The sequence below is a fragment of the Copadichromis virginalis genome, linkage group LG3 (assembly GCF_057382275.1).
Source record: "Copadichromis virginalis isolate Kocher_CV1m ecotype Utaka linkage group LG3, C_Virginalis_male_GT1.1, whole genome shotgun sequence".
NCBI lineage: Eukaryota > Metazoa > Chordata > Actinopteri > Cichliformes > Cichlidae > Copadichromis > Copadichromis virginalis.
In genome coordinates this window covers 53,170,036-53,274,243 of record NC_140620.1, presented here as the reverse complement: position 1 = coordinate 53,274,243, position 104,208 = coordinate 53,170,036, and the positions used below count along the sequence as shown (strand labels likewise).

The 104,208-nt window shown below is 40.2% G+C and overlaps 7 protein-coding genes and 2 long non-coding RNA genes across 10 annotated transcripts; 1 reads left to right on the top strand and 8 right to left on the bottom strand.

Moving 5' to 3' along the window:
• Positions 1 to 11,954: 11,954 nt before the first annotated feature.
• LOC146715270 (uncharacterized) lies at positions 11,955 to 13,851 on the bottom strand. The gene is made up of 6 exons (XM_085441039.1): positions 13,793 to 13,851; positions 13,586 to 13,642; positions 13,092 to 13,133; positions 12,888 to 12,995; positions 12,737 to 12,771; positions 11,955 to 12,476 (listed from the first exon to the last, which is right to left on the bottom strand). Exons 1-6 carry the CDS (start codon positions 13,839 to 13,841, stop codon positions 12,375 to 12,377), a joined length of 393 nt encoding a protein of 130 aa, XP_085297165.1. The 5' UTR covers positions 13,842 to 13,851; the 3' UTR covers positions 11,955 to 12,374.
• A 17,684-nt stretch (positions 13,852 to 31,535) lies between these two features.
• On the bottom strand, positions 31,536 to 33,282 carry LOC146715269 (uncharacterized). The gene is made up of 6 exons (XM_085451678.1): positions 33,215 to 33,282; positions 32,725 to 33,063; positions 32,508 to 32,549; positions 32,303 to 32,410; positions 32,165 to 32,199; positions 31,536 to 31,894 (listed from the first exon to the last, which is right to left on the bottom strand). The coding sequence occupies exons 1-6, from the start codon at positions 33,261 to 33,263 to the stop codon at positions 31,793 to 31,795; spliced, it is 675 nt and encodes a 224-aa protein (XP_085307804.1). The 5' UTR covers positions 33,264 to 33,282; the 3' UTR covers positions 31,536 to 31,792.
• An 8,501-nt stretch (positions 33,283 to 41,783) lies between these two features.
• On the bottom strand, positions 41,784 to 50,419 carry LOC146715266 (uncharacterized). The gene is made up of 6 exons (XM_085441029.1): positions 50,401 to 50,419; positions 49,380 to 49,727; positions 43,117 to 43,158; positions 42,918 to 43,019; positions 42,739 to 42,776; positions 41,784 to 42,638 (listed from the first exon to the last, which is right to left on the bottom strand). Exons 1-6 carry the CDS (start codon positions 50,417 to 50,419, stop codon positions 42,528 to 42,530), a joined length of 660 nt encoding a protein of 219 aa, XP_085297155.1. The 3' UTR covers positions 41,784 to 42,527.
• On the top strand, positions 43,235 to 48,532 carry LOC146715268 (uncharacterized). Of its 2 annotated transcripts, none has more exons than XR_014918939.1 (2): positions 43,235 to 43,957; positions 47,647 to 48,532. It is a non-coding gene; the product is annotated as an uncharacterized LOC146715268 (long non-coding RNA). The 2 variants fall into 2 exon arrangements; XR_014918938.1 differs by having other exon boundaries at positions 43,235 to 44,678.
• Positions 46,800 to 49,263, bottom strand: LOC146715267 (uncharacterized). The gene is made up of 2 exons (XR_014918940.1): positions 47,949 to 49,263; positions 46,800 to 47,903 (listed from the first exon to the last, which is right to left on the bottom strand). It is a non-coding gene; the product is annotated as an uncharacterized LOC146715267 (long non-coding RNA).
• An 11,871-nt stretch (positions 50,420 to 62,290) lies between the features above and the next one.
• On the bottom strand, positions 62,291 to 72,543 carry LOC146715265 (uncharacterized). Its single transcript, XM_085451677.1, has 6 exons — positions 72,408 to 72,543; positions 71,936 to 72,280; positions 71,812 to 71,853; positions 63,121 to 63,231; positions 62,962 to 63,035; positions 62,291 to 62,567 (listed from the first exon to the last, which is right to left on the bottom strand). The coding sequence occupies exons 1-6, from the start codon at positions 72,451 to 72,453 to the stop codon at positions 62,448 to 62,450; spliced, it is 738 nt and encodes a 245-aa protein (XP_085307803.1). The 5' UTR covers positions 72,454 to 72,543; the 3' UTR covers positions 62,291 to 62,447.
• Positions 72,544 to 80,609: 8,066 nt separating this feature from the next.
• Positions 80,610 to 83,257, bottom strand: LOC146715264 (uncharacterized). Its single transcript, XM_085451676.1, has 6 exons — positions 83,199 to 83,257; positions 82,665 to 83,009; positions 82,538 to 82,573; positions 82,309 to 82,416; positions 82,205 to 82,227; positions 80,610 to 81,068 (listed from the first exon to the last, which is right to left on the bottom strand). Exons 1-6 carry the CDS (start codon positions 83,242 to 83,244, stop codon positions 80,946 to 80,948), a joined length of 681 nt encoding a protein of 226 aa, XP_085307802.1. The 5' UTR covers positions 83,245 to 83,257; the 3' UTR covers positions 80,610 to 80,945.
• Positions 83,258 to 88,408: 5,151 nt separating this feature from the next.
• On the bottom strand, positions 88,409 to 90,633 carry LOC146715263 (uncharacterized). Its single transcript, XM_085441017.1, has 5 exons — positions 90,603 to 90,633; positions 88,952 to 89,356; positions 88,798 to 88,836; positions 88,578 to 88,688; positions 88,409 to 88,467 (listed from the first exon to the last, which is right to left on the bottom strand). The coding sequence occupies exons 1-5, from the start codon at positions 90,631 to 90,633 to the stop codon at positions 88,409 to 88,411; spliced, it is 645 nt and encodes a 214-aa protein (XP_085297143.1).
• A 960-nt stretch (positions 90,634 to 91,593) lies between these two features.
• LOC146715262 (uncharacterized) lies at positions 91,594 to 93,222 on the bottom strand. The gene is made up of 6 exons (XM_085451675.1): positions 93,167 to 93,222; positions 92,697 to 93,041; positions 92,538 to 92,576; positions 92,308 to 92,415; positions 92,171 to 92,193; positions 91,594 to 91,785 (listed from the first exon to the last, which is right to left on the bottom strand). Exons 1-6 carry the CDS (start codon positions 93,213 to 93,215, stop codon positions 91,654 to 91,656), a joined length of 696 nt encoding a protein of 231 aa, XP_085307801.1. The 5' UTR covers positions 93,216 to 93,222; the 3' UTR covers positions 91,594 to 91,653.
• Between the last annotated feature and the right edge of the window lie 10,986 nt (positions 93,223 to 104,208).

The following is a 104,208-nucleotide window of genomic DNA, read 5'->3' as shown; positions in this document are numbered from 1 at the left end:
AGCTCCTTGATCCTCTTCTGGCATTTCTCACCTTCCAATTGAAAGATGGAATGCAGAGGGATTCTGTCCTCCAATGTCTTCTGTTGATTTTCACATAATTCCTTCACTTCTTTTTCTAAATCTTGACACTGACGAGCAATCTCTTTTGAAGAAGTCCCTTCAGTCATTTTAATGGCTTTCTTCAATTCCTGTATTTGCTCCTTCAGTGGCTTGTATCTCTTTCCCCCACCAGGGGTCGCCTTTTCCTCTTCAGCCATTTTGCTTTTTGACCTCACTTACCAAAATGGCCGGTCTTAGGCTCCTCCCTTTGGGGTTGCCTCGCTGTATTTCCCTTTCGGCAGTCAGAGTCTCGCAAGCTGGTCAAGCCGAACTTCCGCTAGGCTGCAGCCTGAGAGAGAGAGACCGCCCACAGACACACCTACACTCACACACACACTCTCTAATCCTCCTTTCAAGCTAAAAGCTTCACAAACGTCTAATACAACAGTTTTAAGCACGCAAAGCCAGCGAAAATTCACTCTCACATTCACTTCCCTAACAACTACAAAGTTTTCACATACAAAAAATAATCCAGACAATCTACCATGCACCGTTTTCCCTCCTTATACGAGAGACTCAACCAACCTTTAAAAGACTTTATATACACAACATCAAATGAAGCACAGATCTCTGCCTTTTCCAGGTAGAGAAGGAAATACAACCCAACTAAAAAATCTCCCAGCAATCACACAAAGTTCTCAAATTTTGTCAAGATATTTATCCCCGCACTCCTACCTTACGGGAGTTTTACACAAGGGATCATTACTCATGGAATTCCATTAAACCATAGTCACATTAGGAAATCACAAACACAAGACTACAAGGTTTAGTTTATTTAATATACTGAAATCTTTTAACCACACTTCTGAGACCCACTTTCACCTAACAAAAAGAAGCTCAGAAGCACTGAAATGGAGAAATAGGGAGATGAAACCAAGGCCGCAGCCGTACACACACTCCGCTCGTACTCGCGCGCGTGTGCCCGCTACCGCACAGCACCACACAACCCCTCCTTTCTCCTAAGGAGAAATACACACACACTCTCATCTTCTCTAACAGCGAGAGAAGAGAAAGGCGTTTTCGTTTTTTCACACTCTGGATCCACACAGAAGAATTTCAACAACACAAGACAGTTTATACAATTTACACTTTTAAATTCACACACACGGGTAATTTATATTCAATATACACACGGGCCCGTATAAACATAAACACACCGCATGCCAGAACCACTTATCTCGTTTATTTCTCTAGCGGTGTTCCTATACTTTAGACTGATTTAAAAGCATCTATAGCCCAGGGCCGCGCCCTTGCTGGTCAATTAACGTTTCAAGTACGCCGCCTTGAAAACGGTCAGATTACTAAATTCTAATTAATTTATAACCGTTTCCCGCAGCTGGAAAGGAGCTCCACCTCTGGCGCTAGTATCAAACCCAGCAGCTGCGCTCTTAAGGGACCGCGTCCCCCGTCCTAACAACCTTTAATTGTTTTAAAAGCCTCACTGTGGGCACTTTGCCCCCCCAGTTTAATTATCTGAAGCCCAAAACCGCGTTTTTGCTACCCAATTAAAACCAAATTTTCCCTACACTACCAGGTGATCGGCTGGCATCCAACCACCCCACATCAGTTTTCACACACTGTCACACCTTGACTCAAAATTCACCCCCAAAATAAACAGCAATGAATTTAGTCAGACTAATATGCCCTATTTTAAAACTAATTACTCAAGATCACTATGGACCAACGCCAGAAGCCTATACTGAGTGAATATTATTTAATTCAATTTAGTTTTAACTTCCAATATAGCGCCTTTGGATAAACATCAACAGGTGGCACTACTCACCTTTCTTATTCCGCCTGGCGTCACTCAGATAAGCTGCTGGCCTTCGCCCCTTTGTCACCTCAACGACGAGCTGCGGGTCCCACTCCTCCCCAACCGGGTTTTCGGCACCAGGAATTGTTATGGTTCGTTCGATTTAGGGAAGAGAAGAAAGCAAGCCCAGGCCGAAGTAGGTGTCAAAAAATAGTGATCTTTATTACACACTTTGCGCAGTCAGTGTGGGAAAGACAATTTGCAATACAATCCTTCGTCGACTGGACCGTCCCGTCTCCTTATATTGCCATCATGACATCACAGTTGGATCTTTACTGGAAATGATAACAATTGCCCTCCTCTTTAAAACCTTGTCCTTATATAGACATCAACTGCTACTCTTAAGAGAAAAACAAGTGTGTATTACATTGTGCATTTTGTGAAAGTGTATCTATCAGAAAAACTGTCCTCAGACGACCCTCCTATTATTACTAAGTGTGTATGTGAACGTGCGTGTGTTATATAAGTGCGTGCATGTGGTTACAGGCCGGCGTACGTGCAGAACTGAACGCAGACGGGCCTGGGCCCAACAGGACTGGTGGGTCTGAGCGGTGTGACTGCACTAAAGTGCAACAACTTAAGCAGATAACAAGAATGATACAGAACCTCAATAAACAGTCAGTGTGCATTAATATTTGCTCAGAATAACACAGATATAATTAAAAGATTATTCTGTCCACTGATTCAACAATGGTAAATGATTAATCAATGATAACTGATTATAAGAATACAAAATAAAATATCTCCTGATCACAAGACCAAACATTAACATTCTTTCTCTCTTACGGCGCCTAAGTTATGACCTCGGCAGTTGTTTCTCTGCTTTCTGTAAGGTGGGGGTGTGGAATGTGGTCTGTCTATCTCCCCTGTCTTAGACACAGAATCTCCTGCTTACAACCTTCTCTTCATGATTCAACAATTAAGCATGTAATACATTCACAGCAGATCAAGGATACAGAGTGATGCACACTTATCTAATAAACTAATAAGTGAATATGTTCTGTTAACTCAAAAGTATAATGAGAACTAAACTACATACAGCTCACACACTCTATATTAAAGGGTATAATATGATCTACAGCAGTATCATACTTCAACTACTTTGATTACAGATATAAGGTAACATATGATAACAGAATAATATCACAATTCCCCCTTTGATCTCTTTTCTTCAAAGAGATCACTTACAACATACACTCCAGCATTGCAAGGTCCAGTTCTTCTTGGTCCTGAGGCCCTCTGTCCCCTTTAACGGGTGGACCATCTGTGGGATGACCTCTGTGTTCACGCAGTTCAGATGCAAGCAAAGTTAGACTTACGACCATAACAGCAGTTACAGATGACACTCCCATCACTCCCCAATTCTCCCACAGCTTTATTTTGGTGCTTCAGTTTTGCACCCCCTTTTTAATGCCACCTTATACCTTTCAAACGTACTTAGACTAGAACCTCTGTCTAAGGAGCTTTTAACCTTTATTTTTATTGCTGCAGCTACCAGTGTCTTCCAGTTGGGTGATTCTCAGCTTCTTTCTTCGACCTCCGGGGTTAGACCACCCTTTAGTCATTGCACAGTTCTGGGGATTATTCTGCCCCGATTTCAAACAAAGATCTGTGTGTTTTGGGGTCACCGCCGTGTCCCCCTTTTTGCCAAGAGCCTCTTGAACCTCGTTGGTCTGGTGTTCCTGGTTTTCTCCAGCCCCTTCATGGTTATTGCTGTGTTTGTGGGATCCATCTTCTCCAGGAGCCCAAACGCCATGACACTTGACCTCAGTTGCTGTCTCGGCAGTCCCTACATCTGCCTCTGCTGTGAAGGGTCCTCACATCTCCGTGTCCCCGTCTGGTGTCTCTTCCTTTCTCTGCAAGAGACAGAAAACCAAAACACCTCTCTCCCTAGCCTTGATAATCTAATATTGTTATCCATTGTTCTTCTAATGATTCAAATTTGGTTTAAAATATTATGTTCAGGACTCTCTGACCCAGGGATTTATTCTAATCATAATCTATGTGTGTGTAAAAGAAATCAAAAATTAGTGAACCCTTTCTAAGTCTAACACATTATAAGCTTAAGTTTTACCATGGCTAAATTATTAAACACACAAATAAAGTCATAAAATGTTCATAAAACCATTGTTTGATGTTCGGACTCAACTCCCCCCTTTTTGACACACTCCCATGTGTCAATTCATTGGAGCTAGACAATTAAAAGAGAAGGTTAGTGACATCATATCTCAGAAAGTATCAGAAATTCTTCTCTCGAGTACCGTTGCTCCAGCCTTGTCATCCCTGAGGATCTTCAATCCCGGAAATTTCCCTTCTCCTCATGTAATAAAGTCTATCATCCTTCCATGGCCTGGTAACTGGTCTATCCAGAGCTGTAACATTTTGAAATGTACATACAACAAGCCAAACCACACCTTGGTCACACCAACCCTTTTCTGCCCTGAGGATGTCCAACGCCATCTTAGTCTGGACCAGGGTTGTAATAGTTTTGCAATTTTCATTAGTTTTTATTTTTATTTAGCTTCGACTTCAGATTTTCAATTTTATATCAGTTTTAATCAGTTTTTACCAATTGTTTGCTAGTTTCAATAATTAAGTGTAGCAAAATCCCAGTCCCATCATATCAGTCATGCTCTTGTGCTTATCCTCGGGTATTGTGACTATTAACTCTTGCAGCACCGGGTGCTCCTAATTTTGGTTCAAGTGAATTTATAAACTTTGTGAAGGGAATTGACTCCTCTGCACACTGGAATAAACATAATCAACATGATCCACATTTTACTGCGTGTTATTTCACCATCTTATTGATTCAAATGCTCCATCCTTATGTGGTTTGCGACATTATGTTTATCCACTCTGTCTCTAAATGTTTGAAGAATCTTCAAGTTTGGGGTCAAATTTTAAGAATTTGACCATAAGTGAAAGTTATGGTGTCATCACCCCCTTCAGGGCTTACCTTTCCCAGTTTTGATGATATTCCTCCCTATTCTTTGCAAATACCCCCTGTTGGTGGCGAGAAACTGTTGGTGTGGTCAAGTGGGTGCTATAGAAACAAAAGCTCAGGACAGAACAGTTATCAGTCATGTACTTCATACAAAATTAGCATATATTGAATTTCATATTGATCCTCTGAGCATAATGGTACATTTCAATTTGAATTTATCCAAACTAAACACAATAGGTTTTCTTTCTTTACTTTGCTCTTGTTCTTTTGCAGTCCCACATCCTATCACATGTCCCTGTCGATTATATTCTACTTTTAATAACTTACTATTTCAAGCGAGAACCTAAATCACGTGGACCAATGTTTTTTATTGCATAACTCTATTCGGAATGTGGCAAGTCATTCATAGGTATTGTTAAAGTTTTGGCGATTTTCCTCTATAAAATTTAATTGACTTTTTACAGTGGCCTGCTAAGGTTAATAGTAACATATTCCAGTCATGAGTGATATCAATAGTTTTTCTCCACTGTAGCATTTGGCATTCCCAATAATATCACATGATACCTTAATCAAAACACAGCTAATATAGCACACATCATGAGTTACTGATGCAAACATCAGTAACTCAGAATTAGCAACCAAAGTGTTAAGTCTGCAGTTCATACTTATGTGAAGCTACAGTCTCCTCCTCCAGTCTCTCTTATCCTCCTGCTCCTGAAAAAACAAAACAAAGCGAAGCATCCACCCTTCTCTTGTCCGCTGGGTGAATTGTTTATTGGCATTTACTAGTCCTAAAGTGGGTGCAGTCATTGTCTCAGTATCAAGTCAGTCAAAGCTTTTAGTCGTCAGTCCATCACAGTCCATTCACATGCATTCATCCACACACATTCATACCAGATTTTGCTGATAACGGAGTCTCCCGCGCAACCTATTCGAGCCTCCATCACCAGCAAGATGACGTCATCATTTTAAAAGGAAAACAATTCTTTGTTCTTTTGTTCTGGATTGACTCGCTGCAATCCTTTTAGACTCAGGACTTCTCATGTGATCAGTGTCCCATATAAGTGAATTTCTCCCAAGCCAATTACAATCATGGAGAAACACACTTTGCAACTGTTTTTGTAAGAATATTTCATAGCGCTTTAAATTTCAATCTTTCAGGCCTGGTTTAAAGAGCTGATTGTTAAATCATGAACTCACAAAATATCACCATATCACCACCGGTGGATCACACCTCTCAGATGTTTTTTTTTTCCTCAGTGCACTGTAACAAAAACGAAAACAGACATAACCAACAAAATACTACTAAAATAACACAAACTAGGGCCCGTTGCAGACATGTCCAAGCATAAAACTATCCCTCTCTCGCTTACGAGAAAGAACACAAGCCAAAGCTCACTGATAACATCAAGCTAGCGCTAAGCAAAGCCACAAAATCAACCAGAAATTCACAGGAACGTTTTGCTTCCTGCCGGGACAATATTGTGTGGGAATGAGAAGCTCAGGTGCCGTAACACCTTTTGTTCCTCCTTGAATTAAATCTCAATCACAGAAAATGCCGTACTCCATTCATCATTTTTCACTCTGTGCCACTGTTCCTCATCAGGGCTGTGTGAAGCACAGCAAAGAATTCAGTCAAGGCCTTGAGCCATAAACAGACAACACGCACAGACATTGTTTTCATAACCAAACCGTTTTCGACCTTATTCCTTAACTCTACATAAATGCCCTCTAGGTGACATATAACACATTCTAAATAATCAATGGTAATCAATGGCTCCTCATAAAAATTATGTATTGGGATGTTTGTGTGCAGCATTTTGCATATCAGCATAAGCAAAGCATTCTTCATTGCATCAGCGTATGTGTGTGTGCGTGTGGATCACTCTTCATTGCACAAGCGTGTGCATGTGTATGTGTGAATCAACATTCCAATTTGTGCATGTGTGTGTGTGTGTGTGTGTGTGTGTGTGTGTGTGTGTTTCTCTTCATTCTGAGTCAGTGCATGTAGATGTGTGTGTTTGTGTGGGTGTTTGTGTTCATCACTTTCCTGTTCTGGTGTTCTGGGTAAACCACAGCCTGAAGCGTGCCCTGGGGTCCTGCCCTCCTCCTTTTCAGTTTGTTTGCGACCATTGCTGCTGCTGCTGCTCAAAGTTCAGTCTGTCCTGGTTCTGACCCCAATCAGGGCAGTCCTTTCTCCAGTGTCCATGCTCACCGCAGGTGAAACCTGCATCTTCTCCTGTGTTTTTTGTCCATTCTGAGGTGCCTTCTGACCTCAGTTACTCCTCCTGTCCCGGTCACGCCCTTTTTGCTGCCCGGTCCTCCGTGTTGGTCCATCACTGTGTAAATGCAGAGTTATCAAGGTCAGCATTCTTTTGCTCGGCCTTACTTTTCCTTCGGGCTTGGCGGGCGTCTCGTCACAGCTCTGTCAGCTGACGCAGTCTGGGAATTTTCCCCCATGTAGTGAAACGGGCCTTAGATTTAGTGCTCTCCGTCTCTGCTGCATGAGATCACATTCCTGCAGCACTGTTGACATTTTCAGGTCGTTGTTGTGGGTCCAGCTGTTGCAGCATTTGGTCAGGGTCACGTATGGGGGAGAGCAGGAGTCCAGTCAGCCTCGGCTTTCAGGGCCGGCAAAGCAGCCTGTAATTAAATATATATAGAGAAAAACAAAAAACAAAAACAGACAAAAAACAAAAGCAAACGAACAGGAAAATGATGTTGTGTTGGCTGTATTACAACGAGAGGGGAGAAACACCGGGACCAGGCCCTGTGTCAGCCTTCTCTCCCCCTTTTTTTTGTTTTTTCTCTCCCGATATAATCAACTGCTAACCCACCAAGTTGACAGGACAACATGCACCTTGCTAAAATTCTTAAGATCATGTTTAAAAGCCCAAAAAGAAATTTTGTTTCATTCAGTAATCACTTGAATCAATCAATCAGCAGAAAACATGTCACAATTTGAATCTTTTAACCCCTAAATTTGTCATGTCTTCACTGGTTGGTCAGACCAGTGTCTTTTTCTTTGAAGTTAAATTGTTGTCCTGCAACCCAGAGAGTTTATTTGTCAGTAATGTATTTATCCTTTAACAACAGATGTATGTTAAGTTTCGCTGCTTTAGCCTTGCTGGAAAATCTTCACGTGTTCTTGAGTGTAAGCTGTTTCTTCATTGCGTGTGTGTGCATTTGTAGGCAGGCAGGTTAATTTTATCTTTTTCTCAAACTAGGCGTTACCTTAAAAGGAGCCTTTCTCTCAGATTTCTCTGCTTGTGTGTGTTTTTGTTTCACCTTTTTGTTGTGATGCTCCGGACGCCTTCCCAACCTCCACAAGTCCGTTGGCCCCAATTTTATGTGTTAAAACTTCTCTTAATTTCTCCTCTAATTCTCTCCTCGCTGCTGTCTTTTTCACAGCTGCTGATTCGTGCTGGGTGTGGCTCCCATTACTTATAATTTTGCTTCGGCCGCTGTGCTTGTGGGGGCAGTTGGTCCAGGTCCGCAGCTTCCTGTATTAACACACTAAGAGATTTATTTAATTTCATTTTCATCACTGTTAAACAGATAAGCAGGCAACACGCCTACCTTGACAGCGTAAACTGTACGCCAGTCTCCCAACACATTCCTCTCTCTACTCCTCCATAATTCTCCACTACACACCTCTTACTATCTCTCTTTTTTATTTTTTATTTTTTATTACACCACAGAGTAATACACCCAATTATGCCCGTCTATCTCTATGTGGCTCCAAATGCCCTCTTTATTTAATTTCACACTCGTCAGGGGACAGGCACACAACAATTTTAACCACTGAAACGAGGAATTCAACCTTTTTATATTTCTTTACTAATCTAGACTCAACCTTTGTTCGCAAAATGTGTCTTGTTCTAGTCCAGAATAAATGTGAACCCGTGATTACACTGCGGTTCCAGTGTTATTCTGTAGCTATGCGGGAGTCCTCAGTTCCCAAGTTGCCACCTTGGCATCCAGACGCCGCTGGGCCTGGCCGCGCGTCCACGACCAGGAGGGTCGCCACACCTTGAACAAAATTATTTCCACAGGTACACTAGGCATCAACCTTTGATCCTAAAATGTGTCTTTGCTCTAGCGTCCTCCTAATCAAACACATCAACCGTCACTGTCACTGTGTTCAGACTTCACAAACAGAAACACACTCAGCACGCGCCTCACACACAGCCAGAGCACGCGTTACACACACAGCACGTTACACCATCAGTGAGACACACAGAGAGCGCCTCTCATCAGCAGAAATTTGCACAGAAACCTCTGAGCTCAACTGTTAGACTCTTCTGAAGCACAACAACCATAGACCAAAATACCCCTTTCTCTGCGCTTATGGCCGCCACAACGGGGCAAAATCGCATCATAAAAGTGATGCCTGCGTCCCCTGAAGTTATACTGATACCATAAACCAGGTTTTGCTCTTGGCAAGTAAAATTTTACTTTGTTTTATGACCGCAGCCCTTAAGACTCGACTGACGCCATAAACCACCGTCAAACCTCTCTTCAATGTACTGAAACCAGCACCAACCACTACTGCACTTCACGGCCGTACCACCGGAACACGGCCGTATCATAAACCAAACCTACGGACGTGTTTCGCTTTCGCGTTGCCAGTGTTTAACCGCACCGTGAGCCAGCATCTGCTTTTCCTTAAATCAACTTCTATTTCATAGCCGGCAAGAGCCAGGACTTAACCGACACCATAAACAAACTTCAAAACCTCGACTTCAATGTACTGAACTAATGGCCGCGTCTCCAGAAGAAATTCTAATGTATTATTGCTACAGAAGCCAGTCTTAGACAAAATTGAATGTGGAAGGTAAAGTGGCTGCAACTAGTCCAACGTAGTATGTTATTAGTATCTCGGTAGAAGCAGTTTACTGCAACTAGTCCAACGTAGTATGTTATTAGTATCTCGGTAGAAGCAGTTTATTTAACACACTGGAATTCAGCCTCAACTTATGTTGTTAGTATCTTGCGCCAAAAACCAGACACCGACAAATTTACTGTGAAAATACGTGTAACTCAGCGAACAGATTAATTTGGAAAGCCCAATATGCACATTTGGTATTTCTAATACAACAGGCTGTGCTTACCTTTTTATATTTTGACCGGTCCTCTGTTCACCTCGCCTCACGATCTCACCAAAGGCCAAATCTGCACCTCCTCAGCACACCAAAGATCCGGGTCACACGGCACCAAGTTGTTGAAATCTCCCAATTCTTTGAATCTTTGGGCTGAAGGAAGGACAATACTCGGTGTATTTATGCTCAATCAACAATCATTTATTTCCATACAATTCAACACTTAAGAGCATAAGGACCATCATGATGGGGAGACATGCCTGAAGAGGGTCACAGCAAGTCTCAAAATGGTGACGGGTTGCTCAGCTTTTTATAGTCTCTAGTGGCCCCCATCTAGTCGTAAAAGACCAAACATTAACATTCTTTCTCTCTTACGGCGCCTAAGTTATGACCTCGGCAGTTGTTTCTCTGCTTTCTGTAAGGTGGGGGTGTGGAATGTGGTCTGTCTATCTCCCCTGTCTTAGACACAGAGTCTCCTGCTTACAACCTTCTCTTCATGATTCAACAATTAAGCATGTAATACATTCACAGCAGATCAAGGATACAGAGTGATGCACACTTATCTAATAAACTAATAAGTGAATATGTTCTGTTAACTCAAAAGTATAATGAGAACTAAACTACATACAGCTCACACACTCTATATTAAAGGGTATAATATGATCTACAGCAGTATCATACTTCAACTACTTTGATTACAGATATAAGGTAACATATGATAACAGAATAATATCACACCCTCAAAGAGGGACAAAAGGACCCCCCGTGAAAACGGGTGTGTGCCACAATCAGCCAGGGTTTCGGGTGAGCTCATTGTGAAACCTGGCCCCACCCTATATCATGTGATTTCCTGACTGTATAAAATGATATATTATCCAGTGTCACTAAGTCGCCCTTACCTTTAAACATAACCTCATTTCTTACTCTTCTGCCAAGTATCCTTGGCCGAGTTGCTCTGTGTGTGTATATGTATGAATATATATGAATGTTAGATAGAAAGCACTTACCTGGAGGAAGCTTATAAAAAGTGCTTTTATGAATGTGCGAATGAGGCAAGTTGTACAAAGCACTTCGAGTTCTCAGAGTAGAAAAGCGCTTTAGAAGAACCAGGCCATTTACCATTCCTGAGTAAAATTATCTCACACTTTTTTCTCTCCCTGGAAACACAGCAGCTGTACCTTTTGCTAGCATATGGAAATGACACAGATATACAGTCTGAAACAAGCAGAAGCAACAAACAGTTTACTTTCAACTAACCAAAAGATGCATGAACAGTTCCTGAACAGCACTAGAGAATTTCTACATTTGAGAGGAATTCATGACAAGAAGTTACTGAAGCTTAAGGAGAGTAAAGTTGTTATAAAGATGAAACACTTCATAATGAATGATTATTGGAAAGCAATGACCACTAATGAACACTTCAGAATTGTGCTGTTAAACTTTTATAAGATTTTTGGAGCATGTTTACAAATGTATTTATATTACCAGAAATGATGAGAATTAATAATACAGCACATACAAATGTACAATTACAGTAGCATCGTTTCTTCACTGCAGAGTTAGATTTTTTTTTTTTTTTTTTTATCAAGAGTTGCTGCACTATATAATTAATATGATACAGCAGCATTTCCATTTACACAGCGAGTCCATCTGGTGGCAGCATAGATCATATCTGACTCGATCTCTCTTCTTTTTGCTTTTGGTCAAAATATGCTGCAGTGACATTTTGACCAAAAGCGAAAAGAAGAGCGATGTTCAATTTTTTATGATTGGTAATACAATAAGTCAAATAAGTCAACTGAACCCATCACTAATTTATTGATCTTGAGGCTAATTTTTGGTAAACAAAAACAGAAGCTGCCAGAAGTCTTGCTAAGTCACCACCAACAAGGACAAGCTGAGACAACTCAGCAGATTTTTATCTGCATAGATAGCAAGGTTTCAACCAGAGGAAATGTTTCATATAAGTGTGTAGTCAGCAGTAAAAACAGGTCTTTTGCAGGAAGAGGAAGTATAATCTTGCATTGTTTTGTCTGTTGATCAAGACATATAATAGCATAAGATAATACATACAGTATCCAGTCACAGTTATATCCATGTTCCACATGAATGTAGTCTTTATTTTTCAAGAACATTTATAGTCAGCAAGTATCGACTGTTTCTGTTCAGGTTGTGTGCAGATTTTTGCAAATTTCCATTTGATTAAAAATCACGTCACGTCTTTGTTTGGCTACATACACTTTGATGGATGAAGTAATAACTCAGAATTAACAGGAAAACATACAAATATTCAGTTAACATACAAATATTGGTTCACCACAGCAAAGTTGTTGTTTTTTTTTTTTTTAACAAAAGTTTTCCATTTCCACACTAAGTCATGATGACATCATCAGTCAGTTCAAGTCGCCTGCTGATTCTATCTGGTGGAAGCATAGATCACATTCGGCTCGATCTCTCTTCTTTTTGGTTTTGGTCGAACTGTCACTGCAGCATAGTTCACCTCATCAGATCCATGATTCTGTGAAAAGCACATTTATTATGAGTATTATATACATATTAATTATAATTATAGACAAATATAAGCAATAACAGTGAAGTGTTTATGTTACATTTCTAAAGGAAAGAAGACAATTAGTCAACAGCTACTTGGAAAATACAAACCAAAAATCTTATTTCTTCCTGTATACGATATGTAATTGGCACTGTAATGGTGTACAATAACATTTTGTTCAAATGCTGACAATCAGAGCATAAAAGTACATTTTTAGATTGACTCACCGTGCTGTGGTCCGGATACTTTTCTTCTTTATTTGCTAATCCATGAATAAAACAACATAGTATTACTCTATTTCAAAAAGCAATTATAAATTTAAGAAGATCAATAAAAAGTAAAGATTATGAGAGAGATTGTGTAGCTGTTAAAAAGTACCCGTCTGAAGTTTCATGTTTTGAACAGCCAGAACAGTGATGACCATTAAGAGGAAAGCAGACAGAACACCCAGGGTGACACTCGTCAGCTTTGCTACTTCATGAGCCTCTAATACAAAAAAAAGGTAAAAAGTGACACGGCTGAAATTTATTTCACATTCATGTGTTTTTAATCATCTGCGCAATAAAAGAAATGTTGACTTACGTTGAGAGATGCAGTCCATGTCATCCTGATGCTCATAGGTGCCTATTAAAAAAGCCTTGATTTTATTAGTCCTCATTTCTATAATAATCTTAATATAGAACCACCATATACACAGGGTGTTCACAATAATTACACTGTACATGCAATATAAACAGAAAGAGTAATAACCGAAGAATGAGGAGGCAAAGACTTTACAATAATCTTACCTCCAACCTTTAATTGCATGACGCTTAAATTTAGACGTCCTTCTGAGAAATATCCACAGAAATACAGCGCAGAGTCAGACACATCCACTTGTTTGATTTTGAGGAAGAGAACAGAGGTGTTTTTTGTCATTTCAAATTTTCCAGTTTGAAATTCAGTATTGTACTTAACAATGCTAGCCACTGGCTTAACAGCAATAGAGTTGACTGTGGTTCCGTTGACCAGTCTGAACCAGAAAGTCGTAACGTCATATGTGAAATTCTTGGTGCACTGCAGAGTGACAGTTTTACCTGCCTGCACCTCTGAGGTCTGAAACTCAGAACCTGAGGCAGCAATCCAGCATGAAACTGTGGAAACAATGAGATGTTTAATTACTTCAAAAGAACATGAGGCTAAACCTGTAAAGTTACTAATAAGCAAATGTGTTTAAATTATTACAGGTTAAAATGCAGTGCTAGATTAACTAATGATGTCAAAGAGTAATAGAGCAAACTTACAGAAACAAGAAAGAGCTAAAGCTGTTATCACGTTCATCATCCTGCACATGACTGCTGCCCTGCAATGTCCGCAGATGGTGTGTTCACCAGGAAGGGTGCTCTCAGTGTGATAAATGTGATAGAGGTGGGAGTTTTGTGTTGCTTTCAAAGCTAAATGCATTTAGGTCATAGAGTCATGACACACGTGTTTAGTCATAAAGTGTTATTTCAAGGTTTTATTATGTCTTTATTTTAAAAAAGAAGAAGAAGAGTGATGTTTCAGTTTTCTCAGTTTTAAAAACATGCATTATTAAAAACCTGGCTATTGTTACAATGCTGATAGTGTCAGGGTTTGCTGTTTGGCTGGCAAAGACTGGACCCAAATGAAGGACTGAGAACACAAAGGGTTTAATAAAAGGAAGGAGTTTTATTGTTGTAAAGTTAGAAACCATAGCTAAACACAAAAGCAATAAGCAGAGGAAAGCAGGGAACATAGCTGGAAGCAATCAAACTAACAGAATATTAGGAAGAAAAACTGAACACAGAATGAGAGCCTGTCAAAAATAAAACAGGAAACACATGGAGACGCAAACCAAAACACACAGGCGACACGAAGACAACCAGATCACAAAAGGGAACAGATTAAATGAAGAAGACACTAAGAACTAGAAAAACATGATTAAAGTAGGAAGAACAAGAAAATATCAAATGAGAACTAAAGAATGTAGAAACACTGGGTCACGGACTGGGAACCATTAAAGTCACAGTCAAAGAGTCCTTGAGTTAAGATAAGTCAACACTTTTATGACAACAAAAGCTGTTATATGACAAAGTTGGGTTTCAACTTCCATTTGACTTAAAACTTCATAGGCCATAGTACTTTTATTATTTTAATTTTTTAAAAGAATGCATTAAATAATAATCAAATAATGCCACCTACAAAGGACAGAAGGTCACTGAAAAAACTGGTTCTCCATCATAGACAACCCATCACACCCAGTCCACTGTGGTCTGAAACGTACAACCTAATACAGAAATCCAGCCTGAAACAGTGGAAAGATGTTTCAAATGAACATGATGCAAAATCTGTTGTAAATTTACTTTACAGCTACCACCTCCATGCTTAACAGCTAGTACAGAGTTTAAAAGACTCACCAGTCCTCTAAACATACCTCAGTTTTTGTCTTATCTGCCCATAAGACCTTTCTCCAGAAAGCATTTATTATTTATTCTTCTGATAATTCATTAGCCACTAAAAATACACATATATATAAAAAACTTATTAAAAAAATGAACATGCTTTCCTCTCCAACATCCCACCCCCACCAACCATCTCCCTTTAAAGAGAGCCAAGTCCACCACAGTGTCACAGTCTGGCAGAGACAGACTATGTATTGTGAAGAGTGGACCCAAAATGTAGACATGAAGGAACTTGGACCAAAACTTGAGTATCAACAAAAAGCAAGCCATTTAATATGGCTGATAAAAAAGTACAAAAACAAAAGGTAGATGCACACAAGAAAGAACCTAACTAGGACCAAACTGGGAAAACTAAATGCTAAACACAAAAAGAACAAAACCTTGAACATTGCAAAAACCCTAAACATGGAAAATCCTGGAAACATGGAACAACAGACGACAGAAACACACAGACTAAATACACAAAGGGTGATTAGGGGAAGTGGAAACACACAGGGAAACAGCTGACACTAATCTGATATAAGGAGACAAAGGAAGCAAAGCTGACTGCACTGAATTTCTAAATTATTTTATAGATAAAATCTCATTGTTAAGGGCCACACATTCTTTGGTAGTAAATCAAGCCCCAGCTTCTGAATGTTCAACGGTTTTCCAACAGTTCGAACCTGTGTCATTTTTGACTTTAAAGGAAATAATTAATAATCTGAGAAGCTCAAATTCTTTGCACGACATTATTCCCTCTCGTATCATTAAGGATGCATTGAATACAATCGGGTCTTGTATTTTATTTCTAATGAACTTCTCACTGTCATCTGGCTATGTTCCGACTGTCTTTAAACATGCAGTCGTGCAACCTGTCATCAAGAAAAGTTCCCTTGATCGTAACATTCTAGCTAATTACAGGCCGATTTCTAAACTTCCTTTTATGTCAAAAGTCTTAGAGAAAATAGTGCTTCGGCAACTACAGACCTATTTAGAGAGCAACGGTATAAGTGATAAATTTCAGTCTGGATTTAGACCGCGTCACAGCACCGAAACTGCCCTACTAAGAGTCTTTAATGACCTTCTCTTAATTGCTGACTCTGGGCGCTCTGCGGTCTTAGTACTATTGGATTTGACCTCAGCCTTTGATACGGTTGATCATGATATCCTTTTGGCAAGACTGGAACATGTAGTAGGCCTCAAAGGAAATGTTTTATCTTGGTTTAAATCATATTTTTCTGAGAGGTCGTTCTCCGTCTCGATGGGAAAATATTCCTCTTCTTCTGCCCGTTTCCGCTGTGGTGTGCCCCAGGGCTCGGTACTGGGTCCTGTGTTGTTTTCTCTGTATATGTTGCCCTTGAGCTCCATTTTTGAAAAACACAATGTCTCTTTTCACTGTTACGCCGATGATATTCAAATCTACCTTCACCTGACTGGGGATGCTTTATCCTCACCACATCCTCTGTTTGATTGTCTGAGTGATGTCAAGGACTGGTTATCACGTAACTTTCTTACTTTAAATGGAAAGAAGACAGAAATTATTGTTTTTGACCCAAATATGCCTCTGGGACAATTGACTGACACATTTGGGCCTATTGCTAACTACCTTACTGATACTGCCAGGAATCTTGGAGTTTTCATGGATAGTTCCTTCAAACTTGACAAACAGGTCTCTAATGTGGTAAAAACTAGCTTTCATCAACTACGCCTAATCTCTAAGGCTAAACCCTACATACCACACAAAGATATGGAGAAACTCATCCATGCTTTCATTATGTCAAGACTGGACTATTGTAACTCTCTCTACTTGGGTCTACAATCTTCTCTTCTGCAGCGTCTGCAGCTTGTCCAGAATGCTGCAGCACGTCTCTTGACCGGCACTAGAAAGTTTGACTCTATCACCCCTGTTCTGAAAAATTTACACTGGCTTCCTATCAGATATCGAATTGATTTTAAAATTCTATTGTTTACTTATAAAATTTTGAACAATATGGCACCTGACTACTTAGCTGATCTCCTCTGTCTGTACAGCCCTCAGAGAGCACTAAGATCATCGGGCCAACTGCTCTTGGTGCAACCTAGGTCTCGGCTGAAGACCAGAGGAGACCGTGCCTTTGCCGTTGCTGCACCTAGGCTATGGAATACTCTCCCTCTACATATTCGCGCGTCAGATTCCATTCAGTCTTTTAAATCACGTTTAAAAACGTATTTGTTTGATCTAGCATTTAAGGCAAATTAGGGTAATTTACATCTGGCTCTGTATTTAGATTATGTAACTATCTTATATTTTATATATTTGTAATTTATATTTTATTGTGATTTTATTTGTACCGCGATTTTAATGGAAAGCACTTTGGTGTACTTCGGTCTTAAAAATGTGCTATATAAATAAATTTTGATTGATTGATTTGATTGATTGAACTAGGACAGACTTTCAAAATAAAACAGGAAACATGAGACGCAGACATATAAACTTGACAACATAAGACATGCAGCTTGAACACATAAAGGGCAAAGGGAGACTAAAACACAGGGGTAGAAGACACAAGGGTAATCGAAATAAACAAATGAGCTTAGATAAAGATGAATGTAGATAAAGAACTTAAAAATAAACCATAAACATCAAAAGACCCAGGATCGTGACACACAGTGAAATCCAAAAAAAGCTGGCCCAAATGGTGGCCACATTGCAGGACCAGTGTCATGCCACCAGTGGTTGGAACTCCAAGACCATCTTGAGCACGGTGAGCGGAGGTTTGAGAATCTGGCAGCGCTTGGCTGCTGGAGGTGTCACGATCCGCAGTGGCAGGCCGAGTGGAGAGTGTGTGGAGGACTCAGGTGCAGACACAGGCGAAGACACGAAGCTGAGTTCAAACGAAAAGCGAGCCTTTATTTTGGCTGATGCCATGGGGGTCAAACAAGGCAGAAGCACAGTGATGAAACTAAACTGGGAAGCTGGTACTATGATGCCACAGAAAACTATGACTACAAACATGGTGGGTGAGAACACAGACGACACGACACAGAGTGCATGAAACACAGAGACTAAATACACATAAGGGATGATCAGGGGAAGTGGCCACACATGGGAGCACAGCTGACACACATGAACCTAAAGACAAGACAGGAGAAGTGAAACTAAATACCCTGACATTGAATACAGACTTTCAAAGTAAAACAGGAAACATGAGGATTAGACATGACATGAACTAAACATAACCACGCAGACATGACGCATGAACCAGGGAGACTGAGTACAGGGGGAGATGACATAAACAACTAAGAAACAAAGGACTAAACAAAGAACTAAACATCTGAAACTAGATGAACTAAACTAGGGCACAAATGAATACAAAAGATACATAAAACTCAAACACTGGGTCGCTCGACCCAGGACCATGACAGGAGGCGCCTGCTAGAGATGGAGGAGGAGCTGCGCGAGGGGCTGCTCCAACTTAATAGGAACATTTTTTCACACTGCCTTATCATCTCATCTAATCGACTGCGAGAAAGCAAAAAAACATATTTATCAACGTGTCAGAGCACTCCTTAGATTGTGGTACATCTTATCACCTGTTGTGTTTTGTAGACAGAGGTCCACTTGCTAGGGGAGGCTGCTTGGCCTGAGCCTGAGGTCAAGGCGCCCGAAAGACCTGCGCGGTCCGAGGTTGGGGAGATGGAGGGACTGACGCCAGCTGGGAGCCCCAGTGCACTTCCACGGCTACTGTGCCGCCGCTGCCACTGGAGGCTGGGGGCACCAACGGTTCAGGGCACTCCTTTCAAGCGGGAGAGGGAGTAGATTCGCCCGGATGTTCCCTAGCCTGTCGGGTGATGGGGGTATGTGGCAGGATGTGGTCTGCAATGCCGCTGCAGGTTCGTCTTTGGTACAGGGACTGTCATGGTTCTGGGCCATGTTGGCCCAGTGTTCTTAGTTTTGTGTGTTTTTGTATTTTGTTCCCTATTTATGCCTTGGTTCCTAGGTTATTTAGTTAAGATGTTCCTTATTTGGTTACCTCCTGTGTGCCCCTGTGTATCTGTGAGCCCTTGTTTCTCCTTGTGTTTTATTCCATGTTTTCCCCAGCCTGTTATGTCTGTGTTCTCCCCGTGCTCTCTCTCCTCCTGTCTGAACCTCTGTGTACTTCCTGTTTTACTTTGACAGTCTCTCGTCAGTATGCGTCATGTTGTGTTCACTCCTGCCCTGTCTCGTTATGATTATCTGTGTCAGCTGTGTTCCCACTTCCCTCGTTAACCCTCTGTGTATTTATGTGCATGTCTCCATCAGGTCAGTGTCGCGTCGTCAATGTCTTCTCCCCGAACCTGTGTCTTTCTGTCTTCCCACGGTCTTCTGTTAGTATTCCCAGTTTAGTTCTGTTCCTTTGTGAAACCTGCAATAAAGCAGTGATTTTGAGTTCAGTTCCTGCCTCCGTGAGTTTTGCGTTTGGGTCCTCATCTGCCTCCACACAGCCAGTTCATGACAGGGACGAGGCATGATGTCTTCCACAGCACTGAGACCCTCTGCAGACTCAGACTCAGAATGAACAGTTTATGGAAGACACAGCTGGGGGTCACAGGCCTTGAGGATGTGGGGACACACTTCTCCAGCAGACGTGCCTGAGTAACGTTGTAAATTATTAACCTTTACAAGCTCATTGAGTATGAGGAACAATTTAAAGGACTCAAAGAGGCACAACTTAGTTTTGCTGCTTTTTGTCAAATGAAACCAGCCTGGACTTTCTTCTCTAAACTCTGTCGCTAACCAGGCATTTGGATTCAGAGTAGAGCCTCTTACTGGACCAGTATGTTTTTTTTTCTCTAAAAGCATGTCACTCTTTTCAAATGCATTAAAGCAGTTGACCTAAACAGCTGAAAGACAGATGTGAAACTTTTGTGTGAAAGCAGTTCAGCTATTTTTGCGTGTGGTTTCATTGCAATGCTAAAAGCCTTTGATAAACAGTGTTGCTACAAACTTTCTGTTTGTTCAAATGTCAGGAAAGACAACTTCTCTTTTCTCATACAAGATAATAGAAATGTCAGTGTATTCAAACTAAAATCACTTTTGTGTTTTATATGAAACTTGATGGAATTAATTTCAGAGAAACATACCTTATACCATAGCTCCTATGATTTCATTATTTTTGTTTTTTGCGTTACTCATATAAGACCAGCAACAGGAAAGTTTTGTAAATAACCTCTCTCTTAGTCTTTGAATCAATAAAGTCATTTCATATTTGTTGTTAGTGTTGAAATCTTCCTGTGGCACAGGCTTTATACGTTACCTGCAACCTTTGTCTTCAAAGGGTGCATGGCTGCAGTCTTAATCACTTTCATTAAAAAATTGTAATTCTTCTCAAAGTCTGCAATCTTGGACATTATGTAATCAAAACAAGTAGATGAGGTTTCACAGCTTCTTTTTAAACTTTACTATCACTTTACTATCTGCTGGCAGCTTAAGCAACATGAACTTTACTTCTCTCTCAGCTGCAGGCTCTCTGTCTCCTGTTGGTTCGAGTTTGAGGTAAACACAACAAAAAATCTAGAATCACATACTGAAAAAAGTGCCTGATCATATCTGTTAAAGGACAGTGTACAGCAGCTTCCTGCATACAGTGGCAGGCAGTCTATGTAGGAAACAAAACAAATAGGGGCTGATGGGATGCAGATGCAGCCGAAACACACTGTGCTAAATAATTAGCAGAAGAAGTGCTGAGATAAAGTTTAAAAACTAGCTGAGGACCTGCTTGCTATATAACTCTCTTGTCAGGTAACCAGAAGGTTGGTGGTTCGATCCCAGGCTGCTCCAGTCTGCATGCCAAATATCCTTGGGCAAGATACTAACCCCACGTTGCTCTCCGATGCATCCATCGGAGTGTGAATGTGTATGAATGTTAGATACTTAGCACTTAAGCTTAGAAGTGCTTGTGTAACGCATTGTCACAACTGGATGGAATTATCACACTTGACTATCTGAAAGAGGCCTGGCAGTGTGACCTTGGTACGAGAATTACAGACAATCAATGGACAAAAGCCCAGGAAAAGGTACACTCTTCCTCTGTTTGCATTCGTCATGGACTCTTACAGTTTAAAGTGCTACATAGACTCCATTTATCAAAGTTGAAACTGTCAAAAATGTTCCCCAATGTAAACTCCTGCGAAAGATGTAAACAGCAACCTGCTTCACTGGTGCATATGTTTTGGAATTGTCCCTGTATAGCAACATATTGGAATAATGTCTTTCACATCTTGTCTAAAATTCTAAAAAAAACCCACTTAAGTCAGACCCAATCTGTGCTTTATTTGGAGTGAAGCTGGTTGTTGTAGACCTATCAGCCACCCAAAATAATGTGATATGTTTTGTGATGCTGCTGGCACGCCATTTGATTCTACTAAATTGGAAACAAAAGGTGCCTCCTACCACATCAGCGTTAATACAAGATGTATTGAGACACTTGCAACTGGAAATAATTAAACTCCTACTAAAGGGGAGGTTGGAGGAATTCCATTCAACCTGGCAACCTTTTATAGATCTCTTCAATACTGTACAGATATAAATGATCACTGAGCCTCATTGGTAGTTCGATAAATAGCATCCTCTGTCCAACGTTCTTTCGTTGTTTGTTGTTGCTTTCTTTGTTTTGTTTTGTTTTGACTTTGTTTAATTTTTATTGTATATATGTAATCATTTATATTTGAATCTTAGTTGCCTCTATGATAAAGAACACTGGAAAACCAAATAAAGAGATTTGAGAAAAAAAAAGAAAGAAGTGCTTGTGTGAATGGGTGTGATTGGGTGAATGAATTAGCTGTATAAAGCGCTTTGAGTGCTCGGACAGAGTAGAAAAGCGCTATAGAAGAACCAGTCCATTTACCAAATTAGTATTAGCTACACCAAAACATGGCAATGAATTTTAAAATAAAAAATGTTTATGCACAGTCATAAAACGACTATACTACTATACATATAAAATAATTTACACTGACTTGAACTGGACTAATGGTACAATCATCAAAATATTTAAACATTAAAACCAGTATAAAATGGACCCCAACTGTTGTTTCAGATACTTGTCTTCTTCTTCTTCTTTAGTTGCTAATCTAAAGAGACAGTATAACTGATGAGTTAACAGAGCCATGTGGTGACATTAAAAGATAAAACTTTGGTCTGTTTTTGCAGCAACATTCATACTTTTTCCAGTTGTAGGTTGTAGATCTAAAAAGTGTCTGTCTGAATGTTCTTTGTTTAAACAACCAAACCAGCGCATATCGTTAACAGGAAAATAGTCAGACCACTCAGCTTAACACTCATCAGCTTTAAGGGATCTCACAATTTTTATTTACTCACACAAACTTCTGGGCAAGAAGGAATTTCAAGAAACCCAACCTGAAAGTTTAAGATATCCATCCATCCATTCTTTTCCATTTCGCAAGGGAGCTGGAGCCTATTCCAGCTAACATAGGGCGAGAGGCAATGTACACTCTGAAAAGTCTGTCACAGGACTAACACATACAGATAAACAACACTAACATACATTCACTAATTAACCTAACCCCACTAACTGTCTTTGGACTGTGAGAGGAAGCCTGAGGACCCAGAGAAAACCCATGCAACCACGGGAAGAACATCGAACTCAGGACCTTTTTGCTGCGAGGCAATAACTAAACCACTGTACAGCAAAGTGTGAGATAATTATCAAAATTTATGAAATGATTGCCTGAAATTTAACTTACAGATGGAAAAAATACTGTTCAAAGTGCTAATATCGGAAAAAATAAATACATACAAAGTTATCACTGAATTAATTCAGTTCAGTTAAATTCAATTACATTTTTTTTATTGTTTGTTTAAAGGACTAGGTACATTATTTATATCACTAAACTGTATACATGAAACCTGCAAGTTAGACTATGGAGCTGTCGACTGAGTGGTGGAGTCTTTTTTGATTATCAAGTGGGCACCCTCCTTCCTTGATGTTTCACTGATAAGCCCACCACGTCTCCGGAAGGTTTAGCGGTCAATCCCAGGCTCACCCCCAAAACACCATCTACCCAGTAGAGGCCTGGCTGAAGTCCAGCAAGTGTTTATGTTCCTTACACAATGGAGACCAAACTAAAGTTCTGTCTTTTGAGCCAGAACCAATGACTGCCTTTATTTTTAACACTTCTGGATAGTTTCTTCACCACTTGCTGATCTACTCTCTACTCTGATCTCCTCCATACCACTGGCTAAGATTTTTGGAGATGGAAATATATCATAGCTAAGCAGCTGCTCCAGCTTCTCCAACTTGGTGACCAGAACCTCATATGAGGTTAGTGGCCACATGAGACATGACCTCATGGAAAGAGGCAAAGGTCCAAAGCACGCACGCACACATACACACACACACACACACACACACACACATATATATATATATATATATATATATATATATATATATATATGTGTGTGTGTGTGTATATACACTCAACAAAAATATAAACGCAACACCTTTGTTACTGCTCCCATTCCCCATGGGATGGACGTAGAGACCTAAAATTCATTCCAGATACACAATATAACCATCCCTCCCAAACAGTGGTCACAAATCAGTCCAAATGTGTGGTAGTGGGCACATCTGCTATATTGAGATAATCCATCCCACCTCACAGGTGTGCCACATCAGGATGCTGATCTGACATCATGAGTAGTGCACAGGTGTACCTCAGACTGCCCACAACAAAAGGCCACCCTGGAATGTGCAGTTTTGTCATATGTGTATATGTATATATATGTATATATATATATATATATATATATATATATATGTGTGTGCCCTCGAGGCCTGGAGTTCGACGCCTGTGTCTTAAACTGGTGAGTTGAACCTCTTAGCCGTCACTCACTCTAGCCTTAGGTTCTCTTTGTGGTTTTTGATAAAAGGTCACTTTATCGTTTATTTTTTTTAAAAAAGTAAAAAAAAAGAAAAGTACAATTTTTTTAAAAAGTAATTAATCGTCCAATTTCTGTAATTAATTGCGATTAATCGCATTTACTTGATCAATATCCTGGTTGCAATTAAATTTTTTCAACTTTATATTTAAGCTTGTAACTGACATTTATGCAATATAATGAAGTTAATTCAGAATAAACACAAAGAATGTATGCTTAAATTCAAACAGAAATTGAATAACAAACAGAATTTGCATGAGCAAACAGTCTCGAGAAAAAAAGGGAAAACATACACACTTAACATGTTTATTGAACATCTTGAACATTCATGCTAACAAAGAAATCTTTCATTTATCCGCTTTTTCTCCTTAAGTCTTGGGGAGGCACTTCAAGTCCTTGAAACGAGGAATCAAAGCTATGTAAAGCGCGTCTTGTCAATGATATTAATAGGTCCGTAGTTTGTTGTAATCCACTTGGCATTGTGTCAGTAAATATGACCATGGTAGACTTACTGAGTCCCCGATGCTCCGTGAGTGGTTTATCGCAAGCTGGGTGAAGCATTACTCAAAGTCCTAGCGGCATCTCGGACTAACGTATGCATCGCGTCAATGTGATATTTCAAGCTGGAAGTGCTTTGGTGAAAAGAAAATTCCTTCTTCCACAATGTGCATAATATTTTATGTCAGTCGACTATTCCGTCTTGTAATTTTTTTAATACTCAAATTTCCAATGTGCGTTTATCATCTTCCATACTGAGTTGATTGATTCAGTTGCCCGTCACTACAAGATCAACTACCCATTTGCGCATGTGTGAAGGCAACTCTACTTGGACAAACTGCCGGAAATGCGTTGACAGTAATATCCACGGATTTTGAGTCATTCTGCACTCCAGATGCGTTAATTGTGTTAAAAATTTTTAAAATTGCGTTGACCGTGATGGAGGATTAATTTGCGTTAACACGTTAATGTTGACAGCACTAGTATGTTTCAGTTATGTTAAACCAAGTTATATGTTTCAAATATAAATTTTTAAAAAAGTGTACAATAACTTGCAAATCTCATAAAACAGCATTTTATTTGCAACAGAACACAGAAACATAGCATGTTTAAACAATTTAAGGAAAAATAGAAAGATAATTTGTTTTTAACAAGCTAGGTATAAACAAACTAAGTGTATGAGTCAAACTATAAAAGACAGCATTAAATCTTTCCAATCACGAACAAAGATATATATCTAACTCAAACACAGTGCTGTGTGTTACCTCATCGGTTCACATGCGTTTGTATTATTTGGTAACATATAAACTTTTACCATATGGTTCCACACATGATATAAACAATATACAATTCAAAGTTTGATCCAGGTTCCACAACGAAATACTCCCTGTTGTTCAGAAATATAGGCGGTATTTACTGTTTCATTAGAGATTCTGTAACAAGAAAGATGCAACTTAACAGGTGTCAGGATTTTCATCTCAGTTGTGTTTAAACCATGCACCAAAAAAGTGCCACTAAAAAAGCTGAGAAACTAGAGACTATCTGGTAGCAGCATAGATCACATTTGACTCCATTTGGATTCTTTTTGCTTTCGGCTGAAACGTTACTGTAGCATAGTTCAAGTCATCATTGTCTCGACTCTGTGAAAAGAACATTCACAATGAATAATAATTACTTATAAAGTAATTATTATTTTGATGGATAAACATCCATTAAGTTTTGCTTAGAAGAACATGAGCAATACAACATACAGACATACACAAATAGATTTAACATAATACATATAGCAACACATCAAATGTTAGTTTGTGGTATATGAGCTAGTTTTGTTTGGGCCTTGTGAAAGTACAAAAGTGCATTTTAAATTTAATCACCTCACTTTGGTCCAGATTTTGTTGGTCTTTAAAAGCTAGAAGGCAAAAACAACACAGTTACTCTGACTGTTCAGTAGAGCACATAATAAAGATTAAATACAAAAAGCAAAACAGACAGAACACCAAAGGTGACGCTCGTCAGCTTAGCTACAATGTCAGGTTCTTCTGCTAGAAAAATCCAGAAAATTTAAACCTCCAAAACTGTTTTATGGCTTTCAAATCATGTGCACATGCACAATAAAATACATTTTTAGGAAAATCTTACGTTTAAATTTGCTGTCCATGCCATCCGCAGGCTCATCAGTGTCTTTTCAAAAACAAGACACTGAATTTGTTTCAATTTGATTCAATAATAATCAAATTATAGAAAATTGTTGTATATGCAATGCAGGAAGTGTAGCATATTTAGAAAAAGAAGTATCAAAACCACGGGAACCAAAACAAACCAAAGACTACAATAATAGTCTACAGAACAATAATGCAATAATCTTACCACCAACGTTTAAATGTGTCACACTGAAAAGCAGACGTCTATCTGAGTGAAATCCACAGAAATACAGCCCAGAGTCAGATTGATCCACTTTCTTGATTTTGAGGAAAAGAGTGGAGATGTTGGTTGTCATTTCAAATTTTCCATTTCGAAATCCATCACTGTATGTAGCCTCACGTTTGGAATTTACCAAACGAGAGACATATCGGACTGTGGTACTGTTGACCAATCTAAACCAGAAAGTCATAGAGTCCATTTTGGAGTTGTTAGTGCACTGCAGAGTCACATCTTCACCTGGGTGGACCTTTGTGGTCTGAAAATCAGAAGCTGAAATGGAAATCCCCCCTGAAACAATGAAAAAGAAAATAGACAAAATGTTCCTTAGAGACTTACTGTAAGATAACATGATGGGGAATTCGATATCTCTAAATAGTAAAGTTGGTAATAAGCAAATGTAGTTGATGATGGGTTAAACAAACAATGATAAGTTGATGATCAAGTTAAGAAACTATACTTACAGAAGCTACAGAGACTTAAAGCTGTTATAAAGCTGAAGTTCATCGTTGTGTGTCTGATGCTCTGCAAGCCCGCAGTTGGTGTGTTCACTAGAAAGGTTGCTCTCAGTTTCCTACTGTGAAGGCAATAGAGGCGGAGTGTCACCCGGTGCTTAAATAATTTCAAACTGGCTCACTCAGACAGTGTTTATTCCTGTTCAGCCATTTTATAGATAGTAACATGAACCCACACATTACTGTTAACAAGTAACAGCTAATTTAATTTAATCTTCATTTAATTTCACTTCATTTCCCAAGATGAATCTATTTCAGTTATCACGTTCTAAATACAGATGTTTGCCAATAGGGTCAAGAAAAACTCAAACAGCACAAAATAAGAATATATTGAATGTAAGCAAAAAGGTCAGTTATCGTACCCTCCTTTAATTAGGCTGCTAAGCCTGATAATGCTGATTCGTTTTCGAGCTCTACTGTTATTGCCGGGATGTCCGGTGTGTTTGTGGTGCAGACCCAAGAGCAGGAAAACACGAGGGACATAACTGAATTTAACAAAAAGCAAACCTTTAATTAAGACTGACAGAGAAACATAGAAACAAAAAGGCAATGGCAAAACTAAAATATAACCTAAACTGGGGAAGCAAGGATTAACTATGACAACAGTGACATGAACATGAATCTGAACCCAAGCTTGAAAGTAATCCTGTGACAATCAGATTTGAAAAAACCTCCATAGTGCTGAGTCAGCACTCTTAAAGGTTATTAATGGGTGTGAATGGGTTAATGACTGAATGTAGTGTAAAGCGCTTAGGGACTTAGGGACTAAGTAAAGCGCTATACAAATACAGGCCATTTTAATGATATTTTCCTTCCTGTTTAGGTTTTGTTAGTTTAGTTATTGTATTTCTGAGTTTTTGTTTATGTTTGCTCTCCCTCAATTAAAGGCATGTTTTCAGCTTAAGTATATTGTCAGTGTTTGCATTAGGGTCAACATTTTCTCTACTATATGGCAGACGTGACAATGGCAGATTTATCTGCCTCTTTTTGGTCTCAGGTTCAGAATGTATTGAATATAAATTTTTTTTGGACCTTCCTCCCAGTTTTGCTTAACCCTTTATGGCTGGTCAGAGCAGGCACGCTCCATTTTACGTAACTATTTTTAAATCCCGGTAGAACTGCAACTGTTAGATTTGTATTTTTTATTGTCATTTATGCTTAGAAATATTTAACCATATATGCTTAGAGGTGTATAATCAATTGTGTAGTGATAGGATGTGTGATCCTTAATAGTCTGCAAAGGTTTTGTGTGCATTCCAGAGTGTTCTGGCTTTCACACCCACATCCTGGGAGCATGGGAGAGGGCATACCTTCTCTTATTGTTTTATGGTAGGATAAACGTAGCTATATCTGTTTTAGTCTAAGTGCCTTTTGTTTAGATGAACTGCTGGACTTCCAGACCAGCAGGTTTAGGTTTAGGTTTATGGGGTCACACTCTGACCACACACACACTTACACAACGCACAGGCAAGCTGCTCTTTGTTTGTGTAAATGCTGTTAAAATGTTCTGTGTAGATTTCATGATGTAGATGACTGATTTATAATAAGTTACATAATTTCATGAATATATATAGTTTGTGTTAAAATGTCTTTATTTGAAATGTACATGTGTAAAGTGTAAGAGGTAGTGTCTCGTGAGAATACCCTTAACGAGAGTACACGAGACTTTTCATGGACTGCGAGGGAGCAGATGTCTCTCATGAAGCGATTTTAAGCTAAAAGTTTGCTAAAAGAAAAGGCAATACAAGGACTTAAGGACCTCTTTTCAAGACAAGCAGCCAACGAGGTATTTGTCATTTGAGAAATGTTTTTTTTATTTGTGTTTGACTTAATATGTGTACTGTAAAGTTGCTAATTGGTTTGTACTGTTCGCTCGTGACCAGTTCTCACGGCGTATTGGCGTAATGGCGTATCGGCGTACTGGTGATGGTGAAGCTGAGGAGAGAAGGCCCAAGTAATAAACGCCCATTTCAAAGAACCGACCTGTGTCTGTGTTGTCGTGAAGAGAGCTACAGTTTGTATGTAGACGTCATATGTTAATGAACCTATGCTTATTCATGTAACCTGAATAAAAGAGCAGTGTTACGGGGGAGCAGATGAGAATCTGACAGAGGTCAAGTGGGTGGATGCATGAGTAACATGAAGAACTTTGCCTACTTGGTGTTCAATGCTTTTGCTGTGTAATTAAATTATCTTGAATGTTCCAGTGAATAGGTTTAAGCTACAAACCTATCAGCAACCACATAAGCAAGCGCAATAAAGTTTTTTTTGCATATGAAACCGGAGGAAGTGTACTTCCAATTTATGCATTCAGCTTGTCCTAGGTCACGGTTTCCCTCCACATATGGCTTTGCAAAAATTGTCTAAAAAGCATTTGCAGCAACAAAAACATAATATTCCAGAAACACCTTTTGCCGATCTGATCAACTATACATAACTCTTCCTACGTTGGAATAAATGTCAGCACGATCTGTCTGATGTCCGCCATTACCTGCCCGAAACCGGAAATGACGTCATTTTTGCGGAAAATGCTTCAGAGGCATCTTTCTGGCTCTGAAGCAGAAAGATATTTCTGCTTGTCTATTAAACCACTTCTGGAATGTCTAGATGATATTAAAACTTTGATGGCCCTAAATTTTTTCAAATGTAATTCATTCAAACAGAGGTGATCGTGTTTGGTCCTTGCAGACCTTGTGATTCTTTCTCTATTGATTTTGGACCCCTGGCAGAGTATTTTAAACTTGTTGTTACTAACCTGAGTTTTAAGATGGACTGGGATTTTAAACTGGACACCCGAATTAGGGCTACTGTCAAGTCCACTTTTTATCATTTAAGGCATTTGGCAGAGGTAAGACCTATTTTATCCAGGCCTCATTTTGTAACAATAATCCATGCTCCTGTTTCATACAAAGTATACACCTCAGTTTGTTCTTTGGATGTTTTACAATATGAAAAAGACGTAATTTCACATACTGTAAAGATTCAATACCTGATTTAAAAATGATGTATTATCCAATGTCACTAAGCCATCCTTACCTTTAAACATAACCTCACATATTCCTCTTCTGCCAAGTATCCTTGGCCAAGTTGCTCTGTGTGTGTATATGTATGAATGTCTATGAATGTTAGATAGAAAGAACTTACCTGGAGGAAGCTTATAAAAAAGTGCTTTTTGAATGTGTGAATGAGGCAAGTTGTACAAAGCACTTGTTCTCAGAGTAGAAAAGTGCTATAGAAGAACCAGGCCATTTACCATGTCTGAGTAAAATGATCTCACACTTTTTTCTCTCCCTGGGAAACGCAGCAGCTGTACCTTTTACAAGCAGATACACTGTGACAAACTACACACAAGCAGTTTGTGTGTTTGTACTGATTTCTTGAGCGCTTCAGTTTGTTGTCCACATGGAGCTGACACAGATGTACAGTCTGAAAAAGCAGACGCAAAAAACAGTTTACTTTCAAATCACCAAAAGATGCATGAATAGCACTGAAGAATTTATACACTTGAGAATAATTCATGACAAAAAGTTACTGAAGCTTAAGAAGAGTAAAGTTGTTATAAAGATGAAACACTTTATAACTGTTGGAAAGCAATGACCACTAATGAACACTTCAGAATTGTGCTGTTATTTTAAAGCAGGAATCAATGTTATGTACAAATGAATATAAAAGCAATGTGCAACAAGGGTGATATTGCCAAGGTCCTGGCTCGGAGACCCAGTGTTTTTGTTTTTTGTACTTTTACTTTTGATTTTATTATGAATCATGACTGTTGGTGTTTTGGTTTCCCAGTGTTTATTCTGTGCTCCCTCTGTTTTGTGTCATCCCTGCCTGTGTGTCCCCTCTAGTGTAGTCAGGTCTCTGTGTTAAGCCCGCATCTGAGTCTGTGTCTTTGCGTGTGTGTGTTTCCTGTTTTACTTTAAAGGTCCGTGTCTGATGTCAGTGTGTTTACGTTTCCCCCTGTCCCGTCGTGTCTGATTACTCCCAGCTGTGCCCTCCTTCTGCGTCTCATTCTCTCGTTATCACTCTGTGTATTTAAGCCTTGTGTCTGCGTCTGTTAGTTGCTGGTTCATCTGTGTTATCCCCCTCCGTCATCTGAAGTGGTTTCCCTGCATCTGTCTACGTCTCCTTGCATCTCCATTTGTGTCTCTAGGTTTCAGGTTTGTTTAATGTGTAGTTTTCCTAGTTTGGGTCCAGGCTCTGTTCTGTTTTTCGCCACCCTTGCCTTTTTGTATTTTCAACCTCCATTACTAAAGCTCCCTCACATCAGAAGTGCCTGCATCTTGGGTCCTTTAATAATTCCACACAGGTTGCCCCGCGAGCCTTGACAGATATATGAGACCTTATGTTGTATCGTCTGATGAAAGAGTTTCAGATGTATTTATATTAACTGGACTCTATTTTATTTATATATGTTATGTTTGTTCAAGACATTTAGCATTATGTTTGTTTGGCGACAAAGATTTTAAATGAGCAAGAAAATATTAAGAATTAATAAAACAGAACATACACATGTACAATTACAGTAGCATTGTTTCTTCACTGCAGAGTTAGAATTGCTGCATCATATCATTAATATGATACAGCATCATTTCCAGTTACATAGTGAGTCCGTCTGGTGGCAGCATAGATCGTGTCTGTCTCGATCGCTCTTCTTTTTGCATTTGGTTGAAATGTCACTGCAGCATATTTTGGGCCATCAGAGCCATGAATCTGATTTGAGATTTATAGTCATCAAGTATCGACTGTTTCTGTTCAGGTCGTGTGCAGATTTCCATTTGATTAACAATCACATTACATGTTTGTTTGGCTAAATAGACTTTGATGGACAAAGTAAGTACTTAGAATTAACAGGAAAACACATGTGAAAATTCAGTTAGCATTGGTTCACCACAGCAAAGAATTTTATTTTTTTCTAACAAGAGTTTTTCATTTCCACACTAAGTCATGATAACCTCATCAGGCAGTTCAAGTCGCCTGCTGATTCTATCTGGTGGAAGCATAGATCACATTCGGCTCGATCTCTCTTCTTTTTGGTTTTGGTCGAACTGTCACTGCAGCATAGTTCACCTCATCAGATCCACGATTCTGTGAAAAGCACATTCAGTGTTCATTTATTATGAGTATTATATACATATTAATTATAATTATAGACAAATATAAGCAATAACAATGAAGTGTTTATGTTACGTTTCTAAAGGAAAGAAGACAATTAGTCAACAGCTAATTGGAACATACAAACTATAAATCTTATTTCTCCCTTTATACGATGTCATTTTGCACTGTAATGCTGTACAGGCACATTTTGTTTAAGCGCTGCTAATCAGAGCATAAAAGTACATTTTTAGATTGACTCACCGTGCTGTGGTCCGGATTCTGTTCTTCTTTATTTGCTAATCCACAAAAAACAAATTAGTGTTATTCTATTACATAAACCAATTATACATTTGTGAAGAGTAAAGACTATAAGAGCGATTTTGTAGCTGTAAAAAGTACCCATCTGAAGTTTCATGTTTTGAACAGCCAGACCAGTGATGACCATTAAGAGGAAAACAGACAGAACACCCAGGGTGACACTCGTCAGCTTTGCTACTTCATGAGCCTCTAATACAAAAATAAAGGTAAAAAGCCACACGGCTGAAATTTATTTCACATTCATGTGTTTTTAATCATCTGCGCAATAAAAGAAATGTTGACTTACGTTTAGAGATGCAGTCCATGTCATCCTGAGGCTCATCGGTGCCTATTGAAAAATAAAGCCTTGATCTTTTTAGTCCTCATTTCTATATTTATCTTAATCTATAACCACCATAGTCTTTGTCTACAGCGTGTTGACAATAATTACATTGCATATGTAATATAAATTAAAAGAGTAATAACCGAAGAATGAGGAGGCAAAGACTTTACAATAATCTTACCTCCAACCTTTAATTGCATGACGCTTAAATTTAGACGTCCTTCTGAGACAAATCCACAGAAATACAGCGCAGAGTCAGACACATCCACTTGTTTGATTTTGAGAAAGACATCAGAGGTTGTTTGTGTCATTTCAAATTTTCCAGGTTGAAATTCAGCATTGTAGTTAAGACTTGCAAACTTAACAGCAATAGAGTTGACTGTGGTTCCGTTGACCAGTCTGAACCAGAAAGTGATAACGTCATATGTGTAAATCCTGGGGCACTGCAGAGTGACAGTTTTACCTGCCTGCACCTCTGAGGTCTGAAACTCAGAACCTGAGGCAGCAATCCAGCATGAAACTGTGGAAACAATGAGATGTTTAATTGCTCTACATGGTGCTACATCTGTGAGTGAAAAGTTACTAATAAGCAAATGTGTTTAAATTATTATAGGTTAAAAATGCAAAAAAAGATTAGCTAATGATGTCAAAGAGTAATAGAGCAAACTTACAGAAACAAGCAAGAGCTAAAGCTTGTATCACGTTCATCATCGTGCACATGACTGCTGCCCTGCAATGTCCGCAGATGGTGTGTTCACCAGGAAGGGTGCTCTCAGTGTGATAAATGTGATAGAGGGAGGAGTTTTGTGTTGCTTTCAAAGCTAAATGCGTTTAGGTCATAGAGTCATGATACACGTGTTTAGTCTTAAAGGGCTTTTTGCAAGGTTATTTTTTGTCTTTACTTTAAAGAAGAAGAAGAAGAGTGATGCTTCATTTTTTCTCAGCTTTAAAAACATGCATTGTTGTTAAAATGCTGATAGTGTCAGGGTTGGCTGTGTGGCAGGCAAAGGGTAGACCCAAAAGAAGGGAGTTTTATTGCTGTAAAGTTATAAACCATAGCTAAACACAAAACTCTAAAACTAGAAACTAAGAACTGGAAACAAAAAGCTAGAAACTAGGATAAGCGATGGAAACAAGGGGAACAAGGAAACACACTGCAGCAGGAATGACACGACAATAAGCAGAGGAAAACAGGGAACACAGCTGGAAATAATCAAACTAACAGGACAGTAGGAAGCAAAACTGAACACAGGATGAGAGCCTGTCAAAATAAAACAAGAACCATGCAGACCAAGACGCACAGGCTTGACACTTGGGGAAGAAACAGGCATGGGTGATAGACATGACGGGCTGGGGAGAACACAGACGACACGAAGACAACCAGAGCACAAAAGGGAACAGATTAAATGAAGACGAAACTAAGAACTAGAAAACTAAATGTTTAAACTAGGAAGAACAAGCAACCTAAACAAAATATCAAATGAGACCTAAGAAACATTTACTATCTGTCATGGGAACCATGAAAGATAGTAAAAGTCAAAGAGTCCTTGAGTCAACACTTTTATGACAACAAAAGACATGTTGTTATATGACAAAGTTGGGTTTTAACTTCCATTTGATTTACAGCTTCATGGGCCATAGTACTTGTATTTTTTTAAAGAATACATCAAATAATAATCAAATAATGCAACCTACAAAGGACAGAAGGTAACTGAAAAAAACGGTTCTCCATCATGGACAACCAATCACACCCACTCCACTGTGGTCTGAAACTTACAAACCAAGACAGAAAATCCAGCCTGAAGCAGTAGAAACAACAAGATGTTAGTTTGCAGCCTGCTGCTGCACCCATCCGGACTCCTTTTGTGACTGGCGGGGGCCTGCCACGCAGTCACTGGAGGTGGAGGTGCGTCAGGGTCCACGCCTGCCGGAGGTGGAGGAGGAGCTGCTCTAGCCGGAGGTAGATGAAGAACTGGACCAGCCAATGATGGAGGAGGCGTGCGAGGGGCTGCTCCAGCTGAGAGTGGTGGATGAGCTGTGCGAGGAGATGGAGGTCCACGTGCCGCAGAGGGCTGCTCGGCCTGAGCCTGAGGTCAATTAGTCTGGAGGACCTGCGCAGTCCGAGATTGGGGAGATGCAGCATGACACCGGCCGTACCTCAGTGCACTTCCACGGCGGCTACGCCACCGCTGCCACTGGATGCGCGGGCGGCCACCAAGAACGACACCTCCCCATTGCTGGGCCAGAAGCTGGGGGCGCTAACGGTCCGGGCCAATTCAGTCTCTCACTTGCAGGGGGAGGGAGTAGGTTCACCTGGATGTTTTCCTCGGCCTCAGTCGGATGATGGAGGTATGTAGCGGGGCGTGATCTGCAATGCAGCTGCAGGCGAGATGCGCTGCTGGCAGCTGGAAAGCTGCAGCCGTGTTGTAACAGCAACATTGAGTGTTAATAAAGTGTGTGAGATTCTGAAAAGCATGAACATGTGGATGGGTCTGTCATAGTTTTGTTACACGAATCAAGGCTTCTCAAATCACTAGACTTTGAACACCAACACATAAAGTGTTAACAAAAACCCAGATGAGCCCAGAAACCCCAGGTGGCCCCAACAAAAACAAAGACCAAACCGCAGTGCATGCCATCAGTACGCCAAGCCTGAAACATACAGGAAGACCAGTGCCCAAGGCCCCTGCTGAGAACCAACAGAATCCAGACAGCACAAACAGCCAAGAAAAGGAGTCCAGCAGTACAAGAGTCAAGAGCAGTGAACTGACCAAAGGCTCACGAAGAACACCAGCCAGCTTAATGTGACACGATGAGATAGAGATGATGCTCTTATCATGCTACACTGACACATGGAAAGAACCATCTATTAAAAGGAGGGATTTTACAACAAATACAGCAACAGTGGTTTACAAAGAGATTCTGTAATTACCCTTTCAATAATCTTTTAACTCTTGTATGATTTGTGCAAGTAATAATACAGGCATTCAAAGGCTACAGGCAGCACATCCACACCCAGATAAGCCTTTTTATCATCTACACATGGACTTTGACATTGAACTCAGGCCATGTGAATGTAAAGAAACATGCTTGGTGTTTGCTGAGATGTTTTCAAAATAAGCAGCAGATTTCCTTTCTTGCAAATAAGATGCAAAAACCTTGCTCAAAGAAACCCTTTCAAAGTGGCGAATTCCAGATAAGCTCAGCACTAGTTTTGAAACAGTAGGTTAAGGCACAATTTGCATAAAAAAACCCCACTCCCATACAAACCAGAAAAGTGATAAGAGATCTTCAAAGACGATTCCAGATACTTCTGTGAACCCAGACTGAGGTTAAAGTCAAAGTTGAACCGCTCAAGATTCATGCCAGCAATTACAAGAGGATTCCAGAACCACAAAACCTACTCAGAGTTTTAAAGATTTGCACACTGATGCTGAGGAAGACAACAAGGTTGATCAACGTGTTTTGCCCTTTCAATCTACAGCTGCGCTGGAACTAAAGTAAGAGTGTTGGGTGAAAAAGTGCCCCAACAAGAGCTTATCAAGCTCCAACTAAGTGAGACACGGGGGGAAAGTCTGTCACCAGGTATCAGCAGCTAAACACAGACAATACCTGTTTAGGATGGTGTTACCTGAGAGGTTTTTCAGTTGTGTTGTGTTTTCTGTGATTCGTGATCATTTTCACATATATCAACATCCACATAAACACAAACGCTGGAAAGGCTTGAAGAATCACTCAAGGTGCTTTCTTCCTGAGAGTTTCAGCTTCTTCTCTAGTCCTAAATTTTATCCAAATAAATTTGTGCTTACACTATGTGAATCTCACAACTACTTCACTAATAAATTCTTAGTGCATATTCTGTATGGCAAGTAGACCTACTTATAATCAACCCTAATAATAATAACAATTACTGCTGTGAGTTCATTCTCATATCAACCACACAAATTTTTACTTATCGTCTTAAATTCCAGTCATTTCATTCCACACGTGATTTTTCGAGGCGTCCAATATGCTTTGAACTCCCACAGGGTGTATTTACTCCTTCAGAGATAAATGTGACTGATTGTTTCTCCCCCTGTCATATTTTTGCTGGGAGCAGTGATAATTATAAAGTCCAAGTCTGTCAATGAAGGAGCTCTCCAGGTCTCCAACAGATTCATGCATGTAGTGCAGACACTGATGATTTAATTGCCAGTCTTCTGTCTCCTACCACCAGCACTGAGTCAATGGGCATGACAGAGCTGGGGCCCGTTCTTCGTACCTCGCTAAGTAGGTTAGCCGGATTAGATTGTTGACGATTTCGCGTGATCCTGGATCAGTCGGTTCCCCGAAGCTCATCCGGGACTTGCTGTCATAGCAACAGAGCCGTAAGCGTAAACCTGCTCGGGAGCAGGTTTACTTTATGTAAACAGGATTAGATCGCGGCCACGCAGGTATGTCCGCTTCATTTATACGAAAGCAACAGCGATATTTTTCCACTGTTTCACCATAAATAAATATTATCAATGTAACTAAAGATAATGCAGCACTTGATCCTTTTATTGATGTCACACAGATACATACAGGTCATTTCCTAAAAAAGGGAAATGTACTATTAACATTCTATTACATGTATGTGATTATTACAGATGTAATTCATATTTCAGAGTAGTAATTGTAAATTACTTCGTGTAATCAAGATGAGAGACCACGGCTATAAAAGCGAAGGTGGATTTGGGAAGCCTGTCGCAGCCATGTCCTGTCCGTATACGCGACCAACCCATTGCGGAAGGTGCAAGATTGATAAGGAGAGTCCTCAGAATTCAGCGTATATTGCGGGACAGACAGGATCCTTTAGCTCAGCGCGACAGTGTGCTCATAGAGAGATATCGATATTCCCGTGAGGGTATTATTTACTTAACCAACTTGTTGACGAGGGGGTGCAGGACCACCACCTGTCTTTTTTTCCTCTGCCCTTTTCTTGGTTGCTGTTATGAACAAACTAACAGAGTATTACAGGCCAGTATTACCTTGCCAAGAGACGCAAAGCAATCTAAGAGATAAATATTACCATTCTGTAGAATACTCCTGTATTCCACTTTTACTTGTTCCCATGTTCTTGTGGGTCCTGTTGTGGCTCTAATGTGAAAGGGGATATAATATAACATATTATAATATAATATAATGCCATATGATATTGGACAATATAGTGTCATATGATAGATCTACCCTACCGCCTACTGGTGTTGGCCAGAGGGGCCGATGGCGCGATATGGCAGCCTGGCTACAACCGTAGCTGCCTCCACCAGTGTGTGAATGTGGGAGTGAATGAATAGTGGTATCGTAAAGCGCTTTGGGTGCCTTGGAAAGCGCTATATAAACCCAATCCATTATTATTATTATTATTAAATTACCTACGAGTTTGATTTGTCAGCAACTTTCTGCCAGCCCTCTCTCCTTGCTTTTGCAGCCTTTGCAGTGTTCTCTTGCGTTTTAATTAAACTCTGAAACTCCTGAAATCCCTCACTCATGAGTTCTTGCTCTGCTGCCGGAAAATACCGAGCACGCCCCTTGGACATTTTCGCCGACCAATCAGCGGGTTGCCGATCAATGTTTCTACTATCGATGCGTAGCCCCTTTTACGACACCCAGTGATGTCACATTCCTGCGTCCAGCTGTAGTAATCGTCAACAGCAGGTGTGTTCGGGGAACCGGATTAGCGAGCTCACGGTTAGCGCGATGATTTGATCTTGGATGTGTCATTTGATCTTGGATGTAGTAAGCGACGTACGAAGAACGGGCCCCTGGCCTTCCTGATGAGCTTATCCAACCACTTCCTTTCAGCTGCAGATAAGCTGCTGTTTCAGCAGATACCATAGAAGATGGCTGATGCCACCACAGAGTCAGAAAAGGTCTTCAGGAGCACCTGCTACACTCCAAAAGCTTCCTGAGCAGGTAGAGTCAGCTCTGACCATTCAATTAATGAGCATCAGTCCACTATCCCACTGTCAGTTCCCCAGATGTTCACTGGTGTCGGTGTGGTGGGTCTGCACCTGTGGAAATCCACCACCAGCATCAGCATGATGGTAAGAATTCCCAACCACGGAAAAGAAAGATCCTTTATACCCACTCTATCCACACAATGAGTATAAAGGAGCTGTCACAATCCTTGTGATAAGACTGTTCATGCAGTATTGATGTCTTTACAAAGGCTTCAACAATCTTTCAATAAATATCTGAAAATCAGTTTGATTTTGGTTCTTAGTCAATTTGTTTCACATCACATGCCTTACCCAGTCTGACACGTACTTGCGGTAATCCTCTCTAAATATGATGATTAACCTTTACAAGCTCATTGAGTATGAGGAACAATTTAAAAGACTCAAAGAGGCCAAACTTAGTTTTTGCTGCTTTCTGTCAAATGAAACTAGCCTGGCCTTCAGAGTAGAGCCTCTTAGTGGATCAGTGTTTTTTCCTCTAAAAGCATGTCACCCTTTTCAAATGCATTAAAGCAGTTGACCTAAACAGCTGAAAGAGAGATGTGAAACTTTTATGTGAAAGCAGTTTAGATATTTTTGCTTGTGGTTTCATTGCAATGCTCAAAGCCTTTGATAAACAGTGTTGCTACAAACTTTGTTTGTTCAAATGTCAGGAAAGACAACTTCTCTTTTCTCATACAAGATAATAGAAACTGTGAAACAATTACTAATGTCAATGTATTCAAACTAAAATCATGTTTGTGTTTTATATAAAACTTGATGGAATTAATTTCAGAGAAACATACCTTATACCATAGCTCCAATGATTTAATTATTTTTGCTTTTGCATATAAGACCAGTGTAACCCAGTCATAGATTACATATTGTATATTGTTACACAAAATGTATTCTTTATACCTGACTGTTAGGACCTTCAAGCCTTTAGTTATATTCATTATCAGTTAGAGCCCCTCCTCATTGTTCTTCTTCTTCTTTGGTGCAACCCTATGAATACCACCTGCAAAGCCAGGCTTCTACCCTTCTACCGATAAAACCCGGAGAGCAGCCAAATGGCTGGTAGGCTTTTAGCTAAGCTTTAGCTTCAGCCAAGTGGAAGCTAAATTGGCTAGTCATTCATATGTATATTAGGTTGTTACCTGGGAATTCTGGAGGGAGGGGAGTGGGGGTGTGTGATTGAGGGCGTGGGGGAGCTGCTAAAAGCTGTGCACTTCCTTTTGTGTTTCATCTTGATGCATTCTCAATCATCCAGGGAAATAAATCTCCAAAAGTCACCAACTTGGAGTGTTTCAGTTTGCCATCTTAGGGAGAAATCAACACACATGGGTGTATGTCCTTTGTTGCTGAGATTTATTGATAAAAACAGTACAAAAAACCAACCATTTGTACACATATTTACAAATAATAATAAAAAGTGAGTGAGTACATTTCAACATTTTCAGCAATCACTCACAATCCTGGCACTGCCATGGTATCCATGGGAGGTCCATGAACCAATGAACATGCTCCGTTTGCTGTGCATGTTGAATAGTCCATTCTTGAATGCTATGAAGCATGTCAAGAGTGATGAAACACAGGAAGCTCTGAAGGCGACTCGAGATACTTCTCCTGGCCTTAGCCGTTGGCTCTCCATCTGCAGCGTACGCTTCTATTGGGGTGAAAGGGAGACAGGTCCCCACCTGTTCTTCACGCCACACTGTGCCATCTTTCGCTGTCTCAGTCCCCAAACAAGCTCTCTTTTTAGGTGCAGAAGCAGTCTCCTCATCTGCAGTGTGAACAAATTCAAATTGTGAGCAATGGGAAGGTCAAACAAAATCACAAATGCATGCATAGATACTAATTATAATTCCAGTATCTCCTCCTCTGTATCAGAATAATGTCTGTAATATCTTACTTACTAACTACATCCACTTACTTGTTTGAAATGAAATAGGAAATAACATGAAATGAAACTAACCGGAAGACTGATCAGACAGCTCTGAGTCCGAATCCGGCTGAACTTCTAGGTCTTCTCCATCCGAGTCACAAGGGTCGACTTCCCTCAGGATCATTTCCAAGGCCTGCTGAGTGGTGAGTCTTCTCTGCATTTTCTTTCCTTGGAGAGGAGGTCCGTACACCACAGAATTCTTCAGGGTAATGAAGGATTAGGCTAAGTGCAGTGAGATTGTAGCATATATATAGGGCTTGGCTTCCTGATCAATGGTCCACTACCAAAAGGAAGCCAAGCCCTGTCACCCTTTACAACAAAACAAAATGTTGAAAGTGGCTGAGTTTATGCTACTGACTATGGGTCTGAGTGGGACAGCTTCCTTGTGGATTTTAGGAAGTCCGTAAATGCAGGGTATGGCATCCCTTGGGTAAAGGCGGTGATATGTAAGGAGAGTAGTCTCCTCAGTGACAACAATACCTACGAAGCCTTAAAGCGAGACCCCACAAGCAGCTACAAAAAGAAAGTTATAGCTTGCCTTCAAGACTTTGAAAAGGACAAAATTATTGACCGCCTTACATATCACCATCTTAAGGATAAAGGACACTCTTTCGAGGATGCCATTGTTCACATTTTGGACAGAGAGGACAGATGGTTTGAAAGAGGAGTGAAAGAAGCCATCTATGTCCACTGTGAGCGACCATCTTTGAACAGAGGCGGGGGTTTACGACACCAACTCTCTGCCATCTATAATCCAGTTTTGAGATCCCTTCCCAGACGCCTTAACGCCCACTCACATCCTGGGCCATCTGACCTCAGGAATTCGCATGATAAGGTGGGGCCAGGTTTCACAATGAACTCACCCGAAACTCTGGCTGATTGGGACCCACACCCAGTTTCACACCTTGGCTCAGGCGATTAGAGGATCATCAGGGGGTCCTTTTGTCCCTCTGTGGGGGGATACTCCCACTATGTTTATATCTGGGACTCTCCACCATTTGACCTTAGAACTGAAGAAGCTTCTCGGATGAGAGGTGAAACGTCTTCAAGTAACTTAAGGAAGTCCAGACGCTTTTCTTTGCAAGCTCCTTTGACAATTAATGATGTCATGTCATATTTGTTGTTAGTGCTGAAATCTTCCTGTGGCGCAGACTTTGTCCATTTATCCATTTATTTGTCTTCAAATAAATCACTTTCATTAAATAATTGCTTGTGAGAGAGGCGAGAGACAGAGAGAGGCGTTGAAAGGCTACTTCTACGGAACTTATTGTTTCGGAGGAAACAAGCCAAACATACTGTGGCAAGCTCAGACAAGGAGGAGACAGAGGTGTCGTTTGGTCTTGCTACCCCGAGTTGCCAGGAAGCACAGCCGTTTATTTTCCAACAGAAACACACCGCTGCTAACCAAACTGCTCGGCATAGCTTAGCACAACAACAACAACAACAAAAAGGCGCTCTCTCACCCAGGAAACACACAGTCGCAGAGAGAAAGTGTCGCCCTGTAAATATGGCAACCGTAACGCTGCCGCCTGGAACAACAGAACGTAGCTGTCAAACAAAACCTAAACAGTCCTGACCCGCCACAATATGAAACAGGGAAGTACCGCCGTGTAATCCATTTATTTCAACAAAGTAACTGTATTCTGAATACCACCTTTTTAAACGGTAACTGTAACGGAATACAGTTACTCATATTTTGTATTTTAAATACGTAACAGCGGTACATGTATTCCGTTACTCCCCAACACTGTATGTAATCAAAACAAGTAGATGAGGTTTCACAGCTTCTTTTTAAACTTTACTATCTGCTGGCAGCTTAAGCAACATGAATTTTACTTCTCTCTCAGCTGCAGGCTCTCTGTCTCCTGCTGGTTTGAGGTTGAGGTAAATGCAACAAAAAATCTAGAATCACATACTGAAAAAAGTGCCTGATCATATCTGTTAAAGGACAGTGTACAGCAGCTTCCTGCATACAGTGGCAGGCAGTCTATGTAGCAAACAAAACAAATAGGGGCTGATGGGGTGAAGATGCAGCCAAAAGTAGACAGGAAATAGAAATAAAAACAGTAAGCAACAGGGAAATTAGTTTTTTCTGTTGGTAGTATAAATAACATGAGTTTCTGCTGCAGGCCTCCTGCGTCTTTTTACTGCTGATTGCAGTGCTGGATCCTTCAGGGTGCCAGGGTCCAGACTCTGTAATTAAAAGTACAGAAATAAAATAACTGAACTGGCTCAAAGCTGCAAGCATCAAAATATTCAAACATTGCAGCATACTGTATAAAAAGGCTCCCACCTCAAATTGTTCTGGATTCTTATTTTCATGTTCGTTAGCTGATAATTCAAAGACATGATCATCAATTCAGTGAACAATACAGTGACATTAAAAGATAAAACTTTGTGGCAACATTGTATTTTTTCATATAGTTGACGTTTCACCAAATAAGAGAAACACAGAGTTGAAGTAAAAAGTACCTGATTTCCCGTGTTGAACAACCAGACCAGTGATGACCATTAAGAGGAAAGCAGACAGAACACCCAGGGTGACACTTGTCAGCTTTGCTACTTCGTGAGCCTCTAATACAAAAATAAAGGTAAAAAGCGACACGGCTGAAATTTATTTTACATTCATGTGTTTTTAATCATCTGCACAATAAAAGAAATGTTGACTTACGTTTAGAGATGCAGTCCATGTCATCCTGAGGCTCATCGGTGGCTATTCAAAAATAAAGCCTTGATTTTTTTAGTCCTCATTTCTATATTTATCTTAATATATAACCACTGTTAGGTATAGTAGTACCATGGTAGCATTTACTGGATATTGTTTTATAGTGACATTATGCAGGAAAACTCTGTCATTCAATAAGGCCCCTTTGTTTTAGTTATTTTTCTCTTTGACCCAAGAATTGATGTGTGAGAATCACAGGCTGGTACAAGGTTGAAATACCACAGAGATCACTCCCTCAGCTACATTAGTTTCTTAATCTTTTAGACGCCTGTTGAAGGCCAAATGGTTTGTTTCAGATTTCACTAATGTAAGAACTCTTCGTTTTGTGCCTTGAAAATATGTCGCTGAGATAATCACAATTGTAGCTGAACTAATAAACTACACAAAGGATGCTTCTTCACCCAAGGGCAGGAAGACGCTGCCTTATCTTGGTCTGTACTGGTTTAAACTGATAAATCTGCTGTCTCATGAATTTTACCCTCTATATAAACTGTTGTACTTGTGAATAAAGTTGAGTCACTTTGGGAAGACAATCTAAAGCAGTCTCTGTTTTCTTGTTCTCCCAAGCTGCTCCCGAGCTGCTCGTACTAACACGCTGAATGGCATGCTTGAATATTACTTGAGAATATATTTGACTGTGTTACAGACTAAGGGACATTCTCTGCTGATAGGTGAAGGTACATTCTCTGCTGATAGACGTCCACGCCTCGGAGGAAGCCGATCCACGGAGTAGGCCCTGGAAACAGTTTCCTTCAATTTTGGTGTCAGAAGTGGGATCCTGACGAAGGTAGGCACGTGTCTTTTTATTTTATAAGACTGTGTTATGCCTTTCTCAGTGATCCACATAGAAACGGGATACGCTGACGAGGCCTTCTTCAGTGGCCCACATAGTAACAAGTGGGATACACTGAGGAGCCTTCTTTAGTGGCCCACATAGAAACACAGGAAGTTGCCTGTTGTTTTGTAAATAAAAGCAGAAAGGACACAGGAAGTTGCCTGCTGTCATAAACTAAGAAGTTGCTCACCAGCAGAAAGGACACAGGAAGTTGCCTGGGGTCATAAAACGAGAAGTTGCTCGTTAAAAAGTGAGAAGTTGCTCACTAAAAACATAAAATTGCTAGCAAAAAAAATCAAGTAACCTCAGGTGTGCCACAGCAAAAATAAAAACTAACTTAAATCCTTCAAAGCGTCTAAACCCCTCTGGAAATCACTGACCATGGGTCAGAATAATTCAAAGACCTTAGACGGGTCCGATAAAAACTCAAAATTAACTGTAAAACCGAAAAAAAAATAAAATATAAAGTCTCAAATAACGGCTCAGTACAACTCCCATTTCCGGTTACGTGTAACCTACGTCCGCGAATCGGTGAAGACGTCCATGATCACGTATCCAGAACATGCGGAAGTGCTTATGTGACTGACTTTGTTTACAACTTACGGACTGTAAGTTCAATGCATTCTAATTTATTTCCGGAGCCCTATCCCGAACGATTATCGCCAGAAAACAGGTCAGTAAAACTGAAGGCTAGTGCAGATACTACCACGAAAGCTAAAAGTGTTAAGATAAAGTTGAATTTTGATGTAGAAGGCTCAGAGGAAAGTGAGAAACTAATGTATGCAGGATTACCCGCTCCAGCACAGCAAGGAAGTTTCAGAGGACGGAAGGATAAAAGTAGAGATATGTGTTTTTATTGTGGCTCAGTTTTCCAGCAGCCGCAGACACCCAGAGCAAAAATGAATTTGTGTATTTCATTTAACATAAAGGGTGAAATGTTTGCTGACACTGATAACAGCTATGTTTTCTCTGCCCTATGCACCGACACCATGGAGAAGGAACAGCCTCTGTGTCAGCTGGACGCCTCAGCGGAGAATGAACTCAACATCCTTTTTGTCCGGTACTCTATGTCACACACTGTGCCAAAAAAAACGTGTACAGACGCCACTACCAGGTAATCCCATGACTGGGAGCCACACTTTTGTTTCTCTAAGGTCAAACAGTGATTTTGTTACATAACTCAGACATAGGTTACGAAATATGTCGACACATAGATCTAACCTACCCTATCCACTGTACTATTTCTGCAGTTACATTGCCAGCTGAATACCAGAATATGACATTATGGTCAAAAAGTGAGAATGATATAGGATTTATTAACTGTACACTTTATCACGTACACCTATTAAAACACAACAAGCCAGTATATGTCAAGCAACATCCCATTTCTGCCGAAAAAGCCGCAGCCCTAGATGTCATGATAGGAGATTTATTGACTACAGGAGTAATAAAGCCCACACTCCTGTCAATCCTGTGCCAAAGCCTAACAAACCTGGCGTATGGCGTTTCATACAAGACTTAAGGCAAATTAATGCAGTCAACATTCCTCTGCCACCTCTCGTTTCAGATGTTCACAGCATATTGACATGCATTGCATACACATTTTACCGTGGTGGATTTATGCTCCGCTCCTTTTTCTCAGTACCTGTGCATGAAGACACACAGCCGTTATTTGCATTCACACATAGAAATAAGCAGTACACTTGGACTCGTTTGCCCCAAGGCATGATAGACAGCTCTGCTGCTTTCTCAGTGGTGCTTCATTCCTCCAGAGGGCTGTACTCTGATCCAGTATGTAGATGATCTCCTCCTCTGTGCTGAAAGTGAAAAACTATGTCAAACTGCCACACACATGCTACTCCAGCACCTCCAACAGACTGGCCACAAAGCATCAGCAAAGAAAATGCAGTACTGTCAGACTTCTGTTCAATATTTGGGATTCACACTGTCTCACGGAAAACGTTCCATGACTGCAGACAGGGTCAAAGCTGTGACCTCTGTCCCTCGGCCCACTACACAGAAGGAAATGTTGTCCTTCCTGGGCATGGTGAACTATTGCAGACAGTGGATACCAGACTGTTCTTTTCATGACCACATTCTGCGTGACTGTTGTAAAAAAGAGAAGCCTCCTCGAATACTGTGATCCACAGAAATGACTGCCTCTTTCAATGCATTAAAGGGAGTGCTGACCTCCGCCACTCAAAGGTGCTGCCAGCAGTAGTTCAGGGGATGCCAGCCTGCCTGAGAGCAGTAGCAGCTTGCTCTATCATGATAAGGGACTGCGAGAAGCTCACACTCTCACATGACACTATTCTACACACCAATCACCAGGTCACGACCATTCTAGCAAACATAACTACACAACACATGACCGCACAACGTCGCTCAGGTTATGAAGCTACACTAACTTCAACAGCAAATCTCACTATAAAAGCAAGCAGCACACCCAATTCGCCAGCACACTTACTCATTCGTATGCTGTGTTCCTCTGACCGACAGGATGGTTCAGACGACCCTGACGATCATGATTGTATGACACGTATACAGGAATCCACAGCACCACGCCCAGACTTAGAGCAGACACCAATACCAGACTCAGTCATTGTTTATGTGGACGGGTCCTGTTCAAAACCAAATGACAACTTATTTCTTTGTGGCTATTCAGTGGTGACATTGCCTGACATCATACTAGAGGCTCACTCATTACCATTTCACTCAGCACAAAAAGCAGAGCTCATGGCTTTAATACGCGCCTGTGAGTTACATGTGGATAAGCGGGTAACAATTTACACTGATAGCCGTTATGCATTCGGTGTGGTGCATGACTTTGGCACATTGTGGAGACAAAGAGGATTTAGATCTGCTGATGGAAAACCGATCGCTAATTCTGACCTTGTTCAAAGACTTTTGCAGGCTATACAGCTGCCATCGGCAATTGCAGTTGTTAAAACGAAGGGGCACAGCACGGCTGACACAGACGAAGCAGTGGGAAATGCTCTTGCAGACGTAACCGCGAAAGCAGCTGCTGCCTCACAGCAACCACCCAGAAGGGAAGTATTATCTTTGCCTTTACAGCTGCCACTTGTCACGCTCCCAGACTATTTAGAAACAAATGTTGACCTAAAATTCATACAAGAGCAAGCCTCTGCCTTAGATTACACTTACTGGGAAAGTAATGATTGTACCTTAGATAACAGAGACGGCTTATACAAAAACCTTGAGGGTTTGATTGCCCTCCCATCTTCACTACTGCCAATCCTTGTCCGCCATTTTCACGGTGTGAGTCATGTCGGACAAAGAGGGGTAATAGGAGCAATAAAATCAAGATTTGTAATTGAAAAAACATCACATGCAGTAAAAAGCATATTAGCAACCTGTCTAACATGTGCGCGAACTAATGTAGGAAAACCAAAAGCAAAACATCAGCATTTACCACAACCAGATTTTCCATTTCATACATTATGACTCCATCTGCAGTAACCAAATTATCTCCATTTGAAATAAGATTATTTCCAACACCATGGTCAGCTTCCAGAGGGGCACCGCTAGTAGAAGGTGATGTAGATATTGCATTGTCCACTGATGTTCACAACCTGGTAGAAAAACTGAATAATAACTATCAGAAAGTTTGTCTCTCTCAGCCTTTCCCCTCCACAGTTCCACCAGTGGAGACAAGGAGATGCGTGTTGGTGAAGCCACTAAAACCAAGGACACTCTGGGAGGCCACGCGTGTTCCAGCCCCAGACTGTACTTGCAGTGACGAGAACCAGCATCCTAACAGACGGACAACCTCAGTGGATTCATGCCAGCAGGGTTAAGACCAGCCCCACCAAACCACCTAAGGCGTCGGATCAAGTAGATGACGTCTCCGGCGAGCCAGCGCCCGGATTCAATACACCTACAGATGACGACTCAGGCGAGCCAGCGCCCGGATTCAATACACCTACACACACACAATCACTGATTAACACACAACGCCGGAAAGAGCCAAGACTCAGAAAGCCCTTTGATCCCCCGCCTGAAAGAACAACAACAAGGTACTCGAACATCCAGCAGGAACAGAAAGCCTAGAGTACCACACAATGTCTAACCTGATAAAGATAGACTCGTTTCATCCTGATAATGGAGAAAATGAAATGCCCATTGTCATCACACGACGCTTATACGGTGTCTCTCGAACCTGGGACCAGGCCAGGAGACGACTGAAGAACTGTCTTTTTTATATATTTAGGTTATTAATCATATCTACTGCATTAACCTTAGGATTTTTATTTACTATTTCGTATTGTAAAGTGCAACCCTGTTCACATTTCTGCAAGCCACATTCTCAATGATAACCCATATAGCTACCAGTACAGCTACTTCAATGTATTTGCAATTAGCACAAATTGATCCTGAGGATGTGCCAGATGTTACCAATGATGTTCCTGATGTGTATATTGAACATTAGGTTGTGAACTATTACATTTTATGATTTGCTTTTTATATTATGTTATTACATTTGTGATTTTTCCTTTCTATTTGAGTTATTATTTTAAAAAATAATAAAAGAGGGGAACTGTTAGGTATAGTAGTACCATGGTAGCATTTACTGGATATTGTTTTATAGTGACATTATGCAGGAAAACTCTGTCATTCAATAAGGCCCCTTTGTTTTAGTTATTTTTCTCTTTGACCCAAGAATTGATGTGTGAGAATCACAGGCTGGTACAAGGTTGAAATACCACAGAGATCACTCCCTCAGCTACATTAGTTTCTTAATCTTTTAGACGCCTGTTGAAGGCCAAATGGTTTGTTTCAGATTTCACTAATGTAAGAACTCTTCGTTTTGTGCCTTGAAAATATGTCGCTGAGATAATCACAATTGTAGCTGAACTAATAAACTACACAAAGGATGCTTCTTCACCCAAGGGCAGGAAGACGCTGCCTTATCTTGGTCTGTACTGGTTTAAACTGATAAATCTGCTGTCTCATGAATTTTACCCTCTATATAAACTGTTGTACTTGTGAATAAAGTTGAGTCACTTTGGGAAGACAATCTAAAGCAGTCTCTGTTTTCTTGTTCTCCCAAGCTGCTCCCGAGCTGCTCGTACTAACACGCTGAATGGCATGCTTGAATATTACTTGAGAATATATTTGACTGTGTTACAGACTAAGGGACATTCTCTGCTGATAGGTGAAGGTACATTCTCTGCTGATAGACGTCCACGCCTCGGAGGAAGCCGATCCACGGAGTAGGCCCTGGAAACAGTTTCCTTCAACCACCATAGTCTTTGTCTACAGAGTGTTGACAATAATTACATTGCATATGTAATATAAATTAAAAGAGTAATAACCGAAGAATCAGGAGGCAAAGACTTTACAATAATCTTACCTCCAACCTTTAATTGCACGACGCTTAAATTTAGACGTCCTTCTGAGAGAAATCCACAGAAATACAGCGCAGAGTCAGATACATTCACTTGTTTGATTTTGAGGAAGAGAGCAGAGATGTTTTTTGTCATTTCAAATTTTCCAGGTTGAAACGCAGCATTGTAGTTAACATTTGAACTAGACGCTTGCTTAAAAGCGATAGAGTTGGCTGTGGTTCCGTTGACCAGTCTGAACCAGAAAGTCGTAACGTCATATGTGTAAATCCTGGGGCACTGCAGAGTGACAGTTTCACCTGCCTGCACCTCTGAGGTCTGAAACTCAGAACCTGAGACAGCAATCCAGCCTGAAACTGTGGAAACAATGAGATGTTTAATTACTTCAAAAGAACATGAGGCTAAACCTGTAAAGTTACTAATAAGCAAATGTGTTTAAATTATTATGGGTTAAAATGCAGTGCTAGATTAACTAATGATGTCAAAGAGTAATAGAGCAAACTTACAGAAACAAGCAAGGGCTAAAGCTGTTATCACGTTCATCATCGTGCACATGACTTCTGCCCTGCAATGTCCGCAGATGGTGTGTTCACCAGGAAGGGTGCTCTCAGTGTGATAAATGTAATAGAGGTGGGAGTTTTGTGTTGCTTTCAAAGCTAAATGCATTTAGGTCATAGAGTCATGATACATGTGTTTAGTCATAAAGTGTTATTTTGAAGTTATTCTATATCAAAGTGTCAATCATATAGATTTCACCTCTGTCATATTCTCAACATTTATAACTGAGCTACTCGTGTATATAAGAGGTCTTTCTTATACTTTGTAAACATTGTAATATTGTAATATTTAATTTAGTCCAGTCTGTTACTGTTCTTATTGTCTTGGAGCAATAGTAACCTTCATCATCCTGAGTGTTTAACTTTTTGATTATTAATATTCTTTGTTTCATTCACGCCTCTTCTTTAGTTTCCTGTGCAGCGTCTCCTGTGTGTCCCCAGCCAGCCATGTCCCTGTGTTGCAGTTTGTTACTCTTGTCTCTGTGCTCCATGTTCGCTCTGTCTCCCCTCTTTGATTCTGTCTCCTGTTTCCTTTTTGTCTTTGATAGTCCTGTGTCCTTTGTCCAGTGTTGTGAGTTCTGCTTTCCCCTGTCTCTTTACGTCTGACTAGTCTCAGCTGTGTTTCCACCTGTTCCTCTTGTTATCCTACCGGTGTATTTTAGTCCTCAGTCTTCCCCTGCTTGTTGTTGTGTCATTAACATTCATGTGGTCTCTTGGCTCTGTGTTTTCCTCTGCGCTTCCTAGTTCTCCTCCTCCTCCTCCTCCTCCTGCCTGCCATACAGACAAATCATGAGGTAACCACATAATTTTCTTAGGAATTAATAAAGCATTCTGATTATTTTCAGAAAATGCAACTCTACATATAATGATTAACACGCACAGTAGTTGGAAATATAATCTTAAAGAGGAAGATTTGTCAGTTTATTTCAGCTTTGAAAACGAGACTCATTAATATAATGCCACCTACAAAAGACAGAAAATAACCTACTGCAGAAGCAGGGTCCGGCAAAATAGCCACCTGATTTATGAAAGTTGGGAGATGACAGAGAAAAGGATGGGCATTCCATGAAAAATTAACCTCCCATCTGACATACTGACTTTATTTATTACTTACGCGTTCAAATCAAAGTGTCAGAGCTGCAGCAGTCAACAATCTCTTTATAATTATATCCCAAATATCTATACGTGTATGCAGTCTCATATTATCTGGCAATAGTGTCTTTAGTCATTTGCTCTTGAACTCAGCTATAAAGCTCTGCTGTCTGTAGAGGCCTTGTGATTCCACTTGGTCTCAGGCCACAGCGAGCTCTCTTCCTGTGGTATGATGTCTCTCACTCAGCCCTACCTCCCCCTGGAGTATTTGACTCTCCTTCTGAGTACAAATAACAGTAATTTTCCATTTTTGACCAATTCAAATAGGAGGCAGTATTGTCTCAAAGGTCAGAGCCATAAGGTCAACTCCAGTCATTGTGCCTTTTTCTCCTGTTGCCTGCCCAAGGATCAGAATTATAGCATGGGGGATAGTGAGCTCCTGCCAATAAAACTAGCCTGGGAAGAATGGCGTCACTGGCTGAAGGGAGACGAACACCCATTTCTCATTGGACAGACCTGAGACCAGTCACTCAGTGGCAAACATTTTTCCTTTGGTTTCTGCTCCCTGCTGACATTTTTAGCTCTAGCCACATTCTTCATTCCTTCCATGTAAATAAAGTCTGGTAAACAGTTTAATTGTGTGCACTGAGTCTGCATTTGGGTCCAAGCCTTGTCTGAACCACGGGTTCATAAAAAAATTTGTGATGTTTTTTCCTGTATACTAATGTCACTTTTAAAAACAGCATTTTCAAAGCACTCTCTACTTGCGAGCAAAAAGACCCCATCCCTTTCCTATTGGTGAATGTAATGTAATATGACAACCAATCAAAAAATTATATGAGAACATGTGGCAGTTGGTTGTTTAGGAAGAGGGGAAAGATGTGGGAGTGACGGAGGTGAGAGAGATGGTGAGTTTTGAGATGTGAGAGATTTGTGGCATTTAGCATGTTTGGAGTGTCTCGATTATTATACTATCTTATGCCACGTTATACCTCTTATTAAAGATTGTGAAATCATTATGTAGTTTTAGGTTGCATTATTAGAAGACTTAGAAGAAGGTGATGACTATTAGACTGATTTGTATTACATTAGACTGCTGATTTATTGTGAATGAATTACATTGTTTATGATGCATTATACTGCTGAGTTATTAGAAATGCTGTTTGTGTAGAATGATGGCCTTTCTCTACTGATTACTGTCATGCCCTGGGTCATTTTGACCCAGCATTTTCAGTTCTTACATTCCTTTATATTATGGTTTGGTATTCTGATCCTTTTGTTATACTTTGTTTATTAGTATTATTCTATGTTCTTTGTGAGGGGTTAGTTCTTGGGTTGTGTCTCGTGTTTAGTATAGGTTCAGTTCAGTGTCAAGTCTGTGTCTGTTTCTTGTTTCCTGTTTTATTGTGAAAGGTTGTGCCTCATGTCAGTGTGTCTAGCTTTGCTCCCCGCGTCTCGTTAGCCCAAACCCTCTCAGCTGTGTCTCCCTCCTGTTTCTCATTCCTTGATGACTCCCTCAGTGTATTTAAGCCCAGTGTGTGTTTGTGTCAGTGTCGCGTCGTCAATGTCTACTCACCCTCAGTTTCCGCTGTGTGTTCTGTTACCTGTTTTTGCCTGCCTGTTAGTTTATATTTTCCAGTTTAGTTAGTCTTCTGTTTGATCAGCAGCCTGCAATAAAGCAGTTTATTCTGAGTTTACTTTCGCCTCCGTGAGTCCTGCATTTTGGGTCCTTCCTCTCTGCCTGCCTGCACAAAGCCATGACAGAACGATGCGACTATAACCTGGACCCAGCGGGCTTGCCCGCATCATGAGCTTAATGAAGCGGATTTCCCACACAGAGGATACTAAGGCGATGGCAATTGGGATAAATGCTATCAAAGCAATCCTCGAGAGGAATCCACATTTCCGCCAACTCGGGGTTCATGGGTTTGTTGGATGAGCTGCACGAAGCCCACGAGGTTATTCAAGCTCGGGAGCTAGCAGCCTTTGCTCGCTCCCAGTACTCCATGCCGAAGTCGCAGCAAGCACAGTGGAAGGAGCTCGCTATGAAGCCGTATGAGCTCCCCGCGACACAGCAGTGGCAGAACATGGAGCTTTCTTCAACGGCACGACGACCGTGGCAGCAGGATAGTGATCCTTCGCTGCTGCCACAGAATGACCCACCCATTCTGGTTGACTCCGACTATCGTTCACCTGACTCTTTTCTGGCAACAATGTGGTCGGGGGAAGAGGAGCCAGCTTCCACTAATTCGCCATTACCGGTCTCCTCTACATCTCCAGCCCCTGTTTCCAGGAGAAAGTGCCCCACCGGCGCTCCACCCCTCAGCCGCATTCCAGAACTTCCGAACCGCCAGTTGTGGTGAGTGAGAAAGACTCTCTCGGTTCACTCCCTAAGAGCAGGAATGCAAACACCAATGTATCTGGTTCCACAGACTCCAGCTCAGAGGATTTAAGGACTGATTTTCACCCAGATGCTAGAGTTGAGGGGCTAAAGGACTTATGTTGTGTTACTTTTCCTAATCTTGGGGCAAATCCCTCTGAGACAGCCAGCCCGGATTTTGTTAACCCTGAGTCAGTTTCTCCTCTATCCGACAACCCCATATCTGACTTTTCAGGCTGTGCCAAAACTGAACTTAGAGGTCTCAAAACTGTCTCAGCTGACATATCCGTCTCAGACACTGATAGTTCAGATGCTGTTTATTCCCATTCTTTGGACGTTAAAGACTCTTCTGTTTGTGCTCTTTTGGGGGCTGGGAATATAAAAACTATCATCCCGGAGTTTCATCCACGCCTGCAGCAGCAGTTTCATCCACGCCTGCAGCAGCAGCTGCTTCCGGCTCGCCTGCAGCAGCAGCAGTTTCATCCACGCCTGCAGCAGCAGCAGTTTCATCCACGCCTGCAGCAGCAGTTTCATCCACGCCTGCAGCAGCAGCTGCTTCCGCCTCGCCTGGTCCAGCTTCAGCCTCTTCTGCCTCGCCTGGTCCAGCGGCAGCCTCTTCCGCCTCGCCTGCAGCCGCCTCCTCATCAGCTTCAGCGTCGCCTGGTGCAGCCTCCTCATCAGCTTCAGCGTAGCCTGGTCCAGCTTCTGCATCAGTCTCGCCTGGTCCAGCCTCCACATCAGCCTCACCTGCATCGGCTTCAGAATCAGAATCAGAAAGGGTTTTATTGCCAAATGTTGAGCGGGTTTACAACATTAGGAAATTGCTGCGGTGCTTCAGTGCAAACATACTGTTATAAATTAAGCTTAAATAGACATGAAAATAAAAACGAGAATAAGAATTAAAAGTGCTAAGTAGATAGATATATACAAGATATATACATGATATATACATGAGTGCAGGTGGTGATCAGTGCCAAACATGGAATGATGCAGTGAACACAGCGTAGGGTCATGTGTTAGTGGTGGGAACAGTCATACGGTTATTGTTCATGTGTTCAACAGCAGAGGGGAAGAAACTGTTCTTATGGCGAGAGGTTCTGGTGCGAATGGACCGGAGCCTCCTGCCTGAGGGGAGCAGGTCAAACAGACTGTGTCCAGGGTGAGAAGGGTCAGCTGAGATCCGAGCTGCACGCCCCAGTGTCCTGGAGGTGTACAGGTCCTGCAGAGATGGGAGTCTGCAGCCAATCACCTTCTCAGCAGAGCGCACAACACGCTGCAGTCTCTGTTTGTCCCTGATAGTGGCTCCAGCGTACCACACGGTGATGGAGGAGGTGAGGATGGACTCGATGATTGCATGTGTAGAATTGCATCATCGTCCGTGTTGGCAGGTTGAATTTCTTCAGCTGCCTCAGGATGTACATCCTCTGCTGGGCTTTCTTTATGACGGAGGTGATGGTGGGCTCCCACTTCAGGTCCTGGGTGATGGTGGTACCCAGGAAGCGGAATGAGTCCACAGAGGTGAAGGGGGTGTCAGTCAGGATGATGAGGGGGAGTGGAGCTGTGTGCTTCCTGAAGTCCACAATAATCTCCACTGTCTTCTGGGCATTCAGCACCAGGTTGTTGTGGCTGCACCAGGACACCAGACGTTCAACCTCCCTCCTGTAGGCAGACTCATCCCCGTCCGAGATGAGTCCAATAACGGTGGTGTCATCTGCAAACTTGATTAGCTTGACAGACTGGTGGGTGGAGGTGCAGCAGTTAGTATACAGGGAGAAGAGCAGGGGAGAAAGAACACAGCCCTGAGGGGAGCCGGTGCTGATGGTCCGGGAGTCCGAGACATTCTTTCCCAGCCTCACATGCTGTTTCCTGTCCGTCAGGAAGTCAGTGATCCACCGGCAGATGGGATCAGGCACATTCATCTGGGAAAGCTTGCCTCGGAGATGGTCTGGAAGGATGGTATTGAAGGCAGAGCTGAAGTCCACAAACAGGATCCTGGCGTAGGTTCCTGGGGAGTCCAGATGCTGCAGGATGAAGTGTAGGGCCATGTTGATGGCGTCATCTACAGACCTGTTGGCTCTGTATGCAAACTGCAGGGGGTCCAGGAGGGGGACCGTGAGGGTCTTGAGATAGGAGAGAACCAGGCGCTCAAAAGACTTCATGACCACAGATGTCAGAGCCACGGGTCTGTAGTCATTTAGTCCAGTGATCCTAGGTTTCTTGGGGACAGGGATTATGGTAGAGGACTTGAAGCAGGCAGGCACATGACATGCCTGCAGTGAGGAGTTGAAAATGCCAGAAAACACTGGGGCCAGCATGTTTGCACAGTGTCTGAGGGTGGCAGGAGACACACCGTCTGGGCCGGGAGCTTTTCGAGCATTCAGACTCTTAAACTGCTTCCTCACACCTTCTTCATGAATATGAAGAGTTGTGGTGGGAGGAGGTGGTGTGAAATCCTCTTTTGTGTGGGGTGAGGAGGGGGGTGTTGTAGGTGAAGTGTTTGAAGGTGGTGATGGCTCTATGGAGGGGGGAGAGGTGGGGGAATGAGTGTCCAAAGTGTCTCCATTGTTGGGGCCGTTGGAGGTGTGAAGGCTGCCTGATGGCTCGTCAAAACGGCAGTAAAAGTCGTCGAGGGTGTTGGCCAAGAGCAAGTCATCAGTGGAGTGGGGGGTTTTAGGCTTGTAATTGGTGATATTCCTAAAACCTTTCCACACAGAGGCCGAGTCATTCTCTGAGATCTGCTGCTGCATCTTCTCAGAGTGCTGATGTTTAGCAACGTCCACTTCTTTAGTGAACCTGTACTTGGCCTCTCTGTAGCAGACCCTGTCTCCGCTTCTGAACGCCTTTCTCTTTTCCAGCCACAGCTTTTTGAGTTTAGGAGTAAACCAGGGTTTGTCATTGTTATAACTCACCCTGGTGTGTGATGGCACAATGCTGTCCTCACAGGAGTGGATATAGGAGGTGACAGTGTCCGTAAACTCGTCCAAGCTGTTAGAAGCAGCCTTCATTGTGTCCCAGTCTGTAGACTCCAAACACGTGCGAAGCTCCTCCACAGCCTCGTTGCTCCACAGTTTTTTGGTCCTCACGACAGGTTTGGAGAGCTTCAGCTTCTGTCTGTACGCGGGGCTTAGGTGGATCATGACGTGGTCAGAAAGTCCGAGTGAAGCGCGGGGCACCGCACGATAGGCACCGCTGATCATGAAGTAACAGTGGTCTAATGTCCTCTCCTCTCTGGTCGGGCATTTAATATACTGCTTGGATTTGGGAAGTTCATGGCTCAGATTGGCTTTGTTAAAGTCCCCAAGAGCAATAATGAGAGAGTCCGGGAATGTCCGCTCCATGTGCAGTATCTGCTCCGCGAGTGCGCACTGAGCTGCCTGCGCATCCGCATCTGGCGGGATGTAAACAGCGGCCAGGATGAATGAAGCAAACTCCCGCGGAGAATAAAACAGTTTGCAGTGAATAAAAAGGTATTCCAGAGAGGTAGAGCAGTGCTGAGTAATCACTGTTACATCTGTGCACCAGCCACTATTAATGTAGAAGCAGACACCTCCACCTTTGGTCTTACCAGAGAGAGAGGCCTGCCGGTCCGCGCGCAGCAGATGAAAGCCCTCCAGCTTGAGCGCGCTGTCCGGGATGTCCTCACAGAGCCACGACTCCGTAAAACATAAGACACAGGAGGAGGCAAAGTCTCTGTTCATGCTTCTCATCAGGGCCAGCTCGTCTATTTTATTCCTGAGTGAGCGTACATTGGAAAGGAAGATCCCAGGAAGAGCAGTTCGCAGTCCACGTCTCCTCAGACGCACGAGTGCGCCGGCTCGCTTACCTCTCTTTCGGCGTCTCACTTTCCTGATCAGAGTCTGCAGTAAATCTGCCGCAGATGCGACAAATATTGGAAGTAAATCCACAGGTGTTGTAGTCCTGTAGTTAAGAAGCTCTTCTCTGGTGTAAGAATATCCAGAGGAGTGCCCAGACACAGAAGTTATGCACAAAAACAAAACAGAAGTAACGCACTGAAGCACCAGCTTTGCCTGGTGCAGCCTCTGCTTCAACTTCTGCCTCTGCCTCGTCTGGCCCAGCCTCTGCCTCTCCTTGTGCTGCAGGGGCCACGCCGTCTTCAGGTCCCCAACTGCCACCTCAGCGTCGCCGGCCACTTTCCAGGCCTTTGGTCGGACGTCATCGCCGTCGAGGGTGGCCCCCTGAACGAGGCCGTCACCGCCACAGCCTTTGGCGTGGTCGACCTCCGGACCTGTTCTTTCACTGCCGCCACTGCCTTCAGTGTGGTCGGCATCCGGACCTGTTCTTTCACTGCCGCCACTGCCTTCTGCGTGGCCGCTCCCCGGATTTGTTCCACCGGTGCTGCTACTGCTGCTTTTCGCGCGGTCGGCCCCCAGAACTGTTTGCCCGCCGCCGCCGTTGCCATCCGCACGGTCGGCCCCCGGAACTTTCCCGTGGAATCGTGTTGGATCTGGTTCTGTGTTGAACTGTTTTCTTGTTTATGAACTGCTCTGGACTCATGCTCCTTGTTTTCTGTGTTGTTCTTCCTTCAGCCCAAAGATCAAAGAATTGAGAATTTAACAAAACACATAGTAAGTGAAAAAGGTGAGTGAAGAAGAAAAGCTCTGTGCATCATGGGAAGCTCCCAGCAGCCTAGACCTATTGCAGTATAACTAACCCTCCAGTTTTGTGCACCCACATCCCTCTTACTTTAGAGTTTTCTGCCCACCATCTTTGGAACTCCCTTCCTTCTGAGATAAGAAACATCACTTCCCTCCCTCCTTTTAAGTCCACACTAAAAACTCACCTGTTCACATTAACCTATTCCGCATAAATTTTTCCATCCTGCTAGTTTAATTTATTTTATTTATTTGCTCAATGTTTTATTGTTATGTTTGTTGTCGTTGTTGTTGCTTGTGTACAGCGTCCTTGAGGGTTTTGAAATAAAATGTATTACTATTATTATTTTATTATTAACTCTGTAAAAACAGAAAGTTTTCAGCCTAATCTTAAAAGTAGAGACAGAGTCTGTCTCCCGAATTCAAACTGGGAGCTGGTTCCAAGTAAGCCTGCAGTGTGAGAGCGACATGCTCTATATGAGGATATTGCACTACGAGGTCTTTAATATAAGATGGGGCCTGATTATTTAGGACCTTGAAAATGAGTAGAAGGATTTTAAATTAACTTCAGGGTTTAACAGGGAGCCAATGAAGAGAAGCCAGTATGGGAGAAATATGCTCTCTTTCTAGTGCCTGTCAGAACCCTCACTGCAACATTTTGGATCAACTGAAGGGCTTTTCAGGAAACTTTTAGGTCATCCTGATCCAACCTTCTCTGGCCTAGAAGTAATCCATGCATGAACTAGTTTCTCAGCATCACTCTGTGAGGATGTTATGCTGTTGTACATGACAATAAAACATTATTGCAACTTTACACCTCTGATGAACAAAATGTCTTGACAACACATTCACTGTCTCTAAAGCAGAGTGCTTGCACTTCTTATTTTAACTGCATATGAACATTCACACTGACAATTGCAGGAAGTGAAAACACTTTATTTATATAGCACATTTAAATAAAACAGGCCTGCTGTATAACGGACAACTGAAATCATTTAAGCCATTGACAAACATTAAAAACATTAAAATACAAATATGAAAAATAAAAGCAATTTAACAATTAAGAAAAAATGAGAGCGATTTGGACATTGGCGTAACAATGCAAATCAGCCGTGGGAATGTTAATTTCTTTAGAGTAATCTACAGGGTGAGCCATTTATATGGATACATTGTAATAAAATGGGAAGTTTGGTGATATTAAAGTCCTGTTTGTGGCACATTAGTATATGTGAGGGGGCAAACTCCTCAAGATGGGTGATGACCATGGTGGCCATTTAGAAGTCGGCCATCTTGGATACAACTTTTTTCAATAGGAAGAGGGCCATGTGACACATCAAACTTATTGGTAATGTCACAAGAAAAACAATGATGTGCTTGGTTTCGACATAGCTTTATTCTTTCATGAGTTATTTACAAGTTTCAGACCACTCATAACATGTGTTCAATGTCCTGCCAATTGTGTTGGATTGTCAATGCAACCCTCTTCTCCCACTCTTCACACACTGATAGCAACAAGGGAAGCAAAACTCTACTATCAACAAGTATTTTTTAAGAGTAAGGGTACAGCCTCTTACTGGAACCATTTTTTATTCACCAGAAGGATGCCACACCTTTCCTCCCCATTGTGATACTTAAACCTCAACTGACTGTTTTGATCTTGTCTACATGCATTAAAAAAGTTGATTTAAACAACCAAAAGAAAAATGTGAAACTTTAATATGAAAGCAGTTAATGCTATTTCTGTATGTGGGTTTCATTTTATAGTGTTGTCAACACAGCAGTAAACGGGGTGGGCCGCTACACATGTTCAGATATCAAGGGAGAAAGCTATTCTTTTTGTCATACATACATACATACATACATACATACATACATACATACATACATACATACATACATTTACTCGATACTGGATACAATATTAAGTAACATTCATAAGTAGATCAGCAAGTGGAAAGCTTTTTCAAGGAGCACTCCCATTGAAATCAATAAGAACATCTGATATTTCTTATTATTGGTGAAGTCTTACTGTTGCATAGACTTTGTTCATTACCTGCAACATCTGTCTTGTTCCTATAAAACCAAACAATAGGTAGGCCAGGTTTCACTATAGCATTACTGGCTGCAGAGGCCTTGTGATTTCAGCTGCTCTCAGACCACACTGTGCTGTTTCTTCCTGTGAAGTGATAAGTAATTTCACTCAGGCCTCTCTTCCTCCCCCTTCAGACCATTTGACTCTCACTCTAAGTATGACAGCCATCAGGTTCCATACTTTCTGTTTACCACACATTTAATAAAAATAGGTAAATAATAGGTTCCTTTCGGATGAAAATCAGAGGAAAAACAACTGAAGAAACAACCATAAGAATGTAACTTTTGATAGATATATGGATTTTAGTAAAACATTTTTTGTTTGTTTTAGTAAATAACACTACAGAGCTAATATCTGTTGGCAATTTAATCAACATGAATTTCAGCCTCCCTCATGTCGTCTGACTCTTGTTGTTTTTGTGTGATTTGAACAGAGCTATAGCTCTCTCAATGAATAATTTGGAGCCATAAGTTTTTTAAAAAGTGGCTAATCCAGTCTGTTAAAGGCCAGTATATGGCAGCTTCCTTCATACAGTCATACGGGAAGACAGTCTTTGTAACAGGCAAAGCTAAAAGGGGCAGACAAAATAAACATTCAACAAGCAAAACTCACAAAAAAACCCAGGGAAAACAAGAGGCAGAGTATGACTTCATGCTGATTAAGCGCACTTATCAGGGCGCTGGGCAATGTGATTTTATTTTGTATTTTTGAGTTCGTATGATGTACTAGGATATTAAGTTCTCGTGTTATTCCTTAGTGTGTCTTGGGTTTTAGTTAATATTATCTTCCATGCTCCCTCGCTTGTGTCATTTTCCCGTTTCCTGTCTAATTCTCTCTTTTCCGCTATACTTTTAGTTATGTCCGTCCTTTGTCCCTCTTATCTGATCCCATGTTCCTCTCCTTGTGTTCCCAGTCTGCTATGTATTTCATGTCTGCGTGTTCCACATCCTATCGTCAAGCTCGTGTTGTCATTTCTACATCTCATTATGTTTCCTGTTTTATTTTCACAGTCTCGTTTTCCATTCTCAGTGGGATTAGTTTTGCTTCCCTTGTGGCATCATGTTTATTTGTGTCAGCTGTGTTTGCTATGTGTTTCCACTTCCCTCGTTACTCTTCTGTGTATTTATGTCTTCTGCCTCCCTTTGGGGTGGCTGTGGCTCAGGTGGTAGAGCAGATCAGCTATTGAGTGGAAGTTTGGTAGTTAAACACTTGGCTTCCCCAGTCTGCATGCCAAATATCCTTGGGCAAAATCTTAACTAAATACTGCTCTCCGATGTGGCCATCAGAGTGTGAATATTGGTTAGATTGCACTTGATTATAGAAGGAAGTGATTGGGTGAATGAAGCATGTTGGATACAGCACTTTGAGTACTCTGGCAGAGTAGAAAAAAGTGCTATATGAGAATCAGTCTATTTACCACTTTGTTCATTTTTGGGTCCCTTGTCCATCTTATCCTATTTCTTTCTAGTCAAAAACTACATTGTCAGGTTCATATTGTTGAACACACACACGCACGCACGCACGCACTCACACACACACACACACACACACACACACACACACACACACACACACACACACACACACACACTTACCTACACAATGCACAGACTGATACTCTTTATTCACATGAATACCTATGTAAGACGTCATATGTTAATAAACCTATGCATATTCATGTAACCTCAATAAAGAGCAGTGTTAGGAGGGAGCAGACGAGAGCAACTAAGGTCAAGCGAAGGAACAGCGCTCGTCCGGTTCTCTCCTTCATGCATGAGTAACACAATGAACTTTGCCTACTTGTGTCTTGCTTTGCTGTGTAGTAAAATTTTCTCGTTCCAGCGGTGGGGTTGTGCTAGACAGACCCATCATACATGTAAACTACAAAGACTACAACAGAATAAGTGAAAATTATTTTCTTTACAAATAACTCTCACTAAACTAACACAGCCAATCACTCAACATGTTTGTTCTCTTGGCTCATATTGACTTCATAGTCAATGATGTTTTTACTTTTTTAAGACCTTAACTTAACATTGCACTCAAAAACAAACAAATCCAAAAAAAAAAAAGTAAGTTCAAGGACCAAATTGCATTAGATTTCTTCACGTCAAGGTAGGGGTGACATGGAAGTGGCCCCCGGGTCACGAGTTTGAGACCCCTGCTTTAAATGAAACATTCAGGATGCCATTGTTTCGTCATTTATATCTGTAGAGACCTTGTTTCAGTTGTGTGTGACAAATCACAATACCTTTGTCTTTTTCTTTTCAGGAGAGAGCTGACATATCAGGACAAAATAATAATCATAACAAAAACATCATTGTACACACAGAGAACGCACTTTATCTGCCAACATAATAAACAACGTGAGTTTCCACTTTTCTCTCTATTGCAGGCCTTCTGCTTCTTGTTTTGGCAAGAAGCCACAATGCTGCAGAGTCCAGGTGAAGAGAGCCCTCATCCTGCAAATGAACAGTTTAGAGTCACATACAAAAACAAAAGCAAAAAAAGAGACTGTCATTGCACCCATCTTATTCCTGACAGTCTGGTGCCTTGTAAACAGATAATTTTGGACTTTTAAAAAGCCATGACTGAGTGCACATCTGAGTGATACTGCTGAACAAGTACAAAATTGCTTTCCTTGAGTGTCATCTACTTAAATCAGAGATATCAGAGAAAAATCTGATGAAGCTCTAAAAAGAGTAGAAGAAATCTAACATCAAATAGGATAAGACAGCTTTGCTGGCAATACACGGTTAATGTTGCAAAATCATACTTTATATATATATATATATTTCTTTTTTTTTGAAATTACTCCTTTTTTCTATCATAAAGGCTATCACAGTTATAATTTACCTGTAACACAGCTTTTGAGTAACAAAAAATGTGCTCCATCTTGGTTCTTTCAAGATGCAGCTCGTTCTTTGAGGCTAAAACACAAAGTAAAAAGTTAGAAGTTTGTACATGATTGTTACAGATATATGAGGATGTTTAATAAATCACTTGTTTCTGTACCTGCATGAAGCTGCCTGACTTTTATAGCCAAAGCAGCAGAAGTTATCATGAAGAAAACAGCCATGCTGATAAACATCACAGTGCCAGCTTTTGTATTTCCATTACACTCTTCTGCAGTAAAGATTGAAAAGGTATTTAAATGGTGTTAGAAAGTTACCCTAGCACGCCAAACTGTTTAAGTGGATGTTTATCAAATGCAAATACAAGACCAATCAGACCAGGAGTGACATATTTAGCCGCAAGTTCTCCTTAAATTGCTGGCAGTCTAAGTGGTGTCCAAAGTGGTGTTTCCTGAAAACCCTCTCCTGTCTGATCATTTCCTGATAACATTTACATTTACAATAATGGATTACACAGCAGTGGAGAGTAGACTTTATCAAAGTAGATGTCTTTCTGAAAGCAAAGACATCTTAACTCAGTTTAAAAATATAATCCACCCACTGTTATCATCCTCAATGCCCTGTACCAACACAGAGCAGAGCAGCTACCTGAACGCTACTCCAAAACAAAGGTTATTATCGTTAACGAAAACTAACGAAATAACGAAAACTAGAAGTGAAAAAACATTTTCGTTAACGGAAATAAAAATAAAAACAAAAAAAGGAAAACTAACTAAAACTGTAATGAGTGTTCACAAAACTAACTAAAATTAACTGAATTTATAGCAAAAATGTGTTTAGCTTTCGTAGATGTGCGTGTCATACAATAGTCAAGGGTGAAAATGAAGTTTAGTTTCCAGATTTTTTTCTTGCTGTGTCTCATTATGGCAGCAGGTGGCCAGTACGTTAGTCGAGTCGTCTGTGTTGCTGCGTCCACGCGCAGAATCATGTCAGGAAAAGTCGGGAGAAAGCGCCAGAGTCCAGTTTGGGATTACTTTGAATATGACTGTGTTTTGGATAAAGCAAGTGTCTTGTAGTGGAAAGAGACAAATTATGAGGGACATTTCTAAAGGGAAAAAAATCCCACAAACCTTAAAGTGCACTTGAAAAGCTCACACAAGAAGGCTAACCTAGCCTACCTTGAGAAGGGAGCACACTCAACCCTCATCCCCAGAAAACAGAAGCTAACCCCAGGCAAGGCAGCGTGATGCATCCCGAGACAACAGGACTGGGATATCTACACAACTGTGGGAGTCAATTGCCTTCAAAAAGTTTATCAATTCACTTAAACCAAAATTACGAACACCCGGTGCTGCAAGAGTTAATAGTCTCATTGGGGCCAAGATATACATTTTATAGTTGCCTGGTATCAATGGTTGTTCATCTGCCTTATTTATTTATTTAATTAAAGAACCCATAGGTGGAAATGTGAGTTGTCTGTCTCTGCGTGTTAGCCCTGCGACAAACAGGCGACCTGTCCAGGGTGCAGGGTATGGTAGCTGGAATAGCAACATACCCAAGGATAAGCAGAAGAGCATGACTGATATGATGAAACTGGGATTTTGTTACACATAATTATTGCAAACACAACTAAAACTATAACTGAAACTATTTAAAACTAAACTGAAAATAAGGATTTTCAAAAAAATAAAAACTAAACTAGCAAACAATTGGTAAAAACTAATTAAAACTGATATAAAATTGAAAATCTGAAGTCATAACTAAATAAAAATAAAAACTAATGAAAATTGCAAAACTATTAAAACCCTGCTCCAAACGAGGTCGATTATCTTGTTAATAATGTTACCTCCCTACTACGTACAACTCTGGATACTGTAGCTCCTGTGAAAACTAAGGCCTCAAATCAGAAGTACCTGACTCCGTGGTGTAATTCTCAAACACGTACCCTAAAGCAGATGACTGGTAAGCTGGAGAGGAAATGGCGTGTCACACATTTAGAGGATCATCATTTAGCCTGGAGAAATAGTTTGCTGCTTTATAAGAAAGCCCCCCGCAAAGCCAGAACATGTTACTATTCGTCACTGATTGAAGAAAATAAGAACAACCCCAGGTTTCTCTTCAGCACTGTAGCCAGGCTGACAAAAAGTCAGGGCTCTTTTGAGCCAACCATCCCTTTAACGTTAACTAGTAATGACTTCATGAACTTCTTCACAAATAAAATTTTAATCATTAGAGAAAAAATTACCCATAATCATCTCACAGATGTAACATTATCTACAGCTACTCTTAGTACCATTGATGTTAAGTTAGACTCTTTTTCTCCAATTGATCTTTCTGAGTTAACTTCTTTTAGACCGCATTCCTACAAAACTGCTCAAAGAAGAAGAAAGAAGAACCTTCCTTTCATATCAAAAATCCTTGAAAGAGTAGTTGTCAAACAGCTAACAGATCATCTGCAGAGGAATGGTTTATTTGAAGAGTTTCAGTCAGGTTTCAGAGCTCATCACAGCACAGAAACAGCTTTAGTGAAGGTTACAAATGATCTTCTTATGGCCTCTGACAGTGGACTCATCTCTGTGCTTGTTCTGCTAGACCTCAGTGCAGCGTTCGATACTGTTGACCATAATATCCTATTAGAGCGATTAGAACATGATGTAGGTATTACAGGTACTGCGCTGCAGTGGTTTGTATCATATCTATCTAATAGACTCCAATTTGTACATGTAAATGGAGAGTCCTCTTCACACACTAAGGTCAATTATGGTGTTCCACAGGGTTCGGTGCTAGGACCAATTCTGCTTACATTATACATGCTTTCCCTAGGCATTATCATTAGAAAACATAGCAAATATTTTCACTGCTATGCAGATGGCACCCAACTCTATCTATCTATGAAGCTAGATAACACGTTCTTTAATTCAGATAAAACTGAGGTTATTTTACTCGGCCTTGAAAATCTTAGAAATATGGTATCTAACCAGATTCTTACTCTGGATGGCATTACCTTGGCCTCCAGTAACACTGTGAGGAAACTTGGAGTAATTTTTGACCAGGACATGTCCTTCAATGCACATATTAAACAAATATGTAGGACTGCCTTCTCCATTTGCACAACATCTCTAAAATTAGAAATATTCTGTCTCAGAGTGATGCGGAAAAACTAGTTCATAGATTTGTTATTTCTAGGCTGGACTACTGTAATTGATTATTATCAGGATGTTCTAAAAACTTGCTGTAAAGCCTTCAATTAATCCAAAATGCTGCAGTAAGAGTACTGACAGGGACTAGAAAGAGAGAGCAGATTTCTCCTGTATTGGCCTCCCTTCATTGCTCACTGGTAAATCCAGAATTGAATTCAAAATCCTGCTCCTCACATAATAACATACTCATAAATATCTTAATGACCTTATGTACCACATCACCCTAATAGCGCATTCTTTCCTTTTTGCTAAAGCATATACTTAGGGCTGGACCAGGTGACCCTGAATCCTCCTTTAGTTATGCTGCAATAGGCATAGGCTGCTGGGGGATTCCCATGATGCATTGAGATTTTCCTTTTCAGTCAACTTTCTCACTCACTGTGTGTCAATCCGGTCTTTAAGTCCGATGACATTAGCCGTGCCTGGGCTCAAACTCTGCTGCAGGTCCCTAACTGTGGCATCACTGAGAGTTAAAAACTGTCTAAATCCTTTCATCTGTAATAAAATGATCACCATTGCTGCTCTAAGTTTAACATCCAGGCATCCACGAAAACGGAGTTTAAGAAATTTAGCAGAGTTAGAAGTTAGCAGGAAGTTAACTTGCTACTTTGCATCTACGTGATTGCTAGCGACACAGCTATGTTAGCATAATATAAACAGTGAAGCTGGAGGATGAACGCTAACTTTTTTCCACTCAATAAAAGTTAAGGTGAGGATTCCCAAAGGTTCAGGACAAATGTAATCGCATGTCAGGATGCTGTAAACGGACTGAACTTCAATTGGAAGAACAACTGAGATAATCCATGAACAATATGAGCTTAGTTATCAATACACTGCTGCATGGGCTAAGCTGTAGTTATATTGTAAGGTTTTAAAAAATGAGCTTTAAAATGATTAGCGATAATAAAAAACGAGAGGGCCTGCCAGTGATCACTGACTGCTTTCAGGGGCTTGTTGAGATTAAGTAGAACAACAAATAAAGCATTAAAACATGCAAAGAACACAAAAGCCTTATTAAACGTGGAGTCGTTTGGGCCCGGAAGCAGGATTCATCACGTCATCACTTAAAGACCAGATAGACCTCTCTGCATTGAATCATGCTTGATATTAATCTCTATCTCTCTTCCACAGCATGTCCTCTGTACTGTCTTCCTTCTCTCATCCCCAACCGATCGCAGCAGATGGCCCCGCCCCTCCCTGAGCCTGGTTCTGCAGGAGGTTTCTTCCTGTTAAAAGGGAGTTTTTCCTTCCTACTGTTGCCAAAGTGCTTGCTCATAGGGAGTCATTTGATTGTTGGGATTTTCTCTGTATGTTTTATTATAGGGTCTACCTTACAATATAAAGCGCCTTGAGGTGACTGTTGTTGTGATTTGGCTATATAAATAAAATTGATTTGAAAAATGTAATTGATTTGAGTAGTTACGATTATGTATTTCAGTTGCACATAAAAGTTTCATACATTTGGATTTGATAGTTAAAAAAAAGATGTAATACACTTGGTCAATCAAAAATTAAAAATGAAGTAACCTAAATTGATGTTAAATATTTTTACACAGCAAATGTATTTAAAACAAAATATGTGGGTTTATTTGCTAGATTATTGCTGTGTTTTAAAACATAAAAAACAGATGCTTACTTTATCTTTAAATGGCAAATATACAACACATTGAGTTACACTGTTACACTGTTACACTCTTTATGTTAAAATCATATAATCCAAATTTGATAGTCTAATATAAGATTTTAGATACGCTGACCTGTACAATAACTGTTGATAATAAAATATAACTTAATAAGTAACAAAACTTAAATAGTGCTGAACTAAATCTAGTGAACTACTGTTTAATGTATCGGTCTCCTTGAAATAATATTGACATGGGATTAATTAATTAAAGAAAGTCACTACACAGGCAATAACAGATATAAGATCTTGACTAACCGAGCCTGATTATAAGAGTAACTTAATTAGCTTTAAGCTACATCGAGACAGGCCATCAGATCCATAATAATATTTACTTATATGGAAAGAAGATTATAAATAAATACACTGAAAGACATGGAATTACATCACCCCAGTTCTGCATGCTTAAAACTTATTTTAAGCGTACTCGCTCTTAACAGATCTTTTGCCCAGGACTCTGGAATGACCTGTCTGACATACAGCTCACAGAGTCCATTCATTCGCTTCCGCTTATCCTTTTTAGGGTCGCGGGGGGCACTGGAGCCTATCCCAGCTGTTATATGGTGAGAGGCGGGGTACACCCTGGACAGGTCGTCAGTCTGTCGCAGGGCCAAGAAAGACCCCGGCCTGATGGAGGAATATGGCCTGTAAATGGCCTGTATTTATATAGCGCTTTACTAGTCCCTAAGGACCCCAAAGCGCTTTACATATCCAGTCATCCACCCATTCACACACACATTCACACACTGGTGATGGCAAGGTACATTGTAGCCACAGCCACCCTGGGGCGCACTGACAGAGGCGAGGCTGCCGGACACTGGCGCCACCGGGCCCTCTGACCACCACCAGTAGGCAACGGGTGAAGTGTCTTGCCCAAGGACACAACGACCGAGACTGTCCGAGCCGGGGCTCGAACCGGCAACCTTCCGATTACAAGGCGAACTCCCAACTCTTGAGCCACGATCGCCCCAATAGATACGTCCTGAATAGAACTCAGGACCTTCTTGCTCTGCGGCAACAGTGCTAACCACCGTGCCACTGTGCTGCCCAGCTCACAGAGTCATCTGTGCATTTTCTAAATACTTGTCATTACATGACATATAGTGAAGGAGTGAAGGAGGAGATGAAAGCAGCACAGCGGGAGGTGAAACGCTGCCTGAGGGAAGCAAAGGACACCTACAGGAGGAAGGTGGAACAGAAGTTGGAGAGGAACAATATGAGGGAGGTCTGGAATGGTGTGAAAACCATCACAGGCCACAACACCAAGAAAAGCACAGTGGGGGGGACTGTGGAGAAGGCAAACGAACTCAACAACTTCTTCAACAGGTTTGACCAGCCCACAACCCCCCCACCCTCACCCTCACCTTCACTACAGAGTCCAATCCCCACTCTCCTACCTCCCTCGCTTCCCCCCCTTCCTGACACCATGACACCCCCCTCCTCCAATCCCTCTCTCAGCAGCAAGACATCTCCCCCCCTCCCCTCCTCCCAAACATCTCCCAGTGTCACAGTGGATCAGGTCAGGAGACAACTGAGGAAGCTTCGCCCCAGAAAGGCAGCAGGCCCAGACAAGGTGTGTCCTAGGATGCTAAAGGCGTGTGCTGCTGAACTTGGGGAGCCGCTACAACGAGTCTTCAACCTCAGTCTGCGACTGGGGACAGTGCCCGCCCTATGGAAGACATCCTGCATCGTCCCGGTCCCCAAAAAGAACCGGCCCAATGAGCTGAATGACTTCCGACCGGTGGCACTGACGTCACATCTTATGAAGACTCTAGAGCGGCTCTTCCTCAACCTCCTCCGACCACAGGTACAACATGCCCAGGACCCACTACAGTTTGCATACAAGGCGGGTGTCGGAGTGGAGGATGCCATCCTGTACCTCCTACACAGAGCCCACTCACACCTGGATGGGGGAAAAGGCACGGTCAGGATCCTGTTTCTTGACTTTTCCAGTGCCTTTAATACCATCCGGCCCTGTATGCTTCAAGAAAAACTGAACAGGATGGAGGTGGACCCCTGCCTGGTGGCTTGGATCTCCGACTACCTCACCGACAGACCACAGTACGCCAGGCTGAAGGACATCACGTCTGACACAGTGGTCAGCAGCACAGGAGCACCACAGGGAACTGTGCTGTCCCCTCTTCTCTTCACCCTGTACACCTCTGACTTCTGCTACAACTCTGAATTATGCCACATTCAGAAGTTTGCAGACGACACAGCCATCATGGGGTGTATCTGGGATGATCAGGAAGAGGAGTACAGAAGTCTGGTGAGGAACTTTGTCGCATGGAGTCACACAAACCACCTGCAACTCAACACCTCAAAGACTAAGGAACTGGTTGTGGACTTCGGGAGGTCTAGAGCAGGTCCACTGCCGGTTCAGATAGAGGGGGAGGAGGTGGAGGTGTTCAACAAGTACAAGTACCTCGGGCTGTGGGTGGACAATAAACTGGACTGGTCATGCAACACAGAGCACCTGTATAAAAAAGCACAAAGCCGACTGTACTTCCTCAGGAGGCTGAGGTCTTTTAACATCTGCAGGAAGCTCCTGAGGATGTTTTACCAGTCGGTGGTTGCTGGAGTACTTTTCTATGCTGTTGTGTGCTGGGGGAGCAGCACAGCAAAGAAGGACTCATCCAGGCTGGAGAAACTGATCAGGAGGGCTAGCTCTGTGGTAGGCATGAAGCTGGACACTCTGGTGACAGTGGCAGAGAAAAGGACATTAAAGAAACTGCTGGACATTATGAACAATGCTGGGCATCCTCTGCACACGGCCATTAACAACCAGAAGAGTCTGTTCAGTGACAGGTTGCTTCTCCCAAAGACAAGAACTAACAGACTTAAAAACTCCTTTGTCCCACACGCCATCAGACTGTTTAACTCCTCTCTGGAGGGGAGAGGGAGGGGAAACAGGAGGACAAAGGAGGGGGGAACAACTAAGCTGTAGTGCCTCTTCACCTCACTGCAATACCTTTTGTGCAATACTTTTGTAAATAGTCAACAGTGCAATAGACCTCAATACTTGAAATGTGCAATTCACTTGTATTTTTATTTTTATTTTTATTTATTTATTTTTAATTCCTATTTATTCTATTTATCCCCTTCGTATATTTTATTTATATTGTCTCTGTATTTATATATATGTGTGTGTGTGTGTGTATATATATATATAATATTCTGTAACTGTAACTTCTGTCGGTGCTGTGCTTTTTTGGAAATCGAATTTCCCAGAGGAACCCACCCGAGGGATTAATAAAGTTCTATCTTATCTTATCTTATCTTATCTTATATCTGTTATACTATTTTATTCTCTGTTATAGAGGCTAAGACCACAGTTGAAGCCACGGTGGTGTTCATTGGTGGGGTTGACGCAATGCCACTGTTATGAATGAAACTTGTAACCAAGTCCAATAACTCCAGCCATACTTATCTTGTCCATTTAACATCTGTATGGTATTCCATCAGTTGCATTTGTTTTTGAACACAGTTCTCTTTATCCAAAAACATTTATCACAACAGAACGACAGTCACAAACTGGTTCTTCTTCCGACCAATAACACCTGGCGCCAATTACGTATGTGTACCTTAAATATATTCCCATAAACACACCATACTGTAAAACACATTAACACCTAGCAGCGCATATAAGGTAACAACACAAAAGTGGCTCCTACATCAGTTTTCTTGTTTCAGTTGTCTTGTTCAATATTCATTAAATATTTTATGTTTTATTTTCAAAGGTCATATATAAATACATTTTACTAGATCCTTTTTTTACTCATCCATGTATGTGTTACTATGAATGTGTTTCTAATTTTTACTTCTTTGAAATTTGAGGAAATAAAGTGCAAAGGCATATTAATCCACTTGTATTACTTTAGGAATGAAAATTATGCTACAAAACAGGTCACAGTTTACTAGAGTAAAGTGACAAAAGAAAAACATTTTAGAGAGATAAAATTAACCATACCTTGACTACTGAGTTTCACTTCATCATTGGGTTCACCATTTCCTGTAGGCATGGTATAACTTTATACATAACAATTTGATGATAAATCATGTGCAAGAAATAAGCCTTTACCCCACAAGCTTACCTTGAATTCTTAACTCTACTGCATCCGAAATAACTGTGTGTTTATTTGTGTAAAATCCACAGAAATACAGCCCAACATCAGATAAATTCACTTGCTTGATTTGAAGAAAGACAAAGGTGATGTTGGAACTCATAATAAATTTTCCATTTTGAAATCCATCGCAGAACGATGCTGAGCCACGAGATTCAAACATAGAAGAGACACAAGTGGGCTTAGTTTGGTTGACCACTTTAAACCAGTCTGCCTGTGTTTGATGCTTGGAGATGTTGGTGCACTGCAGTGTCACTTCTTCACCGGGCTGGACCTCCACAGTCTGAAACCCAGAACCTGAGACAGAGATCCAGCCTGAAACAAACACCACAGACAAATTAGTATTAAATTAACTGTAATCATTTTCACAGGGTTCCAAAAATATTTAAATTCTGGTAGGATCCAAATCTTGGACTGAGAAACATTAGATGCCAGTACTTACAGTGAATACAGAAAAACAACGCTGTTATAACGGTGAAGCTCCCCATTGTGTGCTTAATCCAGTTGCTACTCGGACATTTAGTAAACCACACAGCTATTACAAAGGCTTTTAGAGGGCGAGGTGTTTCTAGTTTTTCATCCTGTCAGTGACCTGTTAACACATTGCAGTACCTTGGCTTAAAAATCGTCAAGCCACTTCCTCTTGGTGGTGACGTGCTATTGGATCACAGCGTTGTCACATCACTTCCTTTGCTAGTGGTGTTTTTTCTAATCTGTATAGCGCATTTAGTTACAAACCTTTACATAACAATTTAGTAACAATGTTTATTTACTCCTTGGCCTCCTTTATTAATAAAGATACCTATAATAAATTTAGCTTGGTTGTACCTTTGGAGATCACACTCAGTTAACTGAAGACCCAGATCTGCACCCTTGACAACCCTGTAACCAGCCAGGCCCCTGTGATATGTGCAGGTGAAGGAAGCTAAGCCACTGTTAGGTATTCTCCACCAGATTATGTGTGGGCCTGGACCTTCTCTCTGTATGTTGCTGAATTGTTGTTGATTATCATCTGCGCCATGGATATGTTATCTGCAAACTTATATATGAAATTTGTGCTATGAATGGGATTGTAGTCATGTGTGAAAACTGAATATAAGAGTCGACTGAGACCACAGCCCTGAAGGGTGCCAGTGTTAAGGATGGTATGACTGAAGAAGAGAAACTGAAGGAAAATAGCATTATTTCATTCATTTTTTGCTAAAAAAAAAGAAGAGGGTTTTGTTGCTCTGTACAAATTATTATAAAGAATCCCTAAAGCTAAGAAGCCCATAAAGCCAGGAAAGCTTAATGTTGAATAAAATAACATTTAGTGAAGAAAGTAAGAACTCCAGGTTTCATTTCAGCACTGTGTGAAGACTCAGAGTCAGAGATCTGTTGAACCAAGTACTAATTTACCATGAAGCTTAAAAGCCAAATACTACTAGCCCTCAAGGTAGCTGTAAATAAATCATTACCTAACGCATCACTTGATCTAGCTTTTATTCTTCCTGTCCTGCCACTCCTGCACCCACATCAGTCATATTTCTGTAAAAGAAAGGATGGACAAAATGCTGGAAACGAGACCAAGAGTGTCCAATTCCTTTTGGTCCACCTAGCTTACGTCTTCATCTACTGCTGCCGACAGAGTACGGGCACAAACAGAAGGTGCACGTCTCGAGCTCTCCTTTGTAGCTGAGCAATAACATACTGACAAGGTCACAGTGAACTTTCTTAAAACTGCATATATATATATATATATAGATATATATATATAGATAGATAGATAGATAGATATGTGTGTGTGTATTATTTAAATGTAATTTGTTTGTAATACTAAGGTTCCACATGCCACTGTTGTAGTAGGGCATTAATGATGTTGCATTTGTGGGGGCTCCCAGCCGGAGTCATATGGACTTCTCCCTGTACTAAATTATAAGTTTAAATTTGGTGTATTTTGTTTTATTAAGCATTAGTTCTGAGGGCTAAATATCCCCAAAGTGCTTTTGATTTCTTTGAACGACGAAAATAGTAACCAACAGCCTTATATCTATTATACCCCCCATTTATGTGTTTTAATGGGGGTTTAAATATTAAAAGTGATTATCAGTAGTTTATTTTTGAGTATCCTTTGCTTCATATTTGTCTCAACTTAACCCACTATTACATTTGATTTTGATTTTGCTGTTGAGAGAAACCACACCATTGTTTGATATTTGTATGTTTTTATATACGGTGGCCCACAGTGGGATGAAGAGGCGCCTGCTGCTGTGTATGTCCACTGATTTTACTGCTGCATTTTGTCTTTTGTAAAATAAGCCACATTTTACAACCAGTCCCTGTTTTTCATCACAAGGCAGTCTACCATTTGAAATCTGCTACACAAGCAGAAAGATAACATCCTGAAACAGGATGAACAGCTTAAAAGGAAAACAGATCTGGATGCAAATCTACACATACTCAAATTACAGAAAGCAGCTGCAGCTGCATTAGCTGAGGCTCAAGCTTGGGAAAAGTCTGATCAAGAAAGTGAACATCCAAAACAGCCCCAGCTGGGCAACATGCAGCAAATCAACCCAACAGAACAAGTGCAAGAGTATGTGTGGCAACAATCAGTACTCAATAATGATCTGCAGACTCCACAATTGGGCAGCCACTGCCATCGAGGCAACAGCAAAAGCTTGCAAAGAACCAAGTATCTGTCAGCCCAGTATGACCAACAACCAAGAGTTCACTCCTTTGCCAGTCATCTGTGTTTTGAACCCAAAGAGAGTCTTGCAACTGGAGTTATGGTGAACAACCAGCAAATAATGATCGATTTCACCATCATCAGTCCAAGATTTGGGCACCCATACATGTAAGGGGTAGACATGCTGACTCTTCAGATCTAACAGAATATCTAATATGAAAGGGAAATGAGCTCCACTCCAGCATCTGCCCCACTTCCTTCTTCCACTTTATGGTACGATGCTAGTATGTCTTTGCACGTGATTATCCAGATGGGCTCTTAGAGCTGATCATTCACAAATGACACATTGCTATATAGTAGGATAGTTAGTTTTACAACATGCATTCAGACAACACGAGTGGTAAATTGAGTTGCCTTTCTGCTACTTTGGTACTTTGTAGTTTTTGACAAAGGAACCTACCAGTTAAAAAACAGGCTGTTAAAAAATGTAGAAAAAAACAATTGTGTGCAAATAGTACAGGATGTGTTGTTTGTGGTTTTAAAGGCTAGTCCTTCTGTGGCTTTTTATTTGGCTTATACACAGAGCCACTGCAGTGGAAAAAGACAGGGGGAGGTGCATAAAACTTGCCAAGCTTTGCACATAGACCATGGTCAGGGAAGAAAGCTGCCCATATAAACACTGGCTGTGTCTTTATTTGCCCCTTTTGTCAGTATACAAAAAAACCCCAAAACAATTTCAACATATCTAGTTAGAGAACACATCTAAAAACATATGACGGGATATACCCACACAAAATAATTCTAGCAAAAACACTGATGTTGCCACAGAATTTATTGTTTTATCATTTACATCAAGAATGAAACAACAGCGTTCTTTTTAATGTAGCATTATTCTTGGTGTTGAAATCAACAGTTATTTGATATTTGTGATGAGTGAAAAGTCTTTTTCCTTAACTGTCTACACGTCCAAAGGCCGATGCGAACTAGTAAAAAGCAGAAAGTCAAATTTCACCAGCTGTAGAGGCCTTGTGAGTTCAGCTGTGCTCAGACCACAGTGTGAAGTCTCTTCCTGTGAAGTGATCAGTATCTCACTCATGCCTCCACCCAAAGACCGCCTGACTCCCCCTATCAGTAACTTTGTGTACCCTCATTTTATTGAGATGAAGACAAATTAAGGCAGAAAAAAAAGACACATAAATGTTTAGTACAGGGTTAAAAAAAAACTTAACCACTAAGCATGCTTTCTCATCATGAACACAGAGAATCAGCTCTATGCACTGGCAGCATAAACAACATGAGTTTCCACTCGTGTCTCTTTTGCAGGCCTTCTGCTTCTAGGTGTTTGTGGGTGGAGTCTCAACACTGCAGAGTTCAGGTCAACAGAGTCCACATTCTGTAGGTGAAAAATTTACAGTCACATAGCAAAACAACCACAGACTCAGTACTTTCACTATCCTTGACTGTGACAGTCTTAGCATATGCTAGATTATTCTAGGCTAGACTCCAAAAAAGACAGAAAGAGAGCCAAATGTTTTTTGTTTTAAATGTACCTCTGAGTGATACACTACCAAATAAGTGTGGCATTCATTCATTACATTCATTTGAAACCTTCAGATAGAGATAATAGGGATTGGGACTATCAACTTTGCTTTACAATAACTCCAGGTTTCTAATTCAGACTTTGTGTCCACTCACACTAAATTTGGTGTTTGAGGTACAATATTTTCTTCACAAAATGGACCCAGGGCTACCTGCTTCTTAGTGGTTGGTAGATATCTTCAGAACAGAAGAAATTTAACATAAAAATAAGATAAGAGATCTTTTCTTCAATTCTTTTCCAGCCCTTATCCTATTCAGGGTTGTAGAGCACCTGGAATCTATCCCAGTTATCACTGGACAAGATCTGGCTAGGCTTTCCTTTCATACATAGAAAGAGCCCAGCCACTGGATTCAAACACTTCATTAAGTGAATTTATGACTATATGATATATACAATTCATGCTGCTGTAACTTTACAACAGAGCGTCCTTTCGTGGTCAACAAGGAGCAATGCAATAAGCTGCACGTGTGAAATAAATGTATCTCAAATGTGCAACTTTTTCATTTAGTGAAAAAGTTGCACCTAATTTGCAACCTAATTTGAGGTGACCATTGTTTTGATTTGCTGCTATATAACTAAAACTGAACAAAATAAAACATGTAAGAGATTTCAAGCAAAAAGTTTCCAAGCACCATAGTGCTGCAGCATGGTACAAAGAGCCATGATAATAATTTCCAGCCCATTCACACTCAATATGCTGTTTGGATCACCTTCTCCAACATCGTCAATGCTGCTCTGCACTGACCTTAGTAGCTTCCCTGGGATATTTGAAGACTTTGAAGTGATTATTATTATTTATTACACAGCATCATAATCACAAGTGATCTATTCTAAGCTTTTTTAGTAAATGTAATTTGCATTTTTTTTTTAAAGCGTCACCTTGTTCCTGGGAGTATGCTGTTCTTTGTCCACTGCTGAAAGATAATATAAAAAGTTGCATTTTGAGTGTTAAAAGTCATTGTATCACATGTAATAACTCTTAATAAATCACTTGTTGTATGTACCTGAAAAAAGCGGCACAATCTTAACAGCCAAACCAACGACAGCCATCACAAAGAAAACAGCCAGTGTAGCAAACACCACAGGCACAAGGCTGGACTCTGCAACAGCAAACAGCATTGACTGATAAAATATGTTGTTAAAATGCTAAAATATATATAATAACGTGTATTTGCAAAATACTTTTTAATGTGCTTTCATGCAAAAAGTCACATTTGCTAACTTAAATACAAATCCATACTCTGAAAAATAACAAAACAGGAAATGCCTTTAAAAATAGATTAGATAGTTTTAATATAATCAAAATATCAAAACTGATGTGGTTATTTATTAGTCAAAAATGAAACAGGTAAAAGAAAATGTTATTATTATATTTAAAACACTTTGGTTTATTTGTTTAGTTCATGATTTATTATTATTAGTAATGGTTATGGTTATGAATATTCATACTGAGTACACTGAATACTATATGTGAAAACTTCCAGTAATATGTATTATTTTTGTTTATGTCTTTAATTTAAAAAAACTGTAAATAATGACCAAAATCAAAGTCACTCTGACTGTAAAGCAACCACAAGTGTAATTTTACTTTGTATTATGACTATTATAAATATAGCAAATTAAAATTAATGTAAACTGAAATTTAAGACCACTCTCTTGGGCCTCTTCTGCTTTCAGCAGACAGCTGATACTCCACAGGGACTTCTGCTGGCTCCCTTTCGAATGGTTACAAACAATTTTAAAGCACATTAATTTCTCTGTCAAAACACTTGAACCTATAAACTGAAGTTTATTAAAGCTCTGTTACTGTGTATCATCTTATAATGTTGATTAATAATGTTATTAGCGATGATTAGATGCTTATTTATGTAAAGTTCAAAGAAACACAGGCAATCCATGTAAATGAAATGAAGGAAAGGAAAAAAACAAAAAACAAAGTTACCCTGGAACTCATTTCAAATGTTAATATAATTAAAAACCTAAAACTAACTTTTAAGAGAAAGGAAAAGATGTTTACTTTCCACTCCATTCACTTGATCATTAAATTCCACTCCATCATTTGTTTCATCCGTACCTGTGAAGAACCATGGCCATTAATTTATTTTTATGCATAAAAATATTCTGTTACTCTTTCAGCTCATTTCATGCTACTGTAAAAATAAAATTGATGACAAAAGCTAAACATTACACAAACGCATAGAAACATATAAATAGATCATTAACTCCAATCAAACCTTGAATTCTTAACTCGACTGCATTAGAAATGACTGTGTGCCCACTGATGTACAATCCACAGAAATACAGCCCGGCATTAGATAAATCCACTCGCTTGATTTGAAGGAAGACAAAAGAGACGTTGGAACTCATAGTAAAATTTCTGTTTCTAAATCCATGACAGAACGAAGCTTCGCTGTCAGATCCATACATAGAAGAAACACAGCTGGGCTTAGTTTTATTGACCACTCTGAACCAGTCTGTCTGCGTTGGATAGGCGGAAATGTTGGAACACTGCAGTGTGACCTCGTCCCCGTGCTGGACCTCCACAGTCTGAAACTCAGAAGTTGAGATCCAGCCTGAAATGAAAGAGCACAAAATCTATTTCTATCTCTACAGTGTTAAAGTTATTGTGACTGGACAATTGTCAATTAGCTTTGTTTAATGGCAATCGTTTAACAATTTACAAGGTAACAAGAAGCCAATACTTACCGAGGCAAAGAAACAAAGTTGTTATCAAGACAAAGCTCTTCATCATGCATTTAATCCTGTCACTGCTTTGATAGTTTCTAACACACAGCTCTTATAAAAGGGTTCAGAGGGGCGGAGTGTTTCTTTTCTTCTTCATCCCACCAATGACCTGCAAACATTTTCACTTTTGTCCCTCGTTCAACAGGTTCTTTTTAGGGTCTTCCAGCTGTGTGATGCATGTGAAACCTGAGATTTAGTTGTAGTTACCTGTGACACTAAACAGGAAAGCAGACAGATGACTTTTATTACTCAATTTACAATACTGGAGAACTTCTAACATAGGTTGGTAGCTGGATTTTGTCACAGCACTTGATTGTAAATAACTGGTGCAAATTGATGTTTACAAGTTCATTATCTTGTGGAGAGAAACACAGTTGTGAGCTACTCCTGTGTCTGTATTGTCCTTATACAATTATTGGTTTGCCATACACCTTTCAATTTTTCTAACCTGCCACTCATCTTGCATTTGTAACAGTAAGGTGGTCTTTTTTATTTTAATGGGCTCAGAGAATCTCAGATTATGCAGAACAAAACTGCAATCTTGGAAAGATTAAAGTTTTTTGAGAAAACCTAAGAAATGTATTTGTTTCTTTGAACTTCTTTTTTGAACATCTGCATCATTTTGTGATTAAACAAGAGTTTCCGACAGCTGACAAGGTTCTTGCCTTATTGGTATTATCTGGTAAACCTACAACTCTGCTAGACTTGCCTATACAAAGGCCGAAACTAACCATGTTATCAGCAATCCTCACAAGAAACACACAAAACATGCTGGAATTATATCGCTCCCGCAGAGCCAATACTGAGTCAACTTCAATACCTAGACTCAGCTGTAATTCAGACTGAAACAGATAGGCATAACCAGTTATCCACAAATTAACTTATTTCCTGAATTCCAAATTGAACTTACCAGCATCCATACCAGCATGATTTTGAGAGGTTAAAGTTCCTCCTCCTTTTGCTCCCAATGCTCGGTTCCATTGACAGTTGATGTCAGTGTTGTAGGGACACGCACGGTGCTCTTGAGCATGCTCAAAAAGTAGACCTCCCAGTAGCTTATTTTTCTCACAAATAAATAACCAACATGTCAAATAATCTACTACTGACAACGAGACAAGACTCAGGTTCATGATGTCAGAGAAAAAAACTCTAAAAGCTCTTAAAGCTATAGCAAAATCTGTTCTTGCTGTTTATTTTTTAACAAAAAAGACATCATGTTTGTGTGAATTTTAAAAAGCTTGTGCAATGTAATGGTCTGTGAGGTGATTGACAATGCCAGATGCGACTGATGGAGGGAACTCTTTGCTCATACCTCAAGGCACTGACCTATTGTATCGTTACACAATTAAGATGTGGAAACACAGCAGCTGGTTTAAATAGATCATAATTCTGTTGCTTTTATGCTGTTTAAGAAACTCCAACTTTAGATTTTCAGTGCAGTTCTGCTCAGATCACACTGTGCTGTCTCTTCCTTACTACCTGACTCCTTCCACAGCAGACATTTAGACTCTCCCTATGAGACGTTTTCACAGTCATCAGTGTCATTTCTGACTTCTCCTCTATATTTACACTTTAATACGTGTTTTTTTTTTCTCACACAAAAGGTAGACAAAGAGAAATAAAGCAATGGATGAAAAGTTGGAAAAAATGTTTTTATTTTCCAAGGACTCTTGTCAAAAAATATATCAGCATGTCTATTCCTCTCCTCCCAGAACAGACAATGAGACATTCCTCATAAGAAAAGTTCATATTCAGCATCAGATCAAAAACTTTTCCATCATCAACACACTTAAAAGAAAAGTTGCACAATAAAAAAGACAGGCACAAAAGTAAAGATACAAAGACAACTTCAATGCAAATTTTGTTATTTTTATTTTTGTTAGTATGTTTTGCCACATCATCCACAACACATACACAAAACTACATCAGTGGGTTATTATCCTAAAATATGAGTTCCACTTCCTTGTCTACCGTGTGGCAGCATACACAACATGAGACTCCAGCTCTCTGTGTGTCGCAGGCCTGCGACTTCTTTTGAGTTTTGTCTGGATACTCATAGCTGCGTAGTTCAGGTCATCTGAGCTCTTATTCTGAAAATCAAAATATTTAGTTACAGTAGAGTTTAACAAAATCTGAAGTAGTGGATTTGTGGGTTACATGACGAAAGATTTGATTTAAAGTAACATTTTAAGAGTTTTAAAGTAAAATATGAAAACAAGATGAATAATGACACTTGGATTCCAAATAATGGGTTTAAATACTGTTTTAATTTGTCAGTGCGCCCCAGGGTGGCTGTGGCTACAATGTAGCTTGCCATCACCAGTGTGTGAATGTGTGTGTGAATGGGTGGATGACTGGATGTGCAAAGCGCTTTGGGGTCCTTAGGGACTAGTAAAGCGCTATACAAATACAGGCCATTTACCATTTAATATTTAATTTGAAGGCTTTATGTACAGCACTTTTCTACTCTACTGAGCATTTTAAACAATTTGCGTCATTCACACTAGCACTTTTTTTTCTGCCTTTCTATGTAACACTCCATTGAACACACTAGAGTGCAACTTGCGATACTTGGCATGCACACTGGGAAAGCCGGGCATCAAACTACCAACCTTCTTGCTAGTAGATGGCCTTCTCCTGAGCTACGGCCACCCTAAATTATACTTTTTCAAATTCAGCTATTATTTTTATGTTATCACTGAGTCTTTTCCGTGCATGCATGTTTTGATTATCCACGTACTTTTCAGCTGAGCTAAATGAATGAAATGATAGGACAACATTGCTTGCTTGCCTGAAAAACATGTTCAGGCTGATATAATTCACAGAATAATTACAAGGTTAAATGGTCTAAGGAGCTTGGAAAGAAAAGCATCTGGACTTGTTTAAGTTGCCTGAAGACGTTTCACCTCTCATCCGAGAAGCTTCTTCAGTTCTAAAGGGTCAAATGGTGGGAGTTTCCCCCCAAAGAGGGACAAAGGACCCCTGATGATCCTCTAATTACTTGAGCCAATTACTTGCTTGGAGACGAACCTCTATTTGTCCCCCCAAAAAGGGACAAATAGAGGTTCGTCTTCAAGCAACTTAAACAAGTCCAGACGCTTTTCTTTCCAAGCTCCTTAGACTACGATGACCTGGATGACTGAGAACCTTCACAGACATACAAGGTTAAATTAATCTTTTCAGTCATGACATACAATTTACACAGTGTGAGTAAAAACACATTTACCTTGATGTTTCCTGGTTGGGGATCTGGAGTTAAATTGAAAATATAAAAGTGTGTTTAGTTTATTTTTAGCAACCATAGAAATTGTCTTTTGAAAGCAACTTTACCTGTCTGAGGTGTTTTGATTTTTAAAACCAGAATGATGACCAGTATAATGAGTAAACCAGTCAGACTACCTGGGATGATGTTCATTGGGTGTATCATTCTCTCAGACTCTGCAAAAAAATTACACTGAAACATTTCAGGCTGTGTACTTCAGGTATAATACTGACAATAGTGAAATAACTATGATCCCAATAAAAATCACATTTTTTAGAGACAGGAAAATAATCTTACCTTCAGTCTTGAATTCTTCATCATTCGTTTCACCACCTGTAAAGAAACATGGGTATTATAATACTTTGTGACTTCCAGTTCTTATTGAAAGTCTCATCATGTTGTTCTGCTACTAAGGAAAGCTTACCTTCAAATCTTAACTCTACTGCATTGGAAATAATAATATGCACATCCATGTAAAATCCACAGAAATACAGCCCAACATCAGATAAACCCACTTCTGTCATTTTAAGAAAGACAGAAGTGACATTCGAACTCATATTGAATTTTCCATTTTGAAATCCGTTACAGAAAGAGGCTTGGCCATGAGATCCAAACATAGATGAGATGCAGCTCGTTTTAGTCGTGTTGATCACTCTGAACCACTCTGTGTGGGTTGGACTTGTGGAAATGTTGGAGCACTGCAGTGTGACGTCTTCGCCACGCTGGACCGTCACAGTGTGAACCTCAGAGCCAGAGATAAAGATCCATCCTGAATCAAACAACAAAGACAAAATGAGATTCAACTCAAAGTGTACGGTACAACAGACGCTGTAACAGGGCAACAACTTTTCATTTGATTTAATTACGTCACTGCTTTCTAAACTCAAATTTAAAATCTGTTGGGCTCCTCGTTCCATTACTTATTTTAAGGTGAGAGTAGTGAGGTGCCAGTACTTACTGAGGCTGCAGAAAATCAAAGCTGTTATCAAGACGAAGCTCCTCATCGTGTGTATAATCCTTCACTGCTCGGACAGTTAGTGAACCACGCAGCTCTTATAAAGGGGTTTAGAGGGGCGGGGTGATTTTTTTTTCCATCTTGCCAATGACCTGCCAAAGCAATGCAATACATTTGTAGATATTTTAGCTTTATTCACTATGAGATAACTGAAAAATTTTCACTTATGATTTCTGAGCTTTGAGACTCACAGACTTAATAATACCATGTAACATCCATTTCAGAACATATTAAACAGAGTCAAATAATGAGTCACTTATCAATGAGCTTCCTCAAAAATGCTTGGACTTTTGAGCAAATATTCTATTTTACTCCCTAAAAGTCTGGTTTGAAACATAAAAAGAAAGGAAAGGGGGGGGGGGGGGTTACAGAGGTCTGCCGCTTTTTTGGCAGTTATCCAAGGATGCCATTTAGATTTGATCATAGAGATGAGATAAGGAAGTAACTTTGTATCCTAAAGTTGTAAAATTGTTTAAAGTCTTACTGTTTTCTTGTTGATTCTTGTGCTCATGCCTGACATGACACCATCTAAAATTTTTAGATTTCTGTATGAAATTCAGCTTCTTTTTCAGACTTTTTAAACTGCTTTTCTGATTGCATGTAACGCTGGTGTGGAAACTTGAGTTATAGTTATATTTACTTGTTTATGTAACAACAAACAGCAAAAGATACGTTTTTGATCTTTCTATTTAATGGTTAAAATGTTATATATAGGAAGGTCTTTATTCTGAATTACTGGTTGAAAGTGGCACAATGCTCTTTATAAACTCAATTATTTTATGCACACTTTCGTGGTCTATAAATGTTTAACTGAGATGAAAATCAAAGCGTGAGTTTAAAGATGTGTGTGGTCAGACCCATGATTACTAAAAATTGACTGCATGTACATGTCACCATTGTGTTGTCACCAATGGTGACCACTAGTTTCTGGACTCAGTAAAAGATTTTGGTCACAGTCATGTTGTTTTAATTCTAGCTGGATGTTACTGTATTTAAAAGAGAGGCTGGAGTTCTAAGTTCATCAGCTAATATTCTGAAGCTCGGTAAGCATGCTGCATGAAGACATGTTGGAATGTAGACATGTAAATATGCTGACTGACAATTAAAAGAACACCAACTTCGAGTTAAAGCCCTAAAATAATTCAAATAATTGAGTTACTAACAAAAAAAAATCACTCACAGCTCTTACAAAGGGCAATAACCAGCCTACTCCTACTCCTACTGGCATTTCCAAGCCCAGACTGGTAGGATTGAGTCAGAATGCTTTACCAAATCAAACTTGGAGCTCATCAAGAATGAAATTTCAATATTAGATATTTGGGTCTAAGTTGACAACAATAACCACCTCTAGTGCTGTTGGCCAACAGGCTGCAAGTGGAAACTGTGCTACAGTTGCCCAAAGACAAAAGAAGAAGAAAGGGGGGTGTCCTGCTAGGAGGCAGTGGGAGAGAAGAAAAGGCAGGAGTGTGGAGGTGAGAGTAAGAAGTTTAACGCCTGATCCCTGTTTCAATCCAGGGGGTCAATGTTGACATTGTAGATGACTATAAATACCTCGGAGTATACATTGACAATAAACTGGACTGGGCTAAAAACACCTCAGCACTTTATAGGAAAGGCCAGGGCCGACTCTATTTTCTGAGGTCCTTCAACATCTGCCAGACAATGCTCAGGATTACGAGCTGGACTCTCTTAGGGTGGTGATGGAGAGGCGAATGTTATCCAGGATAAAGACAATGTTGGATAATTCCTTCCACCCACTGCATGACATGTTGGCTAGCCACAGGAGCACGTTCAGTGAGAGACTAAGATTACCAAAAGGCACCACTGAACGACACAGGAAATCATTCCTGCCTGTGGCCATCTCCATGTACAACTCATCCATCTAACATGTACTGCAATAGCTACACCTTTTTTGCACATGCTCTTCTTTCTTATTCAGATATTTATTAGTAAGTGACTTATATATATGCATATATTGTATATATTGTGCTATTTCTTATTTCTTGTATTGTCTGTTTTTGTTACTGTTTGTACTGGAGCATCGTAACCAGCATAATTTCCACTAGGGATCAATAAAGTATTCTGATTCTGATTTAAATGTAGGGCTATGACCGGTAAAAGGAGAGATCCAGCTGATGTAATGGTGAGAAGGAAGAGAAACAGGCTAAGTAGAACTTGTCTACTCTCCTGGAGTACTTAATACACCACACCACTTCCCTCTATGATTTTTAAGTTCTTATTAACTAACATTCACACTTAGAGCAACGTATGGTTACGCTCTTGCCCAAGGATATTTGGCATGAAGACTAGGGGGAGCCAGGGATTGAACTACCAACCTACCAATCAGTAGATGATCTGCTCTGCCTCCTGAGCTACAGCCACCCATCAGTAAGCCGCGTGTGCATCAGACCAGGTGTGAAGTAAGGCCAGGAACACTGGAGGTGGGTTCAATCTGTTCTACAGCCTAGATATAAAGAGAAATGGATTAATAGTAATGTTTAAGGAAGAATATGTGACTAGTGTTGTGGAGAGTATCAGACAGGATCATGAGTTTGAAAAGGGTTGATGTTGAATATTGTCAGTGTGTCCCACAGGTTAGATGCCAATTCTCGTGATCATCTAAAAGAAATTGAATTGAATTGAATAACATTAAAAAAAAAGGTATCTATGCTTTAATAACATGCAAACTGGAAACTGCTGCTTTTGTATATATGTTGGCTTGGGCAAGGCATTATCAGGATTGGAGCTGATGTTGCTGCACCATCTCCTGACTGGTAGACAAAAACATTGTTGGCAATGTTACACTGGCTGCCTTATGAAGTTATTTTCAAAAACTCCTACTTGTGAATAATAATTCAAAAGTCAGTTCATCAGCTTTTTAATTTTGCCTCATAGCTGTGTCTTACTGTGAACAGCAGAAGTTGTATATGTTAATTTATTGTCTTTATTGATTTTATAGCTTGTTGTGTAGTTATTGCTGTCTTTTTCTATGGATTGTACATTACAATAATAATGTCCATCTATAGCTTAACTAACAGAGCTCACTGCTAAATGGAGTCATAGGTTCCACACAATAAAGGGCGGTACCTAAGATCGGGATGCCACACCCCCACACAGGCACCTCCCACAGTACACCAGATAGTGCAGTTAGGGTCACAACATGTGTTCGGAGAACCTGAGTTGTTATTTCAGTTGTGTTTCTGTCACCTCAAGCTAGTCTGGCACTAATAATGTACTGTGACGAAGAGTACTGCCGCTCACTCACGTTTTATGTTATGAAGTTGTTTTTAGTCTCTAAAACTCTATCAGTGAATCCATTTGAAAACAGTGAAACCAGCTCGTGGTTAAAGTCACACCTTTGTTCATTCCTCTGTTGCAGGCAAAAAAAGGAGAACGAAAGCAACGCATTTCTGTGAAAACAGCAAAGCATTTGTTGCGTGTGGTTTTAAAGGCTAGTGTCTGTGTGGTTTTCAGTTCATCTGATACACAGTGCTGTCACCGCAGTGGAAAATAACAGGGGGGGATGCATGAGATTTGTTGCACCCCAGAATGTGCACAAGAACGTGGTCAAGCAAGAAAGCTGCCCATATACACACTGACTGTGTCAGGGTGTGATAGAGGTGCAATTAACATTTACAAAGTTAAAATAAATTTAGATGGCGTCCATTTAGTACCACTTATGTGGTAGTAATGTTGTATTAAATCTGTGGTTTCATCATTTACGTCAGCAAAGAGAAAACTGTTGCTAGATTTTCTGTGTTTCTTGATCATCTGTAGTCTTAAAATCAGCAAATTCTTACTGTTCCAGAGATTTTATTCGTGACTCATACACTGCTTTTCATCAAAGTTTGCAGGATCAAAAAATATATTTTCAATTACATTTCATTATAAAACATATTACTGTCTTGGAGTATTTTTCTAAAGTCTGTGAACGTACAAAGCCTGACGTTATCTAGCTCAAGCTTCAATGCCGTTTCTTAAACTTTGCTGTGAACCATTACTGAGTGTACAGGCCTTGTGAGTTCAGCTGTGCTCAGACCACACTGTGAAGTCTCTTCCTGTCAAGTGATCAGTATCTCGCTCATGCCTCCTTCCCCCTGAAGATGACCTGACTCTCCCTATGAGTAACTTTATATGCCCTTCTTTTATTTGATATGAAGACAAATTAAGGCAGAAAAACAGACATAAAAATGTTTAGTCAAAGGTTATAAAGACTAAACCACTAAACATGTTTTCCCATCATGAACACAGACAATCAGCTCTATGCACTGGCAGCATAAACAACATGTTTCCACTTGTGTCTCTATTGCAGGCCTTCTGCTTCTTGGTGTTTGTGGGTGGAGTCTCAACGCTGCTGAGTTCAGGTAAACGGAGTCCACATTCTGTAGGTGAAAACATTTACAGTCACAGACCAAAAAAAACCTCAATCAGTCAATACTTTCACTATTCTTGACTGTGTCAGTCTGATAGCATATGAGAGATAATTGGACTTGGCTTCAAAAAAGTAGGGTGAGAACCAGTTGATGTTAGATTTCAGATGCTTGTGATTTAGAAAGCATCTGAAATCTACCACAGGTGTCAGCGGTCAAAAGGTTAGGTAGAACCTGACCAGGCTTTCATTATGTAGAAGTGGCCCAGCCAGGCAGGGGAATCAAACCTCACATTCGAGCTGCAAAAGTTTAACCATGGTACATGAGGTTACTCAGTGTGACTGTATTGCAGTCTAATGAAGACAATGCAGAAACATATATTAGTCATGTGCCCAGATCAAAGTCAAATTAATTTCATTAATTCAATATTCTCTGTGATAAATAGATTAATCAGTCTGATTGGTGTCACTGCGATACCAGCAGTGTAAAACGGACTATATGCATTACATCATCATGTAATCACTCGATTGATGCATAAATTCAATGAATATCATTTGTTTCTGTGATGTTAGCAAGAAACTGCTGCATGTGTAACATGAAAATATGTTGCAATGAATGATGTCTGAAAAAGATTCAGTGACAATGTGGTGCTTGTAACCTTTGACAGAAACTCTGCTTTTATATTTTTCCTCAATAAGGGGAGAGATTTTCTTCCTTGCTTGAAGGCCGAGGTTTTTCTTAGATTAATCACACATTTAATTCTCCTGTTAAATCGTAAACCTTTTAAAATTGCAATAAAGAATGATTTACCTCACTGCTTTGCTCTGGCTGCTGTCTTGGAGCTAAATGCCAAATATAAAAGTGTGATTAGTTTATTACCAACACAGTACTTTTATTAGGACTTGTTAATCAGCTTGTAAGAGTAGGTGAAACAAATTATAGCCACATTTACCTGTTTGAGGTTTCCTGACTTTTAAAACCAGAACAATGACCACTATACTGAGTAAACCAGTCAGACCAGCCAGGATGATGCTCAATGGTTGGGTCGTTCTGTTGAACTCTTCTAAAAAATGAATTAGATTAACTGTGTGATTAGTGTGGTTAAGACATATTATACAAGATAGTACTGCACAGTGAAGATTAAAATCTTTCCACTCATCATGGAATCTCACCTTCAGTCTTAAAATCCTCTCCTTCACTGGTTTCACCACCTGTGACCATGATTGTTGTATTATTTTACAATTTGCTGTTTGTAGTTACTGTGTTTCCACATGACATGATGAGAAACACTAAAGTTGCAAAGAAAGGTTTTTAACCTAAACTCACCTTGAATTCTCAACTCTACCCTAGTGGAAATAATTATATGATAGTCCAAGAAAAATCCACAGAAATACAGGCCAGCATCAGACAGATCCACTGGCTTTATTTGAAGAAAGACGGCGACGTTGTTGGAAGTCATATTGAATTTTCCATTTTGAAATCCATCACAGAATAAAGCTTGTCCATTGGAGCCATACATAGAGGCAATGCAGCTCAACGTAGCTCGGTTGACCACTCTGAACCACTCTGTATGTGTTGAACTTCTGGAAATGTTGGAGCACTGCAGTGTGACTTCTTCACCAGACTGAACCTCCACGGTCTGAAATTCAGAACCAGAGACAGAGATCCAGCCTGAAACAAACAGCAAAGACAAAATTAAGATCCAACTCAAAGTGTACGGTACAACAGACGCTGTAAGAGGGCAACAACGTTTCATTTCATATATTTACTTAACTATTTTGTAACAATCAAATTTTAAATCGAATGGGTCCTCATGGCATTACTTGGAGCTGAGAGTAATAAACTGCCAGTCAGTCTGTAGATACTTATAAAGCTGTTATAAAGATGAAGCTCGTCATCATGTGTTAAATCTTGTCACTGCTTGGACTGTTAGTAAACCACACACCTCTTAAAAAGGGGTTTAGAGGGGCGGGGTATTTTTTTTTTTTATCTGTCCAATGACCTGCCAATACAATACAGTATATTTGCATATATTTTAGCTCTTGTCAAATTCAAATGTAGAGGTTATTTATTTCGAACATAGCTTAACAATGAGTCACATATACAGAAAAAGACCAACTCCTCAGAAGCCCTTGGAGTTTTAATGCCTGGCGTGGTATATACAAGAAAACCACTAAGAGCTAGAAGAAGGGGGTCTGCGTTTGTTTTTTTCATTTTACAGAATAGAACTCGTAGCTTAGACTTGTTAATAAGACTACCTCTTGTGCTGTTGGCCAACAGGGTACAGTTGGCTGAAGACAGAAGAAGAAAGGAGGAAGGCATGCTAGGAGTCAGCAAGAAAAAAGGAACTTTAAATATAGGGACTTAGACTGGTAAATGAGATAGCTGGGTGATATGATGTCAAAGAGACCAGGTGGAAGGTCAGCAATGCCAGGAGCACTGAGTTCAACCTGCTCTACCATAGCCTAGATAGGAAGAGATATCATTTAATGGTAATCTTTAAGGAAGAAGAATATGTTAATAGTGTTGTGGAGGTGACAAAAGTGTCAGACAGGTATATGAGTTTGAAGCTGGAAGTTGAAGGGGTGCTTTCAGTGTGCATGGCCCAAAAGATGGATGTCAATAGGAAGAGAGAGAGGAATTATGGAGTTACATGGACAGGTGAGCAGAACGGAGTTCTAAGGTGTTGGGTAGGTATAGTGTTAAGGAAAGAAATGCAGACTGCCAGAGAGCAGTGGATTTTTCAAAGGGATAAAAAAAAGCTGTGGTGATGACATACACAAAGAGGGAGGAACATAAGATGATGCATAAGTTTGGAACAATGTGCACACATCTAGACTGGTAAAGAGAGAAGTTGCAAAGGAAAAGGCAAATGATGATTTGTATGTGAGGCTGTACACTAAGGAAACCACAAAGGCTTGTATTGGCTGCCAAGGCAAAGATCTTGAGGTGGAAAGGACCCAGCCAACATGCACACCTGGGATTTGCTCGGGGTGGATGGGTACCATGTGGGCACTGGCTCAAAATGGGTTTTTTGTATGGGTTCCACTTGGGTTCCTCACATTAAACCAATATGGACAATCCAAAGTGGGCACATATAGTAGGTCCTTGCTGGGTCAAAGATGGGAAATACTTAACTTGGTTGGAAATGGGAAAGACACATTCACGGACTCACTTGGGTCAGTTGGGGCCCATTCAGTTTCAGATTTTCCCAACATAACACCAATATGAGCTTTTAAAATTGGGGCCATTATGGAACCCGTGTACAATCCCACTTAAAACCCAATTTTTAGCTGTTGTGGTACCCAAATGGGACCCACACAAATTTGAAAGATGGGGCCCGGATGGGTTTTTGTGTACTTTGCCCAGTTGGGGCTCATTTAGTGACCAAATTTTCTCAACATAACACTTATATGGACATTTAACATGGGGCCATTACAGATCCGTGGTCCTTCCTGTATGGGTTCATTTTTCAGCCCATTTCTAAACCATATGGGCCCCACATGTAAATGTTGGCTAGAGACGTTCAGCAGGTTAGGGTGATTTAGGATAGAGACGTAAATGTCATGTACGGCTTTAAATACTTATTATACACAAAAAATATTGAACACTTTGAGGCAAGTTAGTTGCATCAAGAAGCCCTTTTTGTTGAAGACTCATTTCTTCTGTTTATTAGCTAGGTTACAAAATTGTCTTTTGTTTGCCTTTGGTTCACATTTTGTGATATTGCAAAATGTGAGCTTGCTCCTGAGGAAAGACATTGAGACATTTTCATTATGTGTCAGAAATGTTGAGCAGAAATGTTGAGGAAAAATGAGACTAAAAGCCTGAAATACTCAAATTACATCATCTACTTAAAAAAATAGATGATGCATATTTTTGCAGACAGAAACACAAAAGTAAAGATACAAAGACTTTAGTGCAAATTTTATTATTTTTATTTTTTGCCAGCCAGTTTTTGCCATGTCATCCACAAAACATCCACAAAACTACATCAGCAGGTTACTATCATATAGCATGAGCTCCACTTATTGAGTCTGTCTGGCGGCAGCATACACAACATGTGTCTCCAGCTCTGTCTGTGCCACAGACCTGCAGCTGCGTTTGCCCTTCATCTGTATATTCATCCCCGTGTACTTCAGATTTTCTGAGCTCACTTTCTGAAAATCAAATAGTTACACAGCTGAGTTTACAACACATATGTGAAATGTTTATTGACTTGTGGTTTGTACCAAAAAATATTTTGCATTAAATGGGATTTTTTGATTTTAATTCCATAATACCTTATCTATACCAGCTGGGCAGCACAGTATTAAACAAAATTTAATTAAGAATCCAATTTAAGTTAAAATATTATCATATCCAATGAACTAAAAGAAATGAGGAGAATCTTAATGACATAAGTCCTACTGATGTTACAGTACTAAAATGTTTCCCTGCTGTGAGTAATAACGTTTTGCCTGATTCGGATAATATTTGGGATATTTGTTTTCAACTCATAACATTAAGCTTGTAAATTCTAATTTAAGACAATTTTTTTTTTACCTTGTTTCTCTCTGGTTTAGGTTCTGCAGATAAGGAGCAAATATAAACATATGATTAGCTCTTTAATACCACCATACTTTCCTTTGAATTTCAAATCAACTTATAAGAGGAGGCACAAAAATTACAGCAAATTTTACCTGTTTGAAGTTTCCAGATTTTTAGAACCAGAACAATGACCACCACAGTGAGTAAACCCGTCACACCACTCAGGATGATGCTCATCACATGTGTATTACCAGGCTCTTCTATAAAAGAGACTATAATAGAACATCACTCTAATTCAATCTGTTTGATTTACACGTAATATTAATAATGATAATGATCACAATGAAAAACAAAATGTTACGAGTCAGAAAAGTAATTTTACTTTCCGTCTTAAAACCCTCTTCTTCATTGGTTTCACCGCCTGTAAAGAAACATGGCTATTATAATATTTTGTGATTTCCTTTTTGTCTGTGAGCTGATTTTGGATTTCATATGAACATAAAACTAACCTGGAAGACAAAAGTCCTCCCTACAAGCTTACCTTGAATTCTTAACTCGACTGCATTGGAAATGACCGTATGCTTATTCACGTAACATCCACAGAAATACAGCCCGACATCAGATAAATCCACTTGTGTGATTTTAAGAAACACAGAGGTGTTGTTGGAACTCATATTGAATTTTCCATTTCGAAATCCATCACAGAATGAAGCTTTGCCCTGAGATCCATACATAGCAGCAATACAGCTGGGCTTAGTTCTGTTGATAACTTTGAACCAGTCTGTCTGTGTTGGATGACTCGAAATGTTGGAGCACTTCAACGTGACTTCTTCATCAAGTTGGACCTCCACAGTCTGAAACTCAGAACCTGAGACAGAGATCCAGCCTGGAATGAAAGAACATGATGTTTATGTCTGAGCCTACAGTGTTACAGGACAACAACATCCATTATATCTGTTTAATGACTTCACTTATTCCATTATTTGAAAGTACTGAGGTGCCAGTACTTACTGAGGCTGGAGAGAAATAAAGCTGTGCTCAAGACGAAGCTCCTCATCATGCGTTTAATCCTGTAACTGCATGGATATGTTGTACAACACAACTCATATAAAGGGGTTCAGAGGGGCGGAGTGTATTTTTCTTTTTTATCTTGCCAGTGATGTGCCTATACAATGTAATGCTTTTGCATACATTTCTGTTTATAAATCCAGTTACAAAGTTTCCAAATGTTATCATTCCAAATTTTACCAAAAAACTTCACAGTGTGGCAGAAATTCATAAAAAGTAACTCAGAAACTCCCACAGTCCTCTTCTCGGCCCTAAAATGGTTTACATTTAAAACGAAAGAAGAATGTGGTACTTTGGCATCATAGTGGGCCCATTTTGCTGTTGAATTTCAGCTTCACTGAAAATGCGTTGGAACAGACATTTATGAGAGATGTCCTGAAACATGTCAGAAGTTCTTATTTGAAGTGTGAGCTAAGTATTTACTCAGTCAGAGGCAAAACCACGTGCTTTGTTTGTGGAGAACAGATTGCTGTATTTAAAGTGGACATGGAACACCACATTTATTAAGGCTATTTTACACCATAGAGCCCTACTCTCAAAAACTGTCATAGATGTAACACTGTCTGCGCAGCTGGATTTAAGAAATAAGTGCTTAAGGTTAAAGTTTTCAAAACATGTTTAGTTGGTTGGTTGCAATCAATAGATTTACTTTATTTATGTTAGCTAACTAATAATAGAACCAAGAACTGGATGGCCCTAAAACAAAGTTTTACATTAGGGATATACTGTCCACTTTCACTCTCTGTCTTATTAGGAGGTTCTTCATTGTTTGGCTAGCTGCACTGAGACAGAAAAACCTAACTGTTAGCTGTAATGTTCGGGTTTGTAAAACACTTTATAACGCATTGTCTTTTCAGCTACTCCAAGCCGCTCTGCTCTTTGCTTTTGCTCTGGCTCGAGCTCTTTTCTAATCATCCACTCTCTCTGTCCCTCCTGGACTAGGGCTGGGTACCGTCACTGATTTCTACAACTGATTCAATTCTGATTCAAAAGTTCCCTATTCAATTCAGTTTGATTCCATCTTGACTCAGGAAGTCAGAAATATTATAATTCTGATAATTTATATTGGATATGTACTGTCAAAAGAACCCTCTAAACCTTGTAAATTAAAAAAATTAATTCCAAATTATTTGACTATTTCTCTGCAATCACAAACTCAATGTAAACTATTTAGGTATAAAAAAATTGACACTTGTGAGACTTCATCAGATGTTTTTGTGTCATGGTAATTAAAATATGAAGGAATTTTTCCTGGCCTGGCTTTTTATAGCAGATCAAAAAACAGAAGAAAACCATGAAACAACATATTAACATTACCTGATGCTGAAGTGAAGTAAAGTTACAGAGGTTTTATTAGAGACACAGCCAAGTGCTTTGCAATTTGGTATAAGTTTAAATTTCTTCAGTGCTGAACAGCAGAAATGAGGATTTCTTGTTGGAGGTCATTTTTGAAAAAAAACCCCAAAAAAAGAAAACAGCGGCCGACAGCACTGAACACAACGGTAGACTGGTGCTTAGTAAGCGAGTGAAGAATGCACAAAATAGACATTTTTAATGGGAAACTGGTCTTGAAGTACACTGAGAAGGAAGTGTGATTTGGTGGAAGCAAAGAGCAAAAGTAAGAGCGAATTCAAGCATAGTTTTGATCTTCTTTAACCGCTGGTTGAGTGAATTTTGGTTGGAGAGTGACAAAACCTGCTGTTTCGGAACCTGTAAGATTTCAGTTTTCAGCACCCGATAGTATATACGTACACACTACTGCTGTCTGGTCATCAGTGTTTGTCAAGTTACTTGAAAAAGTAATCAGTAATGATTACTTCCTGAAAAAAGTAATCCCATTACTTCACTGTTTACTTATTTTCAAAAGTAGTTAGTTACTTAGTTAATTAGTAACTTTTTAAAACATGATTTATCCCCTAAATAGGTGATAAAGCGATAGATCTTTCAGCCCAATTCTACTTTTTCTGCATAATCCATCATATAAATGTAATCAAATGAAAAAGTCTCTTTTTAAAACTTGTTTTATTAATTTTGATCATTTAACTTTATGCATCAAGCAAACATTAAATTATATGCAACATTCTCTGACTGGAAGAAATATGTTTAACATTTAAACCTATTTTCTACACATTCCAGCACATAAAATAAATTCGTTTTTTGTGTTTACACTCAGTCTTTCAAATAGATGCAAGTAAAACACAGCAGAAAATAAATAAAATCAAAGACTCAGCGGTCGTGGCTCCCTTTTTTCACCTGTATAGCAGGAGTGGGGCAGGTATGCTCTGGTGCAGGTGTGCCGCAGTGGTCAGTGGAAGGATACGGCAGTTTCTCTGTGAGTTTCCCATTACGTGGTAGCGTACTTGGTGCTTGCTCGGACGTTTAGGGTTTTTTTCACTGTAAAAAGAAGTTTTCTTCCCACGCAGTGAACAGTGAACGCTAATGTTTTTGTCACTTTTCACGGAATCAAACTCAAAGTAAGGTCAGTATTTCTACGCTTTAAACGCTGCACGCTCATACTCTCTCCCGCACTCGATATGTTATCCATTTTTGATCTGCACACAGCTGTTGCCACGAATGTCGCACTCGCGTACGTCACTGTCATGAGACACACTCGCAAAAAAAATCACGGTTTTAGTAACGCAGCGTGCTTACGGGAAAGTAACAGTAATCTAATTACCTTTTTTGCAATAGTAATCCCTTACTTTACTCATTACTTGAAAAAAGTAATCGGAACGCGTTACTGCCCAACTCTGCTGGTCATGCTTTGTGTTTACATATTTTGGGCAATCAGTTTACCTGCTCTTTAATCGTTTGTTGTTTTAGCTGTTTGGCGTTTGTCGAAATACTTTTATGAGCTTTAAGCTGAGATTCTGGCATTTATGACAAAATACATTTATATTTAAAATCAATTTCAAGAATTAATGAATTGATATTGCATTATTCACATTCAAATTGATTTGAATCAGGAAATCCATTTTTTAAACCTATCCCTATCCTGGACCCAGTATGCTACTGAAATAGGGAAAGTCTTGATGGTCATGATGAACCCTAACCCTGTGGCCTCCACCCTCCCCTAAGCTCTGTCTCTGCTGCTTCATTCCTCCCCTATAGCTGAGCCACCAGCCACACCCCACTACAGAGACCTTTCCACATATAAGCATACATGATCAGAAGATGTTAGTTTTCTTTGAACCTCCCTTCATATTTGAATAAGCAATGATGAAACAGTTCTAAGTGATGAAGTCTAATAAATCCAGATATAGATCTTCTTTCAGTAACAATCACTGTCCACTATCCTTCGCATTTAAAGCTCAGACGTTGTCCAAAACACACTCAATTTCACCCACCATAAATGAAAAACGAAAAAGATGGTAGCTAAAGTTAAACACTTTAAGATTTTGTCAAAACCTGCAGATTTTTGTGTTGTCCTCAGGTCAAAAATGACCCCAGGTGTATGGCAAACAAGTGTATGGGAATCCCGAGGACATCACAAGGGTTAACTAGTGATAAAATATTGGCTAATTCATATTTTCATTGTCTAATTGTAACATCTACCCATACCTGTATGGGATTTTTGAGCCTGATGTTTATATAACTCTAAATATTTATATAATCAATAAATTATCAAAAACAGAAGAAGATTTTAAGACCGCTCCTTACTGAATATCTTTTGCACACACACACATGTACTGAATGTGTTCTGTGACCATGGCAGATACACAACTTGCCTCTCTAAATATTCAAGGCTTGTGGTCCCTCTTGGTTAAAACACATTCAGACTGCTGTCATGCTGTCTGTATTGCTGTTTGTTGTCTTTGTAAAGATGAATAAAACTCATAAAGAGATCTTGGTTTGTGAAGTGCATTGAAGATGTCCACAACAAACTCTCAAGCACCTGTGTGGTGATACAGCTTGAGGGAGGATCAGTTTACTTCCACAACCATCTTCACTAACCAATCACTAAAACCACACACTTTTTTTTCTGGGGACATCAAGGCTTTTGTTCTCATGCAGAAGGCTGATGGCCAAACTTTCTGCACCTTCCTGATAGAAACTCTTGTTCAGATTCAGTAGCACACTAGGCTTTTATACTTTCCTTTAGCAATCAAAGTGCTTTATACTGCATGTATCTATTTACACAAGAACTTTTTTCTACACTTAAGTGCTTTCCATCCAATATTCACGCTCCAGTAAAACATTGGGAATCAATGTGGGGTTCAGTATCTTGCCCAAGGATACTTTGGCATGCAGACTGGAACAACAAGGGATTGAATTACGAACCTTCTCAAGAGTTGATGACCTGCCACCTTGTTTTTACATGCTATGATTAGTGTATTATAGGTTGTTTTTAAGGGTACATCTATAGCCTTAACTTGAAGACTATCTATCTATCTATCTATCTATCTATCTATCTATCTATCTATCTATCTATCTATCTATCTATCTATCTATCTATCTATCCATCTATCCATCCATCCATCCATCCATCCATCCATCCATCCATCCATCTTCATAACTACACTGGAGAAAGGAAGAGTGTCAACGTGTTTCACTTCCTGCCTACCTGAATGCGGAACTGTGCATTCTATGTACAATGCATGAAGCTGAGTGGAGTAAGCATGTCAGTGACAGCAGAATAAAGGCCGGAGTCTAAGATAAGAATGCCACACGTTCACACAGGCACCTCCCACAGTAGAACATTTAGGAAAGTTAAAGTCATAACATACATTCAAAGAACATGAGTGCTTAACTGAGTTAGCACTTTGCCACTAAAGAGGCATTTTGACAAAGGGAAGCGCTGCTCACTGAAGTTTTCTCTCAGAGCCCTTTTTTTCCCCCTAACCCTATCAGTAACCCTATCAGTAAATGCATGTGAAAACAGTGAATCCAACCTCTGCTCATGGTTAAAGACACTTAGATCAACTATATTCATTGTTCTGATGCATGCAAAGAAAGAATGAAGTGAAATAAGTAAGTGTGAAAACAACACAGTATTTGTTGCGTGTGGTTTTAAAGGCTAGCGTTTCTGTGGCTTTCAATTCGGCTGATAAACAGTGCTGTCACCACAGTGGAAAATAACAGGGGGAGGTGCACAAGACCTGTTGCGCGCCAGAATGTGCTCAAGAACATGGTCAGGCAAGAAAACTGTTGATATACACACTGTGTGAGGATGTAATAGAGGAAAATGAAAAAAAAAAAGTTAAAATAAATTTAGATGATGTAACTTTAGTACCACTAATGTACTTTTAAATCTGTGATTCCATCGTTTCCATCAGTAAAGAGGTGACTGTTGCAGGATTTTGATTTTCTTTGATTCTTAATCATCTGTAGTCTTGAAATCAGCGAATCCTTACTGGTCCTCACTGTTTTTCATGAAAGCTTGCAGGATTGAAAAAAATGTTTTAATTACATTTCATTATAAAACATATCATTATATTTTTCTAAAGTCTGTGAAAATACAAAGGTTGGTGTTATCTAGTCAAAAGACAGTACTTTAATATCCGCTGCCTCTTCTTAAACTTTGCTGTGAACCATTACTGACTGTACAGGCCGTGGGAGTTCAGCACTCAGACCACACTGTGAAGTCTCTTCCTGTCACGTGATCAGTATCTCGCTCATGCGTCCTTCCCACTGAACACCACTTGACTCTCCCTATTAGTAAACTTTATATGCCCTTCTTTTATTTGATATGAAGACAAATTAAGGCAGAAAAAAACAAACATAAAACTGTTTAGTCCAGGGTAAAAAAAAAAACTTAACCACTAAACGTGCTATCTCATCATGAACAGAGAATCAGCTCTATGCACTGGCAGCATAAACAACATGAGTTTCCACTTGTGTCTCTTTTGCAGGCCTTCTGCTTCTGGGTGTTTGTGGGTGGAGTCTCAACACTGCAGAGTAAACAGAGCCCACATTCTGTAGGTGAAAAATTTACAGTCACATACAAAAACAACCACAGTCATTACTTTCATTATTCTTGACTGTGACAGTCTTAGCATATGAAAGATCATTCTGGGCTTGGCTCCAAAAAAAGTAGGGTGGTCAAGAGGCTAGGTAGAGTCTGACCACGCTTTCATTTGTAGAAGTAGCCCAGTCAAGGCAGGCGAATCAAACCTCACTGCTATGAGGCAACAGTAGCAACACTGCACCACTAGATATACTGTAGCACTCTGGCATGATAATTACTTTAACATACTAGTTGCACATTTGAGCTGGAAAAGTTTAACCATGATACATGAGGTTACTCAGTGTGTTGAGATTTGACACAGTGTCACAGCCTAATGAAGAAAATGCTGAAAACACATTAGTCTGTGTCATTTTTAACTGTGACATTTGTTCTTTACAGGATCAAGACAGGTAGGTATGAGATGATGATAAAAAAGCTTGGCTGTTGTAAAAAACACACAAAAAGAACAAAAAAACCCCAAAAGAAAAAGTATGTTGCAAAATCATTATTTCAGTTCAGCATGCAGCCCTTATTTAAGGAGCCTCTTTCAACCTGTCCAGGCTTTCACGTGGAGAAATGGTCTAGCCAGGCAGTGGGCCATCAAAACCCCTGGTAGCAACTATCAGTGTTGCCACACTAGGCTGCTTTTTTGGCAGATAAAGATAAAAGATAAAAACTGAAGAAACCACAGTTCTCAAACAAGGTGAGAGATTTCGCAAGTCTGGGGGCCACTGTGGGAAAAGCTTTATGTCCTTCAGTTTTGTCTAGTCTTGTATGATGTACAATAAGTATGATAGCTGCTGCTTCTCCATGGAAAGCTCTAAAAGTTGGAACCAGAATCTTGAAACGTGCTCTGGATTCAAGGCAGTGCAGCTGAATTAGCAATGGTGAGGCATCAGAGTACTTTAGTTTGTGTGTCAGAGGAAGATAATAGCAGTGCAGTCTACAGGTTTGCTGTTTGCAAGCATCTGCACAGATAGCATGCTAGCCAAGAACCCAGAGTGGAACTAAAGCCAAGTGAATGTCAACCTCAGCCCAGCACCTTGTTCAAAGAGCAAAGCCAGCGACAGGTGAACTTCATCAGGCAACAAACTATTGAGCAGTGAGGCTGCAGCCTCTGTTTCTATCGGTTCATGTGTCTATAGATGAAACACTGATTTTTAGAAACAGAATAATGATGACTATAGTGAGTAAACCAGTCAGACAACCCAGAATGGTTTTCATCATGTGTGCGCTATCAGGCTCTTCTGTAAAGGCAATTATAATAAAACGTCACTCCAATTCAGTCTGGCTAAATTGCACACAATAATAATAACAATGATCACAATGGAAAAAGAAAAAAAAATTAAGAGACAGAAAAGTAATTTTACTTGCAGTCTTAAAATCCTCTTCTTCATTGGTTTCACCGCCTGTAAAGAACCATGGCTATTATAATACTTTGTGATTTCTTGTTTGTCTCTGAGGTATTTTTGGATTTCATATGAACATAAAACTAACCTGGAAGATTAGAATTCACGTATGCTTATTCACGCAAAATCCACAGAAATACAGCCCGACATCAGATAAATTCACTTGTGTGATTTTAAGAAACACAGAGGTGATGTTGGAAGTCATATTGAATTTTCCATTTTGAAATCATCACAGAATGAAGCTTTGCCCTGAGAGCCATACATAGCAGCAATACAGCTGGGCTTAGTTCTGTTGATAACTTTGAACCAGTCTGTCTGTGTTGGATTATAATAATAATAATAATAATGGATTGCATTTATATAGTGCTTTTCAAGGCACCCAAAGCGCTTTACAATGCCACTATTCATTCGCTCTCACATTCACACAGTGGTGGAGGCAGCTACAGTTGTAGCCACAGCTGCCCTGGGGCAGACTGACAGAAGCGAGGCTGCCATATCGCGCCATCGGCCCCTCTGGCCAACACCAGTAGGCGGTAGGGTAAGCACGCCATGGACACAACGACCAGGACAGAGAGCCCAGGGATCGAACCGGCGACCTTCCAGTTACAGATGCGCTTCCGACCGTTATTCATTGATAGTTTGTTTCACATAGCTCTTATAATGGGGTTAAAGGGATGGAGTGTTTTTTTTCTTTTTCATTTTAGTATTGACCTACCTATACAATGCAAATGCAGAGCTCTGATATCTGCAACACAGATAACAGCATGCTTTGATTGGATGAGGTAGAAATGGGACAAAGGGCGAGGTTTTACAAAAAATAACTGTCCAAATCTAACTGGGAAAATGTCTGGCACTGTCGAGTGCAGATCCACTGAGCGCAGCGCAAGCTAGCAAGACAGAAGCTAAGCTCATTGGAACATGCCTCAACGTTACCCGAAATTGAACCTCCCCCACCCTCATTCAGATCTGGCCTTTGAAACTATTTTGGTCTTCATGTGAAGCATGACCCTGAAGGTAAGCACGTCATGGACAAAAGTAAAACAGTATGTCGGATTTTATTTTTTAATAATTTTGTTGTTTCAGCAACATTAAATTTAAAAACTGTACTTTTGAGTTAAAATATATATTTATAATTTTAATATATGACAAATTAAAAAGGCACGAACATTTTTTTGTATCGAAAAAATATCGAACCGTGACACCAAAGTATCGAACCGAACCATGAATTTTGTGTATCGTTGCACCCCTAAAATATATACTTCATTAAGCTAACCCCACTTAGCTTCTGAGAGCAGATGAGATGAGACATCCATGAGTTTGTATGTGATTGTACATTTAGTTGATTCTCTATGTGCATGAGGGTACAACATGTATGTTAGTGAAGTCATTATAACATTTTTGTGTCCGTTTTTCTGCTGGTTTGTTTGTTTCTATCTTAATGAAACAAGAGCATACAAAGTTAGGGGAGTCAAAAGGTCTTTGGGGGAGGGAGGTGTGAGCAAAATACTCGTCGCTTTACAGGAAGAGACTACACAGTGTGGTCTGAGCACAGTCAGAAGAGGTTCACATGAAGTTTAAGAAGAAGAAATGAAACTTGAACTACTTGCTTTTGACCAGATAAATCCAGCCTTTGTACATTTACAGATTTTTTTTTACCTATTTTAGAAAAAACATTGAGAATGAGAAATTACACACACACACACACACACACACATATATATATATATATATGTATATATATATATAGATATGTATATATCTATATATATATATATATACTTTTTAAAAGAACAATCTGGCACGCTTTGATGAAAAATTATGTGTAGCTCATGACACTTATTATAAAGCACAACGGCTAATGAAAATTATGCAGCCAGGGATTGCACTAGAGCTGTTTCTTAGTACTGAATTAAATAATATCTTATGTGTATTCATTTGAATTTATTTTAACTTCGTCGGGTGTTTTCATTTTTCATTGTCCTCTATTACATCCTGACACAGTCGGTGTGTGTATGGGCAGCTTTCCTGCCTGACGATGTTCTTGTGCAGTCTCATGCTCCTCCCCCTGTAATTTTCCACTGTGGTGACAGCATGTTCTATCAGCTAAAACGAAAGCCCTTTTTCTTGCCTGCATCAGAAGAATAAATAAACAAAGGTGATCTGAGTAACTTTGACCATGAGTAGAGGCTAGTTTCACTGTTTTCATATTTGAGGGTGTTTTTGTTTGACTGATACTTGATCATTTTGCTTCATCTGTTTTTATTTATCATCTGTTTTTTTATTTATGTTCCTTTCTCTCCATCATTTCCCTGAATGTGCATTATGCCACTTTAACAATATGTGTGGTTACATCTGGTTATAAACATTCCAATATTATGTCGCCTGCAGAGAGAACGACAGGGGCAGGTATGTGGTGCATCATGTGTCTTTGAGGAGTGGATGAAGACTGTTGCAAGGGCATTCAGTTTATGTCTCTAGGTGAGGGTGGAAGACTCATGCCTGATGGATGGAGAGGTTTATCAGTTTCATTCATGCATCCTCTTCTTCTTATCCTTGTGAGGGTCACTGGAGGGGTGGGGGTGGGGGGGACTCCGAAGCGAAAGCACTGTATCGAACGGTTCAATACTGATACAAGTATTGTAGCACCACTAATATATTTACCCTGAATTTCCAATTTAGCTATGTTGCAATAGGCCTAGACTTCTGGAGAGGCTTCCCATGATGCATGTTTGTGTTTTTGTTCACTTTCTATATGCTTATAGATCACTGTGAATTTAGTCATTAGTCATTTTTACTCCACAGCATGTCTTTGTCCTGTTTTCTAACCATGGCAGATGGCTGCAGATCCCTGAGCCTGGTCGACACAGGCTTATTACTGTTAAAATAGAGTTTCTCCTTCCCACTGCTGCTTACTCATTCCCCTATCAGTAAGCAGCAGTACCTTGAGCTGAATATTGGAATAAGTTTGCCAGTCTAATGAATCTTGGTTCCTGTTATGACATTTTGATAGTAATGTCCGAATTTGTTAGAAACAACACAAAAGCATCAATGCGTCCTGCCTTATTTAAGGATTCAGGCTGTGGGTGGTGGTACCCTGGTATAAAATGGGTATCATTTGAACACTACGGCTTATCTCAGTTTGTCCAGTCCACCTATCTTTTCATGGCTGCTTCCATCAGGATAATGTGCTACAACAAAAAGCTCAGATCATCTCAAACATGATAGTGAGTTCATTAATACTTTCTTCCATCTCCAAATCCCAATCCAGCTGTGCACTGCTGGATATGGTGGAACAGATTTGCATATAGATGTGCAGTCAGCACATCTGTAACAACTGTGTGATGCTTTTTATGTTAATATGGACCAAAATCTCTGAGGAAAGTTTCCAGCACCTTGTAGAATGCCACAGAAAATTGAGGCACATCCAAAGGCCGACATGGCTCAGAGCTAGCTGTACCTAATAATGTCTCCTCTGAGTGTTACACACCCACGGGAGCTTTTCACCAGTTGTACTGTCAGGCGCTGTGATGTTGCTTCCTTTCACTGGTCTATTAGACCACTACGGTCTACATTTTTCGACTCAGACAAAAGTCTGACAAATAAGAAAGACACAGAAACACAATAAGGAG

What these genes read in the sequence shown, in the direction of transcription:
- LOC146715270 (XM_085441039.1), bottom strand. Translation starts at nt 13,841, where the DNA reads ATGTGCAGGATGATGAACGTGATAACAGCTTTAGCTCTTTCTTGTTTC. An exon ending in CATGGACTGCATCTCTCAAC is followed by an intron (nt 12,996 to 13,091) that starts GTAAGTCAACAT and finishes TTTTTGTATTAG; the next exon opens with AGGCTCATGAAGTAGCAAAG. An exon ending in AGTATCCGGACCACAGCACG is followed by an intron (nt 12,477 to 12,736) that starts GTGAGTCAATCT and finishes TGCTTTTCACAG; the next exon opens with AATCATGGATCTGATGAGGT.
- LOC146715269 (XM_085451678.1), bottom strand. Translation starts at nt 33,263, where the DNA reads ATGTGCACGATGATGAACGTGATACAAGCTTTAGCTCTTGCTTGTTTC. An exon ending in TTTAGCTCTTGCTTGTTTCT is followed by an intron (nt 33,064 to 33,214) that starts GTAAGTTTGCTC and finishes TTGTTTCCACAG; the next exon opens with TTTCATGCTGGATTGCTGCC. An exon ending in CATGCAATTAAAGGTTGGAG is followed by an intron (nt 32,550 to 32,724) that starts GTAAGATTATTG and finishes ATTTTTCAATAG; the next exon opens with GCACCGATGAGCCTCAGGAT.
- LOC146715266 (XM_085441029.1), bottom strand. An exon ending in CGTGCAATTAAAGGTTGGAG is followed by an intron (nt 43,159 to 49,379) that starts GTAAGATTATTG and finishes ATTTTTGAATAG; the next exon opens with CCACCGATGAGCCTCAGGAT. An exon ending in AGAATCCAGAACAATTTGAG is followed by an intron (nt 42,639 to 42,738) that starts GTGGGAGCCTTT and finishes TTTTAATTACAG; the next exon opens with AGTCTGGACCCTGGCACCCT.
- LOC146715265 (XM_085451677.1), bottom strand. Translation starts at nt 72,453, where the DNA reads ATGGGGAGCTTCACCGTTATAACAGCGTTGTTTTTCTGTATTCACT. An exon ending in GTTGTTTTTCTGTATTCACT is followed by an intron (nt 72,281 to 72,407) that starts GTAAGTACTGGC and finishes TGTTTGTTTCAG; the next exon opens with GCTGGATCTCTGTCTCAGGT. An exon ending in ACTCAAAAGCTGTGTTACAG is followed by an intron (nt 62,568 to 62,961) that starts GTAAATTATAAC and finishes GTTCATTTGCAG; the next exon opens with GATGAGGGCTCTCTTCACCT.
- LOC146715264 (XM_085451676.1), bottom strand. Translation starts at nt 83,244, where the DNA reads ATGAGGAGCTTCGTCTTGATAACAGCTTTGATTTTCTGCAGCCTCA. An exon ending in TTTGATTTTCTGCAGCCTCA is followed by an intron (nt 83,010 to 83,198) that starts GTAAGTACTGGC and finishes TGTTTGATTCAG; the next exon opens with GATGGATCTTTATCTCTGGC. An exon ending in TGAAGAATTCAAGACTGAAG is followed by an intron (nt 82,417 to 82,537) that starts GTAAGATTATTT and finishes ATTTTTTTGCAG; the next exon opens with AGTCTGAGAGAATGATACAC.
- LOC146715263 (XM_085441017.1), bottom strand. Translation starts at nt 90,633, where the DNA reads ATGGTACCCATCCACCCCGAGCAAATCCCAG. An exon ending in AGAGGATTTTAAGACTGAAG is followed by an intron (nt 88,689 to 88,797) that starts GTGAGATTCCAT and finishes TTCATTTTTTAG; the next exon opens with AAGAGTTCAACAGAACGACC. An exon ending in AGTCAGGAAACCTCAAACAG is followed by an intron (nt 88,468 to 88,577) that starts GTAAATGTGGCT and finishes TTTGGCATTTAG; the next exon opens with CTCCAAGACAGCAGCCAGAG.
- LOC146715262 (XM_085451675.1), bottom strand. Translation starts at nt 93,215, where the DNA reads ATGATGAGGAGCTTCGTCTTGAGCACAGCTTTATTTCTCTCCAGCCTC. An exon ending in TTTATTTCTCTCCAGCCTCA is followed by an intron (nt 93,042 to 93,166) that starts GTAAGTACTGGC and finishes CTTTCATTCCAG; the next exon opens with GCTGGATCTCTGTCTCAGGT. An exon ending in AATCTGGAAACTTCAAACAG is followed by an intron (nt 92,194 to 92,307) that starts GTAAAATTTGCT and finishes CCTTATCTGCAG; the next exon opens with AACCTAAACCAGAGAGAAAC.